Below are 121,896 nucleotides of genomic sequence, written 5' to 3' on the forward strand. Positions count from 1 at the left end.
ACTTTTCTACAGAGATCAGCAGGTGCTTGTAAACCTGAGCTCTTCTCCAGGCCTCTCAGTGTGTGTGTGTGTGGGGTGCTTCCAGACTTCCTGTACTTCATTGTTCTTCTTCCTTCTTTTTCCAGCAGCTGTGAGGCTCCTCTTGGGCCTGTGGACCTGGGCAGGCCCTGTTGAGTGCTCACCACTGCTTCACTCAGGTGCCCTTAGCCCACTGCACATCCCTGTTTTTTGTTTTGTGTTTTTTTTAAATAAATTTATTTATTTCTTTTTGGCTGCGTTGGGTCTTCGTTGCTGTGCACGGGCTTTTTCTAGTTGCGGCGAGCGGGGTCTACTCTTCATTGTAGTGCGTGGGCTTCTCATTGCAGTGGCTTCTCTTGTTGCAGAGCATGGGCTCTAGGTGCGCGGGCTTCAGTAGCTGTGGCTCACAGGCCCTAGAGCGCAGGCTCAGTAGTTGTGGCACACAGGATTAGTTGCTCCGCGGCATGTGGGATCTTCCTGGACCAGGGCTCGAACCCATGTCCCCTGCATTGGCAGGCGGATTCTTAACCACCAGGGAAATCCCTATATCCCTGTTTGAATGGCCAATCTTTTTGTTCACTGTGGCCCCTTTCTGCCTGAACACCCATTTTCTGTCTTACAGGCTTTTGAGTCACCATAAATAATTAGATTGTTTCCCGAAGGCTCGATGTTCAAATTCAAGTTTTACTGTAGTTTGAGATGGCTGAATATCAGGTGGATGTGGGTGATGGCCTAGTCATGCCACCATTAGGACCATCCTAGAGATTGGCGAGAAGACTGAGACATAAGCTGATAATCCCCTCCCTGGTTTAGTAGATAAATAGTACAATGTTGGGAACACAGAATACCTCCCCAGGAACGAGGCTAGAGTGACCTTGAATGACTGGATCCATTAGTGCAGGTATTTCCAAGAACCTCTCTCCCAGGTCCATGGGGGACACCTGTGTCCTTTTTATCTCTAGCCTTCTTATCCCTAGCCCCTGTAGACTTCTAAAGCAGAGCTTCTCAATCTTTAGGGCACCAATGTATCACAATGGCTGAGTGGGAAGAAAGGGGTCTCTGGTAGGGGTTCTGAAGATTTGTCCCCCTGCACTGCACTGTTTCTGCAAATGGGACTTGACCCTCATCCATAAAAGGATATGGGGAAGGGGAGCCTCAAGGATGAAAGGGGTTGATATCAAGTTCAGGTCTCAGGTGGGACAAGTAGGCCCCTGCTCAGCAGGAGATGGGATGGAAACAACTTACGGAAATAAGTTATTGAGACAAACTGGTTGAAGCTGAACCAATCTTTTAGGGAGGCTCAGCTCTTTCCATGAAGCCTTTGCACTCCTCTAACTGGATTCTCAGGATTTGTAGTTCAAGAATTTCACAATTTTTATTTTCACGTATTTTCTGTGGCTTCCTCCCCCTAACTCCCCACTTTTTTTCTTGTTTTTTTTTTTTTTTTTTTTTTTTTTTGCAAGTTCCTTTTAAAATATGATGACCTTGTTTGAGGATTTGATGTTGAAGTTTAACCAAGAGGTAGATCTAAGATCTGAGCGCAGCCGCTTTCCCCTCCTGAACCCCAGGACCTTCTATTCGCTGCTTCCTGGGTCTCTCTGTGGGCCGGTCCCACAGGTGCCTCAAATGGAACATGTCCTTGCTGACCTCGTTTAGCAAACTGCTCCTCCTCTAGGCCCCTTGGTGCTACCATCCACCCTGCTCCTCTTCCAGAAATCTCCTCCCCACCCCTCATCCAATCAGCCCCTTCCTGTTATTTGATTCCCTAAATCTCTCCAGTACGTACTTCTCTTTATCCCCACCACCAGTGCCCTAATGGAGGCCACCATTTTTTTCTCACCTGGGTTCCTGCAACAGCCTTCCAACTGGTTTCTCTGCCTCTGTTCCAAGACCCCAGACTGAAGCTGGCTCTGGACAAGATATGGTCCTCATCCACTACACAGTGGATGGGACAGACTGACTCATTCTTATGCTATGACTGGTGGGCCCAGTCTCGAGAGATCATCAAAGGCTTCCCAGAGGGTCACCTGAGTTTAGCCAGGAAGGATGAGTGGGAGTGAATGGCAAGAAGGCAGGAAATGCTTCTGCCACAGCTATGCTGTTTTAGTAGTTTCTTTACTAGGCAGGCCCCTAGTGACATATATACTGAGTCCCTTCCTTTTCTGGATTCTTTTTTTATTTACACATTAATTTCTACTGAGTTTGCTCCACTGTCACTCTCCTCTCCCACCATGCTTCCCTCAACTCAGGTTTCTTTCTACTAATCTAAATCTCTGAACATGCATAGTGGGAGGAATGACACCCATTAGAGTGGAAATCTCAAATATATGTCCCCAGGAGGGAGAAATGCTCTTGAAATGGGCAGAACTGATTGCATTAACACATGCCTCAAATACACACACACACACATCCACCTCACACATATGCACACATACTATTCCCTGTGTATTAATTATTAGTGCTGTTAACCAAATATTTTTGCTTCTCCTTCCAGGCACATGGGAGCATTGCACCTATGGCATTCCCCTGCTCCCTTATGACTTGCTTTGGCCAATGAAATCAGAACAAAAGTGATGTGTGTTACTTCCAGGTAAATGCTTTAGGAGTTAGTGCTCTATTTGCCCCCACCCTCATTTCCTGCCTTCAGGGCTGAGGAGGCAACATGTCTAGTTGCAGCAGCCTGAGTCCCTAAGTGGTTATGGAAAACAGAGCTCCTGCTGATCCCCAGGAGACATATTTCATGATGGAGAAATAAAATTTTGTCAAACCACTGAGACCTGGGGATTGCTTCTTACTCTAGCACCACTTAACTGATCCTGACTGATACACCCAGTCAAATCAAGGTTTGGGGGCATCAAGGCCTTTATTCCTGTTGGGTATTCAGCATCTTGAGTCTCTGAGTCAATCAAAGATCCCATCCTCCTGCCCAGCCCCCTTAGGTTGGAAGATTTCCAGGTTATTTAATCTCTTTCCCATTATGAAGGGGACACTTGTATGCTCCTTGTAAGTTGTGTACCTATTTGATTGAACCTAAATTCAAAATGAAGTCACAGAAATAGCTATAAAACATGAAAGCATTTGCTGAGTTATCCAAAAGCATAATCTAGATACCCTACACATGTCGCACTAACCAGTGCATGTCCAAAAGCAATGCACTAACGAATCTCCCTTTCACCAAGAGCAAAATGCCAGTTTCTTCCCCCAGAACAGCCCTGGCACTGGTAGGCTAATTTCAGAGGTCCTGGATTGCAGGCCTGATTCTGACACTTAGTAGTGAATGACCTTGGAAAAATTACCCCTCTGAGTCCCAGTTCCCTTATCTGTAAAATGGTTATAATAACAATAATAACTATGTCATAGAAAGAAAAAGAAAGTAACATTTGCACACCTGGTGTACAAGCCACTCTGCAGACAGAACTGGAAAGGGTGTGGAAGTGCTTTGCAAAGGGAAAGCTCTATCCAAATGTAAGGTGATAATATTTTTAACCAACACATGACCAAAGAAGAACACAACAAAAATCAAATGAACTTCCCAATGCCTTCAGTCTGTAAAACGAAGCTCAGGTGTGGACATCGGAGTATATTTACATTTCTGCAAAAGGTCCCGTAATACAAAGCTCATTCTTCAAATAGGACAAATTGCTTATTAGCTAAAGGGAAGGAGTGGAGCCAAGTGCCTCAGAGGAGGTCAGTCACGTTCAATCATTTGCAGGTTGGGCAAACACCCAGCAGTGGCGGCTCCACGCAGTGGCTTCCTGAAGAACCACACGCGCGCACATCCAATTACACTTCTTGTGCCCTTTGCCCAGTGCGGAATTAACTTCAGTTCATCAGTGGAAGCCCTACTTATTCCCCAGCCCCACCTCCGTCCCCATCCAGCGAAACGCCCCCTGCCAATTCTGTAGCGCCTGCAGTCCCTCGGGCTCTTCCTTCTCGAGACGGGATTTCCCTTTCTAGTCCTTGGGGCAGCAGCGCAGCCAGGTCCTAACCTCACCGGAGCAATTGCCTAAAAGGCTCTGCCCTCGGCCGCTGGGGGTGGGGCCCGCCAAGCCGATTTATAAAAGGAGCCTCCCTGGGTCCGCCTTCTCTAAGCGCCTCCGGCGTGATCTTGGCCGGCGCCTAGGTGCTGAACTTGCTTCTCGCCCGCTTCTCAAACATGAGGGTGCAACGCCTGAAGGGCTTGTTAAAACAGAACGCTGGGCCCCACCCCTAGAGTTTCTGCTTGAGTAGGTTTAGGGTGGGGCCCGAGAGCTTGCATTTCTAACGAGTTCCCAGGTGTTGGTGACGCTGCGGACCTGGGACCACACTTAGTGAACCACTCACTGCCTCGGGTTTCAGGCTGCTTTCAGATAGAGAGGCTCGCTCGCCACCTCCACGCCGGTCCCAGCTGTTCTCCTGCCCTGAGCGCTGGTCCAGTAGGAATAACCCGGCAGCACAGGAGGCTGCAGACCTGGGAAGGCAGGGCCTGAGGAGTTTGGACTTTATTTTGAGGGTCCCTGAAGGGTTCGTGCAGGTAGGAAAGCAAGCAGGAATAAACCTTGGAAGTCTGTGGGTGCTTGGTGTTACTGGGATATTTCATTCATCAGGCTCTACTGACCTCATTTCTGCATTGAACACATATTGATTGGGTGCTTAGCTTTAGAGTTACAAAGGTGAAAAGACAGGGTTCCAACCCTCCAAGGGCTCATAGTAACTGGGAGGGAAATGTGCAAATGATTACAGTACTGATAAGATTTTCCTAGGGAGGCAGCGTCAAACTTCTGGGGAGGGAGAGTGGGTGGGACTCTGGAATCTGTCCGAAGAGCTGGAAGTGGTTTCATGGAAGAACTGGCATTTATGCCGAGACTTGCGGGATGAATGGGAATTCGGCAGGTAGAAGGAGTAACTGGGAAGGGGTTGAAGTGGGAAGGGGTTTCCTTGGGCAGAAGGAATGAGTGACAAGACTGCTGAAATACAAGGCTCCAGAGGGAGATTGACAGCACATCTCAGGCCTGGGACTGGTTTTCCCTCCTACCTCTCTGGCAGCTCCTTCTGTCTCCTTTGATGGCCCCTTGTCAGCTGCTGTCCCTCATGAGCTGGTGTTCGCCAGGGCTCTGGCCTGGCTGCCTTTTCTTCTCACTCTCCATGTCCACTCCTAGTGAGGTCTTCCACACCTGAGGCCTCACGAGCTGCTCCCTGATGGGGCCCACAGCCCAAGCCTCGCCTCCTCAGCTCCACACTCAGTTCCACGCAGATGTCCCCAGGCATCTTTCCTCCTGTACTCTGTCTTGGTGAATGGCACCAGCATCCATCTTGTTACCTAAGCCAGAGGATTTTCTGAAATGACCCTTTCATAGATAGCTGGTGAAGAGTAAAACTGGCACAGTAAATTGCTGGTGCCATTCACCAAGACAGAAAACAGGAGGAAAGAGGCCGGGCTCAAATTCTGAGTCTACAGTTCACTAGCTGAGTGACCTTGAGCAAATTACTTAATCTATTTCCTTATCTGTAAAGTGGGTTTAAAGATAGTATGTACCTCACCGGGTTTTTATGTGGATTAAACAATAATTGTTATTTATTAAGCACTATGTTAAGTACTTTACTTGGATTCCTTCGGAAATGATCAGTACCTTGTCCAAGGTCACTCTGCTACCAAGTGGCAGAGCCAGGCCTGGAACCCACAGTTCCCTGACTCCTAAGCCACCCTCTTCATTGTCACACTATTTGGAGATTGTCTATCAAATAGGGAAATACTTATAATATAATGTTAAGTAAAAAGTGGACAGCAAACTGCATAACCAGTGTGAGTACAGCCATGTTATTATTTAAAAAAAGGAATTAATCTACAAATAGAAAAGGCTAGAAGGAAATATAGCAAAAGGTTAAATGTTGTATTGGGGTTATTTTTGTCTTCTAATTTTCTATTGCCTATGTTTTCTTTAATATACATACTTTTTACTAAAAATAAAATACTTAAAACGTTAAACATTCATTACATAAAAAACAAAGTCCACAAACTGTTCTCATGTTTGACTGAAAATTACTCTATTGGTATCTCTTCTCAGTTTTAGTCTTACTTCCCTGAACAGAAATTCTTTCCTACTCTCAAAGGCCAGAGTAGGAAGTAGGTATTGCAGCCATGTTCACCGCCCTCCCACAGCTGACAACCTGGCCACTGGAGCAGGCTGTCAAAATCAGGCCTGTGGGGAGGGAAGTTCCAGACGGAACCCGGGCTTCTACCGCCTAGGGCTTTCTGGACAGCGCTACTTGAGATCAATTACTTTTTTTTCTTCTTCTTTTAAATAACCGGCCGAATGCTCTTTTTCCAGTTTTGGCTGAGTTGTTAGCTTCATCCCGGTGGCGACGCCTGCCAGATACCTGGTTCCTTGAACACCGCCCAAACTGGTCAGGCCAGTCCGCCCGTGGTTGTTTCTGCCAGGACTTGCCCGTGTTTGTGTGTGTGTGTGTGTGTGTGTGTGTTAGAGACCCACCCTTCTCCCCAGCAACCCAGGTAGGTGGAAGGAAGCTTCGGGGACCAGCCTGGCAGTCAGGCCCGATGGGTGGAGCTGAATTAATCTAACCTGGAATTTCAACTTGGCCTGAACAACAGGTGAGGGGAAAAAAAGCAGCAGAGAGAACAGGCAGTTTGGCAACTGGGAAATAGTCTTACGCCTTGCCCCTTGGCTGGAAAATAGCCCGGGGTGACTTTTCAAAGTGTCTGCTCTGGGTTATAGGGCTCGGTTGCGCCACGGCCCCCTCGGTGGCTGTCCGAGCCCCTCCTGAACGCTGTTCTCCTCGGTTACCCTCCGCGACGCGCCCGTTTCCCCTCCTCTGGGAGGCAGGGCGGGGGTATCGGATTAGTCTTTGTTTTCGAAGCGAAAGAGCCGAGAGCGGCGCGGGGGAGGCTCGCGATGGCAGGGACCCGGGGTCCGCCTGGGTAGGGCGCTCGGCCGTCACCCCCGCGAGGGTGCCTCCCGGCTGGCCCTCGGCCTCTGCTCGCGGGTATCCCCTCCTTGCCGGCCAGGCTGACTCGGTACGCAAACGCGCGATGTACCCCATTGTCCTGCCTCGGAATGAGCGAGCGAGCGGCTGCCAGGAGAGGGGGGTCAGTCGGGCCCGGAGCTCAGGACTCCCGGGGGCGCCGGGGCCGTCCCAGGCCGCTCGGCCCGCAGGGAGTGGCAGGAAGTGGGGACACCGAGGCCAGCTCCGCCGAGGGCCTAGACTGGGAGGTCCGCGTGCCCCACCCCGCGCCGCCCGCCGCGCCTGCCCGGGCTGCAGAAGCGCCGGAGGGCGGTGGCGGCCAACCGGAGGAGGGCGGCCGGGTCCCGGGAGGACCGACCGCTGTGGAGGGGAAGTACTGCAGGTGCAAAGGCGCGGCGTCCGGGCCGGGCCCTGCCCCCACCCGCTCGAGGACGGCCCGCGCCGTCCCCTCCCCCTCCGCGGAACTCCCCCTTCGCGTAGCCCCGAGCCCGGCGGAGGGGGCGGCGGCGGGGCCGGCGGGGCTCGGCGGGGCTCGGCGGGGCCGCACGTGCGCGCCCTCCCGGGCGGGGGAGTCCCCGGGCGAGCACGTGCCGCGGCGCGCGGGGGGCGGGGAGTCCCGCGGACGCCTTCATTGCTGCTGCTGCTGCCGCCGCGGCCGCCGCTGCCTCTTCCTTCCTCCTGCGCCGTCCCCTCCTCGGCCCGGGCGGGGGGCTCCGTGCGCCGAGCTCGGCCGGGCCAGGCGCTCCAGGAGGCGGGCGCCCCAGGCGGCGGCGGCGGCCGCGACGGTGGTGGCGGCGGCGCGGGCCGGGAAACTTTGCCCCTTTGTGCGCTCCGCCCCGGAGGCGGCGGGCAGGTCGGTGCAGTCGGTGCCTTTCCGGCTCCGGGGTGGGGGAGGGGAGGCGTGGGGGGGCCCGGCCCGCGGGGGAGGGGATGGCCCGGGGGCCGGCCGGGGGGCCGCTACTTTGTTGCGGGAGACGAGGCGGGGGTGCTGCGGATCACAGTGTAGCGGAGCCGGGCGGGGGCGGCGGGGCGGGGCGGGGGCTGCGGAGCCGCCGGAGCCGAGCGGCCGAGGCCCCAGAACAAAGGAGCCCGAGAGGCTGCGCGCGCGCGCCGGGCCTGAGCCGGAGCGCGCCCCCCTCCTAGCGCCCCCTCGTCGGAGCGGGCCGCCCTCCCGGGTCCGGCCGTCGGGCGGGGAGCGCGGCTGGGCGGCCAGCGCGGGCTACCCCGGGCGCGCCCCTCTCCAGGCCGCTTCCGTGCAGGGGGCGCCCGGGCAGCCCCGCCGAGTGAAGCTCTCTGCAAACTTTATTTTGAAAGCTGTGCTCCCTTGGGGAGGGCCTAGCCACCTCCAGTGAGGGGTGTGTGGGAATTTTGGCAAAACTCTCCCAAGCCCATGGGGGTGGGGCGAAGGACAACTTTCTTAGAAATCTCACCTTGACCACCCATTAAATTCGCCGTCCAGGTTTCCTTACCACCCTGTCAGGCCCTAGGCCTTCTCCCTCAGGGAGCGGGTGCTAGTGTGCCCTGCCAGAGGTTCTGGGCAGAACTTCATGAGAGCAAGCCCATTCTCTTCCCCCATCTTCTCTTTTCCCAGAAGCAGGAAGAGGTAACATGTGAAAGTTGTCCCCGAGCCCCGAGTGATGCGCTTCCCCTTTCTGTCTCTTTTTCAGGCAGCGCTGCCTTCTCCATCATCCTGACGCGGGAGAAGAAATACCGGAGGAGAAACTCCTCACCCTGCCCTGCCCCCATCACACACCTACTGGCACACCTCATGCCTGGGTCCAGAGTGGGTGAGGGTGAAGAACCCACCCAGCCAAGATGATCCCTTCTCTGGGGACTGCCGCTGGTGTCCTCCCCCAGATCCCGGGCCCCAGCAGGTGGGAGAGTGGCCCCCAACTGAGTCCTATCAGACTGCTGCAGAGGAGGTGAAGAGGGGTTGAGAAGAGGCACCCATCCCGGAGCCTGGAGCTACTTGCCTTCACCCTGTAGATTTTGACTGCTTTAGGAGAGAAGGACCTGTTGGTGGCCTTTGGAGGCAGGAAGCTGGACTGTGGCTCTGCCCCAGCACCTATGCCCCCACCTCTGGCAGCGTCATGAGTCAGTTTCAGGTGCCCCTGGCAGTCCAGCCAGACCTGCCAGGACTTTATGACTTCCCTCAGGGCCAGGTGATGGTAGGGGGCTTCCAGGGGCCTGGGCTCCCAATGGCTGGGAGTGAACCCCAACTCCGAGGGGGTGGAGATGGGCGGAAGAAACGGAAACGGTGTGGTACTTGCGAGCCCTGCCGGCGGCTAGAAAACTGTGGGGCTTGCACCAGCTGTACCAACCGCCGCACACATCAGATCTGCAAACTGCGCAAGTGTGAAGTGCTGAAGAAAAAAGTGGGGCTTCTCAAGGAGGTAAGCTGGATCTTGCGTGGCTGCCCTGTCCCTTCCTTGAGGGTGCTGTATTCACAGGGGTCTTGCTAAAGCCAGTTAAGCCCATTCTCCCGTTTTGATCCTCCTGGTCCAACTTTGAGTGGGGCCATAAATAGGAGTGTTGCTGTCTTTGGAAGCTGTTTTAGGCTCCTTTGCCCGGCCGACAATTGATAGGAGAGGAACCGGGTTGTAGAGGGCTCTGAGCTAGCAGTCTCATCTCTGATGTTTGCATTTGATGCAGGACAATGATATCCAACTTTATCTCTAGAAGTTTCTTGTCCTGCTTGAAGCCTCAGATGTGTTTCAAGGTCACACCAATGCTTGGGTGATGTGGGGAGTGATGGTGTCAGGTAAGGGTTGGAGGCTGATGGGTTTCGAAATAAAAATTTGGAGCGACAGGATGTTTCTATGCTACCCTGATGGAGTGGGATGTTTCTTTCCCTAAATCTTTTTGGGTGCCATCGTTTTTGGGATGATACCTGAAAGTGTTTGGGAATTTTTGTTTGGGAATTTAGTGAGAAACCCATGATTTGGGTTCCCCTACTAGACAGTACTTCTTGAGGTCAAGGACCATTTATCTCTGTGTTCTCAGGGCCTGGCTCAGTTCCTTGGTGTGTAGTAAGCACTCAGATACTAATTGAATGAATGAATGATGTGTTTTTGAGACACTGTCAACCCCAGGAAGGAGTACTTCCTTAATTTGGAGTAGGGAGGCAGACAGAGGGAAGGAGTTGGAATGAGAGCGGAGGAGGAAGTGGAGAGGCAATGACCCTGCACTGGCCATCTTTCCTTTCCATTCTGGTGGTGGGCTGCCAGCGTGAGGTTGGTGGCAGCTGTAACAGCGGAGAGTTGGCAGAGGTAGGGACGAGTGAAGCTGAGCAGCTTGGGAGGAGCAGTGTAGCGGCCGAGGTTGCTCCAGGCAGCGGAACTGGCGCTGGACAGAGACGGAGGCCTGCACTGTCTGCGGGACTCCCCCGCTCTGCCACTGATTTGTCCGAGGGCTCGGACAACTCAGGTCCCCTCTCTGGGTCTGTCTTCTGCCTGGGGAGATGCAAGGGTTGTGCTTGATGGCCTTTGAAGCCCTCTCTAGCTGGGCTGGAAACCACTGTACTTCTGAGAGCCGGGGTACCTGTGGCTTCCATGGGCTGGCGGCTTGCACTCGGGATTTCCCTGACTGCTGAGTTCAGAGCTGTGCCGCCAGCTTGGTGGGGCTGTGGTCCCGTGGCTGGGAAGAAAGATCCAAGTGTTTTGGTCAGGAAAGTGGGTGTTGCTGGGGTGTTTCTGCCCCTTCTCACCTTGTCTTGCCCACTCTCTGTGGAAGCTGCATATCACGGTCCAGGGACGGCCAGGGATGGCGGACTGGTGCCGTTATTTCCCCGGCCTCAGGTTAAAGCAGACATCTGGATCACATCTGCAGCTCCCCACCCCAGCCTGGGAGACTGTGTCCAGCTCCTTTATGTTGCTGGTGTTTGGGGGAGTTGGCATCCTGCTGGCCCAGTGCTCTGTGAGTCCTTTCTGAAAGGGGGGGTGGGATCAGTGGTAGGCTTCACTCCTGGGCATGAGATCTCGTGTTTTGGTATAAGTAGGACCTGCTTCGTCTACCTTGTAAAGCTTGATTCCTTTGCTTGCTTCCTGGTAGGGTTTACCTCCTTCTCTTCCACCTTTCTCTTAACTCCATTTCTCTCAAACCCTGGGGGATGAAGGGGGCTGAGCTTTCTGGGCTGGAACGCGTGGCTCTTGTGAACTGTGTTTAAGCTCTTCTTTCGGCAACAATGAGGCATACCTGAGTGAAAGGGGCTGGGAGTGAAGCCAGGGGCCTGTCATCCTTGTGTGTAAGCTGCTGGCCTGGGCTTCTGGTGGTCGTGGTTAAGAGACCGGGGATCTGGCTTGGCTGAGGCTTAGAGACAACCCCTCGGAGAGATGTCTACATCCCTGTGGACCTTGCCGTGGCCGGCTGCCCCTCTAGGCCCCCAGGGTCAGGGAAAATGTGGCTGGTGTCCTGTGATCCCCCCTGGACAGAGGGTCCACGTGCTGATCTGTGCACCTGTGCTGTCCCATGACAGAGTTCTCCCAGTTTCTGGAGAAACAATGGAAGGGGGACAATGGAGTGAGCTTTGTCTTAAAGTTAACTTTCTTTGACTTAAAGAGCAGTACTTTGTTTTAAGGATAGGTACTTTCTACTTCTTGATGTTTAAAAGTGTGCTTTTTTTAATGAAATGGAGGTGTTGACAGAAATTAGATCTAAAATTACAAAATGGTAACTAGTGTCTGTCTCCACAATTTTTTTAATTTGGTCCTTGAAGGCTGAAAATGTGGGAACCACTGTCCAGGCTACACTGCATTTGATGAATGTATCTCTGGCAGAGTTGACAGGCCCAAGAGGCTGTGCCTGAATGAGGGAGCCCAGGGAGCCAGCCCAGTGTTTACAGCCCCCAGGGGACTGCTGAGACCTTCACTAGGTCTGAGCAGCCATGTAGCAGAGGGAACATGTCCCAGGATTTGGGAGGTCAGGAAAGGAGGAGACCCATAGAACTTTATTTTTTTTCAAGCTGTACATGCTGTTTATTTTTTTACTTTTTTAAATTTTTAAATTTTATTTATTTTTTTATACAGCAGGTTCTTATTAGTTATCCATTTTATACATGTTAGTGTATACATGTCAATCCCAATCTCCCAATTCATCGCCACCCCCCCACCCCCCGGCCCCAGCCACTTTCCCTCCTTGGTGTCCATGTGTCCATACATTTGTTCTCTACATCTGTGAGACCCATAGAACTTTAGAACTTGACCCCTACTCTTCAGGTGGGACAAGACACAGCATCCCAGGAGCCTCTTGGGAATCAGACCCTCTCTTTGCACCTGTGCTGCTCAGCGTCTCCTCTTCTGGGCACCTTTCTTTACTTCCATCCTGTCTCCACCTCCTCCAGCTTCCTTTGGGGCTTCCTCTGAGCTATCTGCTGACAGATGCTTTGTGTCATCCTGTAAGAGGGGGAACATTATCTTGACTTTCTTGTCTTCCTTCCCTGCTCCTCACTTTTTTACCCAGTGCGGGTAGGTGGTGCTGCAGAGCCCATCTACTCAGAAAAGTTCAGCATTTTAGTACGAGAGGCAGCTCCCAGGGCTGGTCCTGTCCACCACAGAGGTAGGTGACTACTTACTCCTCTGTGCCCTAAAGAGAGGTAACACACCTGAAGGGGTTCATTCCTGTAACTGAGGTCTTCCTTCCTAGTTCCAGGGAGGATTTAGATCCTAGGCTGATGTCGGAGGCTGTTTGACTTCCACATTCTTTTTACCTGAGTGGTGGCTTGTAGCACAATGAAGACGACTGATTAGAAAAGTAGGATTTGGTGAGTGTGAAGGTACAGAACCCAAAGTAAGGGCTGTGCCGCTGACTCTCTTGAGCATTGTTTTTTTCATATGTCAGATGGGTTAACCCTTCTTCGTGAGGATTAATTGAGATAAAATATGCAGAATGTCTAGCACATGGTAGGTAATCAGTGCACGGTGACAACACATTCCTAGAACATCTAGAAAAGAATTAATCTTTATGCATAAAAATTGTGTTTGTTAGTCTCTGAGCTTTAATTGTTTATTAAATGTTTGTTTCAAGACATCCCTGCTTGCTCATAGAACTGTGGGGCCAGGCAAAGGGAGGGAGACATTTGCCGGCCTCTTTGCTGGGGGAGGAGGCTGGACACCCAGGAGCAAGGAGCCACTGTGGCCCAGGGCCTGACTGAAAAGTTGCTCATGGTGAGGGAGGTAAATGTCTGGTAAAAAGGGTAGGAGAAAAACTCTTTGTGAGAAAGACTTCCCTAGAAGTATGTATACATAAGGCTGGAAGCATGACTGAGAATGTTGTGGGTGAGAAATGAAGAGAAATAAAATATATATGGTGTGTCTAGCCGTCAGCCAGTTGGATTTAGTGGCTGAAACAAAGCTCTGTGCCAGTTTTGAGACAGGATACCTTGGAATTGGGAATCTCTCAACAATATCAGAACCTGACCACTTCTTGCCTCGCCTGCTAGTAGCTCTGTCTTCCTGAAGATGGAGGCTATGAGGAGGGATGCTGTCAGGCTGGCACCAGTTCCCGCCAGCAAAGGAAGAATTGATTGGTAAAGTAGAAGTGATGAGACTCTTTAGAGAAAGGGACCCCATCTCAGCATTTGTGAATCCAGAGAGAAGCCTGGGCAAGGAGAGGTGTTTACCATAGACTTTAGAAAATTGTTTTTTCAGTTGTAAACAGTTTTAACCCCATGGCTACAGACTCTAAAAGGGAAGTTAGCTGGAGGGGTAAGATTGCTTTTTAAAAAGGAAATGCTGACTTAACAGTCCTAAATGGTGCCCTAAGGAGGAAGGTGGTGGGACTGGGGAAGATCTGAACCATCTCTGTGGCTGCTTGGGCTGCTGTGTAGTGAGTGCAGATAGTAAAAGACCATGCTTTTTACATGGAAAGGGGTGCGGTTCAAGTGTAGTCTGACTCTTTAAGAGGAACACTAAAGAGTCCAGTGGCCAGAATGTGCTGAAGTGGTGGAAAATGCTCAAGACAATAAAAGTCTTTTATATATTCCCAGCAAGAGCATAGAAGGAAGGGACAGTCTTACAACTTTGGAGCAGAACTAGTGACAGAGAGAGAGAAGCCACTAGATCCCTGTCATGTCAGGGAGTATAAACTGGGGAGAGACCACAGCATGTGTGGTTAGGAAAGGAGAGCCAGCTACCCTACCTGAATCTGAGTCATTCACTCCCTACTGCACACCTTCAGGTATACTCATGGAATGATATCGTTATGGAATTCTGATGATTGGAAGAGGGCCAAAAGACCAGAGACAGGCAGAAAGTTCCATTTTTCAAAGAGACTGTGGAAATTGTAAACCAATGTCAGTTTTTGACAGTTCTAGAGCAGATTTTTTTAAAGGTGGTTCGTGAGATTTAGAAAGACAAGTGGTGAGCTTTGAGGGTCCCTGTGGTTCTTTACAAAGCAACTCAGTCAAACCAATGGGCCTGGATTTCTGCAGATAAATGATGGTATTTCCTGCCAGCTTCGTGGACAGATCAGAGGACCAGTTTTTATTTAAAGTCATCCTGAAGAGGGCACAGGTATAACTGCCTTGTTCAAACTTTTTTTTTTTTTTTTAAACTTTTGGGTTTATTTATTTAATTAATTTATTTATTTATGGCTGTGTTGGGTCTTCGTTTCTGTGCGAGGGCTTTCTCTAGTTGTGGCAAGTGGGGGCCACTCTTCATCGCGGTGCGCGGGCCTCTCACTATCGCGGCCTCTCTTGTTGCGGAGCACAGGCTCCAGACGCTCAGGCTCAGTAACTGTGGCTCACGGGCCTAGTTGCTCTGCGGCATGTGGAATCTTCCCAGACCAGGGCTCGAACCCGTGTCCCCTGCATTGGCAGGCAGATTCTCAACCACTGCGCCACCAGGGAAGCCCCGTTGTTCAAACTTTTTATCAACCAGTGTGGATCAGGGATTCCATGTTGGGATCACCTGGATCCCACCCCCAGGGATTCTAGTTTGATTGGTCTTGGGTGGATCTCTACTGGGCTGGGGCTCCCCAGGTGTATCTAATGTGTAGTTACAGTGGAACTCCTCTGACACAGATGAGAGCTGAATGACGGGCAGCCACCTGGACTCTTTACTGCAAGTTGCTCACCTGAGTCTTAGGGCACCTGAATGGTTTACAACCATACTTCCACCTTGCTAATCAGTGGACCAGCAGCATCGGCATCACCTGGGAGGTTGTTAGAAATGCGGAATCTCAGACCTTACATCAGAGTTACTGAATGAGAAGCTGCACTTTAACCACATTCCCAGGTGATTTGGATGTCCATGAGAGTTTGCGGAGCCAGTCTGTGGCACTTCTGTGAGTGGAGAAGGGGATGGGGCATGGAGAAGGGGACAGACGTGAGTCTTTTTTTTTTTTAATTTATCTATTTATTTATTTATGGCTGTGTTGGGTCTTCGTTTCTGTGCGAGGGCTTTCTCTAGTTGTGGCAAGCGGGGACCACTCTTCATCGCGGTGCGCGGGCCTCTCACTATCGCAGCCTCTCTTGTTGCGGAGCACAGGCTCCAGACGCGCAGGCTCAGTAATTGTGGCTCACGGGCCCAGTTGCTCCGTGGCATGTGGGATCTTCCCAGACCAGGGCTCGAACCCGTGTCCCCTGCATTGGCAGGCAGATTCTCAACCACTGCGCCACCAGGGAAGCCCCAAGAAGTAAGTCTTGATGAACAGAGGTAAAGAACTCCAGTTGCAGGGACTTCCCTGGCAGTCCAGTGGTTAAGACTTTGCCTTCCAGTGCAGGGGGTGGGGGTTCGATCCCTGGTCGGGGAGCTAAGATCCCACATGCCTCGTGGCCAAAAAATCAAAACATAAAACAGAAGCAATATTGTAACAAATTCAATAAAGACTTTAAAAATGGTCCATATCAAAAAAATCTTAAAAAAAAAAAAGAGGTAATGGGAATAAAAATTTGGTATATCACACTTAAAAAGAAAAAAGAACTCCAGTTGCCAACAAGGGTAAGGAGGGTGATCCAACCCATTCACCCTGTAGGCCAGGGAGACGAGAACATCTTGAGATTTACTTCATGTTTATTCTTGTTTTTCTGGAGTCCATTTCTTTCTAGTTTAGTGAGTTATCAATAAAATAAGCCCTTTAAGAACTTGTGTGTGTGTTCTGAGAACAGTTGGGAAAGGGTTCTCAGAAGATGTTTGCTGCTCAGCAGTCTGACTTGGGACATGGGAGCCCCACGAGAGAGTAGTAGCTGGTGGTAGTTGTGAACAGGAGGAGCACACCCATAGAACCCTGGATCTCATGGAAGGGTCTGGAGGCTTAGGAGCTGAAGGGATGTGTGCCCCCTATTCATAAGATGTAGGTAGGAGCAGGTGTGATCAGTGGGTAGGTGGGTCGTGGTGGCGGTAGTAGTGGTGATGCAGATATTTAAGTTGAATGATAGAACAAGGGGTTAAGGAGATTGGGGGCAGTCTGGAACAATGGGCCTCAGCCAAACTCAATGGAATTTAATCAGGGTAAATCCAAAGTTCTGCACTTGTTTTTAAAAAAAGAAAGAAATAGCAGGTAGGAATAGCTGAAACTCTAAAAGGTGTGCTGACAGCCTGTCTCTAGGAGCTCTGTCAGAGTAGTCACATGCAGGACAACTGAAAAAGATGAGTAGAGGATCGCAGGCTAAGACGAGTCCTGTGTGGAAGAGGGAGTCAGTTCCTTTGTGTAGGGGAATGTGTGGAACTTTTATTAGAGGGTAGAAGTTAGCAGGTAGACTGAATGCATGTTTGTTTGTTTGTTTGCTTAATATCTTTATTGGAGTATAATTGCTTTACAATGTTGTGTTAGTTTCTGCTGTAAAACAAAGTGAATCAGCTATATGTATACATATATTCCCATATCCCCTCCCTCTTGCATCTCCCTCCCACCCTCCCTATCCCACCCCTCTAGGTCGTCAGAAAGCACTGAGCTGATCTCCCTGAATCCATGTTTGAAAAAAGAATTTTCTAACATTTATAGCTGTTCCAAGACTGAAGAACCAGCCCTGTGCCTGCATGGGTCTGAGTAGAGGCTGGATGTTCTGGCTGGGATGTTACAAGGACGTCCTCTGTCAGGTGGGGTCTTCCACACGTGGTGGTCTCTTGCTCAAACTGTGTAAAGTATAACATATTCCTTAGACAACTACATTGCAGAAGAAACATTGCTCTTAGGCCATAACGTTTTTGGTCAATTTCTAGACCTGATCTCAGACCTGGGTTGGAATATGGTCTGTAAACTCTCTGAAAATTTCAGCCAAGTGTGTGAATGTGCAGGGGTATATTTTCTCAGGGGAGAGGGGCTGTGGTTTTCAGCAAATTCTCAAGAGTATTCATGACCTCCCAAATTTAAGAAGCATGCTCTACCTGAGCTGTCCAATATGATAGCCATTAGCCATGTGTGGCTACAAAAATTAAAATTAATTAAAATTAAATTCGGAAACTCAGGCACACTAGCTACCTTTCAAGTGGCTTGTGTGTTAGATTTTTTATCAATATGAGTAGTTCTACTGGGCATGGAGTTTCCCTGCGTGGTCTCTGAACCCTCACTGAAGACTGTTTCTGGGTTGGGGAAGTAGCTGTCCCAGTTGGTGATTCCTGGAAGGATTTTTTGGGTTAGGGTCCCTGTTCCCACCCCAAGGTAAGTGGTGAGGGATATGGAAGGGGCAATGCTTTCCTGAGTTCTAACCCACGGCAAAGCGTATTGCGTCTTTTTTTTTTTTTTAACTGAGCATGCTCTCTTTATTTATTGCTTCCCTTGAAGGCATGGGCCATGTTTTAATTATCTGCTGTGGGGAAAAACAATAGGAATGCGGTGTGGCTCCCCATCTGAAGGGCTCTCTGAAGCTGCCTCTGGGGGAAAGTGGCTTCTCCCACCCTCACTGTGCCCAGCAGCCCTGGTGAAGCTTGCCTGAGGGTTCTTACTCGGGCACATGCCCCACCCCAAGTCAGCAGTCGCCTCTCTGCCTTGGGCCTCTCATCCTGGAGAAGACAGTGTGGTGACTGGGTGAGTTGAAAGACCACATCAGGGATCTCAGGAGTTGTCACTAATTCCCCCTCCCCTTCCCGTCACTTCTTTCTAGTTCCCTTGTGGATTGAGGGCAGGATGCTCAGGAAGAGAGAAGGTGTTGGAAAGGAATACGACCCCTTTATCTACCTTGAGCCCTGCTGCACTTTGGCTGTGAGAGTCCTTTAGGGTTGCTTTGGGCCTCTGCCTGAGTGTGTCTGTGCAGGGCCCAGGCTGCTGGCACACCTGGAGTGGACACACCCCTCTGTGGCCTTGTTTCCTGTCATTTGCTTAAGAAATCTGATAACCTAAGTTTTTATTAGTCACTGAGGGAGGGAAAAAAAAGAAGTCGGCGCCCAGTGTGGGGTAACTGGCCAGCCTTCCGGTGACCACAGTGGGTTGCTTGCTTGCTTCAGGTCGCACAAGCTCTGTTCCTGCACTGCTGGCTCTGACCTGTACATGTTCTAACTCCCTTGTGCCCTGTCTCCCCACACCCAGCCAGGGAGTTCGTGGACAGAATAATGCACCTCCCACTACTAGTAGAGCAGCAATTCTAGATGCTCCAAATGGAAAGGGAGTTGCATTAGGTAGAGTCATTTGGGAGCATTTGCCAGAATGCGTGTGCCCCATAGTCCCCCACCCCATTTAATCACTGCCAGAGGAAGCCTCAGGAAGGGGTGTGGAGATGCTGGGTCAAAAACAAGTAGCAAGGTACTGGACTATAGAGTCTGTTCCCTTCTGAGCCTTTCTTGTGGGAAGGACACTGGGTGGCTCTCTCTGGTCTCATTTTGTTCTGTCTTTTTATTGATTTCTCTGCCCTTTAAGAGTAAGCTCTGGGTACCCCAGTTCCCTGGTTGAAGCTGGGAATGATCCTGGAGCCCTAGAAGAGAGAGGGAATGGCATCCTCTCACCATGAGCCTGGGTCCTGTCTGGATGGTTGACGCTGCAGGATGGGGTGGGGGCGTTGGGAGCCAGTGAGAGGAGAAGAGCTGGTGCTAGGAGGATATGGAGGGGAGGCACCTTCCTGGAATGCTTCCTCAGTCCCAGGACCTCCAGTGTCCCCTGTGCCGGGGGAGGGCAGCTTCTCTCTCTGGCGTCGCTTCAGTTTCCAGAGACAGGACGTCATCTGCTTTGACTGGTAAACCTGCAAGTTGCCTTCCCAGCCTCCTTCAGCACATCTCGCCTGGGACTGGCTGTGTGCGAGGCGCTGCGCTGAGCCTGAGCTGTCGGTAAAGGGGAGGCAGCATTTACTCTGTCCTTAATGAGCTCACAGTCTGGGGAGGGAGGCAAGCATGGCAACAAATTATTACAGTCTGGTAGGGCTACAAGGGAGGGCAGAGACCAGCCTTAGTCACTGTTAGGTGAAGAGAGACCATCATGGAAGGGAAGGGACCTGTTTTGAGAGTTTCAGCGTAGTGATATGTGAAAGATGAGGGGGGTGCTTCTAGGAGGAGGGAGGCATCTCCCCTGAAACTGAGCTGTGCAGAGATGCTACTCGAATGCTCACGGCTGGCGGCAGCGGTGTGGAAGGACGCAGACAGACCACAGGGCACCAGCTGAGGGTGTTCATGGATCCTCAAGGTGGAAGGTAAGATGCTTTGTGTTAACTATTCTTGGAAGACTTCCCCTGGGGCTGCCCCCAGGTTTCTAAACCACTCAGTATTCCTGTCTCACCTTCTCAATGAAGGTTCTGTGTTATTTGCTTGGATCCTGGAACATTTGGTGGTCCAAGGCTATTGAATTTGGGGTGGGGAGACCGTGATGAGGTTCATGGAATATAAGACCTTCTTACAAGCATTTTGGATGGCTTGTGGGGTGTGGGCAGAGCCACAGCTGCTGCTTGTCAGCCTTGGGGGGTCTGGGTGCATTCTGTTTGTTGGTATGGAACTATGCAGGTGGAGTTGCTGGCTGGCTCTGTTTTCCCTCTGACATCACTGGGTGCCTGAGTTCAGTCTGGTTCTGTTGCATCTCCAAGGAGGAGCACCTTTTCTTCCTTTGCTGCTGTTCTTTCACCTCCTTGTCTTTCTCCTCCCCGAGATTGCCGTTGATACAGACTTCCGCTGCCAAAGCTAATTGTGAGGCCTGATCAGTGAATGAAGGCAAAGGCAGTTCCCATGACAACTGCAAAGAGTTTGAAATATAGGGGATGATGTGTGTGTGATGGGCTGCAATTACTTGGGTGGAAATTGATGTGTGGACACCGGTGACTTCAAACATAGGCTCTGAAGGTGGAGGGGATGTTGGGTTTCTTTGGCAGATCCTTTGTGTGATGGAGAGGGAAGGGAAGGTCACAGATTTCCCCCACAGTCAATTCCAAGTGCCTTCAGTGTGTGGAATGCTGGGCAAACAAAACAAAACAAAACAAAAACCCCCCGGGGCTTTGAAGAGGCACGACTCTAGCCATTCTGGTTGGAGAGGCAGGACACACAGAGAGACAGATAGCAGTACCAAGTGTCAAATGAGAAACATTGGAAGTGCTGTCAGCTGGCAGAGGTGTAGGGTAACCTGAGAAGGCTTCCTGGAGGAAGTGGGGCTTGAACTGAGCTTTGAAGTAAAGCCCTGTGGGGAGTGACCTCCTTTAGGACACAGCCATGGCAAGAGAGGAGAAGTTGTCATCTACCCCCTGCCAACTCTAGAAGAGGTAGGTTGATAAGAAAATCATAAAGCTACACAGAGCAGCACCAGCTGTATTGCTACGAGTGTGGGGGGAGGCGAGAGCCCTGCTCAGTCTCCCAATTTTTCCATCTGTAGAATGGGCATTAATAATTCCTGTCTCATTGGTTTGTTTAGAGGGTTAAATAAGATACAGTACATCATGGTCCAATTATGGGGCTTGGCATGGGGTTGCTGCTTGGTTGATGATCCTCCTATAAACCCCCCCAAATCTATCTCTGGATGCATCCCCATTTCCTAGCCTTTATATATCTGTGTGGGTTCTGGCCTGTAGGTAACTGTGTTTCTGAGGTTCTCTGTGTTGGGGTATTTTGGGGATTCTGAGAGTGAGTTAATCCATTCACCTCTCCCTAGTGGGGAGGGCCGTGGCCCCATTCTTCCTGCTGGGAGTGGGGTCTAGGGGTCATGATGGAAGGTGGGGAGGGACCTCCAGCTCCTATGCAGAGGGGTCCCAGGCACCTCTGGGTTGGTCACTGTGAAGCCCCAAGTGTAGAAAGAGGGGCAGATAGGGGAGGGGGTCAGGTGTGAGGTGTGGAGAACGTCCCTGCTGGAGGCAGAGTGGCCCCGGCATGCGCCTCTGTGACTCCTTGGAGCTCTAGCATTCCAGGTGCTTCAGAAAAGGGCAGGAGGCCAGGGTGGGATAGAGATGGTTGCAGGTGCCCTGCCTTGGGGACCACGGGCTCTGCTAGGGTGTCTGCAGGCTGCGGGGGTGGGGGGAGCCGGGACCTGTGGTTCAAGCAGAGAGTCAGGGTGGCTCTTGCAGCCTTGTGAGGAAGACGTGTGCTGGCTGAACAAGGCTCGGCCTCGGCTGTAGTTCAGATGGCAGGTCGTATCCTCCCAGGAGAGCAAGTATTCCTCTGATCCCTGGGGACCTCAGAGAACACGCTGACCAGGAGAGTGTCCTCTGCATCTCAGTGCCCAACCCCCTGCCTCTCCACCCTCCTTGTGTAGAAACTCAGCTCAGCACATTCCAGCTCTGTGCAGAGCCTAGTGAGTGGGGAAGACGGGGCCCCTGCCCACGTGGGGAAGACGGCCGTGTAAATAAATAACTGCACTTGGTAGTGACAGCTCTAGAAGAGGCCCCAGGAGGAGTGGGTGAAGCTCCTGAGGGCTAGATGAGCTGGGAAGGCAGCAGTGGCAGGTGACGTTTGGATTAAGCCTTGTACCATATTAGCTTGCCAGGTGGGGGAGAGGGAAGGGAACCTAGGCAAGGAGCAGCATCGCCAAGTCTCTGAGGCATGAAAATATTACTGTTCTCAGACCCATAGCTTAAAGGGAAGTGGTCTGGTTCAAGAGACCCTATCCCTCTTTAAGTTTCCCTGGGGTTGGCTGGGAGAGAGGGCTTAAAGAACTGGAATGAGAAACACCTGGGCTGGAATTCTAGCTCACCACTCACCAGCTGTGTGTTGATGGGCAAGTAATTTAACATCTCTAAGCCCATTTTCCCATAAGGTTGTGTGTGGACTAAGTCAAATGAGATGCTCCCACAGCATGGTTGGCACAGGGCCTGGTACCTAGCAGGGGCTTGATAAACTGTGGCAGCCACAGCAGCAACAGTATTGATTGTTACTATCCAAACAGTGTTAGTTGCTCTTATCCAGCAGCAGACTGTATGAGGGTGGGTGGGGCAGGGGTTTTGGGGACTGGGATAAAGGAGGGACTTCACTTGGCCTGGCCAAGGTAAGAGCCAAGGGGTGCAGAAACCCATGGCTCAGGACAGTGCTCCTTGCCCTGCCTTGTCACCTGCCTTGTCACCTGCCTTCCTCCCTGCCCTAGGGAGGAGCCCAGTAGGGCTGCTCTTTGCCCCCAGGGGTGAGGCAGGTGTGGGTCCTAGTGCCTTCTGGAGTCTCCTCACCAGAGCCCAGCTTTGCTGTCTCTCATGAGGCAGCTCATCCCATTCTGAGTACCCCCTTGGAGCTTCAGGTAGGGGGCAGTAATTGGGCAGGTGTGGTGGAGTTGGTAGCAGAGCACGTCACTGAAGTGAGCTCTCACACATCCTAACTAGTCCTACAAGTCACATCTGTGAGTTGAGAAGTAGCACACAATGAGCTCTCTCAGAAATTGAGTGGTAGCTAGCAGCACCTACAGTGTGGCAGGCACTGTGTTGCATTTTTTCACAGAATCCTCACACCTTTGTATGAGGTAGCTGCTTCTGTAAAATAGAACTGCAAAGTAGGCTAAGGGAGGTAAGGTACCACCACCAAGGTCCTGCAGCTAGATAGTGGAGCCAGGAACTGAACCAGATACATGAGTACCAGAGACCATATAAGGGTCCCCCTCCTGGAAGGCAGAAGCCCTGGGGTGTTCAGCTACAGGGAGGGGATGGGGTGAAGCAGAATGTCTCCTGGGTTGCCTAGGAACTGCAGGGCTTTCCTCTCCCCGTTCTGTTCTTTCTCCTTCAGTCTCCTGGGTGTTGCAGCCTTCAAAGGCTCAGAGTCTGGGCTGCCTCCCCTCCTCAGCCTTTCCAGGGGATGGGAAGCCCTGAAGTCTGGAGGCGCCACCTCCTGTGGCCTTTCTAGAAGAGGAGGAAACATTGAGGGTGGTGGTGGCGGTGAGGCTGTGTGGAGGGGGTGGCCTACGTTCAGGCACTAGGGATGAGTGATCCTAGGGTGAGGTGTTGGTTGGTGTTCGTGTGCAAGGGAGGGCAGGTCTGACTTGGTGAGGCTTTGAGCCACAGGCAGTGTTGGCTTCAAGAAGAAATCTGCTGGAGGGAGGGAGTAGTAGGGCTGCATAATGGTTGAGAGGCTGGGCTGTAGAGCCGGATAGACCTGCCTTGGAGTCCCAGTGTTGCTGTTTTCTAGCTGTGTCACCTTGGGTAAGTTACTTCACTTGTCTTGCCTTGTTTCCTCATCTGCAAAATGGGGTAAAGGTTCATACTGCCAAGGCTTTATTTTTTTCTTCTAAGATTGCAGGGGCTATTGCTTTTATAGCGCCTAGCACTGTCCTAGCTGCTGCTAGGATGAGGCAGTTTGCTGGTGTCCTAGGGCTAGAGAGTGGCCTGAGGGGGAAGCCTGCCAGCATCTGCTCGACCCCGACGCAATCTGTCTTTGACCCTGGAGATGCAGAGGATGCCTCTGGGTATTACCTTCGGGTCCCCGACTCCGGAGTTGTTGAGGGTGTCCCGGGATCCCCAGCCTGCCGGGGAGCGGCGGCGGGCCTGGGCCACAGCCAGCTAGGCTCCGGCACCCTTGGCTGTGCCCCCGCCTCCCGGCTGGGCAGGTCCAACCCCCGGCGGCCCTGCCCCCGCTCGGCCGGCCGCAGGGATTGGCTGGCGAGCGCGCCGCCCCCTCCACACCAGCCTCGCCGGCGGCGGGGAGGGGAGCCAAGCCGGCAGCTGGCCGCCGCCGCCTCTGCAGTGCCTCCCTCCGTGCGCTCCGGCGGGGATAATGGGAGGCCCGCCGGCCGATGCACCAGAGGAGGCCGGCCGAGGTAGAGCGGGCAGGGCGGGGAGGGACGAGGCTAGACCGGACGCAGGAGGAGGGGCAGAGCCCTCCTGGATCTTGGGAGGGTGGAAAAAGGAGAAATGAAAACAAAAACACTCTGGAAGGCGAATGAGCCCTTCCACCGCGCGTCTGGGTGGCAGCTGGAGGCAGGAAGATGGTCCCTGCTATCCTTTCTTTCCGAGGCCCCCTGCCTCCCCTTCGCCCCCTTTCCCTGCAGCGGTGCTGGGGGTGCAGCAGAAGGACTTTGCTGCTTTCCTGGTGTCAGCCTGGCTCATCAGTCTCTCCGGCTTCTTTTGCAGGTGGAAATAAAGGCTGGTGAAGGAGCCGGGCCGTGGGGGCAAGGGGCTGCTGTCAAGGTACCTTGTGTGTGTGTGTGTGTGTGTGTGTGTGTGTGTCTGTGTGTGTGTGTGTCTGTGTGTGTGTGTGTGTGTGTGTGTGTGTGTGTGGTAGAGGTGAAGTGTTTGATGGGATTGGATAAAAATAAAGGGTCTCCTCTGGTGATCCCTTAATCTCCCACTGTGTGTGTAGCAGCAGCTGAGGGGGAGGGGCGGCGGGGGTGTGGGCGGCCAATGAATTCTCAGGCCTGTGTGGGTTTTGTTTGGATTCTTTTTGCTTTCTCAGCTGGATGGTTTGGGTGCAGTTGGGATTGGGTTTGTTGAACTGGTTTTTTTTTTTTTTTTTAAGACATGCAACCCACTCCCACCCTTACCTCTGGAAATCTCTCGAGAATGTCCCTGCCACTGTTGGTTTGCATCCAATCTGCAGAAATCCCGGGCGGGGGATGGGGGGTGGGTGGGGGGGGAGAGGTTAAGGGGGAGGGGGAATTGTGCTCCTGAGTCTGAAGCTGATAGGGTGTCATTAGTCATGCTGCTGTCACCATGGAGATGGCTGGAGGAGAGGAGGTGGTGGGGGTGAGGATATTTTGGGTAGGGTGGGGGCTGATGCAACATCATGACTGGGAATCCTGCAGGCGGTCGGCTGCTGTTACTCTGTGCAGCTTGGTGTCTGGGGGACTGGAAGGGAATGTTACCAGGTGCGTGGGAAGTGGAGAAGGGGGCACTGAGCTTCTCCATGTGGTTGTCTCAGGGCCAGGGCTGGGGTATTTGGGGCAGGGCAGAGTCTGTGGAATATAAGCCATTACGAGGAAACACAGATGTTCCTCCCTGGTTGGCAAGGACCAGGATCAGTAGGTTTCCTTGGGCTTTGCCCTGTTTTCAGAGCTGGGGATCCGCTGTGAGTTTGGGATTACTCAGCAGTATCCTCTGCTGGCCCAGGGTGGAGAAAACAGAGCAAGAGGCAGCTCAGTGTGGCTGCCTCTCAAGTCAAGAGAAGAGAGGCTGGGGAAGGAGTGTAGGGATAGATAGGTAGGCAGGGCAGGACTGGATGGGACTTCTACGAGGAGGGAGCCCATTCCTGCCCCTGCCTCAGCTCTGTCTTCTCCTTCAGCCCCTGGAGCCTGTGAGGAGCTGGGGGAATCTGGTTGCTTGGGTAGCAGGTGAGTGAGCTGCTCATGTCCCCAGATGCTCTGAGATTTTTCTCCCTGGAAATCCTCCCCTGGCTTCCTGGGAAAACTGCGGGAAGCTCCCTGGAGGTGCTGGAAGTGCCACCCTCACTGCCTGGGTGGAGACGCTGTCAGGGAGGGGCTCTGCTTTCCCGGAGGGGATGGGGGCTACTGGGTGAGGCTGCGGGGTGGATCAGGAGCTGGGGTGGTTCCCTGGCTTCCTCCCAAAGGAACTTACAGCAAGGAAATACTTGGGGGAGGGCAAGAATTTTGATTCTGGGAGAAGGAGAAGAGCCAGGTGGCATTGGCTCCCCTGGGGAGCTGGGCAAGCCTTGATGAGGATGCTAGTAGTGGGTGACCACCTGGGACAAGACCGTGGTAGGTCCCTGAGGCAAGCAGAGGTGGTTGATACTGGCGATGCTGTGCGTGGGGAGGAGAGAGCTGTGAGCTCACGCCACACCCCTTCTCCGGTGAAACCCCCAGGTGTCACCTCCACTTCCGCCTCTGGCCGCCCACTGCTGTAATCACCTGTGTGCTGTTGAGGGCTGTGCACACGGAGATCATGGAGTACACCTGTTTTGCCCTCTCCCCTGGGGAAAGCAGGACAAGGGGATGAGGGCAGATGGGCTCAGGGAAGGGGAAGCCCCCTCCCTCCTCTGTGTCTTTGGCCTTGTCAGCCAGAGCTTCTCTCTCTGCTGGGAGGAAGGACTGCTGGCAGGTTTGTTTACTCCGGAAAGCACCCCCTCCTGTCTAACGATGGCTTCTCTTCAGGTCTTTCCAAGTGTGTTCTCCATTCCTCCCTGCCTGCATTCTGCTGTCCCTGCCGTCCTGCTGGAAGCTCCCGGCTTAATACCACCACCCTTAGTGTTGTGGGCATGGAGCAGGGCTGCCTGGAAAAACAGAGGACACCCTTCAAACATGTCTTCCTCCTTCCCCCTTCTCAGAGCGGGGCCTGAGCTGGCGGCGTTTTTATTATTTATTTATTTTTAAAAAATATTTATTTATTTTGGCTGCATCAGGTCTTAGTTGCGGCATGCGGGATCTTCGTTGCGGCATGTGGGATCTTTCGTTCCGGTGCGCGGGCTCTCTAGTTGTGATGCACAGGCCCTAGAGCTCACGGGCCCTAGAGCGCGCGGGCTTAGTTGCCCTGCAGCATGTGGGATCACAGTTCCTGCGTCCCCTGCATTGGAAGGTGGATTGTTAACCACTGGACCACCAGGGAAGTCCCTGGCGGCGTTTTTAAAGCTCTGAGGGGTCTGTGCTGATTTTCATTGTTAAGTTGTCTGTTGGAAAAGCCTAGCTTCCTCTTGGTCCAGCTTACCACTGCCAGCAAGCACTTGGATCTGAGTCCCTGTTCCTGGTGCCACCTTCCCCCCAGATAGTTTTCTTAGGTGGCCAGTTGAGTGTGGTGTCCCACATACCCTGGTGGAGCAGTTTTGCTAGATCCTCTTCCGTCAGGAGGTGGTGGTGTAGGAAGATGTGTGTGGCGTGTGAGCTCATTCAGATCAGGCAAAGACTCTGGGACACAGGACAGAGGGGTCTCCCAGTCTGTGTTCCCACAGGATGGGCACAGGATCACAGGATGGGTAAGCCCCCTGGGTGAAGGGTATCCAGCAACCAGTGGGAATGTGCTCATCTACTGTGTGCTGAGTCCTGCCAGGGTTTCAAGAATATTCATGATGTAGGGTGTGCGTCATGCCTAGCACAGGCATAGAGTTGAGCTTGATGATCGCACGTGGTCATTTACTGTCTAGTGTGTTACGTGTCTACCCACGATACCCCAAGGAACATGCCATAGCATACGCTGTTGCCACTGCCTCCCTCTTCGCAGCCTGGACAGGAGCGAGCGCCCAGTGCCGAGAGCACCAGGCTGCCCTGCTCTCGGGCTCCCACACTGCTCCCATACTCTGCCGCATGGGAACCCTCCACTGGCTGAGGATGTGTGCAAACTATTTTGGAACTGTGCCTAGGATCTCTGCCTTCTGTCTCTCCTTTGGACCACTGCTCCTTTTGTCAAGGATCTGTGATCCTCCACTTTCCACACACCGTGGGTCACTCCTACTAGTTCTTTCTCGCCTGCTCTTCCCACTCTCCAGCTCTCTGTGTGGGTCCAGCGGGAAGTCTTTTCTCTCTGAGGTATGTTTACAAGCAGTAGTGAACTTGGGGAGATATGGAAGCAGGTGAGCATATCGAACGATGATAGGAAAGGAACCAACCAAGAGGATTTCAGAGTTGAGTTTGAGAATGGAAAGAGAGGGCTTCACCGTGCATAATAAGTGGTAGAGTTAGAGTCCCAGAGCTCAGCTCCGCCTCCTTGGTGACCCCAGCCATTTTTTAATGTTGTGGGAGAGCGGGAAGACTTTGTAGTACAGATAGGTGAGTGAGCCCAAGGGAGAGCCTTCCTGCCCACCACGGTGCAGGCCCTGGAGCTGCCTGCAGGGGTCACTGTGATGGCTCCTTAGCCCCCTTGCTGGGCTGGCTGAGGAGGGACCTAGGTGCTGGGCTCCCTCCAGCTGTAGGTGGACATTTCTGCTAGAAACCATCACTGTGGTCTTGCCAAGTCCCCTCCCATGCCCCCGAGGCTGTAGCAAATAGTTTGGCTGGCTGGGGATGGGGGCAGGGAGTATAGGGAGGCCTTGGTTTGGCTCAGCTTTTGGGTATCTTGTCTTTCCCACCCTGACCTCCTGGGCTTTTGGCCTCGTTTTCTCTCCTACTCCGGCATCTGGCAGTCAGCTGAGGACTCCCCCTCGTTACCAGCCTGTCTGGAGCTTCTGAGGAGGAGATAACTTCCTTATGGATTAGTTTAGGAAGCCGTTGGGCAAATAGAGATGGGGTGGCTGAGACAATTAAAATCCACAGATTATCATGCTATCCAGAACTGTGATCCTATTCCCATTCCCTTTATCTCCCTTTCTTCCTCCCTTTGTCTTTCTGCATTTACTGAGTGTTTACCATGTTCCAGGTATAGTACTAGGTCCTGAAAAATAAGAGAAATCATTATGATTTGATATTCACAATATCACTAGAAGTAAGAGACATTGACCAAGTTGCCTAAAACTGTAACACTGTGTGAAAACCATCATTGGCAGTTGTTGTTGTTGTTTTTTTAAATACAGTAAATGCTTTTGATCTTTGTGTTGGGGTTGTGAACTAGCATGTGGCAGACCAAGCCTCTCACCCCCAGCCAGCCCTAGCTCTTTACATCTGCTTTCATCATCAACTTAGTGGACCTCAAAGGACTTTGAAGGAAGAATCAACATGCCAACTGTATATTCAATAAGTTAGTGTTTCCAGGATCTGGCGATTACAGATTAGGGTAGTGGGGTCAGAAATGGACCAGCTGGGACGATAGCTTAATTTTGTTTGTTTTTTTTTAATTTTTAAAATTTATTTTTATTTTATTTTTTTGGCTGCATTGGGTCTTCATTGCTGCACGCAGGCTTTCTCTAGTTGAGGCAAGCGGGGGCTTCTCTTTGTTGCGGAGCACGGGCTCTAGGTGCACGGGCTTCAGTATTTGTGGCTTATGGGCTCTAGAGCGCAGGCTCAGTAGTTATGGCGCACATGGGCTTAGTTGCTCTGCAGCATGTGGGATCCTCCAGGAGCAGGGATTGAACCCGTGTCCCCTGCACTGGCAGGCGGATTCTTAACCACTGCGCCACCAGGGAAGTCCTGATAGCTTAATTTTGAAAGGAAGGTGTTGGCTTTAGATGTGTTGGGTTTGAGATTCAGGAAAAGCTGGAAGAAAATACTGTGCCTGGGCAATTTACCTTGAACCTGAAATTGTCTTCTACTCATTTGAAGTGTGTGGGTCCTGGAGCCCTTACTGCTTTAGGAGCGCCCATGAGGCCACTGGCTGGGAAGAGGAGGATGAGAAGTGCAGTTGTCCAGTTTCTTTTTCTGTCTAATCCTAACTCTCCTACTCTTGGGTTCTTTCATTAGCCATGTGGCAGTCCCTGGACTTTAGTCTCCTCTGTAAAATGAAGGGGTTGCCTCCAAAGTTAGTTTTTCTCAAACTAAAAGGGGGGGAAGGACCTTTTTCCTAATTCCCAAAATACTGCAGACCAAAACAGGTCCTACTTTGTACAACTAGTTGGCAGCTCTAGCCACGTGTGGCTCCCCTCAGGAGTTCAGCACCGTCTAGACCAATCTGTTAGCCATTGGATGAGGTGGTCCAGCGAATGTACACTTGGACGGAGCAGCAGGTTCAACTCGCAGTGCTGGTTTCTAAAAGCTTATTCTTGGTTCTTGTGTTTATGTTGTGGTGAACTGGTGATAAACAGTTTATGGGCCATTCCCTGAACAGCATTACTTTAGAACTTTGCTTCTGGGAGAGCAGAGGGTCTCTGTTTTGACACCTGTCTTCCATAGTCTCCATCTTGGGGACAGAGCCACCACTTGGAAGAGTAGAGATCTTGCTGCCCCCGAATTCTCTTGGAATACCTCAAAAGATTTTACTTGCATCTCAGCCTCTGTAGATAAGGATGCCTCCTGTCTGCCCTTTTATATCTGCAAGTCTCAGGTTCTCACGGTGGATCGTCAGAACCTGTGGGGCAGGACAGAAGGGGCAGGACTCTGTGAGTGTGTGTGTGTGTGTGTGTGTGTGTGTGTGTGTGTGTGTGTGTTTGTGTGCTGCATGACTTAGAGGAAGAGAACAGTTAAGGCTGAGGCCAGGCCCCTGTAGTTGCCAGAGTGAACTTGGGCCCTGCCAGACACTAAAGCTCCATTGCCTTGGGCAGGGTACCTTGACTTCTGACCTTTCTTCATTTGGTGGCTTGAACAAGTTCAGGCTGGGTGAAGAAGGTGCCGTCTGACTGTACCAGGCTCTGCTGGACCCAGAGCCAGGAGACCGTGCCTTCCCAATTGGGATCATTGTTGCCCTGCACCAGAACTCTAGTGGGGGAATACAGAAATGGATTTTCAGTGGAGTGCTGTAGGCTGTGCCCAAGAGATGCCTACCTTGTTTTTCCTGGCACTGCAGATTCCTTTCTCTTCTCCACCTGTGCTCTCCATCCTAACATTCTCTTCACGGCCTCAGCCCGTCCCCGTTCTCACCCCTCGTGCTTTGAGCTCAGCCCTAAGTAGACTGAGCAGAGAGACGGCCTCCAAGAGCACTGCTTTGCAGGGCATGGGCAAAGGACTCCTTGTGTCAGAGTTATCTAGGAGCTTGTAAAAATGCTGCAGGGCTGCCAGGCCGAGATAGCCATCTGTTGGGGTCACACCTGTGGGTTCCTGTCATATAACTAGGTAGAATGGATGCAGGATGACTGGGTGTGGGAGCCCCAGAGGTGAGTGTTGGAACCTCTCAGCAGGTGGGTTGCGTGGCATCCCCTTTTCACTGCCCCTACCACTTGTCCCTGAGCCAGGTCCTACCTGATGATTGAGCTATACACTGACCTCTGCCCTGTGGCCCTTTTTTCCACTGTTATTTCTCCTCGGTTTCCTGTTTTCCAGCTGTGGGTTCCCAGTGGTGTCATTTGGACCCTGGGTAGTAGTTAGGGCTTAGTTCTGGGGTTGTGTGGTTGGAGTGGTATATGCCTTGGGGTTGTATTGACAAGTGGTCTGGAGCGGTCTGAACACCCAGCTGGGAGCCAGAGCCCAGGGTTCGGTGTCCAACCCCTGGGAAGCCCCTCCCCCTTACTTTCCAGAGGCTGCCTCCTCCATGTGGGGGGCATTGCTCCTCGCTGGGTCTCTGCTGAGGTCTGGGGAAGCGGCATGTGGAGGAAGACCTGGGCGGGTGGCAGGGCACTTCAGCCCTGAATACTTGCTCCCCTCCACAGCCTCCACCAGGATGCGCAGGGGCCACGCTTCAGCTTGCCTCCAGAGTTTCCAGCGGCCGGGCCCTCTGGTTCAACTAGTTTAGTGCATATTAGAATCATCTGTGGAGCTTTTGAAAAAGAAAATATCAATGTCTAGGCCTCAGACCCAGAGAATCTGATATAATTGGTCTGGGGTGGAGCCCAGGCCCCAGCATTTTTCAAAGCTCCCCAGGTGATTTAAATGTGCACTCAGGGTTGAGAGCCACTGCCCTCATTCATTTTGGCTTTCCCTGTGTCTCCTATATCCCTGGCTTGTCCTGGAATTTTTTTTCTCATCTATTGATAATTATAGTGAAAGTCTTTCCAGATGCTGTATTTATTAAGACGAGACATGTCAAGCAAAATACTGGATTGAATGTTCTGTTCCATGAAACTGATCCATAAGTTCATATTAAAACCAGAATTTAAGAGGGAAATTCTGTAGCTGATGACAGAAACTCAGTGTTCTCCTCTCAGCTTTTAATTTTAAAAAACTTTTATTGAAGGATAGCATACACACAATAAAAGCACATACTGTGTACAGCTTGGTGAGTTTTCACAAAGTAAGTACACCTGTGTAACCAGCACCTGGATCAAGAAATGAGTACCCTCACCCCATTGCCATTGTTCAGAATTTCTGAAGCATTTGGGCAAAGTAGGTGAAGCTATGCTTACTTAGTATAGCAGTGTTTTCTTGCTTTGGGCCTGGAGGGCTTCAGCTGGTCTTCTCTCAGGAACACCTTTACATGCCTGTGTGGGTGTTCCTGAAACTGAGTGGATTTCGAGGTGATAGGGCGCAAGGCAGAGGAGTCCTGCAAGCCCCTCCCTGGTGTTACCCTCTATTCTGTCTACCCTTTACTTCCTTTTCCACCTTGGCCTTTAGGCTTGTCAGTCCTCAATCTTGGCTAAATCCAAAAGTCTGTAACATTTTTTGGCTTTTTAATCTCTTTTTTGATTATATAGATACTACATGTTCCTTGGAAAAATTCAAAAATAGAAATAAATAGAAGGGAAGGAATTTGTCCATAACTCACAACCTGTTTAACCATTTTTAACTGGAATATCCCTCTGCACTCGATTCTATGCACACTGGATGCTTGTTCCATGTTCTTTATAAAAACGGAGTCATGCTGCATTATAGCCCACTTTTCCCTACATAATAACTTACTGCAGTTCTATCTGTTGAGCACTTACCATGTGTGTGTCTCATGGGGCAAAGTTTTCATAGTTCTCTCTCTCATAGTTCTCATGACAGCTCCAAGTCAGATGGTGGTAGCCCCACCTTTCAGATAAGAAAACTGAGATTCAGGACAGTAGTATGACCAAGGGACCATGTTTCATAAGGGGGTGGAGCTGGAATCGAGGCCAGGGATGTCTTTTTAACATGATTTGAAGATAAAAGATATTTCTCCTTCACCTACTGATAAGGTGAACTGTGTTAATACAATTCTTAATACTGAACTATCTTTGCATTCCTTGACTATACCATGGTTGGTAATGGGGAATTTTTTTAAACATGCTGTTTTGATTTGGTTTATTAATGTGGGAGTTTAGCATCTATATTTGTGAATGAGATTGATCTATAATTTTCATTTTGTGTTTTTATTGTCAGATGTTGGTATTAGAGTAATGGTAACTTCGTATAATGCATTGTGAAACTTTTATTCTTTCTTTATGCTCTGGAACAGTTTAAATACAGTTTAAATAGTCATTTTATTCCTTAAGGATTTGGAAAAAAAAAAATCTGCTGATGAAACTGTCTGAGCCTGGTACCTTTTTTGCTGGATGGGTCTTTGCGGCTTTCAGATGTTTTTCCCCCTGTGGCTGTTGGTACAAAACATTTACTTTGCCTTTTCCATGAGATCTGTTTTCAGATTTATTATTGATAGCATAATGCATATATGGTTATTGGTTTTCAGTTTCCTCAGTATCTGTGATTTTTTCACTTTCTTAATTTCTAATGTTGTATATTAATTTTGTCTCTTTTCCTTCCTTAGCTTTGTCAATTTTATGTGATATAAAAGCAGGTAGATTTGTCAGTTGTGCTTTCTGTTTTCTAAAGCATTAATTTCTGCTTTAGTCTTTATTAATTGTCTTTTTCTTAGGTTTATTTGGTATGTACTTTTCCTTTTTCTTTCTTTAAAATATTTATTTATTTATTTATTTGGTTGCACTGGGTCTTAGTTGCGGCTCGCCAGCTCCTTAGTTGCGGCATGCGAACTCCTAGTTGCAGCATGCATGTGGTATCTAGTTCCCTGACAAGGGATCGAACCCGGGCCCCCTGCATTGGGAGCACAGAGTCTTACCCACTGTGCCACCAGGGAAGTCCCCGGTATGTGATTTTTCTAGATTCTCAGTTGGATCCTTAGGGCGCTCTATTTTTTCTATCTTTGTCTGCTTTTTTCTTCTTTGATCACAAACACATTTAAAAATATGACTTTTTCTCTAAGTTATACTGTGGCCTCCTTCTCCAGGTTTTGATATTTTATGTCTGTTGGAGTTCTTGGGGAGATGCCGATGGCTTACCCAACCTGAAAATACCACGTCCTAATGTAGCCTGACTCCCTTCCTCCTAACACAGGCCTAGTAGAGAATCCCTGTATGTGGAAAAATGGCAAGGCCAGACAATGCAGGGCCTGCTTACTTTTGGGGGCTTTGTCTCCAAACCCCTAGGAAGGGACCTAGTAATAGCTTACCAGCTAAGCAGACCGGACCTGTGGAAAACTTTTTTTTAAACCTAATAAGCAAAATCAATTTGAATTGCAAGGACCAGAGCATATCCTAAGCCCAAATTGAAGTTTTAGTAGTACTTAGAAAAGCCTCGCACATTAGCACCAGAGAAAATGAAGCTAGAAGCTAAGGATAGAGAGAAAGAAACGTTTGACCTAGAGCTCATGGCCTAGCTGAGCTGGCCTAGGCTGCAGGTTCAAGTCTTGCTCCCTGTTCTTTCATGCACCTCTAGAAGCTATGGCCCAGTTGGTGTCCTTGAGGCTGTGAATAATGTCCTAAGATGGAGAGGACAGTAGAAGACAAGTGAGGGATCCATAGTGCTAGGAGAAACAGGGTGGGCATCTATCTCCTCCTGCGCTCCGCTGAAAATCCATTTCTGTGTTCCCTCCTAGAACTCGGGGTGCTGGCAACAATGGTTCCAATTAGGAAGGCAGAGTCTCCCCTGTCTGGGTGCAGCAGGGCCTGGTGTGGTGGGGGGAGGCCTCTGTAGCCAGCCTGAACTTGTTCAAGCCAGCAGAGAAGGACTTGGCCCAGGGGTCACACTAAGGGGAGACAGTGCAGCACCTTGGTGGGTAGAGTTTCTCACCCTTTATCTTGGCTCCCTAGAGGACACTAAAGGCCAGGGGGAGGGTATGGGCAGGGGACAGAGAAGGGATGAACTTCAAGTTCAACCTAGAGACCGATGACAAAATTATTATTTCTTTTTCTTTTTTTCTCCAGAATGGAAAAGAAAATTTTGGACTTTAAATAAAAGTAGTACAAGCCCATTTAAAGAAATAAAATAATATCAAAGTATGTAAACTGAAAATCCCTATATCTTCTCCATCCCAGTATAATCTCTATTAACAATCCAAAATGAGTACATGACCCCAAAATGAGCACATGAACGTAATGCCTTTCCTGCAGTAATGTGTTCGTACCATACCTTTTTTGGGGTAATCTTTTTTTCTTTTTTTAAAAAATACAGTATATTTTATTTATTTTTAAAAATTTTATTGGAGGATAGTTGATTTAAAATGTTAGTTTCTGCTGTGCAGCAAAGTGAATCAGTTATACATATACATATCGGGCAATCTTTTATTTGCTCATAATATGTTGAGGCTATCTTTCAGTGTTGGTACACTTATCTTAGCCTTTTAAATGGCTGTGGAGTCTTTCATTTTATGGGTTAATTGTAATTAATTGTTTCCTATTGATGGACACTTATAGTTACAATTTCTTGCAATTATAAATGACGTAGTAGTTTATATATTTGTACATATATTTGCGGGTTATTTGTTCAGGTGTTTGTATAGGACAAAATCATACGAATGGAGTTTTAATTGACACCACCAAATTACCCTCCAAAAGGTAATTTGATAATATCTATCAAATTTGCTCTCCTACTAACACTGAATGAGAAATTACCAGTTTTTAATTTTTGCCAATTTGGTAGGTGAAAAAAGATATAGCATATTAGTTTATTTAATTAGTGAACTTGAGAATGTTTTATGTATTTATTTATTTTGGCTGCGCTATGCGGCTTGCGGGATCTTAGTTCCCTGACCAGGGATTGAACCCGGGCCACCACAGTGGAAGTGCCGAGTCTTAACCACTGGACTGCCAGGGAATTCCTGAGAGTGTTTTAAATGTTAACCATTTTGCATTTATTCTGTGTATTACCTGTTATGTCCATTACCTACTTTAAATTAGATTGTCTTTTTATTGATCCATTAAAGTTCTTAATATATTATCAGTATTAACCTCTATTTTGAAAAACATTTTGGCTTCTCATTTGTCTTTCATTGTGTCTGTCAAATGGAATTTGATTTTTGTACAATTGGAATTCATCAGTATTTTGGCATCCAAGTTTTTACTTTTATTTTTAGAAGCGAACCATGCAACTCTTTGTTTTTTAAGTTAATTAATTAATTAATTTTTGTCTGCAGTGGGTCTTCATTGCTGTTGGTGGGCTTTCTCTAGTTGCGGCGAGCGGAGGCTACTCTTCGTTGCGGTGTGTGGGCTTCTCATCACGGTGGCTTCTCTTGTTGTGGAGCACGGGCTTTAGGCACGCGGGCTTAAGTAGTTGTGGTGCATGGGCTCAGTAGTTGTGGCACACGGGCTCTAGAGCACAGGCTCAGTAGTTGTGGTGCACAGGCTTAGTTGCTCCACGGCATGTGGGATCTTCCTGGACCAGGGATCGAACCCGTTTCCCTGCATTGGCAGGTGGATTCTTAACCACTGCGCCACCAGGGAAGTCCCAAGTTTTTACTTTATAGTATAGTCTTATTTTACATATTTAGATCTCTTTAAGCTGAGATTTATTTTTGTATATGGTATAAGATAAGGACTGATTTTTCCCAAATAGAAAGCCTGTTATCTCCAGTCTGTTTATTAAATATTTATAGTTTCCCAAATGGTTTATAATTCTACCTTAAGCATTTTATAAATACCCATATATTCATGGGCAAATGTTTTAGGGCCTCTCTTCAGTTCCATTGAATTATTTGTCTGATTCTGTGTCAGTATTTCATTGTTTTAATTACTGCAATTTTTATGTAACAATTTGGTTTAAACAAAAACAAACTCATTTTTTTCCACAACATTTCTTTGGCTTTTCTTTTGCCAAATAATTTCCTTTTCCAAATATGCTTACAGACAGTTTGTCAAGTTCTGTGAAAAATGTTGGGCTTTTTCAATTGGGATCACATGGAATTTATAGATTACTTGGGGGAGAATGGACAGCTTTATAATGAGTCTTCCTATCCAGGGAATAGGAAGTGTATCTGTTTATTCTAGTCTTTTTGTGTGCATCAAAGTTTTTTAAAGTTTTCTTCATATGGTCTTATACATTTCTCAGTAAGCTTATTCCTTGGATACTGTAGGTTCTGTTGTTGTTTTTGCCTTTATACTTTCTAGCCAGCCCTTGCAGGTATATTAGAAATGCTCTGGCTTTTGTCAGCTCCTCTGTGATGGCCGAGCAGCCCCTTGTTCCCTCACTCCCCGTATGCACTGTCTGTACCAATGCAGTGATACTTTAGTGCCTGGTATGAATTCCTAGTGGTGAGGTGCTCATCTTGCTCAGTTTTGTTCCCCGGTACCTGGCACAAAGCCTGGCATGCAGTAAATCCTTTTAATAAATGCTGTGGAATCAAATTGATGACAGAGACAATGAGCTTCACCTCCTCAAAGTGTGACAACCTAGGCCAACGTGAGGAGCAGAACCTAAAGCAGCCCTGGCGGCCAAGCCTGGGAGCTGTGAGCCGGGTGACAGAGATGGGGCACCTGCCCTGTCCCCACAGTAAAAAGAAGGTCCTGGGCCATTTTCCCACAGGCCGATATCAGGGAGGAGCCCTCTGAACCCATACCTCATAATTACCCTGGGGCTGATGCCCACTGGTCATTAACCCTCATTAGCACTAAGTAATAGGGAGAGCTGCCTTCGTGGTTTCCAGATACCTGAAGACAGCCTAAAACAAACTTATCTGCAACTGCCCTTTGGGGATGAGGATTCATCAAGGCTGGAAGCAGAGCTTGTAAGACCACTGGTGAAATCGGCTCCGCGTCTGTGTGGCTGGTCTCCTTTCTCAAATGTAGTGGCTTCTCTCTACTGTTCTCCTCCAGAGTCTATGACCGTGCCCCCTCCAACCCCCCAGGATTTCTAGGATTCCTGTCAATGTGCTAATCCTTCTCATTGTGTTTTCATTTTAAGTTTTTACTTGTAATTGGGGAATGGAAGGCACATTTTCGTGGTGGAGCTGTCCAGTGCAAGCCACTCTGCCTTGCTCCCCTGCCGGTCTTACCATAACCACAGGTCCCTGATTGCTGCTGCCTAGGAAGGCTGGACCCACCAGGACCCATGAATGAGGGACCCCTCATCCCTGGGGCATGGGGTCTACAGACCTGGAGACAACGAGAATCCCCGCTGCCGTTAAGCAGAGGTTGGGATTTCTGCCTCTTGGCCTGTGTAAAAAGAAGGTGGGGGGGAGGGAATTAACCTGGCTCATGCATGTAAAAGAAATAGCCATTACAGGTGGGCTGTGAGCCGCTTCCCAACCACTCCGTACCCTTGTGCATCTGGTTCAGTGTGTCACCGTGTTGCATTTGACTGCAGCAGTGAATGGTTCTCATTTAGCCTGTGGTCTGTGCTCGCCCTCTCCTTCAGTGCTCAGGGCGGCAGAGGAGAGAGAGAAATTCTTTCTCTGGCTCTTCTGCTAGTTCATTTAAACCCCTGGAAACGGTGGAACCCAGGGTACACCCATGAGGTCAAGGAGGAGGCAGGAGCACTGCTCTGGGCCCCCGCCCTATCCGAGTCTTACTCCTTCTCCCAGTGCCCACCTGGGGTGGAGGAGGTCGCCATGGGCCCTGCCGGGGCCATGACGAGTCCTCCAGCTCCTTGTGGCAGCCACAGCTGCATCTCTGCCAGCTCTGGAGGAGCTGCCTTCTCAGGGTGCTGAGCAGAAACTCTTGACAGATGGACCTCCGTGAACCCATGGAGTTGGTCCAAGTGCTTCTCCCAGAGCAGAGTGCATTCTGGCAGTTACGCGGCAACGTGGGGCTGCTCAGGGCTTTGGTTCACCTGTTGGAGAAAGCCTTTTCCTAGCCCCGACCCACACCTGCTTGTCGCCCTCTTCCAGGAGTAGAGGCGCTGACCCCTGACAGGTGGAGCCTGCGTGTGCACACGGTGGGTGGAAAGAGACTGATGTTCCCTGCCAACCAGTAAGACCCTCAGTTCACCCAGTTTCTGAACTAGCTGGGACTTCCTGCTTTTCTGCACTCACCCTCACTCCCATAGGGTTATTGGAGGGGGATTCTCAAAGGGTAGTTTGAGGACCACTGTGTCTGAATCCCCTCCATAGACACACAGGGTTGCTCTCTGGGGGTGGGACCTGGGAATCTGCATCTGCGGCCAGCTTCCTACAGGTAATTCCTCTGTCCACAGGAGTTTGAAAACCTGCCAGTCTATGGAGTAATGTAAAAGGGGCTCTGTTTATTTGGGGCTCCCAGTGCTTGATGAGGACAGAAAAGACATGCCTTTAAGTGCTCTGATGGTTTGTGGAAAGGCATTACGCAAACACTTGTGAAAAACCAAGAGAGACTAAGTGTAAAAGCTATTACATTTCAGAGAAGATCAAACTCTAGGAAATAGTTAACTTTTTTGTTGTTTATTACAAAGAATGCAGATTCATTGTAGAAAAATCAGGAAGTTCAGGTATGCAAATAGAGAAAATAAAACATCTGTGATTTTACCACTCAGAACTCCTGTTAATATTTTTATAGCTTTTAAAATTTTATAATCTTTTTATAACAGTCATATTTTTTAAAATTTAAAAGTCTTTATTGATTTTTACCTCCGATTATAAAAATAATGCATGTTTATTATAAGCTATTTTTAAAAATAAATTTATTTGTTTTTGGCTGCGTTGGGTCTTTGTTGCTGCACACGGGCTTTCTCTAGTTGCATCGAGCAGGGGCTACTCTTCGTTGTGGTGCGTGGGCTTCTCATTGCGGTGGCTTCTCTTGTTGCGGAGCAGGGGCTCTAGGCGCGCAGGCTTCAGTAATTGTGGCATGTGGGCTCAGTAGTTGTGGCTTGTGGGCTCTAGAGTGCAGGCTCAGTAGGTGTGGCTCATGGGCTTAGTTGCTCCTCGGCATGTGGTATCTTCCTGGACCAGGGCTCGAACTCGGGTCCCCTGCCTTGGCAGGCAGATTCTTAACCACTGCACCACCAGGGAAGCCCTAAGCTATTTTTAATTGGTATAAAAATTGGTGTTAAATGTTTTGATTTGCAAAATTTTTATTGCTATATTTAGTTGTGATCTGCACTTCTTTGTGAATATATTCTGTTTTGCTTTGCCTGTTTTTCTTTTGTGTGATTTTTCTTACGAATTCATAAGAGAGCTTTATATTTGTATGTTAGTGGTATTAATGCTTTGTTGTACCTTGGCAAATATTACAAATGTCTTTTAATTTTTTAATGTTTTTGTTTTACTTTGCCAAACTTTTTTTTTACATGTTTGTATGATTAAATCTAGTTCTAGTAGTTTATCAGTTTTTTTTGTTTTTTGTTTTTTGTTTTTCCAAAAAGAACAGGCACTGCTTTTGCATATTTTAAGAGGAATTGGACAAGATCAGACAGATATAGGCCAGACCTGTGCTTCTCACATTTTAATGTTCATCCAGATCACCTGGAAATTTCTGTACAATACATTTTCTAATTCAGCAGGTCTGGAGTGGGGCCTGAGATTCTGCATTTCTAACAGGCTCTCTAGTGATGCTGCTGCTGTTACAGGTGGGCTGTGAGCCGCTTCCCACTGAACCACACTTCATTTATTATTTATTTATTTATTTGGCCCTGCTGCGAGGTTTGCGGGATCTTAGTTCCCCGACCAGGGACTGAACCCGGGCCTCGGCAGTGAAAGCACAGAGTCCTAACACTGGACCGCCAGGGAATTCCCTGGACCACACTTTAAGTAGTAAGGGCCAGAAGTTTCCAAACCTGGCTGATCACAGAGGTACTTAAGGAGCATTTTAAAACACTGAGTTTTCTGGGCCTTCTCCTGGAGATGCCAGGCTGTGGCCACATCTGGCTGGATGATTTAGAGACAGTGCCTTGACCCTTCTGAGCCCTTGGAATTATTGTCTATAAAATAGAGAGGCAGTGCTTACCTCACAGGGGTCTGGGATAATTAAAGAATAAGAAAGATCAAAGAGGGAGGAGATTTGGGGTATATGTATATGTACAGCTGATTCACTTTGTTATAAAGCAGAAACTAACACACCATTGTAAAGCAATTATACTCCAATAAAGAAGTTAAAAAAAAAAAGAATAAGAAAGATCAACATTTTTTATGAGCTAGAAAAATAATGTAATAAACAACTACCGGGCCTGGTGCCTTTTTTCGAGGGTAGCTCTCTGACAAATTTCTACTTGTTTCCTGATTAATATTTTTAATATTTCTACCTCTTTCCTAGAAAGTCATTCTTTCATCCATGTTTTCAAACTTTTTAGTAAAGTACTTCATGTCTTAATCACTGATGATGGTTATATTCTTTTTACATTTCTAATGTAAATTTTTATGTTTTCTTTTAAAAATGATCAACAGAAGTTTGCTTATTTTATTGGCCTTTTGGTGAACCATCTATTAGATTCATTTATAAATACCACTACATTTTGTTTTCTAATTAGCTGTTTCTGTCTTTACTGATTTCTCTTTCCTGCCTTTTATTTAGTTCTTATTTTCTAGCTTCTTGGAGTGAAACCTTTGTTTTCCTTCTTACTTAACAAAAGTATTATAGAAGCATGAATTTTTCTCTGTTAATAACTGTTGTTTTCATTGGTATTAATTAATCTTCAAATCTGTAATTGTGACTTTCTTCCCACAGAAACAACTCTATTTTTATATTCATATCAGATTATATATTAATGATATTTAAAGTACATACTTACCATAACAAGTACAATTAGCATAAACAGATTGGAAATAAATGTAACTGTGATTTTGATTTTTTTTTTTCCTCTTGACCCTAGAGTTATTTAGGAGACTTAAGATTTCCAGATGTTGTGTTCTTTTTGGTCAGAGAGGGCCAAAGGCCGCCCTCCCAGGGCTGTACTGCTTGTCAGCTCAGGCTGTGATTCTGTGCTCCACATGAGCCTGTGTGTTCTGTTGGAGCTTGTGTGTGTTGTGTGTGTTGCTAAAGCTTCAGGTTAGCCCTCTGGGGTGTGCTCTTTACATGTGGGGGGAGGGGGTCTAGGTGGGGAGTGGAGTAGCGCACATCCTGAGGCTCTCCGATTCTCCCGACAGCCAGCCTGACACTGCCCAGGTGTTCTCTTTCTTACTTGCCTTCTGCTCTGCAGTTCTCATCCAGTGCCTGGGGTAGTGTGTGGAGCTCACTGTCCTTCAGCGGTGGGGAGAACTTGGGGTCTGGTGGCGGGGTAGGACTTGATCAGAGACCCCGAGTTCTAGAGCCTTCCTCCTGCTGCCGAGGAGCCGTGCTCACCCTGTTTCCTGTTCCTCGTCTGTAAGATGTGGATAATGTTACCTTTTCACAGAAACTGAAAGAATCTTAGAGATCATCTAGTAACATAACTCTTCTAAAAAATATTTCGGGGCTTCCCTGGTGGTGCAGTCGTTAAGAATCCGCCTGCCAATGCAGGGGACATGGGTTTGAGCCCTGGTCCAGGAAGATCCCACATGCCGCGGAGCAACTAAGCCTGTGTGCCACAACTACTGAGCCCACGTGCCACAACTACTGAAGCCCGTGCACCTAGAGCCCGTGCTCCACAACAAGAGAAGCCACCACAATGAGGAGCCCACGCACCACGACAAAGAGTAACCCTCTCTCACAGCGACTAGAGAAAGCCCGCGCGCAGCAGTGAAGACCCAACGCAGCCAAAAATAAGTTAAAAAGAAAAAAATTCGATTTTGGCACAATTTCAGAGTTTTAGAAAAGTTGCAAGAATAGTACAAAGAATTCTCTTCACTCAGATTCCCAAATGTTAACATTTTGCTACATTTGCTGTATTCTTTTCTATCTCTTTCTCTATAATTTTTATTTGAACCATTTGAAAATAAGTAGCAAATGCGACACCCTTTACTTCTAAATACCTGAGTGTGGATTTTCTAAAATCACATAAATAACCAAAGTGCAATGATCAAAATCAGGAAATTAACATAGATGCAACACCAATGTAGACTTAATCTTGTGAACACTAATAACACTAATCTGCAGACCTTATTCAAATTTTGCCAATTGTCACTACCTCTTTTGTAGGGGGAAATGCCCCAGATCACACATATTCATTGGTGAGGTTTTTGTAGTCTCCTTTTATCTGAAGCAGAATCTCAGTTTTTCCTGACTTTTTTTTTTTTTTTTTTTTTTTAAAGCAAGTGAGAAATTCGAGGCCCAGATAGATAAAATGACTTGTCCAGGACTTACTGTCAAACAGTCTTAGAAGAGCTGGGGCTAGGAATCTAGTCTCTCTGCTCAAGTGCTCCTGGTCACATGCCCCTCCAGGTCAGGTGATCTCTTAACTCCTAGGACTTTCTCATTTGCCAGCTCCCCAGGTGGCACGGGGCCCAGTTCTCCAGGGAACTGCCTTCTGCACTTCCCTTTGCCCCTCTATCTGCAATGCCAGACCACAGCACCCCTCCCCACCCCTTCCCTAGCTGGTTTGGTGTTGGCCAGGGATCATGGCCAGAGGTGGTGAGAGAGAGGGACTTTAAAACTGGTCCAGGGGCTTCCCTGGTGGCGCAGTGGTTGAGAATCTGCCTGCCAATGCAGGGGACACGGGTTCGAGCCCTGGTCTGGGAAGATCCCACATGCCGCGGAGCAACTGGGCCCGTGAGCCACAATTACTGAGCCTGCGCGTCTGGAGCCTGTGCTCCGCAACGAGAGGCCGCGATAGTGAGAGGCCCGCGCACCGCGATGAAGAGTGGCTCCCGCTTGCCACAACTAGAGAAAGCCCTCGCACAGAAACGAAGACCCAACACAGCCATAAATAAAATAAATAAATAAAATTAAAAGAAAAGAAAAAAGAAAATGCTCCCTATTTCACTTACAAAATTAATTAAAAAAAAAAACAAAACTGGTCCAGCCAGTATTACCTCAGGACAAGTTACTTCACCTCCTATGTGTCAGTTTTCTCTTGGGTAAAATAAGGGGTTGTGAGGATGAAAAATGTAAAGCTCTTAGAACATACCTGGAAAGTAGAAAGTGTTATATATATGTTAGCATTTGTCCAGCCTCTGAGTCAAGTAGAAAAAAATCCCCAAATATCTGAATAATTCGCACTAAAATGCTCTGATAACTGAAGCCAAATAAAAATATGCTTCTCATTTTATACAAACAGAAAAACTGGCCCAGCCACTGCCACTCCCTTTTGCGAAAAGGGCTGAAGAGCAAGGATCTCCCTGCCTTGGGTGGGGCATCTGCTGCTTTCTGAGGAGTGACACCTGGGCTGGAGGTGTGGGATTAACCCCCTTGGCAATTTTGGGGTTAGTGGCCAGACAGCCAAAAGTGGGAGCCTTGGATATGTCCCAAGGCTTGGCCAGAGCTAGCAGGTCACCAGGCCCCAAGTCCTTCTGTGGAGGTTCTGGAGTGGTCATTTGCACTACAAGGGGGACATGGAACAGATAGTTATCTTGCAGTGGCAGCACCCTCTTGTATTGTGGGTATTAAAAACATGATTCATTTTTTTTCAGCAAAAGTTAGCTTTTTAAGGGCATGCTAATTGCTTAATACATATTCTCTATCTTATTTGTTATAATTTTACTGAATCTCTTGCAAACTTCTCCCCCGCCCCTTTTTTTTTTTTTTTTTTTTTTAATTTTTGGCTGTGTTGGGTCTAAGTTTCTGTGCGAGGGCTTTCTCCAGTTGCGGCGAGCGGGGGCCTCTCACCGTCGCGGCCTCTCCCGTTGCGGAGCACAGGCTCCAGACGCGCAGGCTCAGTAGTTGTGGCTCACGGACTTAGTCGCTCTGCGGCATGTGGGATCTTCCCAGACCAGGGCTCGAACCCGTGTCCCCTGCATTGGCAGGCGAATTCTTAACCACTGTGCCACCAGGGAGGTCCCTACCTCTTAATTTTTCACTTTGCAGTGACAGAAGTTTCTTTTCTTCCATCTCTCTCAGTATCTTCTACAACTGTTCTTTACTGTCCTTATCGTTCTATTCTTATGATCTTTCTGTATTCTCTTGGGTCATCTACCAGGGTTTTCCCTGGCTCTATAATGAGTTTTATTATGCCTTTGATGTTCTATCAGTAATTACACAAAGGGCAGCTTCACTTAGAGATAAACTTACAGTTAATATCAGTTTTCATTGCTTTCATCACATACTCAAAGTCACAGAGTACATGACAGATTTATACTGCTACACACATTTTAGAGATAGTGGTACATGTTCTGCCCTGAAGGAACTTACCTTTGAATGGAACCCAAGACAAATCCAAACATCTAAAAAGTCTGTCCATGAGGCAGGGACTGCTCGGTCACTGCTGTATCCCCAGTGCCTAAAACTGACACTCAGATAGTAAGTGCTCAGTACATATTTGTTGGAGGGATAAATAAATGAATGCATAAGTTTATATATTCATATATGAAATGTATGATTGTTAAAATGTGCTGATAGCATCTGCAGGTGAAATTTCATAATTCTTTGGGGCTACTATAGCTATTTTCACTTTAAAAACCCTCCTTTCCCTCTTTTATCATTTGCATGCATGGTTTTACATAGTTCATACAGTATGGTGTTTACTTCCCACTTTACCCAATATTTTCCTTGGTGTTCATAATTTTTGGGTTTTCATGAGTGTATAATATTCCACTGAGTTGTATCATAATTTACTAAACTGTTCCCCTCATCCTGAGTTTTCAATTTTCACTAAAGTGTAGAAAATATTTTTTGAAGTGCAAATTTATAAACTTAAGTTCCTAGGAGCAGCACCATGAGATGCAAAGTTCTTTATTGCCCTCGATACATTTATTTATCTGTCTATTTATTTGCTTATGTACTCATTTATTTCTGTCATTTATATCAAAAGAGAAGATTGAAGTAGTGAATTAGTGGGCACCCTGGCCTGGGAGTTGGGGGATGTGGGCTCAAGGCTCAATGGATTGAATATGATTCTGAGGGTGGTGTACTGGGGCAAAAGCAGAGGTGGGTTGGCCAGTCAAGGAGCCTCCTACGATTGATTGTTCCTGTGAGAGATAAGTAAGGAGAGAACTGAAAAAAGGCAGATCTGGAATACTGTCCAGAGGAGCAGTTGACAGGACTAGGGTCTGCTTGCATATGGAAACATAAAGAGGAGGACCTCAAAGGTGACCGAAGGTTTGAGCCAGGATACCCAAGAGAATGACTCTTTACATGAATTTTAAGAAAGGAAAGTCCAGAAGAAGAGTTGCTGGAAAAGGGGGACAGGTGCTGAATTAGGTTTTAAGTGTGTTGGACTTAAGTTGCACCCACGTGGAAACGTGCTGGTTGGAGAGCAGGGCAGGAGCTTGAGGAACAGTCCAGGAGAAAGGAAGCTTTTGGGTTATTGGTGTAGGCTGAGCAGTGGAACCTTGGGTGTAGGTGAGGTTTCCAGGAGGGCTGAGAGGGTGAGGGCGGAAGGGTGGAGAGCAGCTCCGTGGAGGGGACGAAGGAGGATCAGGATCCAGTAGCGTCACAAAAACCTAGGGAAGGAGGTGTGGGGGTGGGTGGGAGAATGGGGTCTGCCACAGAGAGGGAGGGGGATTCCTACTGACTTCCTCATCACCCCTGACCTCAGGGAGGAGAAAATGGATGAGGAAAGGCTGAGGTTCCTGTTTCCGTTTTTTCCCAACATTGAAGACAGGACTTTCAGATGAACATGTACAACAACCCAAGTTACTGGCATCTTTCAGTTATCTGGGCTAACAGACCTGCAGTGACTGCAGATAACAAGACTTTACACTGAGATGTATTGTGTGATTTTTTTCCAGGGGTATAGGATAAATAGAACTTGTTTGCACTCCCCAATTTCCTGCCTTCTGGCTTCCCTAAATGCCAGCTTCCCCCTTTTTCCATTTCCTAGCCCATTATGTGAAGTCTGTCTTATGACTGGCCTCCACCAGCCTCCTCTGTCAAAAGTTACTTTTCCTACAGATTTTTGGGCGGTGGCTTAAAGATTCATTTCTTTGCAAGAGAAAAACTTAAGTCCTCTCGAGTCTTTGAGAAAGGAATGGATGAGGGCAAACTCACTCAACAGGGGTTCAAGTAGGTGGCTGAAGTCCATAGTTATTGAGACTTTCCTGCAAATGTGGGAGCTCATTCTCTGAAAGACTAGAACCCTGGTAGCTAGGAGGCCATGGGCATCCACTGTCGGCCCCATGTTAGATTTGGCCTTTGCCACTCACCAATTTCCAGCCTTTGGAGTATGTTAGTTAACCTCTCCATGCCCCAGTTGCTCATCCACTGAAATGGGGGTTGGGTTGTTGGAAGACTTGAAAAGGTTTTGTTTAAACATGAAAGTGCTTTCTCAATGCAGAGGATAGTACCCAGCACTCAGAACTGTTAGGTGCTCTCTCATCATCGTCCTCTCGCGCTGGTCCTTTTGACACACCGGAACTGCCAGTAGGTTTTATGGGGTTTGGGGCACCTTTAGGGAGAGTGCATGGAGCTATTAGACAAGGATTGCCTCTCTGTCAGTGGACTGTGATGTTGGCAAAGTTTCTCATTTCCTTCGCTTTTCAGACTTCGGGGGTAGGAGGTGGGTGGTAGGAACTGAGTATGAGCAGCTGGGTGGGTGGAGCCGTGGGCTTGCGCGGCCTGGGTGGGGACTGATGGGGGCTTTTCTGGCTGTGGGACACGCACTGCGTGGCTTGGGCGATGGTCTCGGTGGCTGTGGCGCTGTGTGGGGGGTGTGTGCGAGGTGTGTGGTGTGTGTGTGTGTGTGCTAGGGAAGACGGGCTGTCTCGCTGTCTCGCTGTCTGGCTGAGGAGCCGCCTCCGCATCCTGACCTGGTTCTCCGGTTCTCTGGTTCTCGTGCGCTGGCGGCCTCCGAGGCAGCTGCCGCTCCTTTCGCCAGGCCTCAGATGTGGTCGGCTCCATTTCCTCCCGCTGGCCTCGGGCTGGGCTGCTGCTTGAGGCAGGGGCTCCCGTCTGGAGAGCCGGCTGGGCTCGGCTTCATCCCGCCCCTGCCTGGGTCGCTGTGGGGAGGAGCAAGCTGCTGGAGGGGTGAGGGGTGCCGCAGGGGTCGGCCTGGTAGGGCTGTGCTGGGCACAGCGACTTACAGAGGACTTCTAATGGGTGGGGAATCTCAGGCTTGGCACCCCGCCCCAGCCGGACCCAGTCTCCCTCCCAGAGGGCTGCTCAGCTCTGTGTGTGTGTGTGTGTGTGTGTGTGTGTGTGTGTGTGTGGCAACAGAAATAGCAAGAAGAAAATGCACCCACGAATTCCTCTCCATGAGGCTCCCCTCCAGTCTTTGTTCAGAGGCCCGCATAGTTTGTGCAGGGTTTCAGGTGTGTTGTAGGTACTCTATTCTTAAGCTTTCCCCCCTAAATAAAAATGTAATACCTACAATAAATTCTGGAGACTGTGAACACGAGAATATACCCATTCTCTGCTACCCAGAGATGAGCACTGTTAACATTTCTGCATAATTCCTCTTGTTGTTTTGTTTGTGTGCACAGACATGCATTGTTAATAGAATTGGATTCTTAAATTGGGCAATAATTCAAATCCTGTTTTTTTCCACTTCAAGTAGTGTAAACACTTCCCCTGTCATAAAAACCCTCAGAAAGCATCTATTTATGAGTATAAGTACATTCTTGAGTTTCTTTTTTTTTTTTTTTTAAGAAATTCACGTTCTTTTATTTATTTACTTATTTATGACTGTGTTGAGTCTTCGTTTCTGTGCGAGGGCCTTCTCTAGTTGCGGCAAGTGGGGGCCACTCTTCATCGCGGTGCGCGGGCCTCTCACCGTCGCGGCCTCTCCTGCTGCGGAGCACAGGCTCCAGACGCGCAGGCTCAGCAGTTGTGGCTCACGGGCCCAGCCGCTCCGCGGCACGTGGGATCCTCCCAGACCAGGGCTCGAACCCGTGTCCCCTGCATTGGCAGGCAGATTCTCAACCACTGCGCCACCAGGGAAGCCCTTGAGTTTCTTTTTTTTTATTGAAGACATTTCCCTGTGTTTTTATTCTTTATCATTTTAAGTCATATATCTACTGATGGAATATTATATATTATAATTTTTCTTATGTATTATTTGAAACATACTTGATGTAGTGTTTCATATATGTTAAACATACTGCAATATAAAGCATAATAATAAACACATGTAAACTCCCTACCTACATTAACAGCTAGGATGTTGCTAACATCACTGAAACTCCCTGGATGTTTCCCCAACCCTGTCCCCCTTCTTCACCTCCAGAGACAACCACTACCTTGACTTTTGTGTTTATCATTCCCTTGCTTTTTAAAAAAGTTTTAATTACGTATGTTTATATTCTTACACAATACTTTTATATATGCTTTTTTTGTTTGAGCTTTTTAGAATTGGTCAACTATATAGTCTTTTGAGGCTTGCTTTTTTTTTTTACTCAGTGTAGTTTCTGAGATTCATTCATGTTCCTATGGTTCATTCGTTTGCACTGCCGTATAGTATTCCATTGTCCATTCTGTGGTTGGTAAGCACTTAGAATATTTCCACAATTTGGTTTTTATGAGTAATGCTGCTATGAACATTTGTGTACACATTTCCTGATGCACACATGCAACGTGTCTCTAGGACTAGAATTGTAGAATCATAGGGTGTGTGCGTGTTTACCATTAAAAGATAGCACCACAGACCTTTCCAAAATGGTTGTTTTGCCCTCTGCCAGTGGTTCATAAGAAAAAGTTCCTGCTAAATCCCACTAGCACTTGGTATCAAACTAAAATACCCTTTCTTGGTGCTTGTACCTGGTACTGTTGTAAGTGTTCTTCATATGTTCATTTGTTTAATCCTCATGACCACCTGTGAAGTTAGGTACTGTTATTAATCCTTGATTTACAGATGAGGAAACAGAGGCATAGAGAGGTCAACTTTTAACCCCAGATATACAGATTTAAAAAATGAAGAACAGAGAGGTTAATTAACTTGTTCAAGGTCACACAGCTAGTAAGTGGTGGCGGCAAGATTTGCACTAAACATACTTGCTCTTAAATTCTTTGTAATGGATATAAAATGGACTCTCACAGCTGTCTTATTTTATATTTCTGTTTACTAATGAAGTTGAGTATTTTTTTACTTATGTTTATTCCGCATTCTCTTTTCATGAAAAGAAACATTTAAAAATCATTCACCTATTGTTGGGGCACTTAGGTTATTTGTAATTCTTTACTATTAATGCTTCAGGGAAAATCCTTGGCACATATAATTTTAGTATTTCTTCTGTTGTCTTATTTATTTTGTTTGCATTTCCTTAAGTGAGATTAAGAGCGGTTAAAAATGTCTCCTCTTTTGGATTGCTGTTTGATACTGTGTCCTCATCTGTGGAGGCGAGCCTCTACCTTCTAGGACTTTATGATGACTGGAGGAGGTTAATGAGTATGCAGTGATTAGCATGGTACTCGGCCTATCATAAGAATACCGCATCATAGTTACGTAGAGGCTTTTCCTAGTTGCTTCTCCTCTTTTCCTGTCTTCCCCGAAACCACATTAATTACTCTTAGATCAGGGGGCATGAACAATCACCGTCCTGTGCTTCTGCCAGATGTGATGACCTCAGGGAATTAGGTCTTTGCTTCAGCTTCTTCCCGAGCATCACTCCAACCATTGAGAGGTTTGCTGTATCTGTTCATTTTGTAGTAGGAAAAAAGTTAGATTTTAAAATATGTTATTGGTATGTATATAGTAACCACATGAAACATTACCTCCCGCCACCTCCCACAAGGACACCCACTGCTACACATGACAGTCTCTAGAAGTTAGGTATAACCCTCTGAGATTTGCCGTCTACAGAGAGAGCTCAGATGTGGAGAGTGTAGACAGGGGACTGGGTTAGCCAACGTGTGTACACACACACACACACACACACACACACTCACACACACTCTCACATTCACTCCTGCAAAAACAAGCAGATGTGTACATCCTCTGAAAAGGTTCCCCTAAAAAGGTCTCTTTCCCTACTTATAGATTTGTATCATCAATAAATCCCAGGAGGGGAGAATTCTCTAAAGAGATGAATAATTGATCAACTCTAGACAGAAAATGCCATAAATACAACCCCTGTGCTACTGGGGGGCGGGGTGGGGCCGTCCACTTGGGGGAGGGAAGGAAGGAATTGGTTTTATGCGGAGGTGGCTGCTGAACTCTAGGGCTGGGGAAAAGGATGGAGCTGCAAGGCAGCCGTGGAACAGCTGCTGGAGGAGCAGAGGAGCTGAGTTGGTGGTGCGGGCAGCTGGGACAGTGCTGGCCAGCTGGCTGGGGAGCGGCCACTCTTATCCTGGAGTCCCACGAGAATTCATTCTTGGAGATTGCTCTGTAGAGGATGTGCCGCAGACTGGCCCTGCCTCCTGGCCACTGGCCTTTGTGGAGCCTGCCTGCAGGCTTATTCATCCTGGCTAAAAACACCTTCTTGGACATGTTTCTTCCAACACGGTGTATAACTGCTGAACAGCAGGACAGCCCCTGGGACTCTGCCTCTTCTAATATCCCCTTTCCCCAGAGGCCCTAAGAAGGATGGTGAATGAGCACTTTGATCTCTCACAGGAGTAGCCTTTATCTTCCGGCCTTCCTTCCATTTCCCTTTCATAGAGGATTGCTGATCTGGTTTCATGTGTTGGCATTCTGAGAGTCAGGAAAGACTCGGAAAACCTGGTGTCGGTTCCACGCCTCTCATTGTGTTATGGATAAAATGAGGTGTTTGGGGGTGGAGTTCCACACTTCTGCAGCCTTGCCTGACATCCAGGGGGCTCTGGAGCCCCTGGGGTGGGGAGGCAGGCTGTTGCTGTGGTTGGATACCTGCAGATTGTCTGAGGGACCAGCTGTGGGGATGGGGAGCGTAGAGAGGAGCAGGCTGTAGAGGAGGAGGGATGTGGGACCTTGGGAGTCCTGACCAAGCAGGGTACAGGGACAAATTCCAAAAGGGTTCCTGGGCCCCTGGAGGAAGACCTGGAGTCTTCTGCAGGTGGCGATGCTGTACATCCTTCATGAAGTAGGTGAGGGGTCAGGTCTCTTGGCTCTAGGAAGGCATCTGCTCTGCCTGTCTTCCAGTAACAAACCCCTGCTGCCCACCGCTTGGTGAGGGGAGCATACCCCCAGCCTGTCCACACCAGGCCTGGGATGGGCTGGAGCTTTCCCAGTGAAAGCAGAGGAGAGACCTGGTAAGACTGGGTGTGCGGGTCCCAGTGAGGGCAGGGCGGGGTTCTGTGCCTGGAAGGGGGGCTCTGAGAAGGGGCAGCGCCGGCACCTTTGGTGGGCCTCTCTGTGGAGGCAGGTGGGGGTGCAGGCCGTTCAAGATCAGTTGCTGACGGCATTGGCAGCTTTGCAGACCTCTACGTGTGTGCACTGTGACAGGCGCCTTAGCAGAGGAGGGCTGCGAGCTCTGCCCTGAGCTTCAGCTGGCCGCCTCTCACAGTCCCGGGGTGAAGAGGCTTGTACCAGCTAGGCCCCAGGAGGAGGAAGCAGCAGACCGTTTTGAACGCATACTGAGCACTCTGTCAGATTCTGAAGGTGTGATGGAAGCCTTGTCCCTTAGGAGTTTTTAGAGTGTAACTGGTCATCCTCTCTTAGAAGAGGATCCCCAGCAGAAGGTGGCTGTATGTGGTGACCGTGTAGGATCTGCTTCAGACCTGTGGTGAGCAGGACTGGTCCAGGAGGACTTTATCAGGAAGGGGTTGATTTTGTTCCTTGTCTCACCCCCTACATCTAATCATTTGCTTCCGTAATCACACTTCATTCCCATCTCTCTGCTGTTGCCTTAGTTCAGGCCCTTATTATCACTGATCTGGACAGCGGCATTAGTCTGCTAACCGGTCTTCACGCCACCAGCCTTGAAGTCTGCAGTCAGTGCTCTGTGAAATCATTTGAGCGCCCCTCCTGAAATGTAAATCTGCTCCTATGTGTTCCTGCTGTGAGCCACACGTCTGCCCTCCCCACGCTTCACGCTCAGGATGTGCCCCGCAGCTCACCCTTCCCCTGGCCTGCCAGGCCTTCTCATGATTCTGTGCCTTTGCCTATGTGAGGCCCTCCATCTGGAATTCCTCCTCCTTCCCCTCCTCCAAAATACCTGCCCATCTTCCAAGGCTCGTCCTGAAGGTTTCTTCAAGGTGAAACCTTTCTTGACAGACACGTCCACCTTCCCAGAGAGAAGTGGCCCCCGTGCCCCAGGCCCTGGATAGACTGCTCTCATGGCACCAGTATGCTCCAGGGCATTTGTTTGTTTATGGGTCTGTCTCTTGCCTTTTGCTTATAAACTTCTTGATGCTCCTGAAATATACAGTCTGGTCTGTTGTAAGGTAAGAAACCACCACAAAATTTAGTGGCATGAAACAGCTATCATTTTATTATGTTCATTGAGTCTTTGGCCCTGGAAGTCAGGAAGGAAATAGCGTGGGTAGCTGGTGTCAGCTCCTTGATGTGTAGGGCCTCAGCTGGGAAATCTCAAAAGCTAGAGGTAATTTGACAGCTGGGCTGGAATCGTTGCAGAGCTCCTTCACTCACTTGTTTGGCAGGTTGATGCCCACTGTTGGCTGGCACCTCAGCCGAAAAGGTCCGTGGACACCTTCACTTGGCCTTTCCACGTGGCCTGTGTTTCCTCACAGTGTGGTAGCTGGGTGCCAAGAGTGGGTGTCCCCAAGAATCAGGCAGAAGCTGTATTATCTTTTATGATCTAGCTTTGAAAGTCATGACAGTGGCACTTTGACCATTGTGACAAGCTCACCCTGATTTAAAGGGAGGGAATGTAGACCCCACCTCTCCATGGGAGAAGTGCATGTGGGTGGAGGGGTTGTGGTGTCCGTCTTTGGAAAGTAAACTCTGCCACACCTGCTAAGTACTGGGTGCGTGCACATGGCACTCTTATTAAATTCTGAAGGCTGAGCAAGGGTGGCGTATGAGGAAGCGTCGTGAAGTTGGCGCTGGGAGTCTCGAGGGAGGGATGCGATCCACAGCAGATTGTAGGGTGGAGAAAAGACTGTGGGGGGCTGGGGAGCTCCTGTCAGGTTGGACAATTAAAAAGTGTGTACGGGGACTTCCCTGGTGGCACAGTGGTTGAGGATCTGCCTGCCGGTGCGGGGGACACGGGTTCGAGCCCTGGTCCGGGAAGATCCCACATGCCGCGGGGCGACTGGACCCGTGCGCCACAACTACTGAGCCTGAGCTCTAGAGCCCGCGAGCCACAACTACTGGGCCCACGTGCCGCAACTACTGAAGCCCGTGTGCCTGGAGCCTGTGCTCCACAGCAGGGGAGGCCACCGCGGTGAGAGACCGGCGTGCCGCAACGGGGAGTGGCCCCCACTCGCCGCAGCTGGAGAGAGCCTGCGCACGGCGGCGAAGACCCAACGCAGCCATAAATAAATAAATAAATAAATTTAAAATAAATAACTAAATCAATTTAAAAAAAAAAAGTGTGTACGCACACCAAGGTCCCAATGAGGAGGACAGGAAGGGAAAGGGAGGAGATAGAACAGAAAGGCGCTCACATTTAGAATTGTTTGGACCTGGTGACTGGGCACATTGGAAGGACGTGGAGGATGTCGGGGTTGGGGACACTCGTGGGAATGGGAGTCGGGGACGGAGCTGTTGGAGGTGGGACGGGGAGTTTGGTCCGCTTTAGACAGGCTGCTCTCAGTGGGCCTGTAGCATGTTCCAGGGGCTAGAGGCAGCTGGAGACCAAACTTTAAGAAGCACCCTCAGAGCGGTGCTTGCTGCAGACCAGAGGGGAGTGAGAAGTAAGGGATATAAAGTGTGGAGGCCTTTAGGGTTGGGGCATGTCTAGCTGGGACTTTGCAAGCACCTAGACTAGCCTCCATCCTCCGCCAGCATTGTCCTGTGCCTTGCCAGTAATCGTCAAATAACTGCTCGGTTTCCTTTTCAATACCCCCTGCTTGTTAGGGGGACAGGATTTCAGTGTATTTTTTAGTATCTCTCAGTATTAAAACTTCTCCTAAATTGAGCCTAAGTCTTCTCTTCTTCCACTTCTTAGGGCCACTTGAAACAAGTTTAATTTTTTTCCCAAATGATAGGCCCTCAGATGTTTAAAGATCTTCTTGAGTTTTGTCTTCTTCAGAACCAAAAGGGACCTGTTCCTCTTACGGTTTTGAACTGTCCTGCTTCCTTTTTCGCCAGAGGGAAGCCTGTGTTCAGGTAGGGACTGGCCAGGCAGAGCAGGGCTGTTGCAGGTCCTGTTCCGGTCAGTTCCTATCTGTGTGTGTCCAACTGCAAATGGGTTGGGACCTGTTAGTAGACTGTGAAATCAACTTAGATTGTTGCAACCTGCAAGAAAGAGGGAGGGAGGGATTTGTGTATCTAGTAAGGGGAAATACTATTTTACAAACTTGTCATATATATAAGAATATAATGGATCACAGTGTAAAATGTATTTCTTACTGTGGTTTGTAGTAAAAAATGTTTGAAGAAACCTTGAGTAATAAGACCTTTTGAAGCTGCCAAATCACATCATATTGAGTATACCATCAATATACTGGTGAGCAGGGGCTACTCTTTGTTGCAGTGCGCGGACTTCTCATTGTGGTGGCTTCTCGTGGAGCATAGGCTCTAGGCGCACAGGCTTCAGTAGCTGTGGCACACGAGCTCCAGAGCACAGGCTCAGTAGTTGTGGCACATGGGCTTAGTTGCTCCGTGGCATGTGGGATCTTCCCAGACCAGAGATCGAACCCGTGTCCCCTGCATTGGCAGGCGGATTCTTAACCACCGTGCCACCAGGAAAGTCCCCCATCAGTAAGTCTTTTATCCCTCCTGATTTCTAAGACATTTTCATGTGCACTACTGCCATTGTTATGTGCTTCTTCCGTCTTTAATTTGCACAGATGTGGCTTAGGACCCTATTTACCCTGTTAGATCTTTTTCTCTCCTGCCTATTGACCTTTTGGCACCTGGTCCTATCACTTAACATAGTTTTATCCCTCCTGTTTTCAACATCTGTCTATTTAATAAGCGTGCCTTCACTATCATTATTAATAAATATGTTGAACAGGACAGTTCTGAGGACAGAGCCCTGTGGCAGGCCACTACAGACCACCCCCCCCCAATTGATATACCACTCTTACTTTGAGCGTGGCATGGTCATTCAGCCATTGGTGAGCCAGCCCATCCAGCCTATCATTCTCCATAGCTGTCCCTCAAAGGGATCACAGCCAGCCTTGTGGAACTTCAGTGTCTGCAACCTGATTCGCAAACCCAGAGCCTTGGCAAGTAATACAAATGAATGAAGTGATAATTAATTCAGGCAATTAATAAATAATCCCTGACTCCTGGCCTTGGTTTCAAGAAGGCAGTGCAAATAATGTGGCTGGGGGTGAGCTGGAGCGGTAGTCAGTGCTCAGTTGTAGACGAAGTTGCCGGGCAGGAGTGTGGACCTTCAGGAAAATCTGGGTTTCATGTGAAATTTGATTTTTTTTACCATTGGCAAAACAAACATAAAAACCAAACAAAACAGATTTGTTTTGTGGCAGATTTGGCCTGCAGCCCTTGAGTTTGTGACCTCCTTATCTCCTGGTCCAGTGACCACACAACACAAAGCACTAAGATTAGTTGCGTGTTGATGGGTTGATGGCCTTCATTGAACCTGACTCCTTTGAGGTCCCTTTAGTTACCCACTCAGGACTCTTACATGGACTGAACTCACCCAGTGTTCTGAAAGTTGGGGATGACACTTGCTCTTTTCTCACCTGTTGGCACCTTCTCCTGATGGCAGGTTTCTTCCAGGATCACTGGCAGGTGTGAGGAATGTGTCAGTGGGATCCCTTGTCTGGGAAAACTGGAATTTAGAGTTTCTTAAAGTCTCCCACCCGGCTTGGTTTCACTTTCCTCTTATCTGTATCTACTCTTCCTTTTCTTTTCTCTTTGGTCTGAAGAGCATTTTCCTTCCCAGGGAATTCATAGGCACAAGAGTGGGCCTAGCTCTTCCTTGTTCTTCTTATTCACACACCAAAAATAACTTTTAAAAATCCTTTTAGTTGTCTTGAGCATTTGGGGAAGCCTTAGCTCACGCAGCATTAGTCTTCCTGACACTGTTTTTGTAAATCCATGCTACTCTCTCGTGTTTCTTCTTGTTTATGCATGCTTCTTCTGTCTTGTATACATAAACATGTAAACATGTAAAATTTGATCACTTCAAATTCTGTAGCCTTTGCAGCCACGTTAGTTTAGGTTTTGAAGAAGGAAGGAAGGGAGAACTGGGTGATCAGCCACATTCCTAGAGGAAAGGTATTTGTTCCTAGTTTCTAGTTCTGAAGGGTAGTAGTCTTCCAGCAGCGTCAGGGAGAGGCTGGCGTATTCCATGGCCTGTGGGGCAGACGGATGGCGGACCGGGCGGGAGGCACAGAAGTCATTACGATTGGGCTCTTGTCTTGAAGGAACTACCATCTGGTGGGGGGAGGCAGCTGCTTGGCAGGTGATAAGTGCTAATAGAGGCATGTTTAAGGTGCCGTGGGAGCCTAGGGGAAGGAGCGTCGGTCAATCTGCGAACCAGGTCAGAGAGGAGGTGACATTGAGCTGATGCTTGAAGGATAAGCCAAAGAGACCTCACAGAGGCTGGGAAGGGCATTCCAGGCAATGAGAACTGCATGTGCAAAGCTCAGAACAGCATGTTGGAAAAGCATGAGGGTCCTTAGTGGCCAGAATTGGGGCAGTGATGAGAATGAGATGGGAACCACAGGCTGGGGCCTCTGTTCATCTCCCAGAGGCCTGTCCCAAATCCCAGCTCCCTGCTACTGCTTTGGAGCCCATGATGGCCATGTTTGACAGTCTGGGGACTAGTATCGTTTAACCATCTGTTTAATATACTGTATGTTCTACCTGAGGGACTAATTTCTTTTTTACAGATCTTTTTTTCAAATTTATTTGTTTTGTTTATTTTTTTTTTTGGCTGCATTGGGTCTTTGTTGCTGCGCGCGGGCTTTCTCTAGTTGCGGCTAGCGGGGGCTACTCTTTGTTGCGGTGCGCGGGCTTCGCATCGCGGTGGCTTCTCTTGTTGCGGAGCATGGGCTCTAGGTGCGCGGGTTTCAGTAGTTGTGGCTCGTGGGCTCTAGAGCGCAGGCTTAGTAGTTGTGGCACATGGGCTTAGTTGCTCCGCAGCATGTGGGATCTTTCTGGACCAGGGATCGAACCCACGTCTGCTGCATTGGCAGGCATATTCTTAACCACTGCGCCACCAGGGAAGTCCCCTAATTTCTTTTTTAACTTTTTATTTTGATAGAACTTAAAAACTTATAGAAAAGATTAAAGAAGAGTACCTGGGACTCCCGTATACCCAAATTGTTTACATTTTGCCGTATTTGCTTTATCATTTTCTCTATGTGTATATATTTTTATATATGCATATACTTTTTTTCTGAACCATTTGAGATTAAGTTGGAGATACCCTTTATCCCTAAATACTTCAGTGTGTATGTGTTCTAAGGACAAGGACATTCTTTTACATAACCATAGTATAGTCATCCATGTCCAGAACACAGAGATTGGTATGATATGATCTTATCCACATCCATATTCAAATTTCATCAGTCGTCCCAATGATGTACTTTATAGCTCTTTCCCCCCACTCCAAGATCTAACCCATGAGCATGCATTTTGCTGTCTCTTTAGTCTTGTGTCAGCTGGGAGAGATGTTTGTTTTTCTTGTCTTTGAAATTTTTGGAGAGAATAATCCAGGTGCTTTCTAGCATACCCTTTAGTTTCAGTTTATCTGACGTTTCCTATGATTAGATTTAAGGTTATATGTTCTGGCTGCACTTCTGTGTGAGTGACGTTATATCCTCCTTCTCAATGTTACGATATCAAGAGACACATGATGTTGGTTTTTTCCCAGTATTGGTGATGATGATAACTTTGATCATTTGGTAAAGGTGGTGTCAGCCAGATTTATTTCTCCACTATAAAGTTGCTATTGTATTTAAGTAATTTTTGAAGAGATGTTTTGAGGCCATGTATATATCCTGTGCCTCATTAAGCTTTCACCTGCTATTCGTAGCATCCACTGATGAGTTTCTAAATCCTTCTATATCCTTCTATATTTTTTAATTGGCATTCTACTGTAAGGAAGAGCTTTCCTTTCCGGTGGGATGAATTCTTGCAAACTCAGATCTGCCTCGTATTACCTTTTAACTTGCTGGACTGGACTCCGGGCCCACTTCCTCTTGTGCTCTCCCCCTTCAGTGTGCTTTGGGTGGACATCAGATGAATAATGGTGGTTCCTGGGAAGCTTGGATCTTCTTCCAAGCAGCACCTCACTTGTCATTGGCGTGACTGGCTTGGCGTGGGGCTAAACACACGCTGTATTGGATGATCAGTGTTTCCTCAGGCCTGGGGCTGGGGTGGGAATGTTGCCTTGTCAGCTCTCTGAGTTCAGCCTGAGCTTAAGCGAGGTCAGTAATGGGCAGAGAAAAGAACTGTGGGTTCCTTCCCCTGAGAAGCCATGGCTGATTCCTTGTCCAGGCTGAATTCGTTAGTCAAAGCTGCTCGTTCCCTGCCCATTCACACACAGACTTCGCACTTCTGGTGCATTGTTACATGGATGCTTAGTTAGCTTTCTTTTCCTCCTGACAAAAAACAAAGGTTCTGGTGTCACTTTGGTCATTGTGAGTTAAAGACCTCTTTGTGTGTCCTCAACAAATACTTGGTTTCAGGGGAGTTTGATCAGTGTGATCAATATGAGGCTCAGAAAGGGTCTGAGCAACATTCAGAACTCTGCGTTAGGATCTCTTAAAGACGTGCTTTCTGCTTCTGCGGTGCAGCCAGCTGAGAAATGAGGTGTGAGAAGTTGAGCTGAGGTTCAAGCTCTATCAGAGACAGGGAGGGTTTGCAAGGAAAGCAGGGTTAGTTGTGCCTCTGAGTGGTGTGGTGCAGGACAGTGCTTTTCAAGTACTGTGGCTCATCTTTTCCCCTTTTGTTCCTCCTCCTCTCTCTCTCTTCAGACAGGCTCAGAGCTCAGCCCAGTTGATGGACCTGTTCCAGGTCAGATGGACTCAGGGCCAGTGTACGATGGGGACTCACGGCAGCTAAGCGCCTCAGGGGCGCCGGTCAATGGTGCTAGAGAACCTGCTGGACCCAGTTTGCTGGGCACTGGGGGTCCTTGGCGAGCAGAGCCGAAGCCCGACTGGGACGTGACCCCAGGACCAGCTCATACTGCTCGCCTGGAAGATGCCCACGATCTGGTGGCCTTTTCGGCTGTGGCCGAAGCTGTGTCCTCTTATGGAGCCCTTAGCACCCGGCTCTATGAAACCTTCAACCGTGAGATGAGTCGCGAAGCTGGGAACAACAGCAGGGGACCCCGGTCAGGACCCGAGAGCTGCTCTGCCGGCAGCGAAGACCTTGACACGCTGCAGACGGCCCTGGCCCTCGCTCGGCATGGCATGAAACCACCCAACTGCAACTGCGATGGCCCAGAATGCCCTGACTACCTCGAGTGGCTGGAGGGGAAGATCAAGTCTGTGGTTGTGGAGGGAGGGGAGGAGCGGCCCAGGCTCCCAGGGACTCTGCCTTCTGGTGAGGCTGGTCTTCTGGCGCCAATCACCAGGCCACTCCTCAGCTCTGAGGTCCCTCATATACCTCCTCCTCCGGAGGGCCTGCCCCTGTCCCAGAGTGCCCTGAGTATCGCCAAGGAAAAAAACATCAGCCTGCAGACCGCCATCGCCATTGAGGCCCTCACACAACTCTCCTCTGCCCTCCCCCAACCTTCTCACGCCACCTCCCAGGCTTCTTGCCCCCTTCCTGAGGCCTTGTCCCCTCCTGCCCCTTTCAGATCTCCCCAGTCCTACCTCCGGGCTCCCTCATGGCCTGTGGTCCCTCCTGAAGAGCACCCATCCTTTGCTCCTGATAGCCCTGCCTTCCCTACAGCAACTCCTAGAACAGAGTTTCCTGAAGCCTGGGGCACTGACACCCCACCAGCAACTCCCCGGAGCTCTTGGCCCATGCCCCGCCCAAGCCCTGATCCCATGGCTGAACTGGAGCAGTTGTTGGGCAGTGCCAGTGATTACATCCAGTCAGTATTCAAGCGGCCCGAGGCCCTGCCCAGCAAGCCCAAGGTCAAGGTTGAGGTACCCTCTTCCTCCCCATCCCCATCCCCATCCCCCATTCTCCAAAGGGAGGCCCCCACACCGTCCTCAGAGCCCGATTCCCACCAGAAGGCCCAGACGGCCCTGCAGCAGCACCTCCACCATAAGCGCAGTCTCTTCCTGGAACAGGCCCACGACGCCTCCCTCCCCCCTCCCTCGGAGCCTCCTGCTCCCGGCTGGTGGGCACCACCCAGCTCACCTGCCTCACGGCCATCCGACAGACCACCCAAGGAGAAGAAAAGGAAGCCCCTGGCACCAGCTGGAGGTCTCGTGGGAACTGACAAAGCTGGCCCTGGGATCAAGCCCAGTGTCCGGAAGTCCATTCACATCAAGAAGTCCAGGCCACGGGAGGCACAGCCCCTCTTCCCACCTCTGCGGCAAATCATCCTGGAAGGGCTGAGGTCCCCAGTCTCTGAGGACGTGCAGGCACATCCACCTGCCCCCGTTCCTGCCTCACAGGGCTCTGCTGTCCCCCTGCCCCCAGAACCTTCTCTTGCGCTATTTGCACCTAGTCCCTCCGGGGACAGCCTGCTGGCCCCTACTCAGGAAATGAGGTCTCCCAGCCCCATGGCAACCCTGCAGCCAGGCTCCGCTGGCCCTCTTCCCCCTGCCGATGACAAGCTGGAAGAGCTCATCCGGCAGTTTGAGGCTGAATTTGGGGACAACTTTGGGCTTCCTGGCCCCCAATCTGTGCCCTTTCAGGACCCCGAGAACCAGCCAACCTGTCTCCCAGCCCCCGAGAGCCCTTTTGCTACCCGCTCTCCCAAGCAAATCAAGATCGAATCTTCAGGGGCTGTGACTGTGCTCTCAACCACCTGCTTCCATTCAGAGGAGGGAGGCCAGGAGGCCACACCCACCAAGGCCGAGAACCCACTCACACCCACCCTCAGTGGCTTCCTGGAGTCACCTCTTAAGTACCTGGACACACCCACCAAGAGTCTGCTGGACACACCTGCCAAGAGAGCCCAGGCCGAGTTCCCCACCTGTGATTGCGTAGGTAAGTCCTCCTGGGTGTCGGGGAAGGGCAAGGGGATGTGACCTGGCGGGCTTGGATTTCTAGGCACTGTCTTTTATCTGGAAAACATTCACTGTGTGCCAGACACCACACCGGGACACAGAAGTGAGCTCCAGGCTAGTGGAGAAGACATTGAAGGAAACTGATGGTGATGCCGTGTGGTGTATTGTGTGTCAGTGGAGGTGCTTTGTCGTACAGATTGAGGTGAAGGCATCATGGAAGCCTTCCTGTGGGAGGTGGTGCTTGTGCTGAGGCCTGTAGAGCTGTCGGGTAGAAAGAAGACATGCTGGGAAGAGGGAATAGTTTGGGCAACAGCTCGGTGGCTGTGACAAGGTAGTGCTTATTTAGAGGGCTTTTGGTCTGGGGGAGCGAAAGGGGAGGAGTCAGGGTGGGGATGAGCAAAAGGTGGCTGGAGAGGCAGGCAGGGACCAGATCTTGCAGGGCCCAGCGAGCCACAATCGGGAGTTTGACTTGATCTCTGGTAATACGTCGTGAGCTCTTGAGGGTTTTAAAGCAAGTGATGACCAGTCGTCACCTTGTGCTTCTGAAAGACTATTCCGGCTTGTGGTGGGGAGGAAAGGTTGGCCGGGGAGCCTGTAAGAAAGGTACTGTTGTGAGCCAGGCAAGAAATAACAAGGGCCTGTACTGAAAGAGGAGGTGGGCAGAGGCTGCAGAGTGAGTGGCCTCTGAGGAGGGGGGCTATGGGGATGCAGACCGCTCAGGTCTCCGCCTTGGTGGTGGGGGGCACTGAGAACACGCGTGTGGAGAAGTGGTGCGTTCTGTTCGGACCGACTTGAGTTTGAAGGGGCTGAGAGATTGGAGATCGGACTCTGAGTTATGGGTTTGGATGTAGTTAGCATTCAGGTGATGGTTGAAGCCATGGTGTGGGTAAGAGCACTGAGGAATTGGGTCTGTTTCTGAGCCTTGTCTTCTGAAATAGAAGTTGGGCCCCGGGCCTCTGAGGACTGCTCCAGGGGATGTCGGCTGTCTCCAGGGAGGTCGTGGATGCCTCAGGAAACTCCAGGTCCACTCTAAGCTGTGGTCCTCTGCTACTCACCAAGCATTGCATAAAAGATGTGTGTGCTTCAGATGTTGGCAAAAGACACATTGATGCTGATGATAAGCATGTTGAATTCTTGTGATTTTATGATACACAAATAGGTCTTATGAAAAAAAGCCTGTCTTCTCTGCTTGTTTAAAGACACTAATATCTGGTCAATTGTGTGATTTGTTGGGATGTTGTGTCCCAGTTAGTAAGGAGAAGCTGGGCTGTCCTGTCCACTCCAGCTACCCCAGACTCCTGGGGTACAAGACAGTGGGGCCAGTGACAAAGAATCACTTGGGGAACAAGGAAAAGTTGGCCCCAGTGCTTCTATCTGGGGGGAACAGATGTGCAGCATCCTGCCGAAGGCTCACAGACGTGCTCTGAGATAGTGGTTTCCACCGAGGACTGACCCTCTTCATGACCGGGTTTAATAATGATGTGACTTTGAGGGCCCCTTATTTCCCACCATTTGGGAGAGACTTGTTCTGATCATAGGAATTGGGGCCCCACTTTCTCTCTTTGTGTTTGTATGTGTCTGGCCTATCTTCCTGTGTTTAGGGCCTCATTTGCTGTTTCTCCCCCTCCGAGGTAGGAAATATTCTTTTATAGGGCTGAGGACATAGTTGATCCATTATAAATATTTTAGTTGTGGAATTCAATTATATAGATATTATGTTTGGTCAAGCTAGTTTTTTTTTTTTTTTTAATTTGAATTTTAATCCCATCACTTCCTCATGCCTAAAATGAAAGTGCTAATAGTACCCTTTCACCAGGGTTCATCTGAGGATTAAATTAGTTAATATGTATAAAGCCCTTAGGACTGTGACTGGCATGTAGGAAGAAGTGTAGGAGCGCTTAGCTGTTACCAAGCCTACCAAGTACAGAAAAGCAAGAAAAAGATGTAAAAACACAGGTATTATGAAGGAAGAAAAGTGTTGGCTGTTACTTTATTCATCAGTCATTTATTGTTTACCTAGCCCAGTCCTAGTGACCAATAAGATAAAAATTAAGAGAAACGGTTCATCTTTGAAGAACTTTGTGGTTTGCTTGAAGAGACAACACAAACAATGAAATACCCAGTTGCCCAATCAGCAGGTATCTGCCAAGTGTCTGTGCTGTCATATGGAAGTGGTTGAACTATCAGAGTGCTCTGAAATACCAGGCTTGGTTGTCATCATGGAGGGTAATGCTTTACTTAGGAAACTATTCAGAGCTGGGTTTTGAAAACTGTAATGAACACAGATGGGGAGAGGTGGGTAGGTAGCCACTCCAGACTGAGGAATTTATGAGCACCGTCTAGGAGCAGACATGAGCAAGCTCGCAGGAGGTAAGGCCACTAGCACACAGTGGACCCAAACCCTCAGTGTTCTCCTGCATTCCTTAGGCCAGAGGAGCCCCCTAGCAGAGGGGACAAGGCTCAGGTAGTGAGCAAAAGCACAGGCAGTAGACTGTCAGCATCAGAGAAACCCAGTGTGGCAATGCTGGCAGCCTGTTGCCTTGGCAGGCAGGTGGATGTCAGGAACAGTGGGCAGGAGATAAGGGGAGCAACCACCACCAATCATTGGTTGCTCCAATTTGTATTTTATTTATATGTAATACAGATAAAACATTTCTGTGCTATCTAATGCTAAACAAAGAATTAGAACCAAACCCACCTTGTGTTATTAAATGTTAAATTATGGGAAAACGCTGAAGTGAAAACAGCGGACACAAAGAGTATTTAAATGATCAGCTCTAGCTTAAAAAAAATAGAGAAGAGACTAGAAGGAAATATATCAACAGTGGTTGTATCACTGGTCAGACTGTGGGTGACTTTTCCCTCATTATGTTTTCTGAATTTTCTCTAATGAAATATGTATTTTATAATCAAGAAATATTTTTTAAAGTACCTCCTCCTAGAAGTAGCACAGAAGAGTGAAGAGTGATAATCTTGTGGCAGGAGACCACTGAGGAAGCTATTGAGAATAACAATAACAGCCACAACAATAGTAATAGTAGTAGAATATGAAACACTTGCCCTATTCCAGGCACTGTACCAAGTGCTTTGTAGTCACTACCTCATTTAATCCTCTATAACATCTATATGAGACGGGTACTGTCAGTAGTTCCATTTGAATGATGAAGAAAGCAAAATTAGATTCAGTGATTTACCCAAGTCATAGAGCTAGCAGATGGTAGAAGTGAGATTTGAACCTAGGCAGCCTGGACCACCATGTCATACTGTGATTAAAATTGTTTAGCTGAGAAATGAGTCCAACTAAAACAGTGGTATTAGGAATGAAGAGGGCCAAAGAAGAAAGCATTCACTTGGAAACAGTTTCTGGAAGTGTTGAGGTTGTGTTAAGGAAAGCTCCCACATCTGGACAGGTACTTTCATCAGCTGGTTTGATGAACTTGTCTTTGTGAACTCAGGCTCAGGCGGGACAAGGGTTAGGAATGAAGCTTGTTCACTCTGGGATTAATGTTAGCTGGGAACCATCTCATATTCCAGAAGCTCAGCCCCTCAACAGTGGTAGATAGAAAGGTGCAGATTGTAGGTCACTATAATGAAGAATTTTCCATAGAAGCGACAATGAAATTTGGAGATGCCATTAAGCGCTCATAACAGGCGATCTAAGTATGGAAACAACTTTATAAAAACATGGAAAGGTCTTATAGCAAAAGAAACCTAATATTCAAGCTCCATGGTGATTTTTGGCAAATAAGCAATTTTGGCCAATGGTGGGCATCACCAGGTAACCAAAAACTGCCAGACACCAAGAGCATTATCTTACACTTGTATGAAGATTACAGGTTTTCTGAAGGTGTGGATGGGATTCATATCTACTTGTTCTCTGAATCTCGAAATACTAGAATTAAAGGTACTCCTTGAGGCTTCAAAGAAATAAATTTAAAAGACATGAAATGAAATGCTATACTCCAAAAGGTAGCGTGATATGTACAGGCTTGAGAAAACATAGCACAAGTTGAAGTTCTGCATTGAATTATTGGGAGAAGAGAGTATTGACGCATTTCTAATATGTAGGGGCACACATTGGAGATTCCCCTAACCACCACTTAACCTTCCTATAACAGTCCTGTCAGAGGCAGCATGATGAACTGCAATACCTGTAGGCTAGGCCCTTTATGTACTTTATCTGTTCTCAGAAATGGGGACATTCACAGGGAGAGCCAGCTTAGGACAGGGAATGAGTCCAGATGATGTTTTAGCGGGAAGAGCATCCTTTGAGATCATCTGCTCATCATTTTATAGATAAGGAAACAGGTCTGTGTTAACTTTCAAGTCTTGTCCTGATGTCTCAGAGGAGCAGTCCACAGGTCGCTGGAGACATTTAACCACAGCAAAAGTAAGAAACTGAGACATAGATTTTAGAGGTTGTTTTCATAGGAATGCTGTATTTTTATCCAGTTGATCATCCTGCCCTAAAGAAGTAGCCAAAGATGAATACAAGAAGAACATCTCCTTTGCCTGAAGCATGGTAAAAGTTTGGGTGAGGGAGGGATGTCGCCCAGCAGACGTGGCTGATAGCAGCACCCACTGGGTGACTTCAGTATGAGCCACAGTTCTGAACGGGGGGACACAGAGGCTGACCTCTGTTTACAGTAAAGTCTGTTTCCTATAGTTTTTATGAGAATGTATTTTCCTCCTTTGTATGCAGTTTGAGCTGAATAGGAACTTCATGTCTTTTAAATATTTTTTTGGCAATAGAGTATTTGTATACCAGTATAAAGTGGGGAATAAGACTCTGGGTAGGAGGGTATCAGAAAGAACTTCCTGGATGAAGCGATGTCTAATGGGAGTTTTAAAGGATAAGCAGAAGTTTAATAGATTAATAGGGAGAAAGTAGAGTGTTCTAGGCAAAGGGACATGAAGATTATAGAGATGAAAAATACATGAAAAACCACATGAAGATGTATAGATGAGAAAACATGGAGAAGAAATACAAGTAGTTCTGGTATGACCGGTGTGTTAGATGAAAGATTGGGAGTGGCTGGAGAGGAGAGTTTCAGGGAATGAGAGGATGATACCAAAGGCAGAGAGTTTGCAAGCACAGGCAAGAAATTATGTGTGCCTGAAGTAAGAATGACATTGAGTAGGAGGAAGGAGAGGAGGAGTGGATAAAAGAAAGAATGAGAGAAAGAATTAACTGGTTCAGTGACCTGTTGAATGTAGGAGTAAAGAAGAAGCAGTCACAGATGACTCCTGAGGTTCTGGGTTGGATGATTGGGTGGATGGTGGTGCCATTCACCAAGATTTGAAATACTGGCAGGGAAGCAAGTTTGGGTATATGACTTTGAGATGTCTGGGGGACCAGCAGGTGTGCATCCAGTTGGATCTGTGAATCGGAGGTTCTTCAGCAAACTGATGGCAGTTGAAGTCTCAGTTATAGACATTTCACCAGGCTGACTATGTAGATCAAGAATGGAGGATACTGTCTTTTAGGGTAGAGGATCTCAAACAGGAGGCCATGAGGGAAGTATGGAAGAGATGTGGGAAGAAACTGAGGAGAGGATAGGTTAGAACAAAGAGAGAGTTTGGGAGAGCCAACAGCATCGCTACTGAAGAAGGGTCAATATTTAATGCCTTACGTGATTTGTTATTATATGCATACTAGTCTTTTCAGTTAAATCCCAGGTTCCTTAAGAACAGGGACTGAATGTTGTATTTCTAAAGCATCTAAACTGGTGCTGATCATATGGTGGTGCTCTACATATTTTTTGGTCAACTGGTCAGCCTTATTCTACCTCCATATTAAATTCTACAAAGATGTCAGATAGGTTTGGGCATGATCTCCTTACCTTTAATCTTTGTCATCAATGAGTGTGCCCGTTGTTTTTTGGGTTTTTTTAAAAAATAAATTTATTTATTTATTTTTGGCTGCGTTGGGACTTCGTTGCTGCTTGCGGGCTTTCTCTAGTTGCGGCGAGTGGGGGCCACTCTTCATTGCGGTGGGCAGGATTCTCATTGTGGTGGTTTCTCTTGTTGCAGAGCACAGGCTCTAGGCGTGCGGGCTTCAGTAGTTGTGGTGCGCGGGCTCAGTAGTTGTGGTGCGCGGGCTCAGTAGTTGTGGCTCACGGGCTCTAGAGCACAGGCTCAGTAGTTGTGGCGCACGGGCTTAGTTGCTCAGCGGCATGTGGGATCTTCCTGGACCACGGCTCGAACCTGTGTCCCCTGCGTTGGCAGGCGGATTCTTAACCATTGCGCCACCAGGGAAGCCCGAGTGTGCCCATTGTTATGAAAGTCTTTCTGCTACCAGCAGACCCAGCATGCTGCCCATGAACTCACAGGCAGACGACCTGAGATTTTAGTTTTTAAAAAGTTCACCTGGCACACCTGATTCAGGGTGGGGCCCAACCATCTACCTGCCCACAGTGTGGATTGCCAGGAGGCAAAGTTCTAGCAGTCAATTATTGACTTTCATGCAAGTGGAATTAGTTATATAAACTTAAGGTGTTTGGCTTTACGTCCGCTAAAATTACATCAGGAAACTGGAACATTATATAGGAAAAAGAAGATGGGTACAGTAAAACATTTGTGTGATTTTGACACCTACGCATTAATTGTACACCAGTTATCAACCATCTCTTGTTATCAATGTCATAAAGAAAAATGCCTCAGCCTATAGTCTATACCTGGCTGTGAGGTTCCCCACTGGGAAAGTGTGGGTGCCCTAGTCTCTGTGTAGAGAGGTGGTAGAGAAGGTGGAAGGTTCATTTAGAAATTAAGGACCCCTCTTTCTGCTAGGTAGTAATGAGTAGTTTCTTGTGTTTAATATCTCTTGCTGATAGCACAAAGGATACGTTTCATTCTCTCCCCAGCCTAGTGCAAAAGTGGAACAGATCATATTTTTCTATTTTGAGTATAAAATTAAGTGCACAGGGAAAAAAAAGAAAAGCACCTAGAGCCACATAACCAGCATTTCCTCAAAAATTGGATCTTGCTCTACTGAGCTCTACCCCAGAGCTTTCTACTATGTATTTTAGGAAAAAAACGTCACTTCCCTCACTGCTCAAAGAGAGACATAAAAGAGATTTTACTTCAGGAAGAGTTGAGCCATTTCCTTGCCCTGTCACTTAACCTCTATGGAAAAGGAAGAAATAGTACACTGGGGACTAAAAGGAAAAATGATGACTTAACAGTAAGATAGCAGAATACTCCTTTTCTGAAACCTGGTGAAAAGAACCAAGACAAACAAAAATATAAGAGGAAATTTCATCAACTGAAATTTGAAAATGGCCCCAATCTTAAACTATGTGAATTCCAAGTGCTGTCTGCTAGCTAAAGATCAATTTGGATTGAAAAAAAATGACATGAGGTATATACAACTCCCAGGGTTAGGAAAAACAATAGTGGAGGCTCAGAAGGACTCCACAACTGGGAGAGATGGGCTGGAGACCACCCATCTAGAAAGCATGCACTTTGGAAAATCTCCTTTTCCTGCTCTTCTCCAATTTCTAATGGGGTTAAGGTCTGGGGTGAGGATGGTTGGCTGGAGAAGATGAGAAGCCATCTTAGGAGCCAGATTTGTAGCCAAGGGCCAACAGCACCAAACAAAGGCCATTTTGTAGAGAAAAATATTTGCTGAACCACCAAACAAAAATTCTGCAAACCATGGGGCTTTATTTGATGTCTTGTCAGAGTGACCAGCCCACTCCCATATGAGGAAATAAACCAAAATCTTAGCATCAGGACAAAGCACAGCCCAAGCCTCCACACACAAACATACATACAGATTGAGAGGCATTGGCCCCAAAAAACAGAGGGCATAGAGACGACATTTCCCAGCTGCAGCTGTCCACAGCCAGCCCCAGATCCTCGTAGGCCGCTGAACTTTTGAACTAATAATTGAAACCTCTACAACATCTAATTCTCTAAGCTTAATTTCTAAGGGAAGAATTTGAGTAGTATCCAGGTAAATACAGAAGAATAGGGAGATTCTACCCATTCTGCTTTTGGGCAAATGAGTCTAGACCAGTGGCTTTCAACTGAGTGCCGTTTTACCCCTCTTCACCCCAGGAGACATTTGGCAATGTCTGAGGACGTTTTTGGTTATCACACCAGTGTGGTTCTACTGGCATCTAGTGGACAGAGGCCAGGGATGCTGTTAAACATTCTACAATGCACAGGACGCCCACCCCCCCACCCCGCCCCAATAAAGAATTATCTAGTCCAAAGTGTCAATAGTGCCAAGGGGGAGAAAGCCGGGAGATAAACTCCATTGAAAGACCAATTAACAAGCAAACAAACAAAAAATTCAACGTGCAACCCATTCAGATTCTGTGGGGAAAAGTAGAGGGATTAAATATAATATTCAAGTGAAGACTTAGATTAGGAAATACAAGAAGAGTTTGAACAACTGATTTATACCTTCAAGAAAGTTGACTAAAATGTTCATTGTGAAACCAGAAATGAAAGATGAGGTCCTAGATTAAAGTGACAAAGAAGTCACAAGAGGTGTGGATTAAACTGCAGAAGAAGTGTGCCGTCTCATAAAGCACTTACAGTGCCCTAGAAGCTGCAAAAAGCAGAATCAGAGTTACAGAAAAAGCAAATCAGTGAGGAAGAAGGACAGGCTTGAAAGACCTCGCCAAAGTAGAAGAAGAAAATAGAAATGAACATAATCAGGGTGGAGATAAGGGATACAGAAGAGAGGCAGGAGGGATCCTCCACAGATTCATTCTGTTGGGAATATTGGGAACATTTGCTGGTGTTTCCAGCAAAGATCATGAAACAAACTGAACACAGGCAAGAGTCAAAGATAAAATAGAAAATGTTTTTTAAATGAAAGGAAATGAATAAAAATTGACAAATAATGATCTGGATGAACTTCAAGATGAATTCCAAGGATGAAGAATTCCCTACAGATAAATTAACCAAAAATAAAGTTGGTCATACATACTTGGTTTTTTAATTTTTTTTTTTTTTTTTTTTTTTACCATTTAAGATATACTTTTTAAAAACATTCTCTTAGGGACTTCCCTGGTGGTCCAGTGGGTAAGACTCCGAGCTCCCACTGCAGGGGCCCGGGTTCAGTCCCTCGTTGGGAAGCTAGATCCCACATGCTGCTGCAGCTAAGACCTGGCGCAGCCTAAATAAATAAATAAATATTTTTTAAAAAATAAAAACATTTAAAAAACATTTTTAATGTTTAATTTTTTAAAAACATTCTCTTAATTGAAACACATATAGGAAGGTATATAAATTGTAAGCATACCTTGGAGATATTGTGGGTTCGGTTCCAGACCACTGCAATAAAGTGAATATCACATTAAAGCCAGTCCCATGGAATTTTTGGTTTCCCAGTGCATGTAAAAGTTATGTTTGCACTATACTGTAGTCTGTTAGGGGTATAATAGCACTATATCTTAAAAAAAACAAAACAAAACCTTAATTTAAATACTTTATTGCTAAAAAATGCTAACTATCATCTGAGCCTTCAGTGAGTTGTAATCTTTTTGCAATAGTAACATCAAAGATTGCAGATTACCATAACAAATATAATAATAATGAAAAAGTTTGAAATATTGTGAGAATTACCAAAACGTGACACAGAGACATGAAGGGAAGCAAATGCTGTTGGAAAAATTGCACTGATAGACTTGCTTATCGCAGGTTTGTGAGAAACCTTCAATTTGTAAAAAACACAGTATCTGCAAAGCGCAATAAAATGAGGTATGCCTGTACAGTTTTACAAAAAGCATGTACTTGTGTAACCACATCTAGATCCAGAAACAGAACTTTACCATCACATCAGAAACCTCCATAGGCCCCCACCCAGTCACTTACACCTGACTCCCTAAAGCAAACTATGGCCTGCAGACCAAGTCTGGCTAACATCTGTGAACTAAAAACAAGTTTTTATGTTTTTAAATTGTTTTTAAAAATCAAAAGAAGAATAGTATTTCATGACTCATGAAAATTATATGATGTTCAGATTTCCACGTCCATGAAGTTTTAGTGAAACACAATCACCCTCATTTGTTTACGAACTGTCTATGGCTGCTTTTGCTCTACACTAGCAAAGATGAATAGTTGCCACAGACACTGCATTCCCTGCAAAGCCTTAAATGTTTGTCATCTGGCCCTTAACATAAAAAGTCTACTGACTCCTGTCCTAAGGTAAGTACTATTCTAATTTCTAACCACGTTGATCAGTTTTGGCTGTTCTTGAACTTCACATGTATGTATTTTATGTTCTGGCTTCTTTTGTTCAATGTTGTATTTGTGAGGTTCATCTGTGTTGTGTAGCAATATTTGTAGTTCATGCATTCTCATTGCTGTATAGTATTCCATTTTATAATATGAATATACCACCATTTATCCATTAGACTGTTGATGGTCTTTTGGATTGTTTCCAGTTTGGGGTTATTATGAATCATGCTGCTATAAGACATTCTTATATACATCCCTTGGTACATGTATGTACACACTTATATACTTCTATTGGGTGTATACCTAAGACTGAAATTGTATGTGTTCAGCTTTAGTAGGTACTGCCCATTTTCCAAAGTGGTTGTAGCCATTTAAACTCCCACCAGCAGTACCCCACATCTAAACGAGCAAATGATATCAAAAGGTTTTCTGCCATTGTGGTAGGTATATCATCACATCTCATTGTGGCTTTAATTTGCCTTTCCCTGATGACTAATATATGTCCTCTTTTGTAGAGTTCAAGCCATTTGCCCATTTCTCTGTTGTGTTTCTTTTTCTTATTGATCAGTAATGTGAGTTCTTTGTTGGATATGTGAATTGCAGTTCTCGGGATATTGAGATAAAATGTTTGGCTTAAGAATTCTATGCCCAGTAAAGTTGCCATTCATGTGTAAAGGCTTCATGAAAACATTTCCAAATATATTAGAACTTAAATTTTCTGGAGATGAATCAAATAAGTAACAGATCAGGGAAGCTGTACTGTGAAGGGGCTGGCAGTGAACACTAAATGTATTATTTTTCTGAAACAAAAGGTAATGTATTTATTTATACTATAGTTGAACTTTGTTGTATATTAAATATCTCTTTTATAATGGGGGGGTGAAATATGTTCACAAGGATACCAACAAAAAGCAGGAGGTAAAGTGAAGGAAGAGGTGTGAGAAATTGTATAAGGGTGCTGACTTCTTTCTTTCCCACAGTACCATTAGCATTACTAAAAGCATACTATAGATTGGTGGGGCAGGGGGAAGTAAAAGAAAATACAAAATCTATTTAAAAAGATAGGAAAGAAAACAAGGAAGCATAAACATGGAAAACATAAAATGACAGAAGACCATGCATATGTTACAGTAATAAATATAAATAGGGTAAACTCATCTACTGGATTTGATTAATAACACTAGACAGCACTAAGAATGTTAATAAACCTCATTTTACTATGGGAAAACAGAAGCATATATTTGTCACTGATTGAGAGCATATACTATATTCTATAGAACCTTACCCCAACCTTGCAAAGTATTGTCACCTGTCTGGCACTGTAACTAACTACAAGCCCATTGCCACACTAAAGATATATATATAAAATGAGGATATATATATAATGATATATATCCTCATATATATGTAAGTATATATACAAATTAGGAGAATTAAATTTGGGAATGTCTGCTAGTTTTATAACTAAGCATATTAGGCTGTAAGTCCAGTTTCTTCCCATAGAATATCTTCTCCCCCATACAGACATGTAATCAAGGAAAGGGAAATGCATATAAATGTGTATATATATATGTGTTATATATATATATATATATATAATCAGGGAAAGGGATGTAATCAAGAGAAACAAGACTTCTAAACAACTACTTGGGATGCCTTGTAAACTGCAAAGGGGAGAGAATGACTTTGGTTTTGCTTGGCACTTGGAGCTGTGTCTACCCTTTGTGTGTTAGTGGCCTTCCCAGAGGAACTTGACCATCTATTATAATTTTCAGGTTTGCTTGGTTTTGGAGCTTCATATCTTTTCCCCTAGCTGCTGGGATAGAGTTGCCAAGATTTTCTTCTGAAAATCTCCTTTCTCTGCCTTTAACTGTAAATTTTGAGTTTTTCTGATTTGGGACAGAAGGTACTCACCAAAAACTACATTATATTCTAGTTCCAGTGTGACACCCTACAGTCAATCCATTACTTTGACTTTTCTCCAGACAGTAGAAACTGGAAAAGAGCCCAGAAGTTCTGGCATATTCCTATGTTCTATTTTCCATATAGGCTGTAGTATTCTAGCACCTGTAAAGAGCTTTCAGACCACTACTTCTAACACCTATATTCTTACGTTCTCTCTCCCTGCCTAAACCTTGGTCTCTTTCCCTCTCCCACTTCACATACATCCTTCTATAATCCTCTCTGTCTTATGGTTCAAAATAGTGCATATTTGGGGCAAGTAATTTTTAATCATTTAGTTGAAAAGGATGAAAACATTTAAGCATGGATAGGTTGAGGACTGTGCTAGGTACCTTACATATCATCTAATCCTCAACAGATCTAAAATATAGAAACATTACTTTCACTGCTCTAAAGCTCATAAGGGCTGTGTAACTTGGTCACAATCATACAATTTGTTTGGCAGAGCCTAGACAGCAGCTACATACTGAGTTCATATTATACACCAAATACTGCACTTGGCCCTTTATGTATTTTACACAAGAAGGTGTGAGGATTAGAGAGGCTGGGAAGATAACTCATCACAGCTGCCCAGGTCTCTGTAAAATCTGTGTTCATTCTGCTGTGACATGGTTACAATAAAAATGTGATACATGCTCTGATATTTTTGTTGTATGAAAGGTGCTCTGGGAGTCCAGAGGGAAAAGGAGAAGTCCAGTAGGGTTTCACAGAAAAGGTGGCATTTAAACTAGGCCTTACGACATGAGTTTTTCCAAAGAAGGAAAGAAATGAAGGCACTGTGGTCAATGAGAAAAGGTGTTTCAAGACACAGGAGTATTGCATGGTTGTGTAAAAGGAGCTGTGGTAGCTGTCGCAGGATGCAAGGCTGGGCAGTGTGCAGAGATGGCTCCTCGGGGGCCTTATGGACTGTGTTCTGGAATTGGGGTTCTGTCTTCTGTCTAGCATGGAGCCATCAGTGGGAACTGGTCTGATCAGATTTCTGTTTTGGAAGTATAACTGGTGGTATTAGGTAGGATGACCTCAGAGGGCTGAGACCAGTTAGGAGACCATGACAGTAATACAAGGGGGGATGAAGAGTCTCCATAAGCAGAAACCATAAGTGATAGACAACTTGCATCAGTTCATCTACTGGGCTGCACATACCATTGCCAACCTTTTGTTTGTTTGTTTGTTTGTTTTAAACCAGGAATACAACTGAACTCATTTTCACAACATTGGTCTTACTCTTACCCTTATTCTTAGTGTGGGTAGTGACATATACACCTTTATGCTTGCATATGTGTGTGTATACACTAATGTATATGTGATTGTGTGTGTATACTAACTGTAGCATATTACACATGCTATACTGAAATTTGCTTGTTTCCCCACTTAAAATATCTTGGAGGTTATTTTTTGATCAGTAAATCTGAAGCTGCCTAACTCCTTTTGATAGCTGCTTAGTATTTCATTATATGGATGTGCTATAATGTATTTATGATACATAATGTATTATGGACATTGAAGTTTCTGATATTTTGCCATTAAAAATGATGCAGTGAGGGACTTCCCTGGTAGCGCAGTGGTTAAGAATCCGCCTGCCAATGCAGGGGACACGGGTTTGAGCCCTGGTTCAGGAAGATCCCACATGCTGAGGAGCAACTAAGCCCGTGAGCCACAACTACTGAGCCCGCGTGCCACAACTACTGAAGCCCGCGCGCCTAGCGCCCGTGCTCCGCAACAAAGAGAAGCCACCGCAATGAGAAGCCCGCACACCGTAACAAAGAGTAGCCCCCGCTCGACGCAACTAGAGAAAGCCTGCGCACAACAATGAAGACCCAACAAAGCCAAAAATAAATAAATAAATTTATTTTAAAAAAGATGCAGTGAGTATTCTTGTATATACAGTATCACTTTGTACATATGCAAGTATATCCAAATTCCTAAAAATAAATTCTTAGAAGAATTTGACATTCTTTGAAATTACTGAGTCAAACAGATTGGGCATTTGTAATTTTAGTGTATTGGTAAATTACTTTCCATACTGCCTATTTTCCTGTACCCTCACCAACAGGAGGAGTTATCAGACTTTGATGGTGACTCATCTGAAAGGTAAAACTGGTACTTTATTGTACCTTTACATATGTTTGACCCATTTTCATTCCCTTTCAAAGAACCAATTTTATCTTTTTTTCATTTATCTCTTGTATTATTGACCTTATTTAGCTGTAGGAGTTCTTGATCTGTTAAAGAAAGTAGTGTTTGTCTGGTGTGAGTTCCAGATATTTCTCCCCAGTATTTGTCTTTTGGCTTGACTTTTGGTAGTTACTACTATACATTTTTCTTTAGTTACATTTATCAGAGTTTTTGGTTTGTGTGTGTTGGCTTCAGAATTTCATGTTATACTTAGAGAAGACCTTCCCACTTCTATGATTATTCTTAAAAACTCATCCATTGTTTTTCTTCTAGAACTTGTATAATTTAATATTTTGGATTTAAATCTTTCAACCACTTGGAATGTATTTTGGGGTAAGTTATTAAGTGTGGAGCAAAATTTTTTCCTCAGTTGTTCCAACACCATGCATTGAAAAATTAATCTTTCCCCATTGACTGGAAATGCTATAAGGTATCTTCTTATATATGGGTCTTATCTACCCAGCTAGACCATACACTGTTTAAAGCCCCAATTAGTTTTGTCCTGCTCTCTTTCCGCATAAAACTGAGCATGATGTTCTGCATAGAACAGATATGACATTAATTTTTTACCTTTTAAAAATTGTGAATTCCGTATATAGGCAAGTACACAAAGCATTCATGTACAGTTTAATGAAAATTTATAAAATGAACACCTGTGTAACCATCACCTAAATCAAAAAGTAGGCCCTTTCCAGTTCCCCAGAAGTCCCCTGTATACCTTTCCCAATCACATTCCTCTCCCATCCCCCAGAGGCGACCACTCTCTTGACTTGTGACAACGATTTCCTTGTATTTCTTTAAGATTGAGCTGTATGAAATTGCCATTTTTGTAGGCAAAAAATCATTTTTTTTATATTTTATATTTCAATTTAGTAATTTTACCACCTATGTATGGATCTCTAAACAGTATAGTTCGGTTGAACCTGGTTTTGAATATTATTTAGATATAATCTTACTGTATCCTGTGCTGTGCTTCTTTCACTAACTATGGTGGTGTAGTATTCAACCGTGTTGTTGCAGTTTGTCAATTCTCATTGCTGGATATATGCCATTATATGATTCTACTGTGTTTTATTTATCTATTCCACTGTTGCTGGATTATGAGTTGTTTCCCATTTTGACTACTGCAAATATGTTGCTGTGAAAATCCTTGTACATTTTTTTTTTTAATTTATTTCAATTAATTTATTATTTTTGGCTGTGTTGGGTCTTCTTTGCGGTGTGCAGGCTTCTCATTCTGGTGGCTTCTCTTGTTGCGGAGCACGGGCTCTAGAGTGCGAGGGCTTCAGTGATGCGGTGCGTGGGCTCAGTAGTTGTGGCTCGTGGGCTCTCTTAGAGCACAGGCTCAGTAGCTGTGGTGCACGGGCTTAGTTGCTCCACAGCATGTGGGATCTTCCCGGACCAGGGCTTGAACCCATGTCCCCTGCATTGGCAGGCGGATTCTTAACCACTGCGCCACCAGGGAAGCCCCTTGTACATTTTTTGATGCATGTGGCCAAGATTTCCTCTAGGACAGGATCAGCAAATTAGGATCCCATGCATAGTTTCTTGTTTTTGCCTGTTCGTTTTATTAACTTTTTACTATGAAATAATTTTACATTTATAGAGGGGTTGCAGAGTTGGTACAGAGAGTCCCTGCATGCCCTTTATCCAGCATCCCGCAATATAAACGTCTTACATAATTATGGTGCATTTAAAACAAAGACATTAATGTTGGCACAATACTATTAACTATAGACTCTTTGGATTTCGTCAGTTTTTCCACTAAGGTCCTTTTTCTGTTATAGGACCCATTGCAGGATAACACATCGCATTTAGTTGTATATCTCCCTAGACATGAAACAAATTTACCCACTGTACTACAGTATTTGTGTGAAGTTCTTTTTGTTTGTAGCCTTATAGTATCCAGTCAATATTGTATTTTCCAGAGTTACTATTACATAGTCTTTTGAGTCATTTCTTTCACTTAGAAAAATTCATTTAAAAATCATCCATGTTGTTGTATGAATCAGTAGTTTGTTTTTTTTAATTGTGGTGAACTTCACATAACATAAAATTTATTTTTAACATCTTTATTGTAGTATAATTGCTTTACAATGTTGTCTTAGTTTCTGCTCTATAACAAAGTGAATCAGCTATATGTATACATATATCCCCATATCCCCCACCTCTTGCGCCTCCCTCCCACCCTCCCTATCCCACCCCTCTAGGTGGTCACAAAGCACCGAGCTGATCTCCCTGTGCTATGCGGCTGCTTCCCACTAGCTAGCTATTTTACATTTGGTAGTGTATATATGTTCATGCCATTCTCTCACTTCGTCCCAGCTTACCCTTCCCCTCCCCGTGTCCTCAAGTCCATTCTCTATGTCTGCGTCTTTATTCCTGTCCTGCCCCTAGGTTCATCAGAACGATTTTCGTCTTAGATTCCATATATATGTGTTAGCATACGGTATTTGTTTTTCTCTTTCTGACGTACTTCACTCTGTATGACAGACTCTAGGTCCATCCACCTCACTACAAATAACTCAATTTTGTTTCTTTTTATGGCTGAGTAATATTCCATTGTATATATGTGCCACATCTTCTTTATCCATTCATCTGTGGATGGACACTTAACTTGCTTCCATGTCCTGGCTATTGTAAATAGTGCTGCAATCAAAATTGTGGTACATGACTCTTTGAATTATGGTTTTCTCAGGGTATGTGCTCAGTAGTGGGATTGCTGGGTCATATGCTAGTTCTATTTTTAGTTTTTTAAGGAACCTCCATACTGTTCTCCATAGTGGCTGTATCAATTTACATTCCCACCAACAGTGCAAGAGGGTTCCCTTTTCTCCACACCCTCTCCAGCAATTATTGTTTGTAGATTTTTTTTTTATTGTCCTACTTTATATTATGACACAAAAAGAATAATTTATGTTAGAACCACATCACATTAACCCTGTCTTCTTCTATTAGTCTGGGTTTTTTTTTTGTTTCTTTTTTCACACACACACACTGTATTTTATTTTTACAAGAGATAAATAGACTGACACTAAGCATTGTAAATGGATGACCACAACAAAAGCAACAATGATTGCAATTACCAAACACGAAACACACTCATGCTATGTCATAATATTGACATTCAGTCCAGTAATCCTCCACTGTAACAGCTCCTTTACTTTGCAGTGAAAATTGATTTGTATATTCTATGCCTCTGAGTCCTTGTGGGATTTTTTTTTTAATTTTTTAAATTCAAACAGAAAGTCACACAAATTACAATCATCCTCATCAGCACACTCAGTCCCATGTAATTAATTTTTTTTTCTTCATCTTGATCTTTTGTTGGCACTTTTATGAGTTCATCAGTTTTTCATTAGAGTTCTGAAAATGCTTATTCATTCAGTTCAGCAGTACAGTCAGTTACCAGAGACCTGTACTTGTCAGAGTCTCTTCCATGAATTCCTTGAAGATGAAACCCTTTTAAAGGAACGTATTTGCAAAAGCATCACAGTACACCCAGAACTGTCTGTAAATGACAAAAGACTTAAAAATGACCACAGTTAAAGATTTGATGAAAGTTCATAATAATGCAATTGACAAGGAAATTTAGTTATTTCTGAGATATACATTTTAAAGTAATAACTACAATTATGACTTATAACATTATACCAGAACATATAAGATTTTTAGAAATTTCATGTAATGTCTGAAACATTTATATTAACATATTTCCATACAAATAACCCAATGAAAGTTTAGTATTTGTTGTTTGTTTTTTATACTGCAGGTTCTTATTAGTCATCAATTTTATACACATCAGTGTATACATGTCAATCCCAATCGCCCAATTCAGCACACCACCATCCCCACCCCACCGCAGTTTTCCCCCCTTGGTGTCCATATGTCTGTTCTCTACATCTGTGTCTCAACTTCTGCCCTGCAAACCGGCTCATCTGTACCATTTTTCTAGGTTCCACATACATGCCTTAATATACGATATTTGTTTTTCTCTTTCTGACTTACTTTACTCTGTATGACAGTCTCTAGATCCATCCACGTCTCAGCAAATGACTCAATTTCGTTCCTTTTTATGGCTGAGTAATATTCCATTGTATATATGTACCACAACTTCTTTAACCATTCGTTTGTCGATGGGCATTTAGGTTGCTTCCATGACCTGGCTATTGTAAATAGTGCTGCAATGAACATTGGGGTGCATGTGTCTTTTTGAATTATGGTTTTCTCAGGGTATATGCCCAGTAGTGGGATTGCTGGGTCGTATGGTAGTTCTATTTTTAGTTTTTTAAGGAACCTCCATACTGTTTCCATAGTGGCTGTATCAATTTACATTCCCACCAATAGTGCAAGAGGGTTCCCTTTTCTCCACACCCTCTCCAGCAATTATTGTTTGTAGATTTTTTGATGATGGCCATTCTGACTGGTGTGAGGTGATACCTCATTGTGGTTTGTTTGTTTGTTTTTATAAATTTATTTATTTATTTTTGGCTGCATTGGGTCTTCATTGCTGCGCACAGGCTTTCTCTAGTTGTGTCGAGTGGGGGCTACTTGTTGCGGTGCGCAGGCTTCTCATTGCAGTGGCTTCTCTTGTTGCGGAGCACGGGCTCTAGTTGCGTGGGCTTCAGTAGTTGTGGCGCATGGGCTTAGTAGTTGTGGCTTGCGGGCTCTAGGGCACACGGGCTTCAGTAGTTGCGGCACACGGGCATAGCCTCTCCGCAACATGTGGGATCTTCCCGGACCGGGGTTTGAACCCATGTCCCCTGCATTGGCAGGCGGATTCTTAACCACTGTGCCACCAGGGAAGTCCCCTCATTGTGGTTTTGATTTGCATTTCTCTAATGATTAGTGATGTTGAGCGTCCTTTCCTGTGTTTGTTGGCAATCTGTATATCTTCTTTGGAGAAATGTCTGTTTAGGTCTTCTGACCATTTTTGGATTGAGTTGTTTGTTTTTTTGATATTGAACTGCATGAGCTGCTTGTATATTTTGGAGATTAATCCTTTGTCAGTCACTTCGTTTGCAAATATTTTCTCCCATTCTGAGGGCTGTCTTTTTGTCTTATTTATGGTTTCCTTTGCTGTGCAAAAGCTTTTAAGTTTCATTAGGTCCCATTTGTTTATTTTTGTTTTTATTTCCAGTTCTCTAGGAGGTGGGTCAAAAGGGATCTTGCTGTGATTTATGTCAAGGAGTGTTCTGCCTATGTTTTCCTCTTAGAGTTTTATAGTGTGTGGCCTTACATTTAGGTCTTTAATCCATTTTGAGTTTATTTTTGTGTATGGTGTTAGGTAGTGTTCTAATTTTATTCTTTTACATGTAGCTGTCCAGTTTTCCCAGCACCACTTATTGAAGAGACTGTCTTTTCTCCATTGTATATTCTTGCCTCCTTTATCAAAGATAAGGTGACCATATGTGCATGGGTTTATCTCTGGGCTTTCTATCCTGTTCCATTGATCTATATTTCTGTTTTTGTGCCAGTATCACACTGTCTTGATTACTGTAGCTTTGTAGTATAGTCTGAGGTCAGGGAACCTGATTCCTCCAGCTCCGTTTTTCTTTCTCCAGGTTGCTTTGCTATTCGGGGTCTTCTGTGTTTCCATACAAATTGTGAAACTTTTTCTTCTAGTTCTGTGAAAAATGCCCTTGGTAGTTTGGTAGGGATTCCGTTGAATCTGTAGATTGCTTTGTGTAGTATAGTCATTTTCACAATGTTGATTCTTCCAATCGAAGAACATGGTATATCTCTCCATCTGTTTGTATCGTCTTTAATTTCTTTCATCAGTGTCTTATAGTTGTCTGTATACAGGTCTTCTGTCTCCTTAGGTAGGTTTATTCCTAGATATTTTATTCTTTTTGTTGCAATGGTAAATGGGAATGTTTCCTTAATTTCTCTTTCAGATTTTTCATCATTAGTGTATAGGAATGCAAGAGATTTCTGTGCATTAATTTTGTATCCTGCTACTTTACCAAATTCATTGATGAGCTCTAGTAGTTTTCTGGTAGCATCTTTAGGATTCTCTATGTATAGTGTCATATCATCTGCAAACAGTGACAGCTTTACTTCTTCTTTTCCGATTTGGTTTCCTTTTATTTCTTTTTCTTTGATTGCTGTGGCTAAAACTTCCAAAACTATTTTGAATAATAGTGGTGAGAGTGGACAACCTTGTCTTGTTCCTGATCTTAGAAGAAATGGTTTCAGTTTTTCACCATTGAGAACGATGTTGGCTGTGGGTTTGTCATATATGGCCTTTATTATGTTGAGGTAAGTTCCCTCCATGCCTACTTTCTGGAGGGTTTATATCATAAATGGGTGTTGAATTTTGTCAAAAGCTTTTTCTGCATCTGTTGAGATGATCATATGATTTTTATCCTTCAACTTGTTAATATGGTGTATCACATTGATTTGTGTATATTGAAGAATCCTTGCATTCCTGGGGTAAACCCCACTTGATCATGGTGTATGATCCTTTTAATGTGCTGTTGGATTCTGTTTGCTATAATCTGTTGAGGATTTTTGCATCTATGTTCATCAGTGATACTGGCCTGTAGTTTTCTTTCTTTGTGACATCTTTGTCTGGTTTTGGTATCAGGGTAATGGTGGCCTCATAGAATGAGTTTGGGAGTGTTCCTCCCTCTGCTGTATTTTGGAAGAGTTTGAGAAAGATAGGTGTTAGCTCTTCTCTAAATGTTTGATAGAGTTCACCTGTGAAGCCATCTGGTCCTGGGCTTTTGTTTGTTGGAAGATTTTTAATCACAGTCTCAATATGTGCTTGTGATTGGTCTGTTCATATTTTCTATTTCTTCCTGGTTCAGTCTCGGAAGGTTGTTCTTTTCTAAGAATTTGTCCATTTCTTCCAGGTTGTCCATTTTATTGGCATATATAGTTGCTTGTAGTAATCTCTCATGATCCTTTGTATTTCCGCAGTGTTAGTTGTTACTTCTCCTTTTTCATTTCTAATTCTATTGATTTGAGTCTTCTCCCTTTTTTTCTTGTTGAGTCTGGCTAATGGTTTATCAATTTTGTTTATCTTCTCCAAGAGCCAGCTTTTAGTTTTATTGATCTTTGCTCTTGTCTCCTTCATTTCTTTTTCGTTTATTTCTGATCTGATCTTTATGATTTCTTTCCTTCTGCTAACTTTGGGGTTTTTTTGTTCTTCTTTCTCTAATTGCTTTAGGGATAAGTTTAGGTTGTTTATGTGAGATTTTGCTTGTTTCTTGAGGTAGGATTGTATTGCTGTAAAGTTCCCTCTTAGAACTGCTTTTGCTGCATCCTATAGGTTTTGGGTCATCGTGTTTTGTGTTTTTTTGTTTTAACATCTTTATTGGATTATAATTGCTTTACAATGGTGTGTTAGTTTCTGCTTTATAACAAAGTGAATCAGCTATACATATACATATATCCCCATATCTCTTCCCTCTTGCGTCTCCCTCCCTCCCACCCTCCCTATCCCACTCCTCTAGGTGGTCACAAAGCACCGAGCTGATCTCCCTGTGCTATGCAGCTGCTTCCCACCAGCTAGCTATTTTACATTTGGTAGTGTATATATATTCATGCCATTCTCTCACTTCGTCCCAGCTTACCCTTCCCCCTCCCTGTGTCCTCAAGTCCATTCTCTAGTAGGTCTGCATCTTTATTCCTGTCCTACCCCTGGGTTTTCAGAACCTTTTTTTTCTTAGATTCCATATATATGTGTTAGCGTATGGTACTTGTTTTTCTCTTTCTGGGTTGTTGTGTTTTTATTGTCACTTTTTTCTAGGTATTTTTTGATTTCCTCTTTGATTTCTTCAGTGATCTCTTGGTTATTTAGTAGTGTACTGTTTAGCCTCCATGTGTTTTTATTTTTTACAGTTTTTTCCTGTAATTGATATCTAGTGTCATAGTGTTGTGGTTGGAAAAGATACTTGATACAATTTCAACTTTCTTAAATTTACTGAGGCTTGATTGTGACCCAAGGTATGATGTGTCCTGGAGAATGTTCCATGAGCACTTGAGAAGAAAGTGTATTCTGTTGTTTTTGGATGGAATGTCCTATAAATATCAGATAAGTCCATCTTGTCTAATGTGTCATTTAAAGCTTGTGTTTCCTTATTCATTTTCATTTTGGATGAGCTGTCCATTGGTGAAAGTGGGGTGTTAAAAGTCCTCTACTATTATTGTGTTACTGTCGATTTCCCCTTTTATGGCTGTTAGTATTTGCCTTATGTATTGAGGTGCTCCTATGTTCGGTGCATAAACATTTACAATTGTTATATCTTCTTCTTGGATCGATCCCTTGATCATTATATAGTGTCCTTCTTTGTCTCTTGTAATAGTCTTTATTTTAAAGTCTATTTTATCTGATACGAGAATTGCTACTCCAACTTTCTTTTGATTTTCATTTGCATGGAGTATCTTTTCCCATCCCCTCACTTTCAGTCTGTATGTGTCCCTAGGTCTGAAGTGGGTCTCTTGTAGACAGCATATATATGGGTCTTGTTTTTGTATCCATTCAGCCAGTCTGTGTCTTTTGTTGGAGCATTTAATCCATTTACATTTAAGGTAATTATTGATATATATGTTCCTGTTACCATTTTCTTAATTGGTTTGGTTTGTTTTTGTAGGTTTTTTCCTTCTCTTGTGTTTCCTGCCTAGAGAAGTTCCTTTAGCGTTTGTTGTAAAGCTGGTTTGGTGGTGCTGAATTCTCTTAACTTTTGCTTGTCTGTAAGGGTTTTAATTTCTCTGTCAAATCTGAATGAGATCCTTACTGGCTAGAGTAATCTTGGTTGTAGGTTTTTCCCTTTTATCACTTTAAATATGTCCTGCCACTCCCTTCTGGCTTGCAGAGTTTCTGCTGAAAGATCAGCTGTTAACCTTATGGGTATTCCCTTGTATGTTATTTGTTGCTTTTAATATTTTTGCTGGTTTTAATATTTTCCTTTGTATTTAATATTTGTTAGTTTGATTAATATGTGTCTTGGCATGTTTCTCCTTGAATTTATCCTGTATGGGACTCTCTGTGCTTCTTGGACTTGATTGACTATTTCCTTTCCCATACTAGGGAAGTTTTCAACTATAATCGCTTCAAATATTTTCTCAGTCCCTTTCTTTGTCTCTTCTTCTTCTGGGACCCCTATCATTCGAATGTTGGTGCATTTAATGTTGTCCCAGAGGTCTCTGAGACGGTCCTCAATTCTTTTTTCTTTATTCTGCTCTGCGGTAGTTATTTCCACTATTTTATCTTCCAGGTCACTTACCTGTTTTCTGCCTCAGTTATTCTGCTATTGATTCCTTCTAGAGAATTTTAAATTTCATTTATTGTGTTGTTCATCACTGTTTGTTTGCTTTTTAGTTCTCCTAGGTCCTTGTTAAACATTTCTTGTATTTTCTCCATTCTATTTCCAAGATTTTGGATCATCTTTACTATCATTACTCTGAATTCTTTTTCAGGTAGACTGCCTATTTCTTCTTCATTTGTTTGGTCTGGTGGGTTTTTACCTTGCTCCTTGATCTGCATATTTCTTTTTCTTCTCATTTTTTTTAACTTACTGTGCTTGGGGTCTCCTTTTCGCAGGCTGCAGGTTCGTAGTTCCCGTTGTTTTTGGTGTCTGCCCCCAGTGAGTGAGGTTGGGTCAGTGGCTTGTGTAGGCTTCCTGGTAGAGGGGACTGGTGCCTGTGTTCTGGTGGGTGGGGCTGGATCTTGTCTTTCTGGTGGGCAGGGCTGTGTCTGGTGGTGCGTTTTGGGGTGTCTGTGACCTTAGTATGATTTTAGGCAGCCTCTCTGCTAATGGGTGGGGTTGTGTTCCTGTCTTGCTAGTTGTTTGGCATGGGGCGTCCAGCACTGGAGCTTGCTGGCCGTTGGGTGGAACTGGGTCTCAGTGTTGAGACGGAGATCTCTGCGAGAGCTCTCACCAATTGATATTACGTGGGACCGGGAGGTCTCTGGTGGTCTAGTGTCCTGGACTTGGCTCTCCCACCTCGGCGGCTCAGGCCTAGCACCTGGCTGGAGCACCAAGACCCTGTCAGCCACAATGCTCAGAAGAAAAGGGAGAAGAAAAAAGGAAGAAAAATAAATAAATAAAATAATAAAATGAAAAAAATAAATAATAAAAATAAAAGAAGAGAGCAACGAAACCAATAAACAAATCCACCAATGATAACAAGCACTAAAAACTAAACTAAAATAAATATAAAAATCAGAAACAAATCAGTTGCAAACAGCAAACCCCAAGTCTACTGTTGCTCCCAAAGTCCGCTGCCTCAATTTTGGGAACATTTGTTGTCTAGTCAGGTATTCCACAGAGGCAGGGTTCATCAAGTTGATTGTGGGGATTTAATATGCTGCTCCTTGGGCTGCACGGAGAGATTTCCCTTTCTCTCCTTTGTTCGCACAGCTCCTGGGGTTCAGCTTTGGTTTTGGCCCCACCTCTGTGTGTAGATCACCCTCAGGCATCTGTTCCCGCCCAGACAGGAGGGGGTTAAAGCAGCGGCTGATTAGGGCACTCTTGCTCACTCAGGTGGGGGGAGGGAGGGGTACAGTAGTCATAATTGGAATGCAGGGCAAGCCTCCGGCGGCAGAGACCGGTGTGACATTGCAACGGCCTGAGGCGCGCCGTGTGTTCTCCCAGGGAAGTTGTCCCTGTATCTCGGGACCCTGGCAGTGGCAGGCTGCACAGGCTCCCGGGGGTGTGTGGATAGTGACCTGTGCTCGCACACAGGATTCTTAGTGGCGGCAGCAGCAGCGTTAGTGTTTCATGCCCGTCTCTGGGGTCCGAGCCGATAGCCACGGCTCGTGCCCATCTCTGGAGCTTGCTTAGGCGGTGCTCTGCCTTTCTGTGGGCACACTGGGGAGGAATGCTGTCTCCTCGCGCACCCCGAAAGAATGGTCTCTTGTCTCTTCAGCAGGTCCAGACTTTTCCCCAACTCCCTCCCAGCTAGCTGTGGCGCACTAGGCCCCTTCAGGCTGTGTTCACACAGCCAACCCCAGTCCTCTTGCTGGGATCTGACCTCCAAAGCCCGAGCCTCAGCTCCCAACCCCCGCCCGCCCCTGCGGGTGAGCAGACAAGCCTCTCAGGCTGGTGAGTGCTGGTCAGCACCGCTCCTCTGTGCGGGAATCTCTCCGCTTTGCCCTCTGCACCCCTGTAGCTGCGCTCTCTTCCGTGGCTCCGAAGCTTCCCTCCGCCCACCCCCGTCTCCTCCAGTGAAGGGGCTTCCTAGTGTGTGGAAACCTTTCCTCCTTCACAGCTCCCTCCCAGAGGTGCACGTCCCGTCCCTATTCTTTGTCTCTGTTTTTTCTTTTGCCCTGCCCGGGTATGTGGGGAGTTTCTTGCCTTTTGGGAAGTCTGAGGTCTTCTGCCAGCGTTCAGTAGGTGTTCTGTAGGAGTTGTTCCACATGTAGATGTATTTTTGATGTATTTATCGGGAGGAAAGTGATCTCCATGTCTTACTCCTCTGCCATCTTGAAGGTCCCCCCCAAATTAATCATTTTAAAGTGTACAATTCACTGACATTTAGTACATTCACAATATTGTGAAATAATCACCTCTATCTAGTTCCAAAACACTTTCATCATTCTAAAATAAAATCCTATACCCATTAAGTAGTAACTCTCCATTCCTCCCTTCTCCCAGCCTCTGGCAACCGTCATTCTGCTTTCTGTTTCTATGGATTTACCTATCCTGGATTATTTCATATGAATGGAATCATGCGATATATGTGCTACTTTGTGTCTGACTTTTTCACTTATTGTAATGTTTTTGAAGGTTCGTCCACATTGTAGCATGTATTAGTACTTCATTCCTTTCTCTTTTTTTAATTGTGGTAAAACATGCATAATATAAAATTTGCCATTTTAACCATTATTTAGTGTATAGTTTAGTGGCATTAATTACATTCACAATATTGTGCAACCATCACCACTATCTATTTCTAAAACTGTTTCAACACTAAACAGAAACTCTATTAAGTAGTAAGTCCCCATTCCCCACTCCTCCCAGCTGTTGGTAACCTCTAATCTAATTTTTACCTCTATGAATTTACCTATTCTAGATATATCCTATAAGTAGAATCATACAATATTTGTCCTCTTGTGTCTGGCTTATTTCACTTAGCCTAACATTTTCCAGGTTCATCCATGTTATAGCATATATCAGAATAAATCCTTTTTTTTTTTTTTTAAGTTTTTTCCTTTGTGATGAGAACTCTTTTTTTTTTTTTTTAATTTTTATTTATTTATTTATTTATTTATTTATGGCTGTGTTGGGTTTTCGTTTCTGTGCGAGGGCTTTCTCTAGTTGCGGCGAGCGGGGGCCACTCTTCATCGCGGTGCGCAGGCCTCTCACTATCGCAGGCTCTCCTGTCGCGGAGCACAGGCTCCAGACGCGCAGGCTCAGTAATTGTGGCTCACGGGCCCAGTTGCTCCGTGGCATGTGGGATCTTCCCAGACCAGGGCTCGAACCCGTGTCCCCTGCATTGGCAGGCAGATTCTCACCCACTGCGCCACCAGGGAAGCTCCAGAATAAATCCTTTTTATGGTCGAATAATATTCTGCTGTATGGATATACCACATTCTGTTCATCTGTTGATGGACACTTGTGTTGTTTTCGCCTTTTGGCTCTTGTAATAATGCTGCAATGAACACTGCATACAGGTGTTGTTTGAGTCCTTGTTTCCAGCTTGTTTGGGTCTGTACCTAGGAGTGGGGTGGTTTGCCAACCTCTGGTCTAGATTATGTATAATGATAAACTAAATTCCAGAGTGGTTAGGCCTCAGTCTTGATAATGCATAGTTTTATCAGATTTTTTAATTTTTGCCAATTTGGTCTGTGTGTAATGGTGTTTCATTGTGATTTTAATTTGTATTTCCTGATTTCTAATGGGGGTGAACATATTTCCACATGTTTATAAGCCATTGAACTTCCTGTTTTGTACTATGCTATTAATTTTCCTATTGATGGTTTGCCTTCCTAAATTAATATTGATGAATTGATGTCTCCAAATAATGTTTACTCTGTATTTCTGCAGAACAAATAGTGGAGAAAGATGAAGGTCCGTATTATACTCATCTGGGATCTGGCCCCACGGTAGCCTCCATCCGGGAACTCATGGAGGAGCGGTGAGTGATACACAGATGTCCAAGAAGAAATGGGCAAGTTGTTAATAGAATATGGATTTTAAGCACCTCTCGTTTTCATTGCCTTATACTAGACAGCCTACAGAAAGGAATCCCTGATACACAGACTGAAAAGTTGAATGTGGGATTTTCACCCCCAGTGCCCTGGGTTTCTTTCTGTCTATAGGTCTGCCCTTTACAGATCCCCATAACCCCCTTTTATCTCACTCTTTCTTGAAATATTTTTTATTAAAGAAATGGGGTTAAATGGTTGTATGTTCTGTAGAGTTTCCCATGGTCTGAAGTTTGCTGCTACCTTTCCTGTGGTATTGTTTAACAGGTTCTTCTGCCCTGTGTTGTGTAAATTGGTTAGATCTAAAGGCTTGATCAGAATCAGATTGTTTCTTTCTTTCAAAACTACTTCCTAGGTGGTGTTTTGTACCACCAATAGGAGAAATGTATGCCTTGTCTTTGGCCAGTGGGCACCTATTCACATTGTCTCCTGAGTCCTTTTGACATGATCCTAGGAGTTCTTGATTTCTCGTATTTTTATTGGGGGAAGAAGTATTTAGAAAACAGACTCTGGGTGCTGGGGGTGCTCATTTTCTAGGCCATTTCAGTAGAAAGAGCCAAGGTGTATGTGTAGGTTTTTTATTTTTGCTATTGCTTAGTGATTAAATACATACACTGAGTTTATATACACTTCCAATTCGAACTCAAGACTATAGGGCTTTTACTTAACAGCTCTGTTTTGCTTTTTTAAGCAGTTTTGTACAGATAGAAACTTTAAAATCTATGTACGTGTCCACAGTAGATATTAAATACTGTGAGTTCCAGTGTGTAGAGAGGTAAAAATAGCTTGGTGATTGAGAGCATATGGACACTGGAGCTAGACTAAGGTCCAGTCCTGGCCCTTCCACTTACTGATGAGTTCTTTGGTAAGTTGCTTTACTTCTCTGTGACTGATGAGTTCTTTGGTAAGTTGCTTTACTTCTCTGTGACTCGGTTTTCTTATCTGCAAAATGGAGAAAATAAAAGTATATACGTTGGAGGAGAGTTATGAGGATAAACTGAATTGATGTCTGGAAAGCACTTAGTGCTTACTAGTAAATATTACATACAGGGTGTCTACATCATATCTGCATTTACTGACTGCATTTTTTTAACAAACATTAGTATTTTAATAGTAAAGGCGTAAATTATGTAAGACATAAACATGTTTGCTCATACATATACATAGACATACAGATGTGTGGAAGGCTGGGGGCTGAGAATTGTAGCTTAGAATTTCTACAAATTTGGGGACCAAATTTTGTCTGACCAGGGTAACTAATACTGTCATTAATATAGCCGGGAACATGATTTTGAACTAAATAACTGTAGTGATATCCCCGAATGAATAAAAGGTAAGATGGATGGAGCACAGTGATCTGCTATAAACACTCTTAATTATCGTGTACCATCTGGAAACATTTATATTCATAGTAGCCCACCAGAAAAGCATTTGATCCAAGACCCAATCTGTAAATTCAAGACTGATTGAAAGAGCACCTCTGAGTCCATAAGAATCATCAAAAAGTCTACAAATAACAAATGTTGGCAAGGATGTAGAGAAAAGGGAACCCTAGTACACTGTTGGTGAGAATGAAACATTTAAAACAGTGTGTGGGTTATTCATGCACGCCTGCATGTGCCCACATGTGTATGTGTTGCAGCTTCGAGGTTGGAGTGGGCATTGTTTTGGCCAGCGATTTTTTTTTTTAACATATTTATTGGAGTATAATTGCTTTACAGTGGTGTGTTAGTTTCTGCTTTATAACAAAGTGAATCAGCTATACATATACATATATCCCCATATCTCTTCCCTCTTGCGTCTCCCACCCTCCCTATCCCACTCCTCTAGGTGGTCACAAAGCACCGAGCTGATCTCCCTGTGCTATGCGGCTGCTTCCCAGTAGCTATCAATTTTACATTTGGTAGTGTATATATGTCCATGCCACTCTCTCACTTTGTCCCGGCTTACCCTTCCCCCTCCCCGTATCCTCAAGTCCATTCTCTAGTAGGTCTGCGTCTTTATTCCCATCCTGCCCCTAGGTTCTTCATTACCTTTTTTTTTTTTTAGATTCCATATATGTGTTAGCATACGGTATTTGTTTTTCTCTTTCTGACTTACTTCACTCTGTATGACAGACTTTAGGTCCATCCACCTCAGTACAAATAACTCAATTTCATTTCTTTTTATGGCTGAGTAATATTTCATTGTATATATGTGCCACATCTTCTTTATCCATTCGTCTGTGGATGGACACTTAGGATGCTTCCATGTCCTGGCTATTGTAAATAGAGCTGCAATGAACATTTTGGTACATGACTCTTTGGATTATGGTTTTCTCAGGGTATATGCCCAGTAGTGGGATTTCTTGGTCATATGCTGGTTCTATTTTTAGTTTTTTAAGGAACCTCCATTCTGTTCTCCATAGTGGCTGTATCAATTTACATTCCCACCAACAGTGCAAGAGGGTTCCCTTTTCTCCACACCCTCTCCAGCATTTATGGTTTGTAGATTTTTTGATGATGGCCATTCTGACTAGTGTGAGGTGATACCTCATTGTAGTTTTGATTTGCATTTCTCTAATGATTAATGATGTTGAGCATTCTTTTTGGCCAGCGATTTTGTGAGGAACCTTGACACTATTGTTTACAGGTTGAGGGCTGCAGGGGAGTCAAATGTACAAGTTTGATCTGGGACAGTTTTTATGTGTGTTTGTTTTTTGGTAACAATTTTGCAAGATTTCTAGACAGCTCTCTCAATAACTTTTAGTTATGGAAGAGTATGTTTTGAAACAAGGATTAAGAGATAATGATAAAGTTGAGATTTGTCCTTTTTTTTTTTTTGTCATTGCTTTAAAAATAACAGCCAAGTGTAGATTCTTCAGAAACTGATCCAAGGGAGGAATTCCTCTCAAGACCAGGAATACTTGTGTTTTCCCTCAGCAACTGGTTTATTTTTATCTTAAGGGCCTTGTAAATCATGGAACAGATTGTGTTTCCATCTTTATGTTGGCTGCTAGTAAGCTTAGAGCCAGATTTGTGTATCCTCATTAGGAGGAACGTAATTTCTCATCTTTGGCCCTTGGGAGCCTATTCAGGTTCACTCCTGAGTCCTTTTGACATGACCCTAAGGGGTCTTCATTAGCTTCCTTGATTTCTCATGTGATGAAATGTTCTAGGCTCATCTCTTAAAAATACGCACAAGATCCCACCGTTTGCATTTTGCATAACAACATCATGTCTGTTTCCCCCTTTACTCTGATTTCATCACCTGTTATTTTTATCACATAGACATCTTTTTAAGCTCCTTCTGTAACAGGAGGGGAATGAATGATTGCTGAAAATCACCTGGAAGGGGGTCTAGTTTGTGAATGATCCAGGCTGTCTCTTTCTCTAGACTTCCTCCCCAACCCTTTCTCTGCAGGACTGCTCCACTGCCAGGAGTTGGCCAAGGCAAGGAGGGAAGAAAACTGAAATCCAGGGGATGTTGGTGCTTTTAGTTTATCTGGGAAAGACTGTGAAAGGAGGAGGTTGAAAGCAAGTCCTAAAATATTATCAGATTTGTTAATGGGTTCCATACCTCCTGGGTACCCAGGTCCTTGTTGTCATAGATAATTGGAGTCAGGTGTTCAAACCCATATCTGAGAATGGCCTGCTGCACAGGGCCACATGTCCTCTAACTGGAAAGGGGATTCTCTGCAGCCTAGGAGTTCATTAAATGTTCATTCTAGGAATGAAAGCACCAACACCATGCCAGCAAATCCTCTGAGTTTGGGGGGAACTGATCTCATTAATGTGTGATAGAGGTAACCCTGAAGAATCACAACTTTAGATCAGCGGTTATCAAGCTTGAGCATGCTTCAGGTCTCTGGAGGACTTGTGAAAGCACAGATCGCTGGGCCCCACCCCAAGATTTCTGACCCAGCAGGTCTGGGATGGGACCCAAGAGTCTGCATTCCTCCCAAGTTTCCAGAGGATGCTGGTCCCAGCACCACCTTTGAGAATCACTGGCTAAGACGATCAAGTTACCCTTTAGAATAAGGTTTCAGCCTACCCTTCCAGACTTAGTTTAGGGTCTAGGAGTTCACCTATATCCTAGCCTCTTAATGATAGGCCAGAAAGTAAGACATTTAAGAAAAAAGAACTAAATCCAGAGTTGGTTGGTTGTCTTTCAACACAGAGACAGTTCTGGTTAAAAAAAAAAAAAAATTCTAACTGATCAGACAGTGCTTGGCCCTTTTATTTGCTCTCAAATATGAAGTTCACTACAGGAAGCATTTCTCACAAGGATGAGACGGTGGGGAAGGTCTTGGTCAGAAAGCCCTAGTCTGTGTCCTCAGCTCACCCTCCTGTGGGGAACACGATATCCTGTCCGTTCCAGTGAGAAGAGTATGGTCACCTCAGGTTGTTCTTCCCACAGCGACCCCAGGACACACTGAGTGCCCAGGCTGTGCGCTCCTGATAGATGCTTGTGGAGCTGAAAGTTTTCCAGGAACCAAACAAAAGCAGCAGTATCTGGTCTTTTCCTCTTGAGCCAGACCACGCTATATAAACTCCCCAGAGTCCTGTCTCCAAACACATTCTATAAGGGACTAACATAGCCTTAGAATTTTAATGTGGCAGTTATCAGCTTTTCACCTCATTCCTGAGGTCCTGAGTGAAACAGAGAACATTGAACTCAGAGAAACCTTAGATCAGCATTTTTTTTAATATTTGTTTTCTTTTCCAATTACAAAAATAAAACATGTCTATAAAAGGCTGTTTTTAAAAAGTCTAGAGTGAATAAAGCTCTCTAATAATTACCCTTCTTAGAAGAAAATATTTTTTAGAAGTTTGACGCTTACGTTACTATTTTTTCTAAGCATTTACGGAGATACACGTATGTATATAGAGAAATTTTTAACAAAATGGGATCAAGAATACTATGCCCATGTTTTTAGCTATTACCCCCCACCCCACTTAATTTCTTTCATGTCAGTACTTACAATTCTGTAGAATCCTTTTTGACGACTACATGGTTTTCCATTGCATGGACATTTATTTTATTATGTTTTATTTAGCCAGTCCTATACTGGATATTTAAGTTCTCTCTAAATTTTCTGTTGTTGATGCAACAATGAATATCTTCTTCCTAAATCTTGGTGTATTTGTACAGTTATGTCTGAGGTAGAGATTCCTAGAAGTAGAGTGGATGAGATAAAGAATTATGTGTAACTATTTATGTATTTATATAAAGAATATGTAAAACAGAATATGTAGTAGCTATGATAACATTATCCTCTATTAAATAGTATATTAACATAATATGCTATGACCAGATTGGATTTATTACAGAAATATAAGGATTGTTTGACTTAGACAGTCTGTTAAAATAGCATACCTTGTTAATTGACCAAAGGAGAAGAACCATTCAATCATCTATGTCCTTAGTTGCTAAAAATGTGTTTGATAAAATTGATCGATTCTTGATTAAAAATCCTTAGAACGAGGACTTCCCTGGTGGCGCCGTGGTTAAGAATCCGCCTGCCATTGCAGGGGACACGGATTCTAGCCCTGGTCCGGGAAGATCCCACATGCCGCGGAGCAACTAAGCCCATGCACAACTACTGAGCCACGTGCCACAACTACTGAAGCCCGCGTGCCTAGAGCCCGTGCTCCGCAACAAGAGAAGCCACCGCAACGAGAAGCCCGCGCACCGCAACCAAGAGTAGCTCCTGCTCGCCGCAACTAGAGAAAGCCCGTGCGCAGCAACGAAGACCCAACGCAGCAAAAAAAAAAAAAAAAAAAATCCTTAGAACAGGAAACGCTTAGTAGAGCCCTTCAAAGTAAGGGAGTCTCTATCTCTATCCCAAAGTCAGCGAGCTTCATGCCCAGGGATGAGTAGTTAGAAACATTTCCAGTAAAGTCAAGAAATAAGCAAAGATGCCTGCTAGTGCTTTGGAAGGGGCTAGCCAGTACAGACAGACAAGAGATGGAAATAGAGGCATGGAAAGTGGAAAGGAGGAGGTGGCAAATAACCAGTATTTGCAGATGATATAATATTGTACTTGAAACTAAAAAGCTACTAAAAATAAGACAATTCAGTAAGATGGATGTTTACAGTATTAAGAATAATTAATATTTATTGGGCTCTTCCCTCATGCCAGGAACTTCAGAGTACTTTATTGCACTCCCTGTGGATTATCTCATTTGATCTTTTCCCAAGCCTAGGAGACAGGAACCATTTTTATATCCATTTTACAGATGAGGAAACTGAGGCTTAGAGAAGTTCAGTCATTTGGCCATGGTCCTGTAACAAGAAAGTGCTGCGCTGGCACTCAAGCCCCAGCTCTCTGACCTCCAAGGCTGCACTTTAACCGCCATTGCCCCCAGGTAGCTGTGTGGCCTTGGGCAGGTCAGTTCAGCTCTGGGGGCCACAGTTTCTTCACCTCTGAATGTGGTGAATCCCTGAGTGTGTGCACACATGTATGGGCCAGGGCAGGGGTGTGTGCAGGAACCAGACGTGTTTACTGTCCAAGGGAATCTCAGAGCCAGTTTGTACTGGGTAGGGTCACTTCCCCCTGGCCTCAGCTATCTGTCCTCATCTGTTCAAATGTCAGTTGGGGATTGTTGAAAGAGAATAATAAGGGTTTCCCCATTTGTTTTCTTTTGTCTATTGCATTTTACTGAATTTATAAATAACTAACTCTGCTAACAGGGCTGGATACAAATGCCTGTGTTGAGCCTTGGGTTTGAGTGCTCAGAGGTAATAATCAGAGACCTTCTGCCCTGGGACAGAGCGGAGCCAGGTGGACCAGAGGCCCTGGGAGTCTGTAAGTGGAGCTGTGTCCCCAGAGGCTTTCACACGGAATAAACATTTAAATCTTCCTCTTCCTTCTCTATTGCCCCACAGTAACTAGAAACCCTAGCTGAAACACACTGAGACTTGCCTTCTTACCAAGACTTGCTCTCCTTTGGGGTTCAGCTGTGCTAATGGTGCCTTCTGTCTCCCTCTCCAGGTACGGAGAGAAGGGGAAAGCCATCCGGATCGAGAAGGTCATCTACACGGGGAAGGAAGGGAAGAGCTCACGGGGCTGTCCCATCGCAAAGTGGGTACGTGTCAAAGCTCCACAGCCCAAGCTGGGCCGGGGAGTGGAGGGCAGACGTGTGCACTGTCCAGGGAGCTGTGAGCCAGCGTCTGGTGCTGGTTAGGGTCATCTTCCCCCAGCCTCAGCTGTTAGTCCTCACTTTGTTTAAATGCCAGCCTCTGATGTCCAGGGCTGGCCTTGGAACTGCTCTGGTCATTACTCTCAGCTCATACTGCCCGTGTGGTTCAGGGCTGCAGAGGGAGGGAGGAGAAGCGGAAGCTGGAGATGTCATCTTGCTCAAGGCTGAGCCCCACCACAGTCCCTGTGACTCCTCTGCCCGCTTTGTGTGCCCTGGAGCTGCAGGTGTTCCTGTCTCCTGTCCACAAGAACTAAGCCTCTGGACAGGGTCAGGGACAGCATTGCATCTGTTTTACTTCTGAGCCACTGTTTCCTATAAGGCAGACTGTGTGTCTTGGTAGAGGGGACGTCAATGACTCAGACCCCAGTTTCACCCAAAGTTTTCTGACCTTGCCCTTCCAGTCCTCATAGAGCACTTTAGAACCACTGCAGAACCAGTGCCCAGAGCAGCAGCAAGGTTATCAGGTAGCTGTTTGCTCAGTGCTTGGTAGGGAGAATACACATGGAAAATAGAAGGCTCCTTCCCTGTGTTCAAGCTGCTTATGATGTAGAGACACAGGAAGTAAGGTCATGGAGACTTGAATAATCGAGGTTTAACACCGAGAGGCAGACTTGGTGCTGTAGAGTTCAGGGGCAAGGGACATGACCGGCAGGCTGGGTTTCCCAGAGAAGGTGGCTATGTGTGGAGCCATATTAAATGGGCCAGGAGAAGGTAAGAGCATTCCTGGTGAGGAGAGTCATGTTGGCAAAGGCAAAAAGGCTGGGTGAACGTACACACGGCTCACTTTGAGTGAGGGATGGTGGTAAGATGACCTTTGTCATCCTCTGTCCGTCTGCACACATGCCTGTTTTTATCTGGTCTATACCCCATACCTTTGCACCTTTATGTTTAACGAAAATAAAAGGTGTCTGAACCTGAACTACCACATATCTATTTGTAGCAATTTTCAGACAGTAGTGAAGAATTATCTGGAAAAATCTGGAATACTTTAGAGTATTCACAGGTATGTAGAAGCATGTTGTCCCCACCCTTGTGAAAGATGGTCATTACAGTGGGAGGTTGACTATGTCTGCGGCTGATCACGGTAGGGTGTTATCCCCCCAGAGAACCTATTAGAGAAATGGCATTGTCCCTCTCTCCTGCTAATTCAGGCAGTTGTTGAGGGATTCCAAAGTCTTGGGCAAGAAACTGAAGATCCTTGGGGCGTAGGTAGAGATAGGGACTTCTCAGCTTCAGAAGCAGCACCTTAAAGAAAGAAGACACCTGGCTATGTGGATGGTGTTGAGGATGAGAACATGCATTTCCAGTCCCCAGACACCCATGGTCAAGCTTTAGCTCTTGACCAGCTCTTGTATGTCTCTGCTGAGGGCTGAGGAGGAAGTTGCCCAGGTAAAGCGTGAGATCAGTTTCTGGGGCTGTGAGAGGGAAGCAGAATGATGGAGGCGGGGGAGGAACTTGGTCCTCAGAACTTTGGTCCTCCAGAGTCTGTGGACAAATGCCCAGAGCAGGACACATGTAGCACAGTGCTTTGTCCAAAGGTTGGAATAACTTGTGGGTATCACCAAGTCTGGTGGGGGATGCCAGCTTTGAAAGAAAAGCTCAGATAGAAGGGAATACATAGTGACAGAGAGGTGAGGAAATTCTATATCTGATGAGTGAAGATAAAAGGAGAGAGGAAAGAAAATTTTTTTATGAGAAGAGTGGTAGATCATAGAACTGTTACAGTGGCAAGAAAAAGGCCATGCTGAGTTGTGTTTTTTTTTTTTTTTTCCTCTTTTATAGCCATCTCTCATAGTGCGGTGGACTTCTCTTATTTTTTGCCTACACGGCCACCAAATACCCTATGTATTTTGGTTGTAGAGCTCATCTAGAGTTCCACCTCCTTGGAAGTTAGAGAAGGGGCAGGTGTTCCCTTTCTCTGCCCCCCCCCCGGGGGAGGTGACCCACAAATGCTAAGAAGGACAGTTTATCCTTGGTGGCAGCATGGCATCAAGAGCGCAGGAAGTGGTCCATGGCCACGGGGGACTGGCAGCATCCAGCTGCCTGTGGTGGACAGTGCCTTCTGTGGCTCTCCCTACTTCCCCTGTCCCACGTCTAGAGCCTGGGTTTTCTTTCCAACTGGGGTTCATGTCTGTGTTTGCAGCCTGAACCCCCAACCAATACCTTCATTACAAGCAGTGTACCTGACAAGTTCTAGACTTAACCGGCTAGGATCTTGGGGGACAAAGCTGAGGTGCATCATGGATACCCAGCAAATGTGTGTTGAGAGAATGATCTAAGAAAGCAATGGGGACTACCCAGAGAGCCTGCTGGTAGTCTCTATTTTAAGGTGGCCTGTACAAAGTATGGAAGTCACCAAGCATGGGAGTAAGGGAGTGACCCACGGAGCATTCCAAAGGCTCAGAATAAACAGAGGCATGCCAGAAGCAAACACTGCAGACGGAAAAAATGGGCTTTTGGTAGAAGAATCATGGAGATGCTGCTTCGCCAGCCTGTAAAGGTAACAGGTCAGAAGGCAGATATATGAAGACCCTTCAGGGGCATGGTAGAGTAGACTTACTGGGGAACCCCAGTGGTTGGAACTAAGTACCAAGGGTGAGAGTTATGGGGGAATAGATTTGAGTCTCTGCCTGGTGCTGTTCTAGGTTCAGTGCTCAGGGAATTCCTGCCCAGAATCTAGGTGATTTGTTTACAATCCTGTGATGGCATGTGAACAGTCTGTGTTGCCGTGCTCGAGTGTTGGTTTGTTCACACCTTACGTTGGCCTTTGACTTTTGCACTTTGTGTATTTCATCCTGCTGGGTTCCTTCATAGAGTGTGGATAGGGAGCTCCGCTTTGTTATAGCTTTTTTGAGTGTACCCAAAGACCTGCGAGGGTGCCACAGGGCTGTCTGCTCATGCCTAGTCACCTTTATGTGTTTGTCACTTGGGAAACCCAAAGGGCGTGACCTCAATCTTAACTTTGACAGGTCGGGTGTCTCTGTGTGCTCTGAACGTGTGTTGCACATGAGTGCAATTAGTCAATGCACTGCCCGGGCAATGAGCAGAGGTTGACAATAGTGTCTCAGAAACCCTAGTACCTACGATGTGTGCAGATGCCCATGAAATGCCCGACTCAGCCTGCAGTAGGCCAATCACACAGGGATATGATTAATGGCATGTTCATATATTTACTGAGCCACAAAAACAATTTTATAAATAAATTGATGTAATCGATGCTTCCACAAAGGGTGAGGGTGGTGGACACCATTATTGCTGTGGCTCAAAACAGGAACTCTTGGCCCAGTTTTACGTTTTGTTTAGCATACAAGGTGTCCTTTAAATTTTTGAAGCAAATTCTGATACATGCTGCATCATGGATGAAACTTAAGGACATTATGCTAAGTGAAATAAAGCCAGTCATTAAAGGACAAATGCTGTATGATTCCACTTCTATGAGGTACCCAGAGTAGTCAGATTAATAGAGTCAGAAAGCAGGATGGTTGTTACCGTGGGCTGTGGGCAGGGGAGAATGGAGAGTTATTGTAAATGGGTGTAGAGTTTCTTTTTTTTTTTTAATTAATTAATTAATTTTATTTATTTTGGCTGCGTTGGGTCTTCGTTGCTGTGTGCGGGCTTTCTGTAGTTGCAGCGAGCGGGGGCACTCTTCGTTGCAGTGTGCAGGCTTCTCATTGCCGTGGCTTCTCTTGTTGTGGAGCACGGGCTCTAGGCGCATGGGCTTCAGTAGTTGCAGCTCTTGGGCTCTAGAGCACAGGCTCAGTAGTTGTGTTGCACGGGCTTAGTTGCTCCGCAGCGTGTGGGATCTTCCCGGACCAGGGCTCGAACCCGTGTCCCCTGCATTGGCAGGCAGATTCTTAATCACTGCGCCACCAGGGAAGCCCTGGGTGTAGAGTTTCTGTTTGGCAAAATAAAAAGTTCTGGAGATGGAAAAAGTTCTGGTGATAGTTTGCACAACAACGTGAATATACTTAATGCTACTGAACTGTACACTTAAAATGCTAAATTTTATGTTACATATATCTTACTACAATTTTAAAAATTGAATTTGGTGTTCCTGTGTTTAAAAGGAGAGATTTCATGTGAAAATCTGGATTTCTGTTTTCTTCTTGCAAAACTGGAAGAGGTAGGTACACTCGGCTGGAACTCCCACCGGGCAGTGGTCGATGGAGAGAGGTCTGGCTTCCCACCCATCCCCCAATTCTTTAGTTGTACATCTGGCCTGCTTTCCTTATTGGTATTTCCTGCCCAGTGGCTCTCTCAGCATCTCCCTGCACTGACGGACTCATGACCAAGTCTGTCTCCAGCCCAGACATCTCCTGACCTCCAGACCCATTCTGTTGGGGCTGCTTAGAATAGCCACTCCAGTATTCCAAAGTGCCTCTGGCCTCAGCATGCTCCCTGCTAACCTGCCAGGAAACACTGCCCACACTCACCCACTTTTCTGAGCCACAAAACGTGGAGGTGATTTAAGACGTTTCCCTGTCCCTCAGCTCCTATAGTCAGATGGTCCCAAAGTCCCCTTTCTCCTAAAGGTCTCTAGAATCCATGCCTTTTCCTGCTTCATTCCCCACTGTTCTAGTTCCGACTTTATCTGTTTTGCTTGTGTTACGTCAGTGGTCTCCCCATTTCACCCCTCTCCCGACTATCTGCGCCCCTTTCTAAAGCATGTAGCTATGTGTATAAGTGAGCCCCCTGCTTATAGTCCTTTGTAGAAGCCCCGCCTCGAGTCCTTGTCCCTCCTCCTGCCACTCAGAGCCCTTCCCTGTCTCCCCTCTTCACAGGTCCTCACATCTTATCTAGTCACAGAATTCCCTGGGATTCTGGGGGGAGATTCAGCCACCTCATCCCCCACTCCTGGACCCTTTGCCTTAACATATCTTTGTGTGAGCCAGGACGGTGTTTAGGGAATGAGTGAAGAGGAGAGCAGTGCCCAAGGTCCGTGCTTTTTTTTTTTTAAACAGCCTTATTGAAGTATAATTCACATACCATACAATTCACTCATTTAAAGTATATAGTTCAGTGGGTTTTGGTATTATTAATTTTTTAAAATTGTGTTGAAATATACATAACATAAAATTTGCCATTTTAACCATTTTTAAGTGTACAATTCAGTGGCATCAATTACATTCACATTGTTATGCAACCATCACCACAGTCTATTTCCAAAACTTTTTCATCATCCCATACTGAAACTCTATACCCATTAAACAATAACTCCCCAAACCCTCTCTCTCTGCCATCCCAGCCCCTGGTAACCACCATTCTACTTTCTGTCTCTATGAATTTAACACGTACAGGTACCTCATATAAGTGGAATCATACAGCATTTGTCCTTTTGTGTCTGGCTTGCTTCACTTAGCATAGTGTTCTCAGGGTTCATCCATGTTGTAGCATGAGTCAGACCTTCGTTCCTGTTTAAGGTTGAGTAATATTCCATTGAATGGACATACCACATTTTGTTCATCCATTCGTCAGTTGACGGCCATTTGGGTTGTTTCCGCCTTTTGGCTATTGCTAGGTAATGCTGCTCTGGCCATGGGGGTACAAGTACCTGTCCAAATCCCTACTCTCAGTTCCCTTGGGTGTATTCTTAGGTGTGCCTAGTTATATTTGTTTAACTTTTTGAGGAACTACCAAAAACTGTTTTCCACAGCATCAAGGCTCTTGCTTTTTAACTAAAAACATACAGATATGCACCGTTTTCTCTGCAAATGTTTTAGGACAACATAAAAATCTCTGAATATATTTTGGCTTATAATTTTATCTATGTTTTGGGTTGGCCAAAAGGTTCGTTCGGTTTTTTCTGTCAGTTGGCTCTAGTAGCGTCTAGTTGTCTTTAACTTCATTCGAAACGGTTTTGTTGGATTGTATTGTGACAGCTGTCATATCAGAGTGCATTAAAAAGAAAAACTTATCAAAATTGGTGAATTTTTGTGTAGCCATTTTAATATTGAAGATGGAAGGAAGAAAAGCAACATTTTTGGCATATTATGCTTCATTATTTCAAGGAAGATAAAAACGCAAAAAAAGATTTGTGCAGTGTATGGAGAAGGTGGTGTGACTGATCAAATGTGTCAAAAGTGGCTTGTGAAGTTTCGTGCAGGAGATTTCTTGCTGGACAATGCTCCACGGTCGGGTAGACCTGTTGAAGTTGATAGCGAATCAAATTGAGACATTAATTGAGAACAATCAACGTCATACCACTCTGGAGATAGCCGACTTACTCAGAATATCCAGATCAAGCATTGAAAATCATTTGCACCAGCTTTGTTATGTGAATCGCTTTGATGTTTGGATCCCACATAAGTTATGTGAAAAAAACCTTCTTGACCGTATTTCCACATGCGATTCTCTACTCAAACTTAATGAAAACATTCTGTTTTTAAAACAAATTGTGACGGGCGATGATAAGTGGATACTGTACAATAAGGTGGAATGGAAGAGATCGTGGGGCAAGTGAAATGAACCACCACCAACCACACCAGAGGCCGTCTTCATCCAAGGAAGGTGATGTGTATATGGTGGGATTGGAAGGGAGTCCTCTATTATGAGCTCCTTCTTGAAAACCAAACGATTAATTCCAAGTACTGCTCCCAATTAGACCGACTGAAAGCAGCGCTTGACGAAAAGCGACCAGAATTAGTCAACAGAAAACGCATAATCTTCCATCAGGATAATGAAAGACCGCATGTTTCTTTGATGACCAGGCAAAAACTGTTACAGCTTGGCTGGGAAGTTCTGATTCATCTGCCATATTCACCAGACACTGCACCTTCGGATTTCCATTTATTTAGGTCTTTACAAACTTCTCTTAATGGAAAAAATTTCAATTCCCTGGAAGACTGTAAAAGGCACCTGGAACAGTTCTTTGCTCAAAAAGAAAAAGTTTCAGGAAGATGGAATTAATTATGAAGTTGCCTGAAAAATGGCAGAAGGTAGTGGAACAAAAGGGTGAATATGTGGTTCAATAAAGTTCTTGGTGAAAATAAAAAATGTCTTTTATCTTTACTTAAAAACCGAAGGGACTTTTTGGCCAACTCGATATTCTTATCCCTAAGTCTATATACATCACCAATGACTTAGGTTTTGTAGTAATTATATTTTTATTTTGCTCTTTAATGTTTTTCTTTCCCTGATTATAATGGTCCTTCAGCCTGTGCGGTTGCTGTCGCCAAGGTGTGACGCCCCTGGTACACTGCCCTAAAGATCTGCACCCCCAGGTCTGTTGGGCAGAGGTGAGGGGCTGTGGCATCCGTGCAGAGGAGCATGGGTGCCCGGCTCCGGTGGTTCACAGCACCCCCGCCCCACCTCCCTGCAGGTGATCCGCAGGCACACGCTGGAAGAGAAGCTGCTCTGCCTGGTGCGGCACCGGGCGGGCCACCACTGCCAGAATGCCGTGATCGTCATCCTCATCCTGGCCTGGGAGGGCATCCCCCGAAGCCTCGGAGACACCCTCTACCAGGAGCTCACCGATACCCTCCGGAAGTACGGGAACCCCACCAGCCGGAGATGTGGCCTCAACGATGAGTATGTGGACGGTCCCAGTGGGCAGTCCCAGTGGGCAGGGGTGGGGCAGTGGGGTCAGGGCCCTGTGTGTCCTGCAGAGTTAGGACTGTGGTGGAAAGAATGCTTACCTACGGATCTGGCCTGGGGTCTGGCCCTGGCTGGGGAGGGTCTCTTGACTCAGCTTAGCTTTGCTTTCCGCCCCAGATTGACTCTGAGGCTCTAATAGTGGTAACAAGTGTGGAAAAGTGTGAGTGCCCTGCTAATATAAGGCATCAGTGGTATTCACAAGACCTACCCTTATAGGGTCCCCTCCCCCATTTTTAAAATTAAGATATTTTTACTTACAGTAAAATTCATCCTTTGAGGTATACAGTTTGGAGAATTTGACAGATGCTTACAGTCATGTAGCCACTGCCACAATCAAGAGATAGAAGAGTTCCATCACCCCCCAGACTCCACCGTGCCCCTTTATAGCCAGGCGCTTCTCCCCACCCCTGGCAAACACAAATCTTGTTTCCTGTCCCTGTAGGGTTGCCTTTACAAGAGTGTCATATGAATGGAACCATACAGCATATAGCCTCCTGAGTCTTGCTTCTTTCCCTGGGCACCGTGTTTCTGAGTTTCATCTATGGATGTGTGTATCAGTAGCTCATTCCTTTTCACCACTGAGTAGTATTCCACTGTGTGGGTGTGTCACAATTTGTTTATTCATTCCCCAGTTGGAGGGCATTTGGGTTGTTTCTGGATTTTATTAAGTGTTGAATGGTAAAGTCAGTGTTCATTTGTTTAAAGGCCTGTCAGCACCTGGGCCTGCAAGAGGCAGGCATGTGGTTCACATTATTCCCGTTTGTGTGGTCTGTGTTGGAGCTGGTCAAGATATTAGAGTTAAGGCAAAGTGTAAACGTTATTGGGTTTTTGATTAGATCCTTCCCAGCCATCTCAGACAACCCGTGTGCTTCTCCCCGCAGCAGACTCTCAGACTTCAGGCTCAGGGGTGGGAGCCAAACAGGCTGCTCAGAGCTGATTCTCTGCCCACAAGGGTAGAGATTTGGGAAAGGAGTGAGGGCAGGGAAGGTTGTCATGGCCGTCACTGGGAAGCCAGAGGGAGGGGGAAAATTCCAGAACTAAAAATGTGCCTTGTGTGCCTAACATGTGATATATGTTGCAGCCGTACCTGCGCTTGCCAAGGCAAAGACCCAAATACCTGTGGTGCCTCCTTCTCCTTCGGTTGTTCCTGGAGCATGTACTTCAATGGCTGCAAATATGCTCGGAGCAAGACTCCTCGCAAGTTCCGCCTCGCGGGAGACAACCCCAAAGAGGTGAGCACAGCCCCACAGGGAGCATGGGACCCTCCCACACACCCTGTTCCACCTGCTGCCTTTAATAGTCCCGGTGGGACGTAGGATTAGCACACTGTGACTCAGATGTGTAGAAAATGGAACTTCCATTTTTTTTTTTAAACTGACCTTATCCTGCAGTGAAATAAGGTATGTGGGGTGTAGTGTGGAGGGATACGATGAGTGAAAAATTAGACTTACCAATTATAGGTACCTCAGACTCTTGCAGTTTAGAAAAGTCTCTTTAAGGTAAATGTTCAGATTCCTCATTAGAATTTGACCCTCTTGGGGCTTCCCTGGTGGCGCAGTGGTTGAGAATCTGCCTGCCAATGCAGGGGACACGGGTTCGAGCCCTGGTCTGGGAAGATCCCACATGCCACGGAGCAGCTAGGCCCGTGAGCCACAACTACTGAGCCTGCGCGTCTGGAGCCTGTGCTCCGCAACAAGAGAGGCCGCGATAGTGAGAGGCCCGCGCACCGCGATGAAGAGTGGCCCCCTCTTGCCACAACTAGAGAAAGCCCTCGCACAGAAACGAAGACCCAACACAGCCATAAATAAATAAATAAATAAAATTTTAAAAAAAAAAGAATTTAACCCTCTTAAAGGGTTATTTCTCCCCTCCATTCTTCTCAAGACATCTTTCTGGGTGTGAGGTGTGGCACAAAGAGGGGCCTCTGGGCCTCAGGCCACCTTCTGGCCAATGCTGGACGTCCCGAGGTGTCCCTCATCCTGCCTGGCTGCTGGGCCCACATCTCTGTGCACTTGTCCAGTTGTCCAGGTCCTTGGTGTCTCCTTGCTGGGGGCCTGGCACGGTCCTTGGGCACTGGACTGGCATCCACATGGTATGGCCACTAGGCCTGAGGCCTCCTCCCGCCCACCAGAGCTCCTCCCCAACCCAGTGACAGCAGGACAAGGGGCCTCAGGGTCTCCTCTGCAGGCCGAGCTTAGGCTGGGAACCAGAAGCGTCAGGTCAGGTCGCCTCCCACTCCGCCACTTCTCTGTTGCCCTGGTTGTGAGGACCATCCCGAGGGGGTCTCCACTTGGAGTCCAGATGCAAAGCAGGCACAGGCCTGAGTGGGCTCTCTGTCATGTCCCCTCCAGCCTCCCTGCCTCCTGCCTCCTGCCTCCTGCCTCCCTGCCTCCCTGCCTCCCTGCCTCCTGCCTCCTGCCTCCCTGCCTCCTGCCTCCCTGCCTCCTGCCTCCAGCCTCCCTGCTTCCTGCCTCCCTGCCTCCTGCCTCCTGTCTCTGCTACCGTGAGGGGGGTACTGGATCCAGGCAGTACCTTGATCCCAGTCTCTACCTTCCAAACCTCTCCAAGCTCCTTTTACCAGAAGGGCTTCCCCCTTTTCCAGGGGACAGGGACTGTCCTGGGGCACATTTTTTTTTACACTACATGTAAATTTCTATGCTCAGACTTCCAAGCTTTGCTTTTCAGAAATAAAAGGAAGCATGTCCAAATTTAGAACCCCTTTTTTCCCCTCAAAGCCCAGCTTTCTGACTATTACACGACCTAGTCTAAGAGTCTGATTTGACACTAGACTTTTATTTACGGCAGTGCCTGGCCACCCCCAGAAGCAGCAAATGCAGTTGCTTCAATGAATGGAGGAGTCCCAGTGCCACCAGGAACTAGGAATTACCATGAATGAAAATAATTGCTTTAATTTCTCACAGATACTTTCCCTGTTCCGTCAGCTACCATTTCCTGTGCACTTACTAAGTGCTGGGTACTCTGCCCAGCACCCCACGGGTGTCTCAGTTAATCTCATGACGGCCTGAGGATCTAGGCGCTACTACTGCTCCCTTTACACGCGAGGCAAATGGCTTGCCCAGGGCCATGTGACAGTGATGATGAAGTCAGCATTTAAACCCTGGCCTGTGTTTCCCCAGAGCTCACAAGCCTCACCCCCGTGTTGTGCTGGCTCCAGGCCCACTATGCTGGTGGCAGCATCTGGAAGGCAGCCAGGGAGGTGCAGCGAGGCTGGCTGGCAACTCTGGCCGCCCTGCTGGGCAGACAGCTGAGCCATTGGCCTCACCCTTCCATTTCTAATTCTGTGAGTTTGGTACCTTTTTTCTTCCCTCTTCCTCTTCCTTCTTCTCCATAAACTCTTCATGCCCGTGCTCAAGGCTAGCTAGGAGCCCCCATAGCCCGACTTGTTACCCTCAGAGAGCCAGAGAGGCTGCAGATACCTGAAACTCTCTGCCAGTCTGAGGGCTGCCGCTTCGTCGAGGGCAGCGCCATCCAGTGGAACTTTCTGTGACGATGGAAATGTTCTCTGTAGAAAACACACAGCCATGGGAGCCACATGTAGCCACTGAGCATTTGAAATGTGGCTAGTGCAGTGGAGGGGCTGAATTTTCTTTTAATTTTTAAAATTAAAAAAAGTTTTTAAAAAATTAATTAAAACTTTTTAATTTTAAAAAAATTTTTATCTAATTTTAATTAAAATGAATTTATATTTCAATAGCCACACGTGGCTTGTGACTAAACACCTGAGATGGTGCGGGTCTAAAGGACAGAACGTTGCAGTCTGGCTGTGTGCCTGGCTCGTGATGGGCGCTGGGCCTGGCTGGCTGTGGGATTTCTAGCACAAGCGTCACCCCCCCCCTTCCCCCGCCTTTATTTACCTGTCTGGACCACTGCAAGAAGGACCCACGCCTGCCGCTCGTGCCTGTACATGCCTGCCGTCCCACACCTCTGACCTAGGGTGTTGAGCAAGTGCTTAGCAAGAGCAGGAACCTGTTCTAGGTGTTCTGAGCGGCACTGGGCTGGAGCCTGGCAGAACAGGTGCTTAGTAGTCAGGGTGACCAGACCCTCAGGCAGTGTCTTTCCTGGTGAGCTTCAGCGTCTCCAGCATTAAAACAGACCTGGCACCGTACCCCTCCCAGAGGGAACACCGTAAAGATACCTGATGGCTCCTTACTTCCTACCTTCCCAGTGGCAACCTGGCAGTGGTTCTAGCATGGAGGTCAATTTCCAGTGTGCAGAGTTTGCCAGGCAGGGCTGCTCTGGAGGTGTGTGACTGTTCTTCTGTCCACAGGAAGAAGTGCTCCGGAAGAGTTTCCAGGACCTGGCCACCGAAGTTGCTCCCCTGTATAAGCGGCTGGCCCCCCAGGCCTATCAGAACCAGGTACTGGGTCTTGGGCTGTTCTGTGCCCACATGTCACCCACATCTCTGCCCAGGCTCCCTGAAGTGGGGGAACGGCAGAGTGGGTTCCTTACGGGAAAAGCCCAGCCAGAGCTAGAGCAGTGATCTTTGTTAAGGTCTTTGTTAAGACCCCTTGTTTACACCAAGCTAACCACATCCCAGGCTGTCTCTCCTGTATCCTTGGTCTTTGTCTCTCTCCCCTTAATAATCCTCCACCTCCTCTGCTGTGGTTTCTACTAGGGAGGCTTGAGTTTCTCTCACCTGTCACTTCTGCACCCCATAGACGAGGTGAGAAGGACTTGAGATAGCCCGGAAGGAAGTAACCCCTTATAGGGACTTCAGCCAGAAAACCTCCCTCCTACAGCCCAAGTACAAGATGGCTGTGGTCCTTAACCTCCTTCCTCCCTCCTTCCCTCTAAGACCTGGCCTCCCCCATGCCGAATCAGGGCCACTCACCTCAGGTCACTCGAGCAGCTGTCCTTGGCCATCCACACAGGTGACCAATGAGGAAATAGCGATTGACTGCCGCCTGGGGCTGAAGGAAGGGCGGCCCTTCTCAGGGGTCACGGCCTGCATGGACTTCTGTGCCCACGCCCACAAGGACCAGCATAACCTCTACAACGGGTGCACGGTGGTAAGGAAGCCTGTGACCTGTCACAGCCCCACCTGCGAGACGATCCTGGGAGGGCGCACACCTGTTCTCTGCAGATAGGTGGGCTCAAGGCAGGGAGGGACCCTGCCAGACTGCCTGCTCCTGCCCACTTCTCTGGGAAATGCAGGGGCAAGGCTGGCTTGGGTGCTGCAGAATGCAGCCTCTTGGGCACCCAGTGTCTCCCAGTTCTCTAAAGTGTGGCTCCAGGTCTCTCTGAGCACTTGGATTTAAGTCCAAACAACCTTTTGATTCATTCATTGAGCAAATGTTTATTGTGCCTCAGGTACTGCTCTAGATGCCGGGGAATAAACTGGACAGAGTGCTGCCCAAAAATGTGATATAATGTCCAGTAGCAAGGAAGGCTGTGAGGAGAAGATGAAGTAGGGTAAGGGATGAAATGACAGCAGATGCTATTTTAGATGACATGGAGAGAGGCCTGTATGAGGAGGGGCACCTGAGCAGAGACGCGGAAGTAAGGGACTGAATGCGTGAGGGTGGGGTACTCCAGGCAGAAGGACCAGCACAGGCAAAGGCTCAGAGGAGTGAGATTAGAGGGGCAGGGAGGGGTGAGGTCGCAGGGAGCATGGCAGGCTGGGAGGGCTGTGGGTTGTGCTCTAAGTGTGATGGGAAGCCCTAAGATCTCATTTATAAAGTCAGAAGCACTCTCTTGCTCCTGCAGATGGAGAATAAAATATGTTGGGGTAGGGGTGGGCGGGGGAGGATCAGAGCAAGCAGGCCAGGTAGGAAGCTGGGACACTTGTTCAGGCCAGAGGTGACAGGGCTTGGGCAGGAGTGAGGGTGGGGCGTGGGGAGTAATTGGACAGGTTGTGGGTTGATTTTGAAGGCGTAGCTGAGAGTCGTTGCTGATGGGGTGGACCTAGGATGTGTGAGTTGCTTGAGCAACTAGGCAAGTGTTGGCGTTTACTGAGATGTAGAATATCAGGAGAGACCAGTTTTGGGGTGAAAATCAATAATTCTTTTTTGAGATGCCTGCTAGATGTCCAGGTGGAGATGTAGAGTAGGCAGGGGAGAGGGAGGGTCTGGAGAAATGAATTTGAGACTGGAGAGCGCTGAGTTAGGCATAGTTAGGACCATGAGCCTGGATGCAGGCCATGTGAGTGCAGATGGAAAAGAGAAGATGAGAAGCAAGATGGGGCAGGCTTCTGTCTACACTGTATTGTGAGGGTTTCTAGCTGAAATACAGAGAAAGAAGGGTGGGCCCTCCAGGATTAGGAGAGGGGCAGGGAAGGAGGATGGGGCACTGAGAGATAGGAGCACAGGGAGGTTATTTGGATCCCAGAGCTTCTGGAGTTTGGAGTGAAAAATAAGTTTTTTCCAAAAATGAATAATGTTTTTTGTTCTAATTAAACAATTATTTATTGTAAAAACTAATTTTAATAATATGAGAAAGTATAAAGTAAAAACGCCTGAAATCTCATAGGTAACCTGTGTTAGCATTGTGATGACCACCCATTCAGACACCTGAGTGTATGTGTGTGTGCACAGTTGTATACATTTTACACACTATGTGTACGTGCTGTTCCAGGATCTTGCTTTTCTTGACTCAAGAATACGTGGTGGGCAACTTGCTGGTCGGTGGATATAGGCAGCGTGTTCTAAGGCTGTGTGACCGGTCTCCTATGGGTGGCAGTCAGTGCTTACGTACTGCTCTATAAACCACAGGGAGGGCGTCCTCAGCACAGCTTCGTGCAGTGGCCCCAGGATAAGGACACTTACAGCCTTAGAGTGCTCATTTGGCAGCTTACTGGGCAGCAGTAGGGTTTGTCAGGAGGCAGAGAGGGGAGAGAATAGCCCAGAGCTTTACTGGGGATTTCGTAGAAAGGAATGGGCAAGGTAGGATAAGTAAGCTGAATAAGTTTAGGATGGATAGTTTGAATAATTTCTGCAGGCTCTGGGCTATAGAGGTGGTCCCTAGTTGTCAATACCTAGCCCTGGGGTGATTTAAGGCAGAGAGAATATTTGCTTGGTGTGTGAGAATTTTATAAAGGAGATGGTTGGGGGTGGGGACTCTGGATTTGTTGGTTTGTGTATCAAAGTTGCACTGGCAGGGGATCATTTGCTATCTATAGGAATTAGCTAGTCTTAGGGGAGGGACAGTCCCTCCAGGATCAAGGCCCCAAATGCCAGAACATCAGGAATACAGAAAATAAAATATAGTCAATATAAGAGTAAAACGTAAACGAGAAAAAAATCAATCAAACCTTATTAGTAATCAGAGAAACACATACCAACGACGAGATACATTTTGATAACAGGCAAAAAGTTTTAAAGAAATTAATAGCAAAAGTATCAGCAAAAGTATAGGAAAATTGAAACTCATTCTGCCAGTGTAAGTGAAACACTGATGATAATCATTTTGGAGCGCAGTTTGGCAATATGTGGCGGTTCTACCTTACAGTGTTTATTCTAAGGAATTAAGTATCTTAGAAAATTCAGTGAAAAGGATAAAAGTATTATTTATGATAGGGAAACAGGTTTAAATGGTCATGAGGGATTAGTTAAATTAACACATTGATACAGTGGAATAATATTGTGTGGCTCTTAAATCATATTGGGGAAGCATATTTAACATGAAAGAAAATATACTGTGTTAAGAAAAAAAGTTATTCTAAAACTGTATGCATAATATAAATGATCCTATTTAATTATTAAAAAGTGAGTGTATATATGACCAAGTATATACAAGGGTTATTTCTAGTTGGTGGGATTATGGAGATAATTTTTATGTCCTTTGTGCTGGCCTTAAATGTTCTACAACCAGCACATATAATTTTCAATTTTAAGGGCAAAAGGAGGCTGAGTGTTGAAGGCAAGGAGGATAATGGTGGGAGGTCCGAGGTCTGTGTGATGACATGTAATGGCAATGATGGCAGTGGAGGGCAGAGCACATCTCCCAGTCGTGACCTGGCCCCTTTCTGGCCGTGTGACCCTGGGCCGGTCGTCTTATCCCCCCAGAGCCTTGTTAGACAAAGTGAATGGATGTGCTCTGAAAACTGTCGAGCAGACCCTAAACGCTGGAGATTCCGTTACTCTCTAAAGCAAGACAAATGCGCTTTTCAGTTGCTCCAGAGAGTACTAGTGGATAGCTGGGGCTGGGACGGTGTGGGGAAGGGGCGGCCTTGTGGGCGGGATGCTCAGCCCCTCCCCCCCAGTGTCTGGTTACCACAGCCCCACGCACCCTCCCCGTCTCTCTGTCTGGGGCAGGTCTGCACCCTGACCAAGGAAGACAATCGCTGCGTGGGCAAGATTCCCGAGGACGAGCAGCTGCACGTACTCCCCTTGTACAAGATGGCCAACACGGATGAGTTTGGCAGCGAGGAGAACCAGAACGCCAAGGTGGGCAGCGGGGCCATCCAGGTGCTCACCGCCTTCCCCCGCGAGGTCCGGCGCCTGCCGGAGCCTGCCAAGTCCTGCCGCCAGCGGCAGCTGGAAGCCAGGAAGGCGGCAGCCGAGAAGAAGAAGGTTCAGAAGGAGAAGCTGAGCACTCCTGAGAAGATCAAGCAGGAGGCCCTGGAGCTGGCTGGCATCCCCACTGACCCAGGTGTGTGGGGAGAGGGTGCCCGGCAGGGGTGGCACGGGCACTGTTGGGTGGGGGGGCCCTGGACGGCTCCCTTACCACCCCTCTTCCTGCCTTGAGATAGAATTCCATACAGAAAAAGTACTGGGTGGGGGTGGGGTCTCTCAGCCACCTGGACCATCAGTTATCTTAATTTTGTCAGTCAGCGCCATAGCTGCAGCAGCCCCGGGAAACCAGGCCAGATGGGAGGCACCTGGGAGCCAAATGAAGGCAGTCTCCCTGTCTTCCCAGAGGGCAGCTGGGCGTCCCCCCGGCTCACCCGCTCTCCTCGCTGCGGGTCTGCGGAAAGTACCAAGGCGCCAGGCGCGTGGTCTGCGGCAGGGTTTTCAGGTGTGGGGCGGCCCTCGTCCCTGCCATGGCTGGCACGAGGGGGCTTCAGTGAGGCCGGGTGGAGTTCGCTAGAGTCGGGAAGAATGACAGCACCGGAGCCCTGGGCTCTGCCTGCTGCTCTTCGGGGGCTTCCGTGGGGCCGGGCCCCACTGCGCGGCCCTGGGAGCGAGTCCGGCCTCACTCATCTCGCCCACCCAGCAGAGGACACCTCTTGGCGAGAGGGAGCGTCCGTCTCTGTGCTTCTCTGTGCTTCTTCTCTGTCTTGCCTCCTGTCTTCCCCAGGCCTGTCTCTGAAGGGTGGATTGTCCCGGCAAAGCCTGAAGCCCTCCCTCAAGGTGGAGCCACAGAACCACTTCAGCTCCTTCAAGTACAGCGGCAACGCGGTGGTGGAGAGCTACTCGGTGCTGGGCAGCTGCCGGCCCTCCGACCCGTACAGCGTGGACAGCGTGTACTCCTACCACTCCTACTATGCACAGCCCGGCCTGGCCTCCGTCAACGGCTTCCACTCCAAGTACGCGCTTCCGTCATTTGGCTACTATGGCTTTCCATCCAGTAACCCCGTCTTCCCCTCTCAGTTCCTGGGTCCTGGCACCTGGGGGCACAGTGGCAGCAACAGCAGTTTTGAGAAGAAGCCAGACCTCCACGCTCTGCACAACAGCCTGAGCCCAGCCTACGGTGGTGCTGAGTTTGCCGAGCTGCCTGGCCAGGCTGTTCCCACAGACACCCACCACCACCCTGCTCCTCACCACCAGCAGCCTGCTTATCCAGGCCCCAAGGAGTATCTGCTTCCCAAGGCCCCCCAGATCCACCCAGTGTCCAGGGACCCCTCTCCCTTTGTACAGAGCTCCAGTTGCTACAGCAGATCCATCAAGCAAGAGCCGGTAGATCCACTGGTCCACGCCGAATCTGTACCCAGAGAGCCTGGCAAGATGGTCAGAATGCCTTTGCCCGAGGCGTCTCAGAATGGGGGACCCAATCACCTATGGGGACAGTACTCAGGAGGCCCAAGCGTGTCCCCCAAGAGGACTAACAGTGTGGGTGGCAGCTGGGGTGTGTTCCCTCCTGCGGAGAGCCCTGCCGTTGTCCCCGATAAGCTCGGTTCTTTTGGGGCTGGCTGCCTGACCCCTTCCCACTTCCCAGATGGCCAGCATCAGTGGGGGTTATTCCCTGGCGAGGGGCAGCAGCTGGCCCCCCAGCCTGGAGGACGGCTGCGGGGCAAGCCGTGGAGCCACTGCAAGTTTGGGGACACCGCCTCGGCCTTGGCTGGGCCCAGCCTAACGGAGAAGCCATGGGCGGTAGGAGCCGGGGATTTCAACTCTGCCCTGAAAGGTGGTCCCAGATTCCAAGACAAGCTTTGGAGCCCCCTGAAAGGGGAGGAGGGAAGGATTCCAACCCCGGGGGTGAGCCAGCTGGACAAAGCCTGGCAGTCCTTTGGCATGCCCCTTGGCCCCAGTGAGAAGCTGTTCGGGGCCCTGAAGTCCGAGGAGAAGCTGTGGGATCCCTTCAGCCTGGAGGAGGGGACGGCGGAGGAGCCCCCCAGCAAGGGCACGGTCAAGGAGGAGAAGGGCGGCGGAGGCAGCGGCGCTGGTGGGGCAGAGGAGGAGGAGGAGGAGCTGTGGTCCGACAGTGAACACAACTTCCTGGACGAGAATATCGGCGGCGTGGCCGTGGCCCCCGCTCACGGCTCCATCCTCATCGAGTGCGCCCGGCGGGAGCTGCACGCCACCACGCCCCTCAAGAAGCCCAACCGCTGCCACCCCACCCGCATCTCGCTGGTCTTCTACCAGCACAAGAACCTCAACCAGCCCAATCACGGGCTGGCCCTCTGGGAGGCCAAGATGAAGCAGCTGGCAGAGAGGGCACGGGCGAGACAGGAGGAGGCCGCCCGGCTGGGCCTGGGCCAGCAGGAGGCCAAGCTGTATGGGAAGAAGCGCAAGTGGGGGGGTGCCGTGGTCGTCGAGCCCCAGCATAAGGAAAAGAAGGGGCTTGTCCCCACCCGGCAGGCGCTGGCCGTGCCCACGGACTCAGCAGTCACCGTGTCCTCGTATGCCTACACGAAGGTCACGGGCCCCTACAGCCGCTGGATCTAGGTGCCAGGGTGCCAGGGAGCCAGCGTACCTCAGCGTCGGGCCAGGCCCGAGCTGCCTCTGTGGTGCTTTCGCCCTCACACCTGGGGGCGGGTTGGGGGTGCAGAAGTCTTTTTATCTATATATACATATATAGATACGCATATATATGTATTTATGGTCCAAACCTCAGAACTGACCCGCCCCTCCCTTCCCCCCAATTCCCCAGCACTTTGAAGAAGAAACTACGGCTGTCGGGTGATTTTTTCGTGATCTTAATATTTATATCTCCACGTTGGTTTTTTTCCTCCCTTGTTTGGGGGGGCCTTTTATTTTCTCTTGTTTTTAAAACTCTATCCTTGTATATCACAATAATGGAAAGAAAGTTTATAGTGTCCTTTCACAAAGGAGTAGTTTTAAATTCCATTTAAAATGTGTATTTATTGGATTTTTTTAAAAGTGACAATTGTAATGGTAAAGGATCGGCAGGAAAGGCCAGAAGCACTCATTCCTGCCCAGTTGTGCTGGGCCTGGTGAGCCTGGCCCTCTTGGGAGCTGACAAGGTTCTCTCAGCCATCGGCCCCTCATGAGCCAAGTGCAGGTTGTAGCCGCCCACTGCATCCCTCCTGACAGACATGCCTTCCCTTCAGGGGAGGAGCCCTCGGGACAGCTTCTGTCCTCTCCGGTAGGACGGGAGAATCTGTAGAAAAACTGCTGGGGTCCCTTTTCCAGTCACCGGCTTGGAGTCGGGGATGGGAGCAGGTGCGCCCCAGGCCAGGCACCTGAGATGCTGGCATAGGTTTTCCCAGAAGCCAGGTTGGAAGTAGACAGCTTCAAGCTTGCTAGTCTCCACACTGAATCCTCTCTGTCCCTTAGCTATCAAGTCATGTGATACCGTGGTCCCCTCGGCAGCACCTCGGGATGGAGCTGGAATCAAGAGGTTCTCGGGAGCCTTTTCCACCGAGCTGACTAGCCAACGAATACTGGCTGGAAGGAGTTTGTCTTAGTGGCAGGTTTTTTTTTTTTAAAAAAATGCCCCAAAGTCTGTGCTGATACCGAAAAGGGCTACTGTATCTTTAAAAACAGGAAGTTGAACCCAAGCTGTGAAAAGCCAGCGGTGCTGTGTGCAGCGCTGCGCAGAGCCTGGTGCTGTAGTGTTGTGCTGGGACTTCCTTGACTCGGGCAGGCTGCATCTGCAGGAGCTCCGCACAGCAGTGTGACAGCAGTAACGCATCTCCTTATCCCTGGATTTCACATTGGACAATGGTGCATGCCTCATACCTGAGCCCACCTCCTCCATGCTTATCATTTGGGGAGTGGGCCTACACTTAATGATTTTAAAATGCAAGAGTCAAACATTTTCAGCAGGTAGCTATGATTTTCCTCCCTAATTGGTGCCATTTCTCTATTTGGTCATTTTCTCCTTTCCTTCCTCCCCTCTCCACCCACTTGAACATGCCCGTTCTAAAATTCTGGTGCATTCATTCAGTTCTTTGAAATGAGAATGTGGTGCTTAATTTTTTCAACATTGTTGAGAGAGGTTGGGCCTGACAGGCGGAAGCAACGTGCGTTGACAGCAAGTCAGACTTCTTGGAGTGTCTGTTTTTCCTGTGGTATTAGCAGAAATTATATCCAGCTACCCATGTGGATGTGTGTGGTGAGTGGGAGGCTTCATAAGGACACAGAGGGGAATATGGCCCCACAGTGAATGACAGCCAAGCCCTGAGATAAACATCAGATATTTATTGAGCAGTTTTATTCAGATGTGGGTCTTCATAAAATGAGTTTAACAATCAGATGATGATGCTAAAGGCAAGTTCCTGAGCTTCCAGGTGCCTTGTGTAAGAGCTGAGAATTGACCCGCTGGGTGTTTACTGTAACTGTTCCAGAAGCACTGGCGGAGAGTCGCTGTGAGATGTCCTGAGCATTTATGTGGTCTGGTTTTAACTGTAAATAGTGAAAAAAAAATTTTTTTAAGCACTTTTGCCTAGATTTAAACAGCAACTTGAAAAAAAGTATGTTTTAACATGTAATTGTGGGAGAAATTGTAAATAGTAGCTGAATATTTAACGTGCTTTGTCTATCCTTCACTTTTACCATATTCTGTAAAGTTGCATTTATTTTACAGGACAAAAATGAAATATTATTGCTTTTGAAATAAGTACCCAAGAGCTTATCAGGATTTCGAATTATTCAGAACTCAGATTTATAGGAAAACCTCTGACCTTCAGTTTGACAAGCTAAAGGAAGCAGAGTCTTTAATGAGCATGCTGATTTTCTAGTTTTGAGGAAAAGTTGGGTCCTTTAAATGCTATTTTGCTTATCGCATCAGTACTTTTATGCAGGTCTCATTTGACTCCGTGCTTAGGTAGATGCGGGGGTGCCTTGAAAACTTCATTTTAAATTATCTTAAGCAAGAAATACAGTATTTTACAAAACATTTGGAGAATGTGACCGTCTGTATGACCCGGGAAAGCCCCAGGTTGGCTGTTGGTTTGGAAGGTCCTGCGTGTAACCCAGGTGATTCTGATGCTTGGCATGTATGAATCTCCTTGATGTGTGTTAAATAGACCCTTCCCCTCATCCCCCTTTGGTAGCAAAGCCATTAGATGAAAGAAGAAACCAATACAAGCTAAAAGCATGTGATGTCTGTCCCCCCAGCCCAAACAGCCTTCGGTTCATAAATTCTAGATCAGCAAATAGGCTGCTGAGAAGTGAGTCAAGAGGCAGTCTCCATTGGACGTCCCCATGCCCTTCAGAACGGTGTTTCAGAAATTAGGTGGTGCTGTTGCCATGCTCAAGCCCATGCTGATTTTTACACACTACATGTATAACCTACCTCAAATCTCAGTCATTAAATTAGCATGCTTTAGACGTATGTTGAAAAAGTAACTATGCACAGCTCTTTATCCCCCCCCCTTGCTGCTGAAGGTTTCTTAAAGAGAAAAATCAAATTTTTATTTTTTACTGGCACTATCATTTTTTAAGTCCTAAAGATGATTAACAGACATTTTTATCATGAGAAGAAAAATAAAGCCATTGCAACTAAAGAACCTAACAGCATGATCAAGTTTTAATAATAGTATAGCAGCGGAAATGATGAAGTCTTAGAGTCATCCCCCAGTGTGCCCTGTCCACAGACGCCATCCACATGCAGTGCAGACATTTGGTTCTTCTTTTGTTTTGTTTTCCCCGCCTTTTGCTTGCAAGGAAAGTACTTGCAAAGTTTTGTGCTAAGAGGTTTTTTAAAATAAAAATCGCTTTGTGGCAGGTTCTCGCAAAATAACTGGTGCTAGCTCAAGAAACCGTTATCTAACCATCAGAAATCTTGAGTAAGGTGTTTCATGGATTTTGAGGTTTCTTGTTTTTGTTGTTGTTTGGTGTGTTTTTTTGCAGGGCCTAGGTTTCCCACACTCTGGCTTCGTGGGTACTGCTTTGCTGTCTCACTGAGATGACAGGTATGCATGGAAAGAGATCATACCCACCCCTCTTGGTCCTTTCACCAGCCTCTTTTGGAAACAGTAGTTTGCAGAACAAGGGACTTTTAAAGTGCTAAAGTAAGGAAAGAAGAGCAGATCTTAATTGCTTTGTACCAGACAGCAGTGGGTGTGTGAGGACGGGTGACAGTGAGTAAGTAGATGGTAACCTGATTCCATTGAGAGAACCCGGCCAGGCTTCATGAAGTTAACCACCGCCAGATCTCACACCAAGGCAGTGCTGTGGAAAATTAAAATGATAGCCCTGACGTGCCTCAACCAATCTCTCTTTCCTTTTGTTACTGAAGTGTGTTTTATGGACTAGGAAGCATTTTTATGAATTGAAATAGTATAAATAAAATGGTGCTATGGTGTTTTAATGTGACTGTCCCTGATCCTGTCCTGCTGAGGTGCTATCAAGGTTCTGAAACCACAACCAACCAAAAACAAGGTGGGCTCCAGTCTCTCTTGGCTTCTCCCCCCCTCCCCCCTTTTGGTGCTGTCTCCTTAGACCTCTGTTTACGTGCTAGAACCTGCTCTGAGCAGTTTTTCTGTTTTGTTTTATTCTTCCCTTGCTGGCCAAATAGAAAGGCAAGTCTCGAAGGCGGCCAGCCCCCTTACTACGACGGGGAATGGGCTTGACGGGGAATGGGCCTGCCTGGCTTGGAGGTGGCGGGAGCTCTCGTTTCACATCTGTCCTCTTAGGCCTGATAAGAAAGGAGGTGTGAAGGGCTTTTCTTTTTTCTTTTTTTTTGGAGGAAGGGGAGTTGGGTACTCCTGCCTCTTCTAACGTGGCAGGCATTCTCATAGCCAACACACATTTTCCTCCTGCAGTCCAGGGTGCCAAGTAGATGTCTCTGAGGGTTCCAAAGGTGCTCTGCATACCAAGGTGGGCCAGATGGGCCTCCTTCCTCACCTAGCACTGGCCAGGACCATGGTGGGCAGGGGTCTCATTCCTTTGCTCCTCACAGCCTTTGCCCCAGCAATGCTTCTGCTTCTCATTGGGAACCCCTCATGTTCAAACTTAAAGGAAGGAGCTTTCTTTGCTCACTCGGTGCCACTGAGGCTCTTTTTAGTTGGTGCTATTCTAAATTTCTTCTTGGGTCCACAAAAGTTGATATTTTAAAAACTCAACAGGAAGCTCCATTTTGTGTCATCCACTGTCACAATAATTTTTTTAAATACCTCAAAAACAAAACATCATGACAACTTTGGTAAAGTAGATTCCATGAGGGTCTGATACATACAGGTTGTCCATTTGATGACATACTTGACCTTGCAGAATCTGGGGTCATTTTGTTTTTCATTCTTCAGTTAAAATGGCAGAATGCCTAAAGGAAGGACTGTGGTTGACTTTATTTCATTTCCTTTTTTTGCTTTTGAATAAAATGTGAATTTCCCATGCCCATCTCATTGAGCTTTTTCAGTCATGGTTGCTGTCATTTGAAATGACTCCCTCAAAACCTAGTTTTATTAGCCAGCTGCATCTGCTGTAGTACATGGCCAACTTCAACATACCCTGGACCAAAATGAACATTTTTTGGGGTGCATACCCCCAGCATAGGTTACACAGTCCCACACCCACATGTGCAAAGAGCTTTTCCATGTGTGAGGCCCCCGTCTTGGCGCTCCCAGCCCTTCCTTCTGCAGAGCTGCCGACAAGAGCAAAGCAATAGGCTTCTTCCCTGAGCAGAGACTGCAGCACAGAAATGCAAAGTCTAAAGTTGCTTTTTGCCTAAGAATCAGTGAGAATTGGCCTACTTCCTTGTTTGCTTCTATTCTGATATCAGGGATGCTTTTTGTAGTGGTATTGTTTGCTCTCTTTTCTCATTTTGACTACCTGTCATTCAGGGATAACTCATCATTATTCACATGAGGATTTAAAAAAATACTATTTGGCTCATTTGAACATCCAAATTTTCTTGGTTCCAGTACTTTTTTTTTCTTTTGAGGGGAAAAAGGAGGAGAAAAACAGGAGCGATGTAATTTCTTTTTCACGTATTCTAATTTAAAAAAAACAAGGACAGGTCATATTGTGGCATATTAATGCATTAGACTTCATCTAGAACCCCTGTAGCTTTTTGGTGTGTTTTATTTCTTCTCTCTTTGAATTCCTGTTTGGTTACTTGGCTTCCAATGGAGGTGAACTTAACAACCATACTTGAATATTCCGTCTTGACTTTGTAACTGTGGCTACTTGAAATGAAGTTTATCTGGGGTTGATGGATGAATGGTAGATTTTTGCAATGTCTCAAGGCAATAGGATGTGTATTATTAAACTGTAGATATTCTTAGTACAGTAAATTTATGCTGATAATTTTATTTTGTATAATTTTTACTTTTTTGTTAATATTTTTTCTTCCCACTTTATTGGTTTGCCTCCTGAGCTACCCTCCTTGCCTTCCCTTCTCCCCCAGTGTTTCAGCAGATTTAATTTAGGGTGCCTAGAAATTGCAAGTATGTATCCTTTTTTGATTTGTATTTTATTATAATTTACACAAACAACTGGGTTTGTGAACTGTATTACTCCTGGTATCTTTAAAATATTGTGGGTGTTTTAATAAATTTTATATTTATTTTTTGCACTCAAATTCTGTGTGGCTTCTTCCCCCTCGCCCCCCCCCCACCTTGAATTGGGCCCAGATTGTGGTATTTAAGATTCCCTGTAATCCCACCGTCCCCCTGCAGGTTGTAGGTACACAAAGGAAGCCCTGACTAATAGCCTGTTCCCCTTCCACCTCCTGCATAAAGTGATGTTCAAAGACTGGCAACTGTTAAAGCTGCTAGAAAGGGGGAAAGTAGACGTGGCCTTTTACTCATCTGTTTCTCCTTTTGTTTGTTTTTCCCCTTTGATCTTTTTGTCCCCTTTTTCCATTCAGTTTGCAGACTCCCACCCCCTGCCCCCATTACCATTTTTCACTTGTGATGTACTGTTTGCTAAGGATTGCTGCATCCTGCTCCACTCTGATAGCCTCAGCAGCACATCCAGTAGGAAGGGCCTATCTTTGGAGAGAGGAGCTTTCCCATAAGGTCCCATGCCTGGGGCTACCTCTTTTCATTCAGGTTGCCAATTCTGTTGATGGCTGAAAAGGGAACTATAAGTTGAAGAAAGGAAAAGAGAGAAGGGTAAATGGGAGGAGGAGAAACCATCCCTTCTGCTTGAAGCATCGGACTAAAATGGATTCAGCGTCTCTGAGGGACAACCAACCCCGCAGTCCACAAAGACCAGCACTCTCTCCAGTTGATGCCAGTATCCCGTTAGGTCACTAGACAGGAAAGCTCCTCTCT

At 46.6% G+C, this 121,896-nt stretch overlaps 2 protein-coding genes across 12 annotated transcripts; one reads left to right on the forward strand and one right to left on the reverse strand.

Annotated features, from left to right (window-relative positions):
• The first annotated feature begins 4,481 nt into the window (after positions 1-4,481).
• TET3 (tet methylcytosine dioxygenase 3) lies at positions 4,482-121,184 on the forward strand. 11 transcript variants are annotated; one of them, XM_036872846.1, is made up of 13 exons: positions 4,482-4,531; positions 8,646-9,371; positions 24,356-24,412; positions 59,664-61,800; positions 89,153-89,243; positions 96,290-96,383; positions 103,816-104,024; positions 104,533-104,637; positions 105,172-105,322; positions 108,379-108,468; positions 108,983-109,120; positions 112,364-112,700; positions 113,349-121,184. In XM_036872846.1, the coding sequence occupies exons 2-13, from the start codon at positions 9,069-9,071 to the stop codon at positions 115,154-115,156; spliced, it is 5,520 nt and encodes a 1,839-aa protein (XP_036728741.1). In that variant the 5' UTR covers positions 4,482-4,531; positions 8,646-9,068; the 3' UTR covers positions 115,157-121,184. The 11 variants fall into 11 exon arrangements, with proteins under 11 accessions (XP_036728741.1, XP_036728738.1, XP_036728740.1 ...); XM_036872843.1 differs by lacking the exon at positions 4,482-4,531 and adding an exon at positions 6,544-6,607; XM_036872845.1 differs by lacking the exon at positions 4,482-4,531 and adding an exon at positions 6,935-7,030.
• Positions 6,643-8,421, reverse strand: LOC118906336 (translation initiation factor IF-2-like). The gene is made up of 2 exons (XM_036873808.1): positions 8,409-8,421; positions 6,643-7,856 (listed from the first exon to the last, which is right to left on the reverse strand). Exons 1-2 carry the CDS (start codon positions 8,419-8,421, stop codon positions 6,664-6,666), a joined length of 1,206 nt encoding a protein of 401 aa, XP_036729703.1. The 3' UTR covers positions 6,643-6,663.
• Positions 121,185-121,896: the final 712 nt, after the last annotated feature.

The sequence above is a fragment of the Balaenoptera musculus genome, chromosome 13 (assembly GCF_009873245.2).
Source record: "Balaenoptera musculus isolate JJ_BM4_2016_0621 chromosome 13, mBalMus1.pri.v3, whole genome shotgun sequence".
Taxonomy (NCBI): Eukaryota; Metazoa; Chordata; class Mammalia; order Artiodactyla; family Balaenopteridae; genus Balaenoptera; species Balaenoptera musculus.

Excerpts from the sequence above, each read along its gene's own strand:
- TET3 (XM_036872846.1), top strand. The coding sequence starts at position 9,069 with ATGAGTCAGTTTCAGGTGCCCCTGGCAGTCCAGCCAGACCTGCCAGGA. Across the intron at positions 9,372-24,355 it reads AAGTGGGGCTTCTCAAGGAG|GTGGAAATAAAGGCTGGTGA; the intron begins GTAAGCTGGATC and ends CTTCTTTTGCAG. Across the intron at positions 112,701-113,348 it reads TGGCATCCCCACTGACCCAG|GCCTGTCTCTGAAGGGTGGA; the intron begins GTGTGTGGGGAG and ends TGTCTTCCCCAG.